Genomic DNA, 144,179 nt, shown 5'->3' with positions numbered 1-144,179 from the left:
AAAAATAAAGTCTGTATTGGAAAACTTTCCTTGTACCCTTGTGTAGAAGGAAATTATAAAAAGTAATAAATTAAGTTAAGCAGTAATAATTTTTATTAATGTTAATAATATTCCTTCTCTAACAAACTCTAAAAAAACTCAGTATACCTTCTTGTTCACAGTAATGGAACCATTTCAACTTTACTATTTAACATACAACTATATAAACAATAATAATCCATTTTACAAAAATGAGATGTAATTTAACATGATTGAGTCCAATCGTAGTATGATAACTAATGATAAACTCGCACTTCAACATTTACGTCTATGTGAAATCACAGGAAGCACAAAAAATAGTATTTCAAATTCTGAGTAAATAAATAATTTTATTTATAGAAGTTACTTTAAACTATACGTTATAAATTTAAGAACAATGTCCTAAAACTACCTGCAATAATAGCAACAAAGCTAAAAAAATCATATTTTGAAATAAAGGGTTGATGAATTACTTTTTTAATATCAAAGGCATTTTTTATTTAATTTTTAAGCAAGAGATTTATCATTTTCAGTTACTATTTTTTTTTGGTTCTGTAAAATTTGTTTGTGAAATGTTCTCCTTCACCGCACTACAAGCCTTATTGCTTATTTTGTCCAAGAGTCTTAAAATCAGCTTTATAACAAGCCACTACCTCATAAATCCACTTAAACAGACGTTACAGTCTATTATACATATATTTAAAAAATACACTAACATTACAGGGCAAAATATGTAAAATATTACAGAAATAAAAAATATTTTAAACAGTAGGAAATACTTTCTGCAACAATTTTGGAAGAAAATTTTACCAAAGTTTGTTGTAAGCTGTGACCTTAGCTCAAAGGTATAAAATCCAGCAAGAATGAAAATCTTTGATATCCACAACTAAGACACAAAAACATTTTTTGACAGGGATTGGTATCTGGTTGATGCTCTAAGCTCAGTATCTCCAGAATTACTCTTTTCTCAATATAAATGTATTAATTCCAATAAAATCAAATTGGATGATAACAAGAATCATCAATTGTGTCAACTTCAATTAATTTTGATCAATATTAATATGATACTAGACTGTTAAGATCAGAAACGGTTTACATCTTTTCAAATAAAAACTTAAATTTTAAAATCTATCACTAGCCTATGAAAAAAAGCTTAAGAAAGCAAAACTGTATAAAAATTCACATACGTCAACATTTTCTGTTATTTTTGGTGTAAAAGAAGTCAGAATATACAACCATGCTGTCGATAATACAACAATAGGAATCACACACCATACTCGAGCCATCACAAAATTGTTTAAATTTGTTAAAGCTGAAATCGTAACTAGCTCGTAAGTTAATAAGAAACATCAATGTTGTATTTAAACTTCTAAGTTAGGAAAAACCCCATCCAGTTTTATTTTAATATCTTTTTTCTCATTCTGTAGCACAAAAATAATTTTTAATCATACTCCAAATAGTTATTACGTTTAAACTAACCTCGAAACATTAATCACGTTCAAAGCTCATGATAAACAAAACAACTTTATTCAAGGTTTAGTCGATGTTTACAAGTATCGAAAAATTGAGATGTGTAGAATTTTTCAATACATCGATAGTTACATTTATTTCGAAATTCGGTTCAACTCTCGATCGCCATATTTTGATAAAACGTTAATTGCAGATTTACGCGTGAAGTTGTAAACAAAGTGATTTTAACGTAGTGCATTGTATTATCCATGTGTATTCTAAACACCTTATTAAGCTTCTAAATAATTCTTAAATAATGAAAGTAGAAGTTCATGAGGTGATTCTGTGGTGTATTTGTGATCTTCAGTTGATAAAAAGTTTTGTCCATTAGCATGGCGGCTAGTTTGTCAAATGGAACGAAACCAGTTGAAAATAACATAGAAGTCAAACCTGGGACTTCTAAGAAAATTGAATCCAATAGCACAACCAACGATTTAAATAGCCCTTCTATTTATAACGAGAATTTTGAGTTTACGGTAAGTGTTGATGTTATGTGACATAACCTTAACTTTGTAAGAGTTATCTTTAATGTACGGAAATTATATATGTTTTCATTATATTGCAGAGTATTATACTTTTGCTAGAATCAAAATATTGATGTTTTCTGCCAACAAAACTGTTGACACTGTATAACTTATTGTAGCAAACCAATTATTGAACGCATGCTTACATAAAGCTACAGCAGTTCAGAAGTGACAGTATGTTGTTATTGACAAACTTTTAATAAATAATTCTGATTCTAAAAAGCTAATATTCCCAAAGAGATATGACAGAAAAGATTTTGAAATGAAATAACCGAAGTGATTGATTGGAATGGTGTTATTGTCATTTTCTGAAAGACTGAATCAACATTACAAATATACCCCTTAGTAAGATCCAAAAATGCAAATGAATGAATTATACAGTTGTTCGCAGTGAATTTTCATTGCAGATTGTTCCTTACTTACATCTTATGATATGCTTCATGTATAGAATCCCTTGATTTGTATGAGAGTAATTGTTTTTGTAATTTATTTTTCATGATTGTTTTACAATTTATCAGCTATTTTCTGTGATTTTGAATACTATCTATTTTTTTGATGCAATAGTTTGTATATATAGAAATTGTTGAAATGGTTCAGTTATTTTCATTTCCTTACTCATTTGCATATTGTATATCATTTAAATTATTGATGTCCTAATGATAAGGAAAGAACCTCTGAAAGCATTTGAGTCATGAAGCAAATGAAGATCAGATATTGTCGATTAAAGAGCTGTCAGAAAGAATCAGTCTATTTCTATGCTGTACATGAGTTTGTCATCGTAAATCACCCAAAAATATCATAAAGTGTAATAATCAAGAAAATTCTGACAAAGATGTAAAATTTTTTAATTTATTTTATTAAATTTGGTTAAAATTTAGGTTACTTGAGAATCATGAATGTCTGATTGGTAGAAAATCCAAAGGTTGTAAGTTTGAATCTCAGTGTATACCGGCTACATTTTATAATTACATTGATACTTGACTTGCCCACCTGTGTTTTATTTTCTTTGTATGCATGTTTTGTTATGTTTACAGAAATATTACCATCCAGTTTAGGTAAAAAAAAAAAAAATACCAACCAGTCTTTTTTATTGAAAAAAAATCAGTAAATAATAATGAGCATTGGGATTATATAAATTGTGTATAAAGTGGAATTAAACTGAATTTACGATGATAATTTGAAAAAAGAGTATATAAACTACCTTAAAGTCGGGTCTCCGTGAGCTATAAATTACGTTTAAAAATATAAGTGACAGTTTACTACTAGATTTTGCTGTCAATAACAGGTGGCTCCACTTATTTAATGCTTAAAGTTGTTAGTTTTCTGAGATGACAAGCATCTCAGTATAATTAATTATTTAATTATTAATAGTAATTACTTTAATTATTTAATAATTGTAGTCAATAAGAATTACTTAAGTTAAATTGCCAGACTACATTGCTATGCAAAAAAAAATACTGTTAATTATGTGACTGGAAATAATTAAATAAAAATCAGCTGGATTCTATAGAACATTGGACTAATGGCATAAGTACAGCAGCTGTAGTGTACAATGCAAGAAGTCAGTCTCAGCAGTAAATTGTCACTTGCAAAATGGGACATGTTCTATACAGCAGCAGTATCACCTTGGTAGTCTAATGATTCTTACTACTGCTGCAACATACTATGCATGAAGCCATTTACACAATTGTTCCTACTTTTTTACTATAGATTTTAGCAAATACAAGCAGTAAAAACAGCTTGGGAAGCCCCAGCATAACTCTGTAAGAGTATTAAATTAATGAAAGATGTTTTAATTAGCATGATAAAATACAGAAATACTTTCTTTCAATTCTGCTGTCATAATTCAAAGGTGTTGCAGCACAGAAAATAATTATAAGCAGTATAAATAATTATGTGTGTTATGCGTATATTTTACTTGCATTTATATTGCTAATGGGCCATCTTTGCTAAAAACAATGGTCACTTAATCTTAAAAAAATAACAGTATCCACTTTTACCAAACCAGACAATAGAACTGTTTTTGTATAACTCAACGTAATACCTTGGCCTTATTTTGCTTCCTTATATTTTTTACAAATTGGCAAACCGGAAAGTCTTTTTACCAATTTATTTAAAATGCAATTAAAAGGTTTTCATTTATGGAAAAAATATTACTCTAGTGATGAATCTTTAAATAATACTAATTAAAAAATAAAAACATAATTTATCTGCATCCTGTTCAATGTATATAGATATATGTGCTCATAATAACTTTCAATAGCAGTTTCTAAATTGTAAATTATTACTTTCCCGTCTAGCACTATAGCAGAGCTATAGCTTTAGAAGGGAAATTATTGTAATTGGTTCAATTTGGGCATATGCTGTTTTCACTGGATCTTTACGTTTTGACACCTAAGGACCTAAAAAACTGGATGGAAATTTTCTGGATGTTCATATGTCACACCCTAAATCACCTTATATCTCCAGAACTACTGGACCGATTTTGACTATACTTGGTCAGATTTCTATATATGGGACATTGATGTCATTAAATTTTCAACTGTAAAAGGTCAGGAGGTGAGGCTGTAGAACAAGGTCACCCTCAGTATTTCAAGATTTCACCTAATTAAGGTCTTATTTTTCTTAGGCACATTTGCTAACAATTAAAAAATATTTCCAAAAAAATTGGTATATTGCGTCATTAGTACCCCCTCTCACCACAAGGAGTGCTAGATTAGCATTGTTGTACAGCTGCTGTAGTCGTCTGCTATGTTGTGAGGTCACAGGTAACCAGTAGAATTAAATAAATGAATAATATTTAAAGTGGCCACTAATACCACCACACCAGCACGAATGAAATACAGTATGTGTGCACGCTTTTGAATCATTGAATAAATCAAAAATATTGTATTTAAATAAAACGATAAATATTTTAAATTAAATTTTGTGTGTGTAAGCCGTACATCAGAAAAACGCCATGTGATAGGAAAGTAAATTTTCAATATCTCCAAATACATTCAGGATTTTGGTTTACTAATCATATAAAAATCCCAGACAATGAAAGTGCTTTTATAGCTACTCAGAGAGCATGCACTTAGTTGATTCTCTTGAAGCATGTTATTCATTCTGGTTACATGTACTGTATAAAATTCAGTTGAAGGAGGTAGGTGGTGTGAGTAGTCAACAGTCGGTATGAAACAGTGTGCAAAGAAATTGTCCTTGTTTACATTTTGGAAAAACTGATTAATTATGTATTTCTGTTCAGAATAAACAGTTACAAGTTTACTTCTTTTTTTTTATTATGGTAGGGGGATGTTTTTAATGGTAGAAGTATAATATGCTTCAAAATTTGGTTTGAACCCGTTTATGAACAACCCCAGATCTTTTTTGTTGTCTTTGGAATGTAATTGAATACTGTTATTTTGGTTATACTCTGCTCTCTAGAAGCAAAAAAATGGAGTAATAAATGTAAGGTTGGTTTTAAATGCTGTTAAGAAACGTTTATATTAGAAATATGTTGTATCAACTATAATCTGTATTTGTATAATGTTGTATTTACTATAAGCTAGTCTTAATAATTATGTGTGATTTTTTTTTTTGTAATTGAGTTAATTTCATTTAAATATGTATTTTTTCCAGCACACATCATGTTATATATGCAATGGTTATTATGGCCCTTGTTTTGAAGAGCCAGTTTGTGCAACATGCCACACATTTTTATTTCCTGAAGAATTGAGTTGTGCTGAACCAGTTCCTGTTTTTACAGAAGTATGTTTCTTTTTTTATAATATTTTTTTTTTTAAATTGAAAACTTCTTCCAGTTTTTGTTAATTATACTTTTATATTGCATCGATATTTTTCTCTATGTAAAAAAATTATATTTGATTGTGGTATAATATACAGATGTCCACACTAAAGGTATCAAAAGTAATGACCTACATTTAAAAAAACCAGTCGTAACCCCTTAAACGCAGGCTCAATCAGCAGGAAATATCTCCTATTTTTGTTCTCTGTTCTCTCAAGGTCAGCAGAATACAAATGCGTAGGGAAGTGGACTCACAGTGCAATTGTAGTCAGTGAAGGTACAAACCCCCACAAAGAAGATTAAAAAAAGCTTTCATTAATGGATTTTCAATCGGTTACACGTGTTCAAAAGCATGTAGAAACCGAATGGATTATCGATTCTCCTACATCCAAGTCTATTCATCAGTGGGAAGAGTCATATATTCTACGACTAAGAGAGACTTGAAGCTTGATTTCAGAAACTAGAAATCATCCAAAATTTTCTGTTAGTGATGAGACTGTAGTGGATCATGTACACGAAGCATTCACTGCCAGACCTGGAAAGTCAGTTAGGCATGCTGGTTATGAACTGCAAATTCCTCGTTCCAGTACTGTTCACGACATTGTTCAACAAGCGGTTCTGCTTGCGAGCATAAAAATTACAACTATTTCATCGCATTAAACCAAATGACTGCCGCCTACAATATCAGTTTGCTGCATAGGTAATGCACCATGTCGAAAACAATTTTAATTATCTTGATACATTGTTATTCAGTGATGAGGCAGCCTTTAATATGTGCAGAAAAGTTAATGGACACAATTGTCAAATTTGAGATATTGAAAACCCCCATAAAGTAATTGAAAATGAAAGGGACACACCAAAAGTCATTTTCTAGTTATCAACAGCCCATTTTTTCATGAAGCTCTCTGTGACGGGATGGATACACATACACATATCTTGACATGCTTGAGAACTTTGCTTTTCCTTAGATTCCTGCAGGGTTCAATTTCCAACAAGATGGTGCTCCATCATGCTTTTATCTAGATGTTACCATATTCTTGAACCAAACACTTTCTCGAGATGTTAGATCGGATGAGGAGGACCAACTGCACAGTCACCTAGATCTCAAGATATCACACCATTGGACTTTTTGCTTAGGGATTTATTAAAAGTTTTGTTTACTAAAGTTTGAGATTTGAATGATTCAAAACAGAGAATTATTGAAGGTATTGGTCTAATTACACCAAACATGCTCCTAAATGCTTGGCAAGAATTAGATTATCGTTTAGACTTATGCTGAACTACAAAAGGTGTGCACATTGAACTCAACTAACCTACATTAAAACTTAGTGAGTTGCTGTGTTTATTAAAAAAAATTTATTAAATTTATATAACTGGTTCTCTTAATGTAAGCTGTAACTTTTGGATACCTTTAGCCCGAACACCCTGCAATGATGTTCTTCCTGTATTCCATTTTTAAAGATTTTGTGATGCAGAATAAATTAATCATTGAAGATAGTTATATTTTATGACTGGTAGTTTATTTACTTACTACCCAGTCAATTTTTTTATAGCAGTGAATTTTAAAAATATAATGTTTTTATTACTTTCATAATTAAAAAATTGAAAATATATATATATGAAAATATTACTGTAAAAATAACTAAAAATCAATTCATTAAATTGAGTCTAGATTTAATGATATTCTGAAATTTTTGTTGAAGTGTTTTATTTTGCCAAGCTCAATTGATCATATAATTTTGTATATTGATACAGTTTAGCTTAACTCATTGTATAAATGTACCGATATGATTTATATGAGTTTTTCATTTTCAGAAAACTGATGATGATGATTCTGGAAATGATGAACCAATCGATTTGTGCTATGCTCCTGGCCCAGCGGAACGTCCAGTTCCTCATCAAGGGGAGGGTGATGCGGTCCCTCCTGCTGCACCTCCTCGTCAAGATCTTCTTGCTTTAAGACTTGAATTGTTGAGTACACCGCATGAGCCTGATGATCTTACTCCTGGGCTTGTTGAATGTCTTCCTCCTGAAGGTATGTATGTATGTTCAACTCAAATTTGAAGATAAATATATACTTGATGTAAACGACTTGAATGTTCAGAACACCAAGGGTTGTTTGGAAAGTTTTCGGCCTGACACAGAGTATGACCAAATGACTATAATATTTGTCAAGTATGATCCTTTAGATGGTGTGCTGCAAAGTTTCAAACATGTGCCAGTTATTACTTATTTGTGGTGATGAAGTAAAACAAATAAGGTTGACATTTTTTGAAAAATGAATAAAATTGAAGTTTGAGTTGTTATAAAGTACTTTGTTTTAAAAGGTTTAACCCTGACAGACATACAAAAGAGTTAGATTCCATTTTAAAGGGGTTTGCTCTTAAAACCCTTTAAGAGCAAAACCCTTTGCTCTTAAAACCCTTTAAGAGCAAAACCCTTTGCTCTTAAAACTCTTGGTTTTCAATGGTAAAATAGTGGATTGCTAAATTGAAAGATGTCCATTTAGGATGATGAATGTTTAGAATGCCCAAAAACTGCTGACTGATGAAATTGTGACAAAATTCTACAATGCCGTATTAAACGATCACTGACTAAATGTAAATGAGCTCCTGGCATGACAAATACCTTGATAGACCATGTATTACAGTATACCTGATGTTTTGCGTATGAAAACGTTTTCTGCTCAATGGGTGCCATATTTGTTAACACTTGACCAAAAACACATTCATGAACATGATTGAACACAATCGTGTTCTCAAGGGTGTTTAGAGTTAAACGCAATTCAACTTAGTTTCTTTGATGTTTTATAATGGTAGACGAAATGCTGAATCGCCATTACATTCAGAGGCCAAACAGTGGCTGGGAGTGGGTGAAAGTTTGCCAAAGAAAGTGAAAATGATTCCATTTGCAGAGAAAGTCATACCTATGGTTTTTTGGGACTTTGTATGGTGCTCTAAAACTACCTGGAAAAACCCTGGACCGTCACAGAGTAGCATTATGCTTCACTACTGGATCAATTGAAGGGTGCTATTCAGGCTAATTGTCTGCATCTGGTCGAAGAGGAAGATAATTGCTTACCCGCATGTTTAGGGTTGTTGCTGCAAAACTCGACGACCTAACTTTGAAGTTTTTACATGTATCCATATCATCGGATTTGACTCTCAGCGATTATTTCCTCTTCCCGATGCTGAAAAAACGGCTTGCTGGATGAAGATTCTTTTCAATTATGAGATCAAAGCATAGATAACCACTTGTTTTGCAGAGTTGGGCAAATCACATTATACTGAGGGTATTAGAAAGTTGGAAAGTTGATTTAAATTTAAATTAGAAATGCAAGGTTAAACAAAAAATTCTTATACTTTCTTTGTTAGATCGAGAACTGTGCAAACAGCTTTCATGATCTATATATATACTTACAAGTATCACATCACCGTGAAATGCTTTGTCTACAGATAAATTTCTATCTTAAAAATAATACTTACTTCTGATTAAAAATAACAATAATTTAAAAATGATATTTGTAAAATGAAAAACAATTAATAATTTTGCTTAAAATTACTTATAAACATTTTTAGTTTTAGAACAGCAAAAGTATTATTAGTTAATAACAATATTGCTTGTGAGTTTTGTGGAAGTTCTATTTTCATAATGCCTCTCTGTGAACATTTGTTTTATACAAAAATGGTTCATAAAAATTAAGCATTATTTAAAATAAAATTATATATATAAAATAAATAAAACAAAATGTAATTAAATTTTCATATATTAAACCACGTTCACTAATTATTTCACGTATCACTAACTTCACCATCGATGGATGCTACTGCATTTGTGATACCAACCTAAGTTTATTTTTTTTTTTGACATATTGACATCTCTTCTTCCAGTTGTTTTTACTCAGTCCTTTCAAATTTTGATTTGCATCCTTCTGCAATTTCAACTGTCTGAAATGTAAAATTATGACTTTAAATTAAAATTTTGACTTTTACCAGTTCTATGGAAATCAAATCTGGGTGGTAATATGGTAAGCGTGACAGCAGGTATGCTTTTTTTAAGTCGGTTATCCATTAATTTTTTTTACCTTTTTGTTATTAAGTTGTATTAATTTGTAAATTTCCAATTTTAACATATCTTCCATTAATGATTTTATTTTCTTTAGTCAATTTTCCAGAAAATTTTTGTTTGAAGAGAAATTTGGTACCTTATCTTCTTAGTCGTTAAGATGTGTTATATTGTCTATTATTCATACACTATTTTCGAGCAAATTAGGGATAAATCTTTCTGTTGCCAACTTTGAGAAATGTTATTCATCAGAGTGATAATCTACTTAAAATTAAGACATTCATATAGAGTAAGACAATTAGGAATGAAGCCAGTATTATCTCCAGCATGGATAATTTATTATTTTGTTTTTTTTTGTACTGGAATTAACACACCTTCTTGTACACATCATTCCTGTGGTTTTTGTTGGTGTGTGAGCTAAAAACATAGGTGTCATCAATAAATAAAGTGTATTTTCTTTCAGCACAGTATGTAGTAATTTTTTTTAAAGTAAATAATCTTTTTATTGAATGTAAAAATATATAGAATGTAAGAATTGATCCTAAAACCAATACATGCGAAACTACTTTTCCCATGAATAAAATCTTGGTATATAAACATTAAAACTAAAATCTTTTTTAATTTGATAACAAGTTTTCAGAGAGAATGTAATCAAACCCTTTAGATGAATAGAAATTAATTACTGGATGGCAAACGGTATTGTATTAAGTTAATTACTCTTTTTTAAGTCTTTCAAGACCTCATGCAGACAACATTCCTGTTGCACTTTCAACATAATTTAAAATCTTATTTTTTTTTTTTTTTTAATTGATAATAAAAGTATCAAAATTGCTTTAGTCTCAAAATTAAATTTCATATTTGCAATAGCTTCTCTGTTTGTGAATGAATTTCTTTACTACATAAACTAGATATTATACAGGCTTATAAAAGAAACATTAAAAAAGTTAAGCAACAAAATATAAATAAAATTATGTTGAACAAAAATGAATGAAAACAATAAACATTAATTGAAGCACCTGTAAACACAACAAAACCGATATTTAGTATGTATCTACACAAGAACTACAAATGTTATGAAAACGCTAAATATTATTTTTATATATAAATTAAAAAATAAATTAAAATAAAATTTCTTTATAATATAAAACAAAGCTGGCAAAAGTTGCAAGATTTTCCCGTCACATGGCTAAAACCACATTCTGGGCTTAATTCAAAATATTTATCATTTTATTAAAATATAATATTTTTTTGTTTATTTAATTCAATGATTCTAACTAAAGTACACATACAAACCGTATTTAATTCGTGTGGATGTGGCAGTACTAGCGGCAACTAGTTGGCACTAATTAACCTAATGTAATTTCACAACTTACGTAGAACAGATTTCACTCATGGTCCATAGACTGGTTTAGCTGTGAGGCTTAATGCACCAGGTACCGAGTCAACCGGGTAATCAAGTTCGAGATAAAGCCAGACAAGTTACTTTTTTATACTTTAAATATTATTAATTTATTTAATTCTACCACTCACCTATGACATCACAACATAGCAGTACTTTAGAGCTTTTTTGGAGTGTGTGTGCGACTTTGCAAAACTTTTTTGCTAATATTGTTATTTTTTAATTTTTAACAAATATGCCTAAGAAGATTATGATCTTAATTAGGCGAAATCTTGAGATACTGAGGTTGACCTTGCTCTATAGTCTCATCCCCTTGACCTTTTAAGTTGAAAATTTAATAACATCAATCCCCCATGTATAGAAGTAATTTGACCAAGTTTCATCATAATTTTCCTCTAGTTCTGGAGATATAAGGTGATTTAGAGGCTGACACTGAATACACACACATATATACGAACATTAAAATCTGGAAAATTTCCATCCAGTTTTTGGGTTTCTTAGGTGTTAAAACATTAAAATTTGGTGAAAACCACATGTGCCCAAATGGGACCGATTACAATACTTTCCTTCCTGGAGCTATAGGACTATCTAAACGGGAAAGTAAAAATGTATGGTTGATTAAAAAGTTTTTATTTGATATCCTCTCTTATAAGAATAGAAAGGTAATTTTTTTATTGTTTTACCAGTTCACTGACAATAGAACAAATTTCCAAACAAATTATGACTTTATTTTTAAGGGAAGCTGTTTTTTCATGAATTTTGTGCTGCCCATCTGTTTTGTAATTTTCTTTTTTTTTCAATCTAAGCAGTATTCATTTGTGACAAAGTAGTGAACAACATAACTAATGGAAGGAACAGTAGGAATAATAAAGGATTTCAGAATTTTAAAAAAGGACAAAAATTTATACAGGCTTAATAATTATCATTTTTTTGGTTCTCATATTTTTTTTTTTTTTTTTTAATAATTTATTTAAATTAAGATTATACATCAAATTATTCTTATTTTATAACTTATTTGCTTACGTGTAGGTGTTAATAAATAAACATATTATATTGTAATCTGCAATTATTATTTATGACCATAATAATAATGCTACTAATGATTTTTTCTGGTATCATAGGATTGAAGGGTTTTTAACTAATTTTTCAAAAGTTTTTATTTTATTTTGCCATTGATTCTAATGATGATTTGAACAATATAATAATTTATTTATAGACCAGTAACATGAAAGTTCACATTCAACTTGAAATCATATTAAAATTTAATTACCATATTTTTACTTTAGTTCAAATTTAATGAAGAAAAACTTCTTGCCAACATACTTCTAATAAATTTTAAATATATATTCTTAAGAAAAGCTGATGAAATTTTTTTAATATTTTTTTACACATAAGTTAAAATGACATCTACAACCGAATTAAATTTATTTTAATTAATATCTAATTTAAGGGAAAGAAATAAAAGCATATTTTTTAGTATGAGAGGGTTAGGTGTCTGCTCAAATCTATAAAAATCTTTAGACAGCCAAACAATTATTATCCGTTTTCTTAATTCAATTTATATTTGAAGAAATTTTTTTATTCGATACAAAACAAGAAAGATGATATTAAAAATAATGAGAAGAGAAAAATGTGATATAACCTAAAAAAAAAATGTTAATTTCCAAATTTCAATTAATTGAAAATTAATCTCAAATTTCATTTCCCAAATTGAAAAGTAAATAAACCCAATCTTTAATGAAACCCTACAAGAAAAAATCTAGCAGGGTCAAATCTGGGGAGCAAGGTGGTCATGCAATTAAACTTTTACAACCAATCCACAGACCTTCTGGATACTCAATCCAGAATTGAGTATCAAGAACATCTCAAACTTTTAGGCACTAGTGAGGTGGTGCCCTGTCTTGCTGATGGTAATGGTGTCCATCTTGGTTATCATCATCTAACTGAGTAATTAGAAAATTTTATGCATGTCCAGAAAAACGATACCATTTACGGTTGTCTCTTGGAAAAAGAACAAGCCGTACAAACTTTGCTTAGGATACAAAAAACATTGACCTGAGTGCTATCATGAATGTGCTGCAAAGTTTCATGGGGGTTTTCACTATCCTGTATTTGGTAGTTATGAGTGTTCACCTCGCTGTCGATGTGAAAAGTTGATTTATCACTAAAAATTACATCGTCTAAAGATGTATCATTGTCTGCAATTCTTCTATCCATCATTTCCACACAAAACTGCAGCCAAGCAACTTTGTCATCATCTGTATGTGTTGAATCATGGTTACTTTGTACGGCATCAAGTGCAGTTGTATATGTAATACCCGCCAAACAGTTGTTTGTATAATACCTGTCTCATGTGACCCATGTCGAGTTGATGTCTTTGCACTACATGCAAAGCTTTCTTTGATTTGTTCCACAGCAGCTTCAGGGACGTGTGGGCATCCTGGTGATTTATGTTTAACAGAACAACCTGTCTCGATGAAGGTTTGGTGCCAAGAGTAAATTGTACGCCTACTAGGAGTCCTCCTACTGTACTCTCTGTGAAAATTACATTAACTGCATTTGCTGACTGCAAATCATGAAGAAAATTTCTTGAAATAGAAACTAATAAAATTGATCTGTATAAAATATTCTATATATTATGTCGTTAAAAATTAGAAAGTGAGGTTCAGTTAGCGGCAAGGAAAAGAAAACTTAAAAGGGCTATTATGTTGAAGGGAACATCGCTGAATCTCACTGACAGATTCAAGTATTTGGGATGTAGTCTGATAGCAGATGGAAGATAGAAAATTGAGATAACCAGCCAGTTGTAGAAAGGAGGAAATTTTTACCAAACTATTAAACATTTGGTTTGAGATAGAAAAGGCCCATAAAAGTCAAAGTTAATAAATGTTATTACATCTCTTATAATTACATGTACAACTGAAGTGTGAACAAAGATAGATATGGATTGGAGTCATCTGCATGCATATAGGAGAAACGACATTTGTAAGAGGCATATGGGAATAACAAAAAGAGGAAGAATAAGGAATGTGGAAGTAAGGAAGGAATTGGGATTAAATAATGTACTTACATTATTCTCTCTTAAGGAGATCCTGGAATTGGAGAGAATTGGAAGGAGTCAAGTATAGTGGTTTGGGCACCTCTGAGAATGGCAGCCACTGTAAACTGGAACAGGAATTGGATATGGTATGATAATGATTGTGACTCGGCTAACTCCAGTGAGTCACAGAAGTCAGAATAGCCACTTGTAAAACATTCATGTGTTAAAGGACTTAGAAAAGTATGATACATGTATTTGCTTCAGCAATTCTGCTAAAAAATCTTCAATTACTTTCTTTTCTTCATTTATGATATAAAGATTGTGATTGAATTCCTATCATAAACTGAAATCTGTATTTATTTGTTTTAAATAAGATTTTAAACATTTATTTACGTAATTATGATATAAATTAATATATATCGTTATTTATTTCTCATATATAAATGTAACTATGTAATTATAACTTGTTTATTCAAAATATTTTCCTTATTCCATACGTAATCCTTTTTTATAGATTACTTCTTTTAGTTGATTGTTTAATACTTATTGTTTCAGTTCTTTTGGTTGTGTTTTCTTATTTGGATGATATGTCACTTTGGAGTGTTGGTAATGTCTGCAAAAGATGGAGACGTTTGTTACATTCTCGTGTCACACCTGATGTATGGCGTGTATATACTCAAAGAAGATGGCCTCTATTTAAACCATTCTGTACTGTTGATGACTGGTTTAAAGTATATTCAAAATTGTTAGTACATATGTAATAGTTATTTTCATTACTAAGAACAATATAAATCAATTTGCTTTCTTATATTTTAATTATATTGATTTATTACACTTTTTTATTTAATTTCGGCAGTATATAAATTAATTAATAATTCAAAATCATTCACATATGGTTTTTTTTTTCATTTCTTAGCAAATATTTTAATTTAGACTATAAAAAAATGTACTATTTGTGATTTGAATATTTTAAGTCTTCATAGATGTTTGTTGCATCATGGGGAATAGTAGCATCTTGGAAATTGAAGATTGTGAAAGAAGATAAAAACAACGGTCCAGGCCACATTTCATAAATTGGTTCCTTTGTATTACCAAAGTTGATAATATGAACTCTAGTTTCACTATATGCTGCTGATAGTTATCAACAGCTAATGACCATAGCAGTCAGTACCTGTTAAAATTAATTTTAAAAATAATAATAAGTTTATTTTAATTTGAATTCTGACAGTTATTTTACTCATATATATTCTTGTTACGCTTATCTTTTTCATTGAGGAAAACTATAAAATTACTTTTAAGTGATTTTAAGCAATATTTTTTTAGAAAAAAGTGACTAAAAGAAATATTTTTCTTTTAGACAAATTCAAATAAAAGATACTTTTTATAAAAGTATTACACTTTTTTTTATTATAAGTATAATAAATATTTTATACTGTATATTAAATTGTGACATAATTTTGTAAATACATTGATGTCACTTAAGATCTCCCTTGCAAATAAGTCAAACGTATAAGAAATAGCTAATTGATAACAATAGCTCAAATATAATATTGCAGCTGTTACTATGCATGAATTTTATACAGATAGGATTGTTTTGATAACCATAAACACACATACACAAGGCATGATTTGAAAGTAAGGTTCGTTTTGAAATTAAAATATAACTGAAAATATGAACAAATTTTATTACTTATGCATAACAACTGTATTTAATTACTACTTTTCTACGTAATTGCAGTCAACTTCAACACATTTTTCTTAGTGTTTCACTAGCTTCTTCATCCTGTTCAAATTCTGCCACTAATGACTTAAACCGTGCAGTAACTTCATTTTTCAATTTGTCATCATTAAACTTTTGTGATGCAAGCCATTGTTTAAGATGAGAAAAGTAAAATAATTACCCGTAGCGAAGTCAGGGCTATAGTGTGGATGACTGAAAATTTTTCAAATTGTCTGTCTGATTTTTCATGTATGGCCAGGCATTTTCATGCAAAAACAAAATCTTGTGGAATAACATCCTATGTCATTTGTTTTTTATAGCTCTAATAGATTTTTTAACATTTCATAACATATCGGCATTCATAGCAGTTCCACGATCACTAAGTTTGACAAGCAAGACACCATTTTTTCCCAGTAGCCATAAGTTTATATAATGTTCCACTTTAAACATCTTCAGGCTAGGAGATGATAAATGCTTCCAACACATTGAGTGCTGCTTTATCTTGATGTTCAAATGAGAAATCCAGGATTCATCTCTGATAACAATGTGATCAAACATTCGTCACGTTCATTTTCTTAACGCTAGAAAAATGTATGCGTTGCAGCAAGTTATTTTTCTTATATGTATCGGTTAAAATCTTTGGTACACAATTTTTATAGCCAAATTTTTCAAAGACAAGTGTGATTTGGTGAAGCACAAAAATTGTATTTTTTCAAGATTTTTTTTTCAATGACATCATCCATTATCGCTGATTGTCAGTATATACTTCATAATGAACGTTTGTTCTCCTTTTGCAAAATGAATGGTACCACTGCTTTACTTTAGTGTCACTGATAATATTTAGCCCATAAGCTTCACAAATTTGTTTGTGAATTTTACTGCAGAGTTGTTTTTTCCTATCAAAATTCGAATTACTTCTCATACTTCACACTTGATGGTTTACATATTGTAGCGCTCATTATTAATGGATTACTATAAACAACCAACATCAAGAAAATGGATCATAAACATTACAAGAATTGAGATATAATATTTGATATTTCTTTTTAGTCTTTTCAGCTACTACAAAATCAAATTCTGAGAGATCCTTCTGATCACTATGCACACATTTATAAATTTTGTATTGACTTCAGCAATAAAAATGGAAAATAATGTAACAAACATTTGGTATATTTTTTTATATGCAGGATGTGACAATTAATGTTACTCATTTTGAACGTAAATAACACATTTATAAACACAACTGAGCATGTAAGTCATTGTTTTGAAATCACAAAATATGTTTCGAAATATTTAAATATATACTTGTCTTGAAAGTAATTATTTTCTCTCATCTTTATTTAGCAGCATTTTGTTGTTTATAATTTAAATAAAGAGTGATCTTTTTGGTCTTAATGTTAATGTTGGTCATAATGTTTCTTGACTGAAGTAGTTGTTTAATTGTTGTTTATTAGCATGTATTATTTAAGAAATTTCATAAAATAGAACTTATGTTATGGTATTAGTTATAAAAAAAAACAACATTATATTGTTTACATTTGTTTACCTCTGATTTCTTATTACATTAAGATAGTAGCCCTGGTACAATAATTAATTTAATTTCAGTACTAAGTAAATTAAAATTCAACCATGTATTTTTTATCCATTTTAATTTTATGTAATTGTTTTTATGTTCATCAGAATTTTATTTCAATTTTGTTAAATGATTTGTTGAAATGTTCTCTGTATACTTGTATGTAAAATTTTTTTAAATAATTTATATACAAAAGTTTGTAATGTAATAAAATTGTGTGGGTTGTTTGATTTTGATAAGACTTCAAACTCACTCGAGTGCGTATAATTTCTGTATCTGATTAATATTTAGTATACTGACCTAGCAAATATTGGGATCGATTCCTAGCAAGAATCTGATATATTTTTCATTTTATTCTCATATTTTTCTCATGAGAGTAAAATATGGCTAGAACTGAAATTTGTAATGCACGTAAACCATACTATTTGGATATTCTTCAATTCACTGTTTCTGCTCTTATCTATTGATATATCACTTAAATTTTCAGTTTATATGTTAGATTCATTGTGTTAGTCTTGCCAATATTTTAAATTATTGTTTTACTTCAGTGTTTTTAAATTATATTTAATGGTAGAATTTTTTTTAAGTTTGATTACTATTTAATAACAGTTTTTTTTTCAAATTTAATAAAATTATTTAATTTGTATATTTGTGCAGAATGGAAAGTTGCCCATGTAAAGCTTGCCTTCTTCAGATGTCATTAGGATCACAACCTCCTGGTGAAGAAAATTCTTGGAGAAGAAACAGATTGAGAAATGAATTAAAAAGTGAGTTTTTAAAACTTTTGTAGTTTTTGTAAAGTAGTTATTATTTTTATTTTCTAGTGGGTTTTGCTTTTTATATTTTCCGGCACATATATTACTTACTTTTTTCCTCATATAAAGTGTATTTTGAGATGTGCATTGTTGGTCTGAATGTAAACTGTAGATTTTACGCAAACATTGACTTTAAATAATTAATATGCCATTATTTGAGTAACTTACAAAAATTTTCTAGCTAATCATTTAAGAGCCTTGGAGGCCAGGTATGTGTTTCTGACCTTAGTTCAGGGTGTGGCTGTCCACACCCTTGTTTATAGGAATTTTAATATTTTGTTTAATTGCTCTCAGATGGTTCCGTTAGATATTTTTCTTTAGCATTCTATATTTCACTTAATAGTTAGCTATAAAGCGAATCTTTATAGCTAAGAGACAAGGTACCTAAATGATTCAAATTAGTAATTTTCTGGATTAAATGTCAATCTTTTACATCTATAATTGGAAATAAAACTTTACATTCTATGCATATAGGTAAACTTTATGGCCTGGTAAAGTTCCAATTCAATTGAGGGATCTTTAAGTTATGCAGCATGATGTGTTCTTTTTAAATTCTGTGCATATTTTGTGTTACAATGAATATTTCATGGATAGACCGATACATTGTTTTAATCCTTAGAACAACATAAATTTAACTATGGTATTTTAAAAGCAAATTAGTATTTGAAGCTGATGATGAAGTTGTGAAGGAACTAATTTTCCCAAATAATTTTAATTACAGTAGATCTCTATATTGCACTCTGAATTTAAAAAATTGAAGTCTATAACAAAAGTGTGTAAATAAAATTGAAATTAAAATGAAGGATAAAACAAAATTGTTGGTCATAACTGATGGTGGAAGGTACCAAAAATTATGTTACTGTATTAGCAGTGTTGTATTCATTTTTCAGTGAATCCGATCATCTCTGATTAATAACTCGTAAAGAGTTTCTTTTGCGATATCCTATGATTTTTTTTTGTTCTTTTTTATATTTTAAGAATTTGTGAAAGTGTAGTTTGTACAATAAATATATATCCAAATCAGTATCTCCAAAGTACAGAAGCATGCAAATTAATCCAAACACAGAATTTTTTGTTTCTTTGTTGTGGCTAATACTGCTTGACCACCCCCATTCTTTAAGTTGTCTCTGTAATGTTCTTTGGTTTTTTAGTGATTTTTGTGTAATAAATAGTGTTTTGTGAAAGTTTATTTCATTCTTTATTACAAAATCATATTTTTATATTTTTTGTTCTGCGTTCTTGATTATATAAATAACAATGGACATAACTGCAAAAAGGTGTTCAAAGATTGTTTCTCTTTTTGAGCATATCAGTATGACACAACAAATAGCTTCAGAGGGTTGTGTTAAAACAATTTAAAGAAATTGGTTCATTTTCATCTTAAAAGAAAGGTAAATGTGTTCATAAAAGAAAAAACTATTCCAATATAGGATTGGTTATTAATGATAAAAAGGTAAACTTGATCCAAAATTATCTGCTGTAGACTTAAGTGAAGAATTAGCAGCCAGTGGAACAAAGTTACATGTTACATCTGTTAGATGCCAACTTCTTGCTGCTGGACGGAAAGCTCATTGGCCAGCTAAAAGCAGCTTTTAACACCAGCAGTGTGTAAAAAAAAAGCTCGTAACGAATCACATTTTTATGTTCAGGGGCAAAGGGTTCCATACATCAGAAAAGCATCAGATAAAAAACCATCACCACCTCATATCTAACAATCAGCTAAACATCCCTAAAAAAAAGAGTATTTTCACATTTGAAGGCCCTTTTTCATTATTTCCAGGAGGTGTCATATTGAAAAATAATGAATATAAAGATTCTAAAGGCAAGGGTTGTTGGAAAGGGTTGGAACTTCAAAAAAAAATTCCCACAAAGCAACAGAGTGTTCCAACAAGATTTAGTGCTTTGCCATACTACCAAACAAGTGAAAAAATGTATCAAAGAGCAAAACAAAGTGCTCTCTAGACTTGAAAATCTTTAGACAATAATAAAAAAACAACTCAAAAATGAATTATATCATAAAAATTTACCTTATTAAAGCAATATCTGTATGGATAGCATCATATGGATATCTTATTATAGCATATCTGTATGGTTTCATGATGAAGAAATTGAAAAAAAAAAGTAGTATCTTGTTGAATTGATGCCAAATTGCGTACATGAAGGTATTAAGAATAAAGGAGGATATATTAATTATCAGATATTCTCAAATTGTACAGGTATGATTTTTTTCTAAATAAAGTTACTTTTTATTAAATAACATCTGTGTTTGGATTAATTTGTTTGCTGCTGTAGTGCGTGTACAAAGCTTCTACGCAGTGAGTCTGAGTAAGTGAGAGTTAACAGTCTCTGTTCTTCTAAACAGTTGTACTGACTACTGCTTAAAATAAATTTAAAAAAACTTTAAGAAAAAGTTTTCATGCATTTATTCTGTCTAATAACAAACCTTTTATAAAATCAGTAATTTGTATGGCTGAAACTACTTCACAAACTCACAAATAGATGAATTGTCAAAAGGTTGATTTAAAACAAAACTTTACTTTACTTGATTAAAAAGTACATGTAAAAAACCTAAAAAGATTTAACAGAATGCACTACGTAATATTACAGTGAGATACTTCTCAAAATATAGCGTTGTATTAATAAAAGACCACCAAAGATTTGAATAACTTTTCTCAGCTTTGCCCTTGACTATTTCAAACATGCCATAATGTTTTAATTAGTAATTAACTTAATTATGCAGTTATACTTATGACTTAATTAGAGTCCAATTGTGAAAAAGATGGAAATGTTCAGTAACGGAATTTGGGTCCAATTTGACTCCCTTGATCAAATGATGTTTTTACCTTAAAGATATTCAGATTAAAAGTATAATTGAGAAGAAAATCAATTCTTAGTAAAAACAATTTGGTTCCCAGTTGACCATCTTGACCAAATGACATTTTATCATCAAAATTATATTAGTATAATCACTAAATAATAATAGAAAATTTAAAAATATTTTTTTAAAGTTGGTTCCCATTAAAATTTCTAATTTTTAAGTAAGGTCCCATGGGATTCCTTTTTTTTAAATTGTTTATGTCGGTTACATTAATACTAGATATTGCTGGATTTTCAATCTTGTTAAAAAACTGATACTTTTATTTAAGGGTTCTGTTCAGTCCTTTTGTTTTTGGAACTTAAAAGTTTACTTTTGAAGCAATATTTACATCAATAAATTGGTCCAGTTTTGTGAAATATTATTCAACAAGGCTAAAAAATTGTAATTAATCCTTTTTTTATAAAAAAAAAAATGTGATACCATGATGCCTCCTAGTTTGATGGGGTCTAATCGGGCCAAAGCTGGGTATTTATAACCACTTGTTTATTGTACCAATTTCAACTTTTTTTGATTTATGGATTTTTAATTAAGGTATGATGCAAAAACTATTTTAAATATATTTAATATCCTTTCATTCTAAATCCGATTGACACTTTGGAATTTTAAACAACTTAATAAGTTCTTTCATCATATTAAAACTTAATTTTCTACAATTATATGTCTGTTCAGAAAATAATCGAACATTTTTAATTATGCCTAATGGAGATATTTTGTGACATGTGGTTGGCAACATTTTGTTCTGTACAACCTCCTCTGTAATCACGTGTTCTTGGATTGTTGATATCTCATTTAGTTTTTGTGTTACTTTTATTTGAGTGCAACATGTGTACGTTATAGTAGAGATTTTTGTAACGTGCGAATTTCAGGAGTAACAATACAACATAAAATTTTGCGTGAGACTGGGAAAAACTTTCATAGAAACATTTCAACTTTTGAAAGAAGCTTACGGATATGATGCTTTGGGTCATACGCAATGTTACAAATGATTTTCACTATCTAAAAGTGGTCATCAGTCAATTGAAGATGTCCCTCGACCAGGAAGGTCTTTAACTTCAACTGATGACACCTATGTTCAGAAAATCATAATCTATTGCATGCAAATCACTGACTGACTGTCAGAGAACTTGCAGAAGAGTTTGGCATTTTAATCGAATCATGCCGTGACATTTTGACTGAAAATTGAACATGCATAGAGTTGCAGCAAAGTTTGTTCCTCGTTTGATGATCAAACAGCAAAAAGAACATAGAGTGGATGTTGTCAGCAACTTCATGAACAAGCCAATGATAATGAAACATTCATGCAAAGGATTATAATGGGAGATGAAAGCCGAGTTTATTCCTATGACATTGACACAAAAGTTCAGTCATCACAATGGGTCTGCAAAAGATCTCCGTGCCCCAAGAAAGAGAGAAACAGAGACCATCACTTTGACATCTCCATCTGATGTCAAAGTGATGGTCTCTGTTTTTTTCGATTTTAATGAAATTGTACATTTTGAATTCTTGCCTCAAGGTGAAACAGTGAATCCTGCATACTATCAAGGCATTTTACAACGGTTATGTGAAAAAATCCACAAAAAGAGACCAGAGGTGTGGCGAGACAACTCACGGTTCCTTCACCACGATGATGCAGCTGCAAACTCAGTTTTGTTAATTTATCAGTTTTTTGCCAAAAATCAGATGACTGTTCTCCCTCAGCCTCCCTACTCACCAGACGTGGCTCCTTGCTATTTTTTCTTATTTCCAAAATTAAAATCAGTGATGAAAGGACGCCGTTTTGAGACTGTTGATAAAATTAAAGCAAATTCATCACGGACCTTTACAAAGTGCTTCACGAAGTGGAAACACTGCTGTGAAAAGTGTGTGAATTGGGGAGGGGGATACTTTGAAAGGGACAAGGACCATCAATCTGTATAACTAATAATAAAGATTATAAAAATAAAATTTTGGTTATTTTCTGAACAGACCTTGCACATTTCTACTCCCATTTTTTACCTCTTCTCTTTTCTATTTTCCTGCATTTTTTACTCCTCCCTTTCTTAATTATGCCAAAATTTAATGTGTTCAATGCCCAATATATAGAATTTTTTTCAAAGAATTATGTTGAACCAGTCCAAAGATATTGATTAAAATACAGGCCAACACATAGTGGTTTGTAGGCATAGACATAGTGCTGGAAATTTCTATAACTTTCTTTTTGTTGTTTATTTTTATTAAAGGGTTCTTGAAACTTTAACATTTACAAAAACCTTTGAACTCAAAATTTTGGCTGCTATACTTTCCTTTTATGTTATTGTAGCAGCAATAGAGCTATAGCTGGGAAAGCAAAAAAGCAGTATCCCACTTGATCTCTTAAATGTTTGACAAGATTTTTTTTGTAGTTCGTAAGAAATTTAAAGCAGAAACTTATTCTTTATTATTACTGTATTCTTGAATCAGTTTTCACAATTGTATGTGATGCTCATTTTTAAAATACAGATTCTGGTTTACTTAAAAGTTATAAATTTAAATTGTAGGATAATTAAGAATATTAATGACTGAAATAATTAAGTTATTTGTTGATTGTAAAACAAAAAAAAAGCATAATTTCCATCTATGTTTTGTTTAATGTTTAAAGTTAAATTCTGTATAAAAAAAAAACTATTAATTTTTATTTATACGCTAGTAATAATTTAACCCAGGGTGATAAAAAAATGCTTTGTGTATTTCACCTAGAATAATAGTTTATTAAATAGAAATGTGCAGTTAATCATCTTCAGTGACGATGATCTAAAATTTTGAATGGAGTTAATAATTGAAGAAATATTAAAAATTATTTTTTTGTTTTAATTATAGTTAATGAAAACAAATATTTTATTTGTATTACTGCTTTTTGTGAAATAGGTCTGAAAACAGATCCTCCAGAAGGTATAGAAGCTGTGCCTTTAGATCAGAAGAGTTGCCACTGGCAAGCTACTATAACTGGTCCTGTTGGAAGTCCTTATGAAGGTGGAACCTTCTTTCTTTATGTACAAGTGCCTTACAGGTAAATGAGATTTAATTTTAATTCTTTTTTTATCTTTAAATTTATGAAAAAAATTTATTTCAGTTGCTATTACATGTTGTATCTTCACATTTTGAATGTTACATATTGTTATGATTTTGATATTTTTAACTAATTATTGTTGTGAACTCTTTTTGAAACACTGCTTAGGTGTTGTAAGTTAAGAACAATCACTGACTAGAGATAAACAAAGCATACTTTATTAGTATCACGAGCATGATACTAATAAAGTAAGGATGTTATAAGCATAGTAAAACCTACCGTATCCATACTTGTCATATCCATAAATGGTAAGATCTAGAATACAAAATGTAATGAAAAGATCAATTTTTTTTTGTATACAATAAGACACCAATTAATTACCTGAATGCCAATTTTCCAGATGTCATCAATCTCCACTGCTTACATTCAAAGTAGGCAATTTAAAAAAAAAATAATATACTATTTAAAAAATCTATAATATTATTCAAATAAAGCTTTCATTCAACAGGAAATGTATTTTTATCAATATTTGTTTTTACTTAGTTTATAATTGACTTTTTTGTAATTTCTGTAGCACAAAACTTATGTAAATGTAGTTTTAACACAGTCCAATGATAAGCAATTAATAATTTTGTTGAATCTTTGTTACTGATGTTTAATAATGATAACATTATTTGTAGTGTTTCACACCATTATTCAGTCCAGTGAACGAAGGTATTTGACTCTGTTACTCTGTACGGTATGATACCTTTTTATAGTTCATTTTTATCAGTTTTATTGAGTGTCATTTTCCTAGTTAAAATGGAAGAAAATCAATAAAATTAAAAGAGAACCTTTAAAAATAGTAAAATCAGTTAAACAGAAATATATTCATTATCAAGTAGATGAAATTTTACTTCACACTGTTGTAATTTTAACCCGATAGAATCGATATGGCCACAAGTCAAAGGGTATTGTGAGTAACACACAATTTAAGTTAAGTGATGTAAAGAGTTTTTTGATGGAAGCTGTTAATAGAGTAGATACAAATTCTTAGAAAAATTGTATTCAACATGAAATTAAAGTAGAAAAAAAAAGCACGGGAAGCAGGACAGTTTGAGTGAAAATATTATTGAAGTATTGTGGTATTGAAGAAATATATTGAGGGTTAAAAATATTTTTTCTGTTCTTAATTTTTTTTTAAGAGAAATAAGAAGAGAAGAATTTATTACAATTTTCAGTTTTTTTGGTTTTTTTTATTACAAATTACTTTTACTTCATTTTTATGCTACAATTAAGAAAAGTGTTTTCTCACATGGATTGCATTAAATTAAATTTGAATCAAAATATTGTTATGTTTTGGTTTGCTGCACAATTTCATGAGACAGGGTTTATATGTGTCAACATCGTTTGGATTCTTAACATCCTGGTCGTAAAAAAACAAAAACAAATTATTTTTTCAATGAAAGAAAAAGTAGAATTTTAGAAAAATTGGAAAACAGTATATTGGATAAATCATTAGCAGATTAATATGGTGTAGGGAAATCAACTATTTCAGACATTAAGAAAACTGGAGACATCATTATAAATTATGTATCGCCAATCAGACACGAAGAACAAAGTTTTTTCTGGAAGATAATAAAGAAAGCATCTCATGAAGAAGATAATGATACAGGGACCAAATTTTGAACATAAAGGCCCTATCAGAAGACGATTGGCTAAAATCTGAAGAAAGTAACAACTTGAATCCAGGATCATTGTATGAGAAAAGTTATGAATATTTTGTCTATTGATATTGACCTGATGGAGGTTCAAAAAGAATGTGTCTACACAGATTCTTTGTTAAAAAGAATTACGTGATGTTGCAATTTTAGATCACAGATTTTGTTTTAAGAAATAGTTGATTTTTTAAAGCTACGCTTTCATTGTTGACTCTCACTAAGTTAGTTTTATTCTATTATAACTACAATTTTTCTTCAATAAGTAAGTTTTTTAAATGGCATTTCTTATTTCACTGTAAATAAATATAAAATATAAATGAATAAGTGTAGAAAATAAATAAATATAATATAGTAAATTTTAATTAAATTCTGATTCTTTTATTGGAATTTCATTTTTTTAAACTTATTACTGTATCTGTTTATTAATACATTGTATATATGTTCTGAGTATCTTTTTAATTTTACTGAAGTATATTTATTTTTTTTAATATTTTGGCTTTTTTACTTCCTTATGAACTAAAGGAAATATTATGATTACAAAAAATGTCAGTTTCCAGATTTCAACAGAAATACTCATTTTGACTAGTTTTGGCTTGACGTCTGTACATATCTTGCATAACTCAAAAACGATTAATGGTAGGATGTTTAAATTAGTTGTGCACCTCCTCTTTTTATTGCAATCGATTGAACCAGAAGTGTCCAAAAAAGCCCAAAATCCCCAAAAAATTGGATTTTGAATTTTTTCTTCTGCAGTAATAAGCCCTGATTAAGAATTTTTCAACAATATATTATATGTGGTACTTATTTTCATTGGTTCCAGTGGTAGTCAAATAAGGTTTAATTAATGAAATATTTAGATCTTAGGGGAAGGCACATCAGTTTGAATCAGACTTATCTCCTTTTTTTAATTTAAATATATTGATTTATTAATAATTATTAACTTCTCATTGTAAAATGTTTTTACAATGAATAAGAAGATGATTTGATTTGCAGCGTAATTATGTGTTAAAACTGTTGCCATGCGTGCTGGAGCATTATTGTATAAGAGAGTTCAACTGCTCAGATCCCATTACGCAGGCCAGATTCAACGAATGCGATGCATCAGGTGTTTCATTATTTCTAAATAGAATTCAGAATTTGTGATTTGACCAGTTGGAACAAATTCATGTTGAATCAGGCCCTTAGAGACGAAGAATGCAATCAACATCATTTTCACTCTTGATTTTTGCTGTCTGACTTTCACCGGTCTTTGTGCTCCAGGTCTCAACTAAGCAGCGGATTGATGCTTCATTTGCAGATCATACATGAAGCACCAGCTTTTATCCCCAGTTACAATTGTTTGCAAAATATTCGGGTCGCTATCGGTAGTTTCAACGAAGTTTTGAGCACAAGAAAGATGCAACTGATTTTGTTTTTCGGTCAAGAAATGCAGATAGAGAAATGAGAACACACCTTTCGGCAGTTCATTTTTTCTGTTAGTATTGTTCATACCGCGTCTTTACCGATGGTTAGTTCTGCTATGGCCCAAAGGGTTAGATGAAGTTGTTTGAGCAAGAGTGCACGCACTTTTGCAATATTTTCATCGTGAACAGTTGTTGACGGCCTCCTGCTTCATTCATTGTCATCCAATGACTCTACCATCTTTAAACGGCTTCCACCACATGTATGTAGTAGTACGAGATGCGGCTTCATCATCGAATGCGTGCTGTATAATAGAATAAGTTTCAACGGAAGATTTTTGAAGTCAAACACAAAATTTTGTTGCACTTCTCTGTTCCTTGTAACGAGCTCACACAAGGTCACAATGAACACAATGTATGCGATCGAATATAACTGGAGACTGGAGTGATGAAACATGATGAAATTTTGTACACACACTCGTCAGACATCGTACTACTTAGTTCCTTGGTTGTTCAAAAGATGGCATTACTTGTATCAACTACAGTAATTTAATTTGGGAATTTTTCAGACCTACTGTGTATACAAATGTACTCGAGTTGTACAACCCTTCTCAGGTTTATATAACCCTTCTCAATGAATAAGCAGCAGCATGTACTCATGTTCAGCTGTATAATAGCAATGAGATCGGGGTTAATTCACGAGTAAATACCTATTATGAGCCTTTGTTACCAAAACATAAAAATAAAATTGTGGTTACAAAAAGAAAAACGCAACTGTTACCAGTATTTAATATAATAAAGCTTCCTGTGATCACATTTTTTCAAATAATTAAAGAAATTAATTCTATTGTACTGCAGTAGGTTATAAAAATCAGAAAAATTTGTAGATAGCTTTTGAATTCTTCCAATAAAATTATTAAGAGCTGTTTGTTGCAAAAATATTGTACTAAACAGTACATCAGATCACATATTTTAAAATGAAAAAAGCCTCAACTTTTTTATCTTGTTAATCTATATATGTTTCTTTATTTATAGTTATCCAATGTATCCTCCTGTGGTACGGTTCTTAACGAGGATATTTCATCCTAATGTTTCACGTCATGGTGATGTTGGTATTGATTCCATCCATCATAATTGGAGCTTAGCTCTTACTATTTCTAAAGTGCTTATTTCTGTTCAGAGCCTACTAACAGATCCTTATTGTCAGGTAAGATGCAAATTTCTTTTTATAAGTGTTATTTAGAATGTAATTTTATTTTAATTGTTATATGAGCCAGAATATAATTTGCATCACTAAATTTTGAAGTTATTATTTATTTAGGGAAATGCATTTTCAAATTCTGTGATTAATAAACTAGTCAATTTACTGTTTCACTAATGATGTGCTACTTTTTTTTGGATGATTAATTCACACAAAGCTTGAAGCTTGTCCGTGGGAATATGAAATGGACATTTTTGCAGCATATGAAAAATGCCATGCTTGATTGGGATTTGAGCCTAAACCTCCAGATGAAAGGCTGAGGTGCTATCACTCCACCACCGAGATCATCATACTTATTAAGAAGATTTTGTTGTCTATGACAGTCAGAATCACCACTGAAAATTATAAGGATTGACCAAAATGTATTCCACAGTTATTTATATAATTCGCAAATGAAACAAATGTAGCATAGAATTACATTGTACTTAATACAAAAACTTATTTGTTTTTTTTTTCCAGTAGTCACCATTTAAGGTTACTCATACAGTTCTTCCAAAAGTGAATCAGTTTTTTCATTACATCATTAAAGAATGCTGGCAATCTTTCCTCGATTCATGACCAACGGATTATTTTGCTCATTATCTGTGAGGAACACCCCTAATATTCCTTTTTAAGTCCAAAAAGAAGTGAAAATTACAGGACATTAAATTTGATGAATATGGAAAGTACAGAGTAGGTTCAAACTTCACAAGATCCTCGGCAGTAGCACACGGTTTGTGTGGCTGAACATTATTGTGTTACAGAATTATCTGCTCTGTGATTGTCAGACATAACTGACACGTCTCCTAAGGTTTAACTTCTATGTATTTTTACAGAATTTACAGTCGACCCAGCTTCCAGGTCAGTCACGTACATGTGTTTGGTACTCCAGAACAATGTCAAAAGAATTTGTTTTTGTTGGGTTGTGTTTTGAATTTTTTTTTATTGTGAAAAACCATAGTTCTGGTATTCCATTCTCTGCCATTTATCTTCTGGATCATAATGATGCACATAAGTTTCATCTCCTGTCAGAGTATTCAAAAAGAAGTCCTCTCCCTCATCACAATAATGTTTCAGAAGTTGTTCACAAAATTCCTGTCTTTGTTGTTTGTTCCTTTCTGTGATCATGTGTGGCACTCACCATAAACAGATTTTATGGTTGCAGAGTTGTGCAGTAATTTTTTCTATTTGTTCTTTCAATATGCCTATCTGGGTGACAATCCATTACTGTGTGATGCATTGATCAGTTTGAATTGGTTCATCCACCTCCTTTTGGTGCTCCTCATCAGTCATAGAAACCAGACAACTATTACAAGGGTTTTCCTCAGTATTTTCTTTACTAACTTTTGATGTTTGAAATTCTATTGGCCACTTACTCACACTACTTCAATCAAGTTTCATCACCATAAATGGTTTTTAGGTGATGATGAATGTCACTAGTGTTCACTTCTTCTGCTATTAAAAATTCAGACTCTGCTCGTATTTTAGAGGAGTTGAAGTAGTAGGCATACTTGACTCTATAACAATGGGAATTGAGAAAAAATGAAAGGGTTAATGAATTTTGGAATATTAAAGGTAGGTTAATAAAACTACAAGATGGTGGCACTTGTCGATTTGTGCAACATTTTGTTCTCCCGTTATGTCCCCAGTATGCATTACCCTTCACACTTCAGTTGCCCCTCATATATAAAATGGCTGCATCAAAGTGAACCAGACCAATTAAAATAACAGGAGTTTTTACTTACCTTGAAAATGTTCAGCTGTGAATGGAGATTGATAAACCTATTTATGTGTGCCTAAAACTTACGGACATGAGTAAGAAACATTCACTTGTCCAATCAAATATAGTTAATTTCTTACTTGAAATTTTTGTAGGGAAACAGGGTCACCGAGAAGCACAGCACAGCCCAGTCGATTGCCCACTCTAACAGATCGTTTCAGTGCCTGCCTGTAACTCCTCGTAAAAGGTATCCAGGCCCGACTATGTCGTTCTTGAACCCCACCCTAGGGCCCAGGACTCAGTCTTGACTTTTAAAGTCAACTGCATCAATATCTCCAGCATTAATCACTAATTAAGCCATCCATTATGACTGTGATTCAAAGCACAGACAGCCAGGTCTAAAGACAATAATGATAAAAACTCCCTCTCTGGCAATACAAGGTCTGTTCAGAAAATAACCAAACTTTATATTTTTAATCTTTATTATTAATATTACAGATTATTAGTCCTTGTCCCCTTCAAAGTACTCTGCTCCCCTATTAACACACTTTTCTCAGCGGTGCTTCCATTTCATGAAGCAGCCATGAATAACTTCATTTGATATGGCTTTTAAGGTCCATGATGAATCTGCTTTGATGTCATCAACAGTCTCAAAACAGTGTCCTTTCATCACTGATTTTAATTTCAGAAATAAGAAATAATTGCAAGGAGCCAGATCTGGCAAGTGTGGAGGCTGAGAGAGAACAGTCTTCTGATTTTTGGCACAAAACTGACAAATTAACAAAGCTGAATGTGTGGGCGCATTGTGGTGTTAAGGTATCATGATTTGTCTTGTCATAACTCCAGTCTCTTTTTGCTGATTTTTTCACGTAACCATTGTAAAATGTCTTGAGAGTACACACAGTTCACTGTATCACCTTGAGGCAAGAATTCAAAATGTACAATTTCATTAAAATCAACAAAAAAAAAGAGAGAGCATTAGTTTGACATTGGATCAATACTGATGTGCTTTCTTGAGTTGTGGAGATCCTTTGCGATGATTGAACTTTTGTCTTGATGTTGTAGCAGTAAACCCAGCTTTCGTCCCTTGTTATGAACCTTTGCATGAATGATTCATCATCGTCAGCTTGTTCAAAAAGTTGCCACAAAACGTCCACTTGATGTTCTTTCTGCTGTTCAGTCATCAAACGAGGAACAAACTTTGCTGCAAGTCAATGCGTGTTCAATTTTTCAGACAAAATGTCATGATTTGATTCGACTGAGATGCTAACCTCTGCAAGTTCTCTGACAGCTAATCAGCAATTTGCACGCACCACATCATTGATTTTTTGAACATGGATGTCATCAGTTGAAGTCAAAGGCCTTCCTGGTTGAGGGTCATCTTCAATTGACTGACAACCACTTTTAAATTATGACAACTATTCATAACATTGCATACGACCCAGAGTATCATCTCCGTAAACTTGTTTCAAAAGTTGAAATATTTTTGTCATACTTTTCCCCAGTTTCATGCAGAATTTTTCTTTATATCCTTGCTCCTGAAAATCACACATTAAATAAAAAATCACTACTAACACTTAGACATGTTGCACTCAAATAACAATAACACGAAAACTAAATGAGATATCAGCAATCCAAGAACATGTGGTTACAGATTAGTTAATGTGAAATACATTGTTGACAACCACATGTTTTTAAATATCTCTGTTGGCATGTAATAAAAGTATTTGGTTATCTTCCAAACAGACTTCGTATAGATGATAGATAAGTCACATCCACCTTTATCTTAACAAAGTACAATGTCATTAAGTAGATTCTCATTAAAAAGTGTATCTTTAAACAGAAACAACTTCATTCAACTGCTTCAGCTTTTCATTCACCATCATATTTATTTAGCTTTAACAGCCATCACCATCATGTAGTTTTTCATTTTCATTTTTTAGGATGACACTTTTTGTTCTTTACAGGTGTACTGTAATATCAATGGCTGATATTGATATCAGTCGCAAAAATGCTTTTTATAATTTTTGGTCTTCATTCATAATTTTCTTCTTTTTTTCAATTTGTACATTTAAAAATTTTTTTTTACTCTTTTTTTTTTAGTTATGTATTTGTAAATAAATGGTATTGTTGAAAATCAGATAAACATATATGTTCGTATATTTTGTTGTCCTTTAAGAAACTGAAGACATGATACTTCACAGTAGAGTTCTGAACCAAAGAGGCTTCTGCAGCTCATTTGGCTAAAGAATCCAGTATTTAATTTCTAAATACTGATCATTCATTCTTTCATTCAGGCACTTTCATCAAGTGAAATTTTTTGTGGTAAATCAGTTCTTTAAGTCATAAGATAATTCAGTCTCACACCAGTCATTTTACAAATGATTGTATACAGAGATTTCAAACTGTATGGCCGTCTTGACGAAATATAAATTTTACACGCTTAGTGTTTTTTCTATGAGGCACATGAATTTACAGCCATATAATTTTAGAACCTATTCCACAGACTCCAACACTTACAATGTATCCTTTTTGAGAATCATCAGTTTTCTACTCAGAGCCATTTTTATAATTTTTATCTCTTCTAGTCAAAGATTTTCTCTTGAAGGAGCAATTGTATATGTTCTTTAAATATCATTTTATACACATCAACATATTTATTTGTCTTATTAGCTAATAAATAAATTACTTTAAAATCAATATATGACCAATTTTGATAGCTTTGGTACATGCTTTGTTTAACAGCTGAAAAGAAATAAGACTTAATTTTAAAAATTAGATGATAAACATTAACTCCAATATTGTTGTTGGACAAGACCTAATCTCTGCAGTTTGTTGAAAACTTTTATTTTCACTCACCACATGCTGTGAAGATAACCATAATTAATAACGATAAGAGCAAGGTATTCTGGTGTATAAATCACAAGTCCGCCTGAAAATCTTCAAAGGACTCTTAGAAGGACCTTCTTAAGGTCCTTCTAAGGACTCAATACACTGATTCCAAAGATCATTCCTAGGTATTTAACTTTCTCAGATAGACTTTTTTGTTCCTTTTAGAAAAGGAAGTATGGAGGTTAACCTTAAATAATTCTCTTGTAAAGAATGGAGCAATAGCTAACTGGTGTGCTTAAATTTATTTTCAGTCTCCCTTCAATTCAATGTATCTTCAAAAGCGAGTTCTTTTGACACTGACCACTTACTTATTATGCTCTAGCTAGATCATCTGCATAAGCTTTTACCTAATTACCTAATCTGTCAATTTTAACAAGGATATCATCGACACTCCCAAGCCTAACAATGGGAAAGGATCTTCCCTTGAGGACCTCCTTTACGGGCTCTAACTAAAGCAGATACATTTCATATTTCCTAATCATTACTACTCTGAAGCAATGGAGTGCTTCAGAGTACCCCACTGTAAATGGTTTATATCGCTTTGAATGCCTTGCTTTGCTTCACAACACTGATGGCTTGACAATAGAGCCAAGTACTATTGTCAGTTTTGTAATTCTAGTTGCACCTCTTTCTAGCGGCACACCCTAGGAAATTCAAAAACAAACATGATAACCCCTTTTTTTTCATTAAGAATCTTCCATTTTCTGTATACTGGGATCAGGTTGTCATCATAAAGGCCCTGTAAGTTCAGTTTGTTATCTTAGTTTCTCAGTCAACTATAATAGGACTTTAATTAAGTTATCTCAGAAATATTCCAACCAATTACATTTTAATTACTCATTCTATTGGCCAAAGTTAAATCTGAAAATGTTGCATATTTGTGGTTACAAAAGCTTTGACTCCACTATTTATATATCTAAGTTTTCATTTATTGGTAAACTAGATACAAAATTTTATTTCGATAAAAAATATGTTTTGTTTTTACTATCATTACAGAGTTTTTACTCTTGTTAAAGACTGACTTGCATTTACTTTATGTATTGTTTTTCTATGTTTAGCATGTATTTAGAACTCATCTTTGGAAATTTATTTAATAATTGAGGTTTTAGAATTTTAATTATTTTATATTGTAATTATCATAGGTTATGTACAACACTATGCTTATATAAACATCATTAAGGGATATCAATTAATGAGTATCAACTTAAGGTCTATTCAGACCCAACAGTGACATGTTCTCATAGTGCAGTGAAATCCCACCAATAAAAAATTTTTTTATCTTGTTTTGTAGTCGACATATTCAAACTGGTCTGTGGAAGAACCGTACGTATTATATACTACTTAGTGTCCAGAATGTGTGCAGTCAGTGAAAATAAAATTAGTTGCATTAATAATTTTTTTTCAGTTTTCACTAAATAATTCTGTGTGCTAGTGTTTCTATTATTTTTAAATTGTGTATACTTCGTAAATAATTTGATAAGTATTTTATTATTATCGTCTACATTCGTTAGTTATTTTATTTATTTACAATTAATAAATAAGAACGATGAACAGCTGATTGAACTAGTGCGGCAACATGTTGTAATTTATGATTTAGGAAATGAAAAATATGAATGTAAGTCAGAAAGGGAAAATTTGGAATGAGGTAATAGAAAACAGGTTGTAAGTGCATGTCATGTTTTATTTCTTATAGTAATTAATTTATATCGATACAGATTCATAAAATTATTTGTTTACAATCTATTATAAATAATTGACTTTTAAACATGGTATTCTTGCCGCAGTACATGTCCAACTTCTGAAGCAAAATAACTTTTAAACATTTTTCTTACACAAAAACATCTCATGATGAATTTTCCTCTTACAAAGGGAAGTTTTTGAGAGCGTAGTGGCAGTTATAAGCTGAAGAGTGAATCTTCTTGGAGCAATCTGGTTTAATAATTTACTGCAGGTATGCTGATGCGTGAAAATAGTTGACTAAATTATCACTATCACAACAGGGTATTCTGAAAGCACCGTTCTGTTTGAATAGACCTTCAGAAGGGGTTTTAATATATATATATATATCATAAAAATATAGTATCATAAAATTTCTACTGTATTTTTTTTTTTAAGTAGAATTTTAAAACCCATACTTTAATACTTGCTTTGAAGGTTAAAACAGATACTGTTACTTGCTTGCGTTTCGACCAGGATGTTGAGAGACTAACAAACTAGAATTTTTTTTTTTATAATTACAATTTGTTACTCTAAAAACATAGAAAATAGAATAAATAATAATAATAACAAAATATATGACATACAAAATAGTAATTCAAAGAAGGACATGTTTAAAGACAGTCAATTTATAAAAACCAGAATACAGGCCAATTTACTAAAAACATTATAATGACCGCTAATATCAATATCTAATATCACATTAACTACAAGATAACACTAGAAAGGTCTAAAGTTTGTACAATTCAATAACTGCAAATATTATTACTTTTACTGTATACAGTAGAACTACCCTACACTTTGTGAATGAATAAATTACTGCCACTTTCACTACTATTTACTAATAATTCACCGAACAACTTCCTGCATTCACCCACTGTCCATAATGGAATGCTTGTGACATACTCTTCAATTGTTGTTACCACACACTTACTGATATCGCCGTCACCGTAACTGTGTTGAACTCAGACTTGTAAAACTACTCTCTCATTGCTTGTTATCACGACTGCGCCGAACATGGTCTCACAGAATTACTGACTTTCTTCGCTGGTCCCTGGCAATAGTATTTATATCTTTTATATCCCTTGGTCTGCAGAACCAGTACCCACCTCTTCTTTTTAATTAGTGAGGTGTAATAATTTTCATCATCTGTGCCCTTAGATTTTTTTATAAACTTTTATTCTGGACTGGTAACCCTTCTGGTTGAACAAGAGCTTTTGAAGGAGGTGCTATTTTTTTGTATTACAAAGATTAAATTGTTAAATAGACCTGTTAATCTGAGAAAGAAACCCTTTTAGTTTCTTCTGGGTTCTTCTTTCATTTTTTTTTTAGTTGGAAGAAATCCATTATCTGGCCCCATTATACTTACCGCTTACATTGTTATGTTTTAATCTTTCAACTTGTGCTAAACTTCAGTTATTTATGCAAATTGTTACATCAAGATTTGAAATAAAAACAATGCATTCAGTTTTGCATATATGTTTACTATATACTGCAATATAAAGAAATAAATTCAAAGCAAAAAAAAAAGAATTTTTTAGTAATTAATTAATGTTAACATACAGAAGGTATTTAACATACTACTTAAAAAAATTGTTTGGTCAATTGTTTTTTCCTTTTTTTTTTGTGTGGGGGGGGGTAGAAAAAATGCCAAACCATTATTTAAACATACAATTTTCTGCAAAAGTGAGTATGCTACCTTTGGTTATTATTATTTTTTTTTGCAAGTTCTTTCTTTTCTTGCTGATTTGTTGTTTTTCAGCTTTTCTTTTTTGCCAGTAATTTCTAAGGGTTTCAGATCTTCTTGCCCTTTCTTGTTCAGAGTACACCCGGCTTATTGTTTTCTTGGGTTTTGATAGGAATCTTATTTTTTAATTTCTCATAGTTTCCGGTTTTCGTTTTTAGGTTTTTACAGGTTATGTCTAATTCCTCCATGTCTTTCTGTACTTCGTATAACCAGTTCGGTCTGCTTTTCTTGTTCCAGAAAAGTTTGATTATCCGTCTGATAAGTCTGGTCTCTTCCATTCTGAAAATACATCCTAGAAAGGAAATTCTCTTCTTTCTAAATTTATTAGTTATCGGGATGATAGTTTTGTAAATCTCTTTATTTGGAATAATTCTCCAAATCCCGTCTTTTTTAATGTTTTTCCCGATGCATCGTCGTAGAATCTGTCTTTCAATCTTTTCCAGTTTGTCGGTAAACCTTGTCTGGTACGGTCCAAATATGGTTTCGCATCCGTAAAGTATTTCTGGTCGGATAACTGAGTTATAATGTCTTATTTTTGTGTTTATGGACATGCATTTTTTGTTATAGATGTTTTGTGTTTTTATTGTGGCTTTGATGAGTTTATTTATTCTTTCATTCCAGTTTAGATTTTCTTGGAGGTTGTGCGTGATGTTTTCCCCCAAATATTTAAAGTTTTCTACTAGTTCTATGTCATTATTGTTTATTTTTACTTTGCTTATGCATAGTAGGTCTCTCACCATAATTTTGGTTTTTTCGTATGAAATTTTTAGACCGATTTTTCCTGCAATCTCTTCCAGTATTGACAGTTGGTATCTGGCCTCTTCTATATTTTGGGATAGTAGGGCTAAATCGTCCGCAAAGCCTAGGCAATTTACTGAGATACCTTATCCAATTTTAACGTTGTCTTTATTTAATTTTTTCCAATCCCGTATTATAAATTCAAGGGCACAGTTGAATAAAAGCGGTGATAGTCCATCTCCTTGTCTCAGTCCTGTTTTGATGTCGAATGGATCAGATATTTCTCCCCAGAAGTTAACCTTGGATTTGGTATCAATGACTAGTTTTGGGTGAAGCCCTAAATTTCTCAGGATTTTTAGCAGGGATTCTCGATGTACACAATGTTATGCTTTCTTGAAATCAATAAAAGTCACTACCAGTTTTTTATTCCTTAGTTTATGATACCCTATAATTAATTTTAAATTTAGAATTTGTTCTGGGCAGAATCGCCATGGTCTAAATCCCCCTTGGTATTCCCCTAGTTCTTGTTCCAGTTGGTCTTTGATTCTGTTGTAAATTATTCTTGATAGAATTTTGTTAGTGCAATCTAGTAAGGAAATTCCGCTATAGTTGTCAGGGTTGGTTTTATCACTTTTTTTATGTAAAGGGTGGATTATTGCGGTTTTCCATTCTTCCGGAAATTCCTCTTTGTGCCATATTTTTACCATTTCTTTGTGGAGATTTCTGTGTACTTTTTCTGACGCGTTCTTCCATAATTCTGCAGTCAGGAACTTTTCTCCACTTGCTTTGTTGTTTTTCATTTGCTTCAGAGCTATCTTTACTTCTGCTAATGTCGATGGAAGGATGTTTTCTCTTGGTATTTTAATCTGGGTATTTGTGTTTATTTCCAGAAGTTCTTTTGGTTCTTCACAATTCAGAAGTTTTCTAAAGCTTTCTCTCATGATGTTGGCATTTTCTTTATCAGTGTGTGCCAGATTTCCTTCTGAATTTCTTAACATTAGTGTTGGGGCATTAAATGTAGTGTTCTTCAGTTTAAAGCTTTTGTAATATTGTCTTGTATTATTTTTATGGAAGTCTTCCTCAATCTGTTCTAGTAATTTCTTGTGATACTCCCTCTTTTGATTTCGGATTATTTTTTGTGCGAGTTTTCTTTGCATTCTTAGTTTTTGTTGGTTCTCTTCTGTCTTTCTTGATTGGAAGATCAACCAAGTCTTGTGTCTGTTTGCCAGTGCTTGATCACAGATAATGTTCCACCACTGGTGTTTCCTTTTTTATCTGGTGGTGCAATTTCTGATGCTATTTCTTTTAGTTTTTCCACCAGGGCTTCTAGTTTGTTTTCAGTCCCTAGTTGGTCTGTTTTTTCGGTGTATGTGACATTTCCTATAATTTTATTCTGGTCATATTGCTTTTTAGATCTTTTGTCCGTTGCAGATTTTCTCCGTGGTGTCATTTTGATTTTAATTTTGATTAAGTAATGATCTGAGTCTACTTCCAAACCTCTCATCACTTTTACATTGTAGATCTCTTTGTGTGAATTTTTTTCCATACAGACATGGTCGAGTTGAAACTCTCCTAGTTTCCAGTTGGGACTTTTCCAGGTTTTCATTCTTTTGGCTTTTCTGGGTAGTCTGGTGAATTTAGATAAAAGGTCGTTATTTCTACAGTAATCCACCCGTCTTTGGCCATTTGCGTTTGTTCTTTTCTGTACAGGCCATTTACCAATGATATCTTGGTATCTTTTTTCCTTTCCCAACTGTGCATTAAAATCCCCTAAAAGAATTTTGGTATGCCTTTTGTTTATTTTGGTAGTTATCTGGTCCAATAAGTTCCAGAAGTTTTCCACTTCCTTAGGGTTAGTCCTGTTTTTAATGTTTGTTGGTGCATGTGCATTGATTAGTGTGTAGAATTTGTTTGCTGATTTTATCGTTAATGTTGCGATTCGGTCTGAGTACGCTTGAAAACCTATGACTGAATCGAGTATTGTATTTTTGACGATGAAACCTGTTCCAAACAGCGGGACATTTTTCATGACTTTTTTGCCAGGAATTCCTTGGTAGAATCTGAACCCTTGTGATTCGTAGTGTTCTTGTGTGGTATTTCTCATTTCTTGTAATGCTAATATTACTATTTTCTGGTGTTCTAATATGTTTGTGAGGTTTTTGAGTTTCCCTGTTTTCATTAGTTAATTAATGTTTAATGTCGCAAAATAGTGGAACTGTTTTGTTATAACTGTTTGTTTTTTGGGTGTTGCCCACCCTCCGATTCGTCTTTAGAAGTTTCTCTTATTTGTCCACCTCCCCAATCCGATGGTGAACTTCTCTGTTTATTACCAGAAGGGATATAGTTAGTAATAAAAGAACTTTCCATACTTGAACTTTCTAGGATGTTTCTTTCCTGTGTTGTGGGCAAGCCCACGAGTTTACAGCTTTGGAGTTTAGCCAAAGAGGTTTGATTTCGATTTAGTTCACTTATGGATATCTCCAGTTCTCCATAAGCTATCCAGACGAACCACGTGGAGGCCTGAACGATTTTAAGAAAATAAGATTTTGTATTTGGAGAAGGTTTTAAAATCGTTCCGAAATCACTTTGTCCCTTTAGTTATTATATATTATATTATTTATGATTTTATATGGTAATCAATTTGAACAGATTTATTTTATGTATCAGTTTTTGTAAGGAAAATCTTTTAAGAAATATCATGCAGAAAGAAGTTCTGTATAAACTTGTTTGTTGTTTTATTCTGATTACATTGTATTATATTTACAGGTCTGCATGGAACCAAGCATAGGTAGATTATACATGAACAATCGCACAGTATTTGAAGATATTGCTAGAGCGTGGACATGGCGATACGCTATGCATGATGCTTTACCTCCTCTTTAAATCAAAACATTCCTTGTTATTCTGTTTTTATGTTAATATAATAATTTAATATATGTTCTGAATTAAATGTTTTAATTTTCTTCAGTCATGTCTGATACTGTTAGCAGTATTCATATTGTAAATGCAATGTACAGCTTTAATACTATTATTAAAATAATTACCGTGTACATTTTCAACCTGTAACTCAACAGTACTCTGGACATAGTAGTGTTATATAACTTTCTGTATAAATGTTGCCCTTTGGCTTATTTGTGAAACATTAACATTATGTTTGTTCGCTTTAATGAATTATTTTCAAAAAACAATGTTGAACCTTAATAGTTTCAAAGTTTGTCAATTTGAAAAATAACCAATGTTATGTAATAAATATAATTTTTCTTTTGTTTTATTTTATATAAATATAAAATAAATGTATTATATATGCATGAAAGTTAAAAGATCTGATATCGTAAATGTTGATGTGTAAAATGACTTTTGTCATTATTTTTTTACAAGATAAGAAATAAAAGCTTGATTTTATCTCTATGAATAAGTAGTTATTGTTTTTTGTTGAGTGCTATAAAAGTGAAACTTCTGGTGCAACCTTTATGAGTACAACCTGTATGAGGTTAATAATTTACCTACAAAACCCAAATTATTTTTTATTTGATGGAATAAATTTTCTTAATACTTTTTATTTATAATTTTATTTTAAAAATCAATGAAAATTACTTTATTATAAAAAGTAATGATTATTAAGCATGAACTGGCTCACTGGTATGTATTTTTAAACATATTTAAAAAATTGTAATTATAGTACTTTTTTAATCTTAAAAGTTTATCTTGTAAAAATGTACAATTAAATTTTTTGTGCAAAGAATCATTAAAAGTAATTTGATAAATAGAATGTCATTTTATTAGTTACCTTAGTATTTTCATATCTTTTTTTTCATGTGTTCTGTTTTTTCTCTTTTTGCCTAAATCTATTGTCCTTTTATTTAATGGAATTTTCTTGCACGTTCTTCTTTTAATTCTTATACAGGATGATTCAGAGAGACGGAAAATTTTGAAATTTGTGTTTGTAGCCTTGGGTATGTCAACACCTAATAACTAGCCGGTTCACACCATCTTACTGTTTAGTTTGATACTGTTTAGTTGGAGTGGTGCACACATCCTTTTGCCATCAAAGCTTTTTATAAAAATAATGATGGTGTAAGGCTGTACATAATTTCAACACCAGTGTAATTTAGGATGCCATGATCATGTACCGTCAACACTTGCAATTAATACATGGATACGTAATTTTGAGGAAACAGATTCAACAATGAAAAAATCACTAGGCAGTGTGTAGACCATTCGTATACCAGACAACATCGAAACTGTTTGAGCTGCTTTCATAAGAAGCCTGCACCATTCAGTTCGTCATCTTGCAGTATCTTTATAGTCACGTAGTTCAAGTGTTCAAAGAATACTGTTGCAGGGCTTACTTTACCATTTGTACAAGTTACAGATCGTCCAGGAACTGAAAACAATTTCATAATGCACCATAAACTCTTCAACAAATGGTAATAAAGATAAATGAGGACAATTATTTTGTTATCAAAATGTACATGTCGGTTGAAGCCTGTTTCCATCTTAATGGATTTGTTAATAAACAAAATTTCCATTCTTGGCCACAAGAGAATCCCACACAACTGTACCACCAACAGCTACACAGCAATAAAGTTTCCTTGTTGTGTGCTGTATCATCGTATGTCATAATAGGCCGATATTTTTTTTGAAAACCGACAGTTGCCTCATGACAGATTGATAGTCGTCATGCTGAAAAACTTTGTTGCGCAAAAAGTATAGACATTTCCATCAATTATTGACATTGCTTAGTTTCAACAAGAAGATTCAACATCACACACAGGCTGAATATCGATGGCTTCTGTTCCCCAGTTGTTTGGGAACTGTATAATTTTGACATTCAATTACCTCCCAAGTCTTCTGATTTGTCAGTATGTGATTTCTTCTTGTAGGATCACCTTAGAAGTAAAGGGTATAATTGTCAACATGCTTTGACAGAAGTTCTAAAAGCCAAGATCCAAACAGCAATTGCTGAAATTGCTGTTGAAATATTACGTCGTACGATGGCCAGTTTTACTGTGAGACTGCAGAAATATCTATGCAGAGATCACCTGCAAGATGTGATTTTCAAAATATAAATTTTGTGTATGTGTTCGTGATTGGCATGTTTTTTTTTCTATTTTAAATGTTATAAATAAATTAATATAATTTTTTCATTAGAATATTTCATTTTCAAAATGTTGTAATTACTAGGTTTACATTTGGTTGTTCTATTTTCATTTCTTTGTATGATAATTCTTTTTAATTTTCGGTTTTTTTTACGTTCTTGTACGAAGTAAAGAATGTATTATGATAATGAAAAATTTCGGTTTTCAGATTTCAACGGAATATGCATTTTGACCATCCCTGAATCCATTTAGACTAGTTTTGTCTGTACATACATATGTATCTTGCATAACTCAAAAATGATTAGTCGTAGAATGTTGAAATTTTGGATGTAGGACTGTTGTAACATCTAGTTCTACACTTCCCCTTTTGATTGCAATTGACGACCAAACGTGTCCAAAAAAGCTCAAAATCCAAAATGTTTGTATTTTGAACTTTTTATGAACTGCAGTAAAAATCTCCCACTGAGAGCTTTTCAATGATATATCAGAAGTGGTTAGATATATCAGAGTTACAGCCAGATAAAATTTTAATTAATGAATTTGTATCTTACAAGGGGAAAGCACATCGGTTCAAATCCGATTTCATCTCCTTTTTTTTTAATTTAAATATATCGATTTATTAATAATTATTAACCTCTGATTTTAGTTTTTTTTAACAAGAAATAATAATTCAATTATAACAATTAAAAAAAAAAATGAAATAATATCATAAGTTATTAATGAAATAAAATGTTATGTTCATTCCATTTTTAAAAAAATGTGTATATGTAATTTAATAGGCATACAAGGAAGTCATGTGGTGTCAACAACAGATTTTTTAAATTAATTTAATTATGATTTGGTATATTTTTTACTTTTAGTCTTTCCTTTTATGGCTGTTTATTGTATAAAGGCTCCACACCGGTTATTTTTCATTATTCTTCTATTAACTGACAAGTTATTTATATGCTTTCTCCAATTTTCATTCAGAAACTTTGAAAAAGATTCAGATTTTTTCAAATATTTAAATATTGATTTATTTCTTCTAACTGTAGATTTAGAAGATTTTGATTATTGTATATAAACATTTGAGATGGTGATTTTTTTCCCCCTCATAAATTGATATTAGAACTGATGACATTTCATTTTGTGTACTCCTTACATTTTTATAAATGCATTGTGGTGCAGTATTTATAAATAGATTTAATATCAAATATTTTTCTAAATGATTTTATGTAAGTATTGATTTTAAAAAAGCTGTCAGAGTTGCATAAGTTTGCTGGCTTAGCTCTTAACAAATATTTATTTCAAATATGTCACATATGCTTTTTAAATACAATATTTAAAGCATAATTGGAAAAAATATTAAATAATTCAGTAAAATATTTTGATTCTGATTTGACACAGTTGATAAAATTAATTTTTTACTTTAAAAGTTATGCAGCATTAAAAGTATAATTAAGAAAAAAGTCAAAATTTATATTAAAAAATGTTAACCTCCTTGAGGTAAAAGATGTTTTTATCAGTAAAGTACAGTTATTAGAATTTAATTAAAAAATCTGTGTTTTTAATAAAATATAGATACCAATTGACCTCTTCCTCGGCAACTAGCTCATACAACCTTTAAAAACAGATAAAGTGTCAGAGATTACATACAGAGTGATTACATAGTGGGTGTGTCATTATCTAACAGTACCTTACAAATTTTCCAGTAAAGAATTTGCAGATATCATTTTAAATTAAACTTAATTTACCCTTAGCAAAGGGATATATTATATCTTATTTTATCGTAATCATTTAGTATTCCACAAACATTCTCAAGTACATACAATATACAACTCAATTACATTTTGTACCTTCTATATTTTATTCATTATTACAATAAAAAAATAAAAAAGACATCAATCTTATCTGTATTAAGGCATTATATTGCACTAATTACACTGTACTGCAACATTTTCAGAACAGTTAAGTTAGTGTTTTATAAAATATTTTTATAAAAACATGGAATTCACGTTTTTATAAAACGTGAATTCCATGATGATTGTTTTTTTCGACATCAAAGGCATTATCCATAAGGAATTTGTTCCTTTTGGTCAAACTGTCAATGGGATGTTCTATTGTGAAGTTTTGAAGCGGTTACGTGAAAGCATTAGGCGCAAATGTTCAGATCTGCGGGGTAACAACAGCTGGGTTCTGCACCATGACACGCGCCCGCGCATACATCGCTAGCCGTTTGGAGTTACTTTGCTTCCAAAAAGACGGTAGTGATTCCCCACCCACCCTATTCGCCTGACCTTGCCCCGTGCGACTTTTTTCTCTTTCCGAAAATAAAATTTCAATTGAAAGGCCATCGTTTTAACACAATTGAGGAGATTCAGGAAGAAACGCAAAACGTGCTTTAAACACTTACACCTGCAGACTTCCAGGGATGCATGAAATCATGGGAAAAACGCTGGGATCACTGTATCAATGCCTAAGGAGATTACTTTGAAGAAGACAGTAGAAATTATAAGTTATGGTAAGCTATTTTATTTTTATGGTAAAATTCCCCGAACTTTTGGGTAGCACCTCGTGTATATATATATATATATAATATATATATACTTATAGCCTGTCAGAAAAAAACCCTCATCCCTAAACAAATATACATTGTGAACTTTCTAAATATTTTGAACTTTTATATTAATTTTTAATTAAAAATTATTTGAATTTGTGTTAGGCAACATTATGTGAACGCCCACAGTTATATACGTCTCCATTTCCTCCTTGACATGTTGGATAATATCCCCGAAGTTATTGTTCAAAAGGCTTCCTCCATACTATTACACAGTTCGTTGTTTGTTGCATGATAATGTTGAGACACTAGGCCTTGATTGTTTCCAACAATGAACTGTCGGGTAGGGAACAAGCCCCAATTTACGGCTGTAAAAATTATAAATTGTAATCTACGTAAATGTCTTTGAATCAACAAATAAATTGCATTTCTTATCGCTGTATACATATAAGTTTAAGTGTGATTTTTTTATTTTATACTCATTAAAGGTTTTAGAACATTATATTACTATTTAAACTGTTACCGCTATTTTGAATAAAATAGTTTTGTTATTTTTTACTTTCCGAACATCATAACTCTGGAGCTACACTGTATGAAGGAAAGTACGGCAATCAATCAAAAAAAGGGTATTGGTTTTTTGCATTTCACGATGTTTCACAACCCAGGGATCCTAAAAAACAAAAAGAAGTGGGGGACGTACATTCGTATGTACGTGCATTGGCGTGTTTGAAGTTTAATAACTTTTGACTGGATATACCTATTTTGATAAAATTTTGGGATCAGTATCTCCAAGGAGGTTTAGAGGCCAATTTTCTCAAAATTTTGCAAACGTAAATCCACTTTGCGTACATGTTTATCTTACTATTTTTTTTTAGATTTACCCCAAAATTCTCCCTTCCCGAAAATCGAAAAACTATTTATTGCATAGTTTTTAACAAGATTTTTTTAAAAATATCTTCTAGGCACAGTAGTAGTGCAAACAAATCCAAAAAAACAAAATACTGTGAGGGCAATATTGGTGGTGGAGAAGGCGATCAATTTCCATCGAATTTCAAAATATCGATTTCTTTTTTAATTTTCAAAACATTTTTGGGTTCAGATAATAAACTTTTAGTAATAATATTACAATAATATTTCTTCATAATTCACCTTCACCACTAAAAAAGAAATCTTAGGTAACTTTTTATTGGTTCTACATTTTTTATAGATTTTTTAATTTTTTTCCATTTAACATAGTAAAAGTAGAAAAATCGAAAACCTTTCTTCGAAGATGATTTTGGAGCTAGGGGAGCAGAAAAAATAATAAAAATACAGATTTTTTGAATTTTTAAAAATCTTTTGTTTATTTAAGCAAATAATGATAATTTGTCAGTAAAATTTCAGTATAAATTACTCCCACTTTATAAAAGAGATTTTGGTTTATTTTTTTCACTTTATAAGAATAAATAACCGATGCCAGGAAAATATTTCAACTTCGTTGTCAGATTTTTTAATTTACACCCTTTACATTTAAAATTAAAACCTGGCTTAGAATTACATACCCGATTAGCGCAATCGATAGTTATAATTATTTTTGGATGAAAAATAATGATGAATACTGTGAAAGAATCGATGATTTCTTTGAAGTAATAGTGCATCCACAAGAGTAGAGATTAACTGTATCCCGAGGCCAAAATAAGGCATTAATAATTAAAACGTTATTTTGAAAGTTTGTCATCTGCCTTTATTTTACAAAGTTTTTTAATCGGTTTACTCTCTGAAGGCCAAACGTTGAGATGGTGGGTTGAATTAATACAATATTGCGATGTATTTTACTTTTTTTTGTCATTACCAGAGCGACCGGTACACCCTTAAAGCATTACCTCAATCGCTCCGGAGTGTCGTGGCAGCAGATTAGCCCTCTCATCGGGGTCTCCCCTGAATCATAGGAACAGCCCGATTTCCGCTTCTGGATAGCCGAGATGCCCTCCTCACGAGAGCTGCGCTTCCCGACCCTAACCTACTAGGTTCCAGACGGGCATTTCGCATGCCCTTCCCCTCAAGCCCTCTCATACCATCATCAGGGTCCTCCGTGTCGTCATCGGAAGCACCCTGACTTCCCGCTCTTGTGTGCGGGCGAGCCAAGGTGTCCTAGGCAAGGAGGCTGCCTACCTGACCCATGTATTTTACTATTGCCGATTAGTAACTGACCGGTAAGCTTTTACAGTTTGTATGAAACATCGATTTCAATTTTTTCCTTGTGATGTTAAATCTGCTGGCGGAATGCGATTAATTTTATAATACATTTACACTTTGTAGTTTTTCATACTTATTTTCACTGTTATCCAAATATTTGTTTATTAAAAAGGGCTTGTCAAACGTATAAACCGACATCGAATTCCTTTACAATCTTTCTTCGTATAGCTTACCGGTCATTTTATTAATCTCTTTGATTTTCAACGGTACTCCCATCAACTTAAGCTTTAATTAATTGATTTACAGACTGGAGTTACTCCAAACAAATTTTGGACGATAAACTTACATGTAACATCACACTACAAGATGAAAACGATATTAATAATTCTTTTATCTATCTAATCAAGACCGTTCAAGATGCAATAAAGCTTTCAACATATCTACGATCGCAGAAGATATCTCCAGGTTCGTTTCAGTGTATCTTTCGTGATTCGATAACTTAATAAATGTTCTGGCAATTAACCTTTTGGACAATAGCGACGACATTGAATGTTAACATCGTAACTGTCCTTTTTTTAACGATTAAAGACTTCTAAGAAATAAATATTCACATATAGGAGTTAATTGCTATTGTTAGGCTTTCTTCTTTCATGTCATTTACGACCGCTCACCTCATCTATTTGTTCCGATTGAACAGCAAAAATGTTGCACGAATAATCGAAATTCCTCGATCGTAACGTAATTGCAGAACAACGGTTTCTGAAATTCATTACACTGCGATATATCTACAGAATATTTACAAAAAATAGTAAACTTTTACCGGAAAGTAACTTTTATTTATAAAAATAAAATAATTATTATTACATGTGGTCTTAATCTATAATGATTTTCTCATTATTATTTTACAAATAAAATATAATGAAACCGCTTTTCCTGGTCGTATTAAAAGCGGTATTAATTATGTTGAATTATTAAAAACAAACTGATAATTTGATAAAGATATGTAACTCCTTGTTGTTTTTAAGTTGTACGTATAAATGAAATTAGCCGATTAATATATCTTCGCAGTTTTTACAATAGAACTGTACAAGTCAATAATGATTTGCTCATAACCTTTTGAGAAGTAACAAATTTTGAAGGACGATTGAGTTGAAGATTCTTTCGTTTGCTTATTTTATTCTGTTCTCTTTTAAGATCAAACGTTTCGTTCTTCAGTAACTATTTTATTTTATTTATTTTAATTTGATCGATATCGAATTATAACAAAATACAGTTTGCCTAGATACTACTACAATCGATAATTTTATTACGGCATGTAAGGCATTAAATGTTTATCGGTATCCGATATTTCTGGTATTTTAACGAAGTCAAACCACTTAAAAGATATTATTTCTAATATAAACACGAATATAGCGACGATTTCACCGCAAAGTAGTACACTAAATGCTCCTTTTAAATGTCTAAAGTAAAGTTGAACGAACTGCGCTCGATTACTATTATCTTCTTTTTCGTTTTCTAACGCCGACCAGTGTTCAATTATTCCTGATTCAACAAGTCTGTTCAGCATAATATCTACTGGGATTCGGTACGGTGAACCGCGTCGTAACAACATCGGAGAAGAAGGTGACTTTAATAAGCAATCTGGTATTACGTGTGCTGTTATACCGGTTATATTTAAATCTTTTAATTTTGAATTCGAATACATTAAAAGACGTTGATTAGCGAAAACGACGACATTTCTGTTTACGACAACGCGTCTCATTACCGGAAGAAATTCACCAGGCGGTTGGACTTCGAAACGTTGTAAAAGTTTTGCCACTTGTTTTGTAGTACTTGTCGATGCGTTTAAGACGTAATACATCTGCGGACTGCCGGTTATACCGAAATGCGAGTCCAGTATTTCATCTATCGTTTGTAAATTTCCTATTTCAGCCGGAACAGTAACTATACTACCTAATGACGCTTGGTACGCCGCGACGATAACCAAAGTATATAACAACCAATGTACTACAAATATTCTAACGATATTATTACTCGGCGTAAGTTTTAATTGCGATCCGAGAACTGTAGAAATTATAAATAAGATTATGTAAAAAATACTTTTAAAGTCTTTTCGCTCTTTTCTAACGGAGCGAGCCAAAATAAATAAAACGATTACAGCGAGAATAAGACTGATAGATATCAATATCCACACCAAACCGTAAAATTCATTAACGTATGTTTTCCAAATCGAAGGCGCTTGCCCTGCTCTAAACGGTACGGCCCACGTAAAACAGTCTATTCCTGTTTCTTTTGCAAATATTATATCTTTATGCATGTCTGTCGACCGTGAAAATTTTCCGAATCCGATATCAACTTTTCTGGATAGTATATCTTTGGCTAATACCGACGTATCGTTGGAATAAACACCTTCGTAACTGTTCGTCGTATCGGTTATTCTAGTAATAACAGGTGTGAAATTTAAATGTTCAGCTATAAAATTAAATATCAATCCGCCTAGTCCGCCAAATTCGTACGTATTATTACCTTTTATTGTAATTATCGAATCGGGAGGCGTATGCGTACCGGAACACTGAAGAGGACAAGATTGCAGATTCGATACTTTTTTTGGTGCGAATATATTTATGTCTTTTACGAACGATCGATCGACTAAATTCCAAGAATCGAGAAATACAGGAGGACCGGGATCAGAACACCTAGTACTCGTGTACGGGTAATACGTGTACAGATATATTCCCCCGTATTTCATTTCTACTAGCGACACCGCATTTGTAATTTCAAACGACCAAAATTCATCGAATAATTTTTGTACGTCTAAAAATTTTGCGTTCGGTTGTATCCATATTATTAAAAATTTAGAATCGTAATTTAACGATAATTTTTCTAGTACTTCTTTATACGAATGACCTTTTTGTCCGAAAAATATGAACAATCCTTCTTGATTAGTTAAATTTGACGTGCTTAAAATAAGTTTCGGTTCGGTTAATAATGCGAGTAAAGGTCCTGCTAAAGGCGATTTATTAACCTCTTCTGTTAATAATAATAAATTATTACTGGTGTATTTTTCAGTAATTTTAGAAATACTTAAACATATATCTGTAAAATTTTTTTCTAAAGTTTTATTTAATCGTAAAGTACCTGTTGCGTAGTTCAAAGTTAATAATATAATAAATATATAAGAACTAAACATTTTCACTGTCGAAGTACTAACGTTATACATAACTGCACCGGTGACCGAAATGAAATTCTGCAAAGGCAAATGTACGTTACAGAATGATATTTGAGAGAACTCAACAATAATTTCGATAATAGATCGCAAACATTGTTATAATTTAATTGTACGTGTTTATTTTCGATACGACCATCTTGTTTGATCAGCAAGCTTTAGTCGTTACGATAAGTGGCAGGAATTTAATTTCATCAGGTAAACATTCTTAGAACATTTCAAGTTGTTTATAAAATAATTTAAAGAGTTTACTACGTTAAAAAAAAAACCTTTTAAAATCATCGATTTAATGTCATTCTTTTGAATCATTTTATTTCATTATAGCATTAACTTGATAACTAAATTTGTGTCGATCAGATTCTGGCCAAACATATCTGAATAATGCATTTAAATGATTCTACTAATTCGTTTTTATTTTATCTTTTAATGTCATTTTTGATTCGGTATGTTAGCATAAATATATATATATATTCTAAAAATCTGGCATAGAATTACATAAATTTCCCGACTTGATAGATTTTATTTTATATATTAACGACTTAATTATGAAATATTTAGAAAGCAATTGCAAAGTTCTTAGCAAATAATTTTGAATCCCTCGACCGATTAATAGAAATTATAAAAGAATTCAAAATAATATTCCGTTGTTTGATTCCCTTACAACGAAAAAATTTAAGTAAATTTCGAGCTTTAATACAAAATCTGTTTAATGATACTGAAAAAACTAATAGAATGTGAAACTGATACCGCCTTATCCATTTGTCTGTGAAAATTACTGGTGAGATCAAAATATATCCGATCTTGGCTCAAAAAACAAAAATTCTCAACCCGTTTAGATCGGTGATTTGACCCCTTCAAAGTAAGCCTTTTTCTGATATATGCAACACACACTTATCCCGACGATGTTTCCGTTGACGGAAGCACTTTTCAAAGAAATCTTTTGCGAGCATCATAAGTCCTCTTGTCGCATTTCTTTTGATCTCTTCTCGATCATAAAATATCTTTCTTTTAAGCGGAATATTAATTAAGCTTAGGAAAGAGAGCCGAAAATTGCAGGGAGCGTGTCCGGAGAGTAATGAAGACGTTCGATCCCGTTTTACCAAAACTCTTTGAGTAAGTATGTAGTAAATAAGTCTTAGCTCTGTTAATTATTTTCTCACATATGTTTTCTCGAAAGGATTTTTATTAAAAATAAAATTATAATCTAAAATATTAATTTCACAGAGGTGTTTACTATTTTGGTTATTGAAGTAAAATAAATAGTGTTTTATAGAAATTTCTTCTAAAGAAAGCGACATCTCTGAAAGTTCTTATGTTGCTAATAAAAAATAAAAAATTAATAAGACTCCACATGACTTCCTTGTACGCCTATTAAATTACATATACACATTTTTAAAAGTACATAAAATTTTATTTCATTAATAACTTAACAATTAATAATAATTTTTTTAATTGTCATTATTGAATTATTATTTATTGTTGATTTTTTTCCAATCAGAGGTTAATAATTATTAATAAATCTATATATTTAAATTTTAAAAAAAGTTAAAAAAGAGATGAAATCGGATTCGAACCAATGTACTTATTATGAGTCAGTTTCGTGAATGTCTCGTAATTCGAGGCAAAATAAACACAACATACCACCAAACATGTTGATCGCAACAACGAAATTTAGTCCTAGTTCCCTTAGTGAAACTCAGCTTACGCTTAAATAAACCCCTGACTTAGTTTAAATTATGGACTCCGGTCTGGTCCACTAAGAAGAGGCGGACAGACCTCCTATAGAAATTTTACTATGGGTTTTGGTTACATCCATTTCCTTTAATTTTGTGTCATTCCTACATCTCAGTATCTTCAATCAAATTCCTTAGCTGGTTTCTGTTGAATGTATTTAACTTGATACCGTTCACTGCATCCTTTGTCTTCCACGTTCCTTCTAATATATAGACTCTATTGACTTTATTATTTCTATCTTTTAAATTTATTCGTTAGGCTTTCTATAGAATCTACTTTTGTAATAACTTGTAAACTTGTTCCTACTTAATTTCACTTTAACTTCGCATCATTCTCTTTTAGTTTGACAATACTTCATTTAGTTTTATTGTTTTATGCTACTTGATGCTTTTAATTTTTAAAGTTTGTTAATTGACTTCACAGTAATACTGATCAATATAATGGCACAGCCATCATAAAATTTAGTTATGAAGTTTATGACTGCCATATGAAATAACTAAATGGATGTTATTGGACAATTTGGCTCCTTAATTCTTGAACCCGATGATCATATGGTCAGATCTTAAATTTTAAGTGTTGTATTCCCTCTGTCTTGATGAAATCTGCAAAGATATATAAATAGTCATTCAAATACTTGCGTTAAAAAAACAAATGATGAAATAAATAAACCTAATGGATAATGTATCAATCATTTCACTAAGAAATGGATCAGTCGTGGAGGTCCACATTTCTGGGCACCAAGAACGCTTGTTATAACACCTTTCGATTTTTGCATCTAGGGACAGATGAGAAATATCATATATAAAAAAAAATACATTCTCATGAGGAATTAATTGTTTGCATTATGGATGCTGCTGAGAAACTTAAGGATAGCCCTGAAGTACTATAAAGAGCTACAAAAGCAGACAGAAGGGAGGCTTTGAAACTGGTGGGCTTGTTTTTCAATATTTGTTATTAACTGGTAGGTACAACTTACTGTATTAATTCTAAATTGAATTCTAATTTTTCTAAACTTTCTTTGTTTTATTCGACTTATCTTGCACCATTATGTTCAGAATTACATTCTCTACAAGTTTTATTTTAAGGTTTTACATGTTTAACAACGTTATTGTAGATCAAACATAATAACGGGTTTTTTATTCTAAATTATTGATTTTCATCCCAGATTTCTTAAAACCTATTGCAGATACTGTTTTAGTAGCTTTTTTATTCAATTTTTAAGGTAAAAAACCCATAGAAATCACTAATTCTGCCAATTAATAATGTCCTACAAATTTTCAGTACAATCTCTTCCACCGGGATTGCTGAAACCCGAGCGAAATATTTCACTAACAGTTACTTACAAACGAAGCATTTTAGCCTTGTTTAATAATATATTTTATTTTTTTAATTTCACAAACAGAATAGGTTATGATAATCACGGAAAAAATTTGATATGTACAATCTATATAACGTGATCTCAATTTCTAATTTTTTTTTCTGTAGTCTCCGTGAATCACCGAGGGTATTACTTCTTAAATAATGAGTAATACTGAGTATAACAAATCATATTGCTACGATTTGAAAGTTGTAACTCGCGACTACGAAATCGGCTGTTTTGCGAAGACACGTTTAGCACTACCAACCCTGTTGGTATAATCTTAATTTAAAGAAAAAAATATATATAACAAAAATAGATATATTTAAAGTTCTATTACTTTTTAAGTTAATTTTTAAAACAAATTTTATACACAATAGCGATTCTACTAAAATAATGAAATAAATATCTTAGATAGACAAGATGGATATAGTTTAAACGTGAAAACTACCGTCAATTATGTATTTTTATGACCAACCGTTCTTTTTCTAATAGAGCTAAACAACATATTAATAGTATAAAGAAAGGTTGTCTCAATAAATCCAATTAATTTTATAAAATAAACATAATTACACCCCGGATAATTTTATTTAATATTGCATTTTGCAACGATTTTATACAAACAGCAATCTCAAAAAAAATTATGTATATCTTTACAACAATAAATTAATAAAGGGACATATAAAATTTGAAGATGATTTTTCTATTTAAATTAATAATTATCAAGTTGCCTTACTTGATTATCTAATTGCTACAATGTCGACTTGTTTTGTTATTTTTTGTTTACGTTTCTAATTTTAAAGTTTTAATTACAAAAAAAATCTATCTCCTAATGATTTTCAAATGACCCAAAATGCTAGAGATATAATATAAACTGTTGGTAAGGTTGATTTTTATAACAAATTATTTAACCTAACTTGCTACTTTATATGTTTTTCTGATCTGAACAAATATAAAATTTGAAAAAAATTATAGTTTTATTTCAAGTTCATATTAACTACTTAATCAAACACATGAAATAATATTAATGTAAACACATCAATAATATGTTACTACAAAATAATTAATGGTTAAGAAATAGTTACTGTAAATTATTTCGAGCATATACTTATATCTGTTCACGTTGAAGTGGTCGCAGATAAATCATATGTTTGTCCCTTTTTTAATTCATCAACAGAACAATATTGTTTTTGTAAAAGTAAATGTTTTAATTGTAAAATAAACTGATTGTACAGTTACCTTTCTCATAAAGTACGCGTCGCTAATGATCTAAAAGCCCATTTTTTTTCTCTTAAAAGCTCATGTTTTTAGGAAGACCAAAACCCGGACATTACACATTATACGAGAACATATTTAGGCATAATATGTATTCATAATGATTACAAGCTTAGTGTTTTGTAGAGGTTCTAAAGAGTAAAACGGTTCACTCCATTTTGTTAACAATCAAAATCAATTTTATCATCCCACAAGAATCTATCAAATAAAAAACCCAGACATTTTGCTTTACGGACAACAAAAATAGTATCAGTATCATTAATGGGAATTCTGGCCATGCTATTTGCAATGTTATGTTAGATGGTTACAATACATTTAGTGAATTAATTTTTTAAAGCTGCAATTATGCAATTTTCAATTTAATTTTAGTAATTATCTTTATAAATAGGTAGTTGTGTTACCTGTGAGAACAATCACATCATTAATAAACAATAAAGAAAGCAAAAACTTTTATCTGAGGTGCTCCACATTCTACAACTTGAAGTGTGAACCTAAATTTACATGTGCATTTTTGTCAAAAGATAAAATTTCTACTACCTGTTCACAATTTGTGAGGTACGATTTGAAATGAAAGTTTTTCTTCTGATACTGATACCACAGCTACTAAGTAGTTTTATCGGTATAAATAAATGTTTTAAAAATATATCAGAAAATTTAAAATGACATTTTTTTTATCTTAAAGAATTTAAAATACTTTCCAAAATCTGGGAAATTGCTACGTAGTACACCTGCTGTTAAGCTTTCCTGTCAGTACACTGCACAATAATATTTATCAAGAATAAACATAGCAATATACGTGACTTTCTATTAATTATCACGCATTTGAGTATGATATTTTAAGTACATTATAATACTCATCTTACTCTGTTCAAGTAGCATTTGGATAGGTAATACAGAACGTACTTTAAGAACCGATTCAGTATATGAAAAACAGAATAAAAATCCATTTATTACCATCAACCATTCTATCTATATTATCAATCCCTTTTTTGGTTTTTAAAAATTTATTTCTCATTAGTAAGTTTTGAGGTATCTTGATAATATTTGATATAGTTATTACATTTTCAGATAAACTAGTAGATATTTGACAAATACAGCTTCATTTTGTAGTAAATTTAACAATAGATTAAGCTCTAAAAAGAGATAGAATAACTACAGTGAAGATTAAATTAAATTGTAAAATGGAATTATTGTTTGCAATTGTATTGTAATTTACATATAAATTTATAGCAAAAATACTTTAAAAGTTGGCCTATATCCCCATTTTTTTTGTGTTTTTGTTTTCTTTTTTATCACAAAAGATATGAAGGTAAAATGAAAAGTAATAAATTTATAAATTAAGAATTTAATATGGTACTTAGAACAAAGTACTGTATGATAACAGAATGATCTCAGAGGCAAATGTTAGATTTGAAGGCGTAATAAATCATGAAATTGTATTTTATATGATATTGCTGAGAATAGATTGGAAGTGACAAATTATGTCGATGGTAGACTACATCAACACCAGCTGTAAGGTGAGTTCATTTTTTTCAGAAATTATAGTTTGATAACAGAAACTTTCCCACCACTGTACCTCTCCTGAACAACATTGCAAAATGACAAATGTTTGATTTAAGATACAATTTTTCTTTACTAGTCAATAAATATACTGCCATGATTACGTTAATTTTCATCATTTTCTTCATCTCATATGTACTATTAAATTATATTTTTTGGTTTAACCGTTAAGAATTTTATTATCACAAAATGACATCATTTATTAAAATATAATTTTAAGTTAAGGCAGAAACTACATGTAAGTGCAGGTTCACAAATTTTTAGTGGATAACAAAGTAAATTATTTACTAATTTACAGGTAAGTTTCAATTAAAAATCACATCTGAAAGTGAATTAATGATTTAAAGGGTTTTCGTCTGTGTGAGCTTTATTCTCTAACACTTATTAAAAAAATATATATATATAAGTGATCTTTGTATGGTTTCAAAATTATAATACTCTAGCAGATTTTGTAAATTCTGCAAAAGAATATCGGTGGTTATAAATATCATTTCCCAACAGTGAAAGTGGAGATGTCACTCTTACCCCAAAATACATAAAAAACTTTCTCATGAAAATTAAACAGATCGTTTCTCTCTCTTTGGTAGATTAACATTAAAACCTGCACAATATGCTTCATCTTTTATATGAAGTAATTTGAAAGACAACCTGGAACTTTAGATGTTATCCAAAGTAATCGCTTCATTAGTAATATTGTATTGATTATAAAGACAAATTGTTATTCATACAATGGAATTTAATTACATTCATAAGCCTTTAAATATTATAATATCGAATCAAGAATTGATGAGTTAATCCCAAGTTTCCTCATTTTTTAAAATGTTTTCTCAACTTAAAAAACCTATGAAACTTTTTTTTTCTTTTTGCTAGAGCCCTTCTAATCTTTCCTTACACATGTCTTCCCCTCTGTAAGAGCTGCTGGACATTCTTAAATGTACATTGATGTTACTGCTTTTCTACATAAAATTTTTAATGGTTTTTACTTATTACAATGCACGTTTTATATATTGTAATAAATAAATTGAAAACTCACCGATTACTGTTTCCTCTCCAATCTAATTTGATGAAAATGACAATTCTATCTATGATTAAAGTCTGGGATAAAAGTCCTCCATCTGACATTGCTGAAAAAAAAAACTTACCAATTTAGTTATTATTAAATTACAAATAAGTAACGAAGTCTATAAGTTGTATTGGTATAATTTTTTGTTTAATGATATTTAGTTAACACAAAATTCAATCCACCTTAAAATTATAAAATTTAACTTTATGCTTTTTGTTATGAAGAAAATTTGGTGAATTAAATTATAAGAAGTGTAAATTAATTCATCAAGACATCTAAGTTTAGTCTGTTGTGCTTTTAATATAATAATTTGCCTGCGATATAAGTCTCATAAGCAGACAGATATCACTCTGTTAAGGGGCCATTAAGAAAGTAGCTATTGCCTCAGCCTAAGAGATAAATCCAGAATTTTATCAAAGACAAAGCTCAAAGCTCAAAGATGTAATCGATATTCATGGAATCTATTTGAGGAATAAGGGATTCCAATCGACTCAAGGAATCTAGTTCACAATAATTAATATTTTTATGTCTCTGAAGGAGTCATAACTCAACAGATAACCTGACATGACGCATATCTATTTAAAAAAAAATGCTGAGCCAATCTTAATAAAAACTGAACATCAATAGTTAGGCTTTCTGAGGAAGATTGATATTTTAATGGTTTTCCTGATGCCTTTTCCACAAAAATTATTGCATACCAGCTGACTAAACTATAGCTGATATTCAGCCCTGAAATTGGTCCTTTCACTCTGTTCATCACATTGACTGGTTGTATAGTATCATCATAAATTTAAAGAAATCAACTTTACTTATCACTTGCATCTCGCATGACTTGTATAGCACAGAATTCACAGATCAGGAATTTACAATGTAATGACTTGTTCAAGCACTTGATAAAGGAGCAATTGATGAAAGACATGATGATATTGCTGTTTCCAACTGTGAGATGTGTTTTGTAATTCATTTTTTGTGAGAAAACTTACAGTTAAACTAAAATCTGTAGATTATAATCTCATGTTTATACTAATATTATGAGTGACATAGTCATGGTGCCAGAAAATCATGAAGAACAGCTGAACATTGATTTGTAATCAAGAATTACCTTAAACCCGATTGATATTTAAATATTTATTTAAAAAAACGATCGAACCGGAGTTATGATTTTATTTTATTTTATAAATTTTTTTTTAGTTCTAGTTACTTAGGAAGAAATTGTACTTTGAAAAAATAAATTGATAAAATAATTATAATCATTTATATATGTCATTTGCCATAAACAAAAGATTGAATGTGACAAGATAACAAGATGCATGTCCCACAAAATAGCATTGGCATTCTCAAGGAAAAAGAATTTCATGCCGGGCTTAGTAAGGAAAGTGAGGACTGAAACAATTGCCCATCATCTTCTACACAGAGTAGGCCAAGCCCACCAAAACGCAGAAAATCTTTCAGCTCTACAAGCAACACCTTCACTCCGTTCACCACTGGGACTGATCGTGTATGAAAATCATTTTTCTTAATGAAATAGAAAGCAATTGTACCTCTTACCTCTTTTGTGCTTTATATGCATCAGTACATTGTGATTGTGACAGATTATGTAATTCAATAACTGAAGATAAAACTTCTGCTAGGTCAAAGAAAATTATTCGTGAAATGTACCTCACAGTTGGGAACAGTAACATCATGTGTTTCATCAACTACTCTTTTACCAGCTTTAAATGAATGAACATGTAATTAGATTACGCATAGCTGATTGGTGTTAGCACATTATATACTTTGCTTCTACTTACTAAAAATGTAATTAATTCTTATAATCTAATATCATTGCAGATGTAAAATAGCTAATAAAAATTATTTGTTTTAAATAATTAAATTTAAATAAAGCATTGTTTAAATTTAAACATATTGTCAAACATTGAAATAACACTGTCGACCCAAAATTTGTATCTAACATGTTACACAAGTTTCCTCACTGTAATTTGGGTGCTGATCTCCAATATGCCATTGAAATTGTGTTACTATGTAAAGGTTTTACATAAATCATAAATTTGTAATGTTTTTTTTATAATAAATTCATTTTGATAAACTACTTGTTACAGTTCAGAATAGTTTCTGTATTTTTACTTTTAAACAGTACGCATACATGCTTAATAAAGTATGTGTACATTGTATCGTGGAAGTAGACATGTATGTCAGACAGACATCTGCTGTTGCCTACTACAAAGCTTAAAATTTTATTCAGTCTTAACTTCAATTGTCTATACTGTATGTTGTGTTCACACAGTTATTAGTGTTTTGCTATATTTTCATAAATTCTTTATAATACTGAAGAGATTTTTTTCTCATTTTTATTTGCTACATGGCCTCTAAAAAGTTGGTGGATGCTCAAATCATCCAGACAATTATTGTTACATTAGAGGTAAATGTATGCATAAATCTCAAAGAAAAACTTATTTCTGAATCGATAAAAACTACCTTTTAATTTTGATTGCACACTCAGGAATCAAGATAAAATCTGGGTTCCTCATGTTATTTTTATATCGTGCTCAGTAACTGAACGGTTCAACAGGAAACGACGAGTCCTGTTATTTATCATGCATTAGCTGCATGGAAGTCCTTCAGAGACATTTTTGGTGTTTTTTAGGCAACAGAAAAGATGAAAAATATGTTTATGGTTAATAAGCTGTTAAAAAACTACAAATATTTAGTACGTAGGATGTCATTAAAAATTCATTTCCTACAGTCTCACCTAGACTTTTTTCATGGAAATTTGTGCTGTCAGTGATGAGCAAGGAAACCAATTTAGTCAGCATCACTACCAAGGAAGATGGGATGCTAGAATGATTGATGACTGTTGTTGGTTTTTATTTAGAGAAACCGATAAAACATCGTATAAGCGAGAAAACATTTGTAAACTTATTTTAAAAATTTAGTTCCAATGATTTAATCTTTTAAAAACTCTATTGAATATATTTCAATTCATCTGTATTTGAATAACAAAAACTTAGCCGATTTAAACAAGTTATAAATGAATACACAAAAATAATAACTTTTTTGAAATATTGGTATGACACTGATTTATGCATTTATTGGTAAATAAATTGTATGTATCTAAAAATGCAATGTATTACACAAAATTTTATAAGTTTTGAATTCAGCACCCAATATTTGTTAATTCTAGATGTGTTTTTTTTATATTTTGCTACGTTTTAAAAATTCTATTAGACATTTACAGTACTTACTTTTTATTCAATCCAGATTTGAAACTATGGTTGATAGTCACTTAAACTAAAATTTTCTTTATCTTCCATAACCATTTTCCGCTTTCAATATTATATTTGAGAATCAGTAACCATTTTTCTTTGTCACAGCTTCCATGAATTTAAAAGTACTCCCGGTACAGCACCTACAACTCAAAATCACTTGGCAAAAAGATTAGTAATGCACTTAATATGAACTGTTAATTTTTTTTTTTTTTTTTTTGTTTTGCGTAGGAGGAGGAAAAAGCTCTACCAGCCACCGTCTGCGCCCGCAACAGACGGTAGTGTCGGGCTCTCACCGACTAAAAAACCTCCCCCTTAGGGAGGAGGACCCTATTAGGGATTGGGATCGCGGACGCCACTTAACTAACTAATAATAGAATAATATCTACGTTGTACCTGAAAAAAAAATACACAGCATATACAAAATTTAAATCTATTTTCATAAAACTTAATTTACACTGCTAATCTAAGTAATTTTAATGTAAAATCTACGTTGAACCTGAAACAGAAACATACACAAAAATAGACATAAAAAATTCCCTACAGGAAATTTCCTATCAGGGGACCCTACTGGGACTAGGGATTGGGATCGCGGACACGACTTAACTAATAATAAAATAATATCTATGTTGTACCTGAAAAAACATACACAGCATGTACAAAATTTATATCTATTTTCACAAAACTTAATTTATACTACTTATCTAAGTAATTTTAATGTAAAATTTATGTTGAACCTGAAATAGAAACATACACAAAAATAGACAAAAAATTCCCTACAGGAAATTTCCCATCAGGGGACCCTACTGGGACTAGGGATTGGGATCGCGGACACGACTTAACTAATAATAAAATAATATCTATGTTGTACCTGAAAAAACATACACAGCATATACAAAATTTATATCTATTTTCACAAAACTTAATTTATACTGCTTATCTAAGTAATTTTAATGTAAAATTTATGTTGAACCTGAAATAGAAACATACACAAAAATAGACATAAAAAATTCCCTAAAGGAAAGTTCCTATCAGGGGACCCTACTGGGACTAGGCACCTACCGCGATTTTATAAGAATATTATACTATCAACTTAAAAACTACACAACTTATTTTTAACATGAAAATTTATAATATTAAACAATAATAACAAAAGTAAGTACCTTTAGTAGAAAATTATCCTATAATAAAAGGGAGTACCACAATGTAAGGAGGGCCACTTACATGGCAGCTCTCCCTTAGAATATTAAATGAACCGTTGAGTTACCTGAAACAAAAGAAAATAAGACAAATTAAATTAGCGGTTGTGAATTTAATAATATAGCTTTGTTTTAATTATTAAATTCATTTCATGTATGATAGCACTGAACTTTTTCTAACAAAAATATTTATTAGGAATGATTAGGTGGTCCATTTTTACTCCTTAAATATTTAACCTGAGGTAGAATTATTTATATAGACTTTTTTACAGAAATAGAATCGCTAGCTAGGTAGGTACACAAGAAAAGCTATACCCTCCTCCAGACTAGATAGATACAAAGAACACTGAATTTTTTACGGACCCCGCATCGGGTAGATATCCATTGAGAAATCATTGAAAAACACCCTTTTAATAGATCAAGGTAGAAGACAATAAAGGAAAAAAGTGGAAGTTAGACGGTTAGAAAGGAATAATCCACAGAATATTGCTAAACAAGACAACTTGCTCAAAAAAATTCTAAGCCCCGTTTAAGGCAGCAAGGATTCCTCTCGTACAAGATCAGAACGCTTTACCAAGAATAGATGCAAAAACATTATTCTGAATTAGGGTTCACTGATGTAGATGAACCAACTTGGCTGAGCTAAAATTTTCAGCTAAGAATAATGTTGAATGGTAACAAAAATCGATACAGGATATCAGTATACCACCTGATCCTTTTACTAATTTTTATATTATTTTTTTTAAAATCATACTTATTATTTTTATAGAATGAAATGCATCATTTATTTTCTTATTATTTTTTACAATTTTATATAGGTTTCACTTGCTTTGATTGCTCTGGTATTTAAAATTCATTAAATATTTATGTGCCATCTCCTTTATAAGTATATTCTACAAATTTTGACAAAGAGGTGCAAGCATGGTTTCATTAAATTTTCATTTAATGTAATAAAAATAGAATTTAATACATACTGGAGATACAGGGTACTGCAAAAAACAGTCGGTGGAAATTAATATGGCAAGTTTACTTATCTAATTACTGTAGTGGTTTATATTTCAAATAAAATATTTATCAGAGACAAATTAAGCATTGAACAGATACTGGCATTTCTTGATATGTAATGCTATTAAGTTTCTTTTCTTTATTATACTGTTGTTTCCTGTATTGCATTTATGTTGTAATTTGCCACACAAAATTTCTGTGTTTCGCATGACATTTAATGACAGATCTACCTAAAATTTTTTTTAAATTTAGAAATAAAAGTAACTGCAGTATCAAAAGAGAAAGTTACCTATCAATAATATAAACTGGAGTCTATACTAATGGCCTGACCCTCTCTTTTTCTGTTTAGCCTCTGGAACCACCATAAAGTATTACTTCAGAAGATGATGTGTATGAATGCAAATTAAGTGTAGTTTTGTTCAGTCTCACATCGACTATTCCTGAAATGTGTGGTTAATTTAAACCCTACCGTGAAAGAACACTAATATCCACAATCTAGTATTCAAATCCATTTAAAAGTCTTTACTAGAATTTGAACCTTAGAACTCTTGACTTTGAAATCATTTGATTTGCAATGAAGAGTTAACCACTAGACTAGCCACAGTGGGCTAATGCCCTAACCTTGGCCCCTGGCCCCTGGTACAAGGCAAGGGATAATGGCCGGCTGAATTCACAGAGTGAGTATCTCCATTACTTGGTTGCTCTAACTGAAGCTAAACATTACATAAACGGATGGAGTCTTAATAAATACTAGTATTATCATGAAATTATATGGTGTAGTAAAGAATTAGTAGTACCTTAATATTTTACCATTTGGCAACACAGCTATACATTTATCGCCAAGCCTAATCCCAAGATCAAATCCATTCAGCAGCTGAAAGAATCGGTCGATCTGGTAGTCTGAAGAAATAGGATGCAGCATGAAGTGAAGAGTTTATGAGATGTGGAATGTAATCTGTATTATTTCTAGTCTCATTTTTATTTATAGTTTGTAAACTTTTGTAGTGAGGAAGATAACGTTAATTTCACACTTTGATCTTCATCGCACTTTAATTTCACACTTTATTTACACCAATCACTTTATTTACCCCACAATTTCAAAATATGTGAAAATAAAATAATTACACACTAAAAACCAGAATCAGTATACGCCTTTTTAATATGCAAGGCTAATATATTACATATAAAAATTATTAAATTTTGAAGTAATTTGGATTACTGTTATGCTAGATGGATTTTTTTCAAATAATCATTCTACTTTTATAATAAGTTAATTTTTTTAATAAAAAAATAAGCAAATAAAGTGAAATAATTTATTATGGCACCTCTAAAATCAGCTGACTCTGGTTTGAAAAAATTAAACTAACATGCAAGCATGCATCTTCTCTGAAGCAGGTTGGCTGAATGCAGGTTGGCTGAATGCAGATTGGGGAAAGCAAAGGGGTATTCAAAATTTAAAATAAAATAAAAAATTCTTAAAACTGTAATTAGATATAAATATGCTCTAACCTTCAATTTGATTAACACCTACCAAAAAAATTTAAGAAAAAGCTTATGTAATATATATCAAATAAAAAATTAAAAATAAACATATATTATATCCTACATGAACCAGATTTAAAAGCTGCATTTAATTAAGAAATTGCCTCTATATATTTACTTATTTTTTTAATTTCTTGAACCTATTTAAATGATTAATTTTGTCAATGAAATGAACAAAATTTAAATAATTTACAAAAAAGGTAATTTTAAAAACCCACTCATTAATATTTCAAATAAAATTTTATAAAGTAATTTAAACTAAAAAAAGGAATTTGTATGCGATTAAATTTAAAATTAAAATATAAATTTAAATTATAAAATTAATTTTTTATGAATTTAAATTGAGTTATAAGGAGGACTTCAGCCACTGGTAGTGAAGTGATGAGCTGAAAAGACAAAGAAACATAATAGAGACATTAATATATACAGCACCCCCCCCCCCCAACCGAAACCCGATGAACGATATCGGGATGATGAAATACGGTCGCGACGCGGTTGACGCGGTACGAATGCTTTATGCACCTGGCACTCGCGGGAACTATTCATTGCATACAACATAGATATTTACAATGTCAATATGTAATCAAGAATTATAATTAAAAATAATTGTATATCATATTAGGTGCTAAGATGTGAATAATACACCCGGAACTGTCCAAGAGCACATCGAATCTCCTACCCGTTAAGGAAAACGTTGAAATAATATACCCTGAACTGTTACAGCATATAAGATTTGCTTCATGTGAAGCAAGAATCTAAAATAATACACCCCAAACTTTGTCAGAGCATATCAGATTTGCTATCTGTTGAGGAAAAATCTAAAATAATACACCCTGAACTGTTTCAGAGCATATCAGAGATTTGCTATGTGTTGATAAAAAATCTAAAATAATCCACCCTGAACTGTTTCAGAGCATATCAAATTTGCTGTCTGTATAATACACTCTAATCTGTGTGTTTTTACAATTACATAATTTGAAACTGTATTTCTAAAAATGAAATGAATTAGAAGATTGAACTAGGGAAATATATGAATTAACCAAAAGATTTTTGTGTTATAACTTCAAGAGAAAAATGTTATCGATTTGAAGAAATATAACTAAAGGGAATTTTTCTATTATTTTCAATATTAAATATAGAAGATTTTTCAAAGAAATCAATTACTCAGAGAGTCTTTAATCATAATGAATTTACTTGTATTTTTCATATTTCTTTTTTTCCCTTTTGTACCTGTGCAGGTGTATGCATTACTATCCAGACCTCTTAATTACCCCATTTAAGATTCTCTTAAGAATGCATTTTCACAGCATAATATGGCCAATCCTGGTTGGAATTAAAAAAGTGTATAATTTATATTATTGAAAAAAAGGTAAAGTTGCTAATGAATAGCAAATGGGATCAAATTGTGACTGATGACAATCAAAGTGAGAAGAGGGTATTAAATAATGCAAATACTAAATGTAATATTGAAGTTACCTTTATCTGTAGGATTATAGAAAAAAATTAAATCTTATTAATCAGTAATCCATAAGGAGGTCTTTTTTCATCAACAACATGAAATATAATTACAATTTAATTCTATATGTGAACAGTGGGAGGTGCAAAATGAATAATAGCAGGTGACAGGTACCGATTAAATCACAAATTCTAATTTTGTATAAGAAAAGAGAATGTGCTTGATTTCAGTTTTACATGGTTTTGGAAAAAGGTTTATAAAAAATATACATTTATAGAAATAAACTAATAATTTCAGTGGATAACCACCAGGCAAGATATGGCATATACTCTAGAAGACTAAAACCAGGGGTTTAGGTATATTGTTTGCTCATACGGAAGGTTTAATGTAGTGTGGTTTTAGGTTTAACATTCCTGTAAAAATTATCAACGGTACTAGTGATGGGCCTTTATAGAAATAATATAATAATATAATAGAAATAAAATGATTCCTGACAGATATACTGTAATAATTCCTTGATGGTTCCCTGCAGAAGACCAGTATACTTTCAAGTACTGTTTGATGGTGTCAAAAATAAATTTATGTAACATTAGATGGTTAGGGTGAGACAGAAGATCTTTTTAAATGAAAGCTAAAAAATCTGATGTGTCATATTCATAAATTTGTTTATATGTATATAATCAAAGGGACATTTTAGAATTAATTTTGTTGTTAAATATGTTTATTTATTTAAGAAATTACTTAGTGTAATTATAAAATAAAAGTGAATCCACAAAGAAATTAAGATGCAAGGCTGTTTTACATACAGATCAAATACAATTGAAAAAAGCCAATACTATGAATTAGCAAATCACAAAATTCTAGTTATTTAAAAAAAATTGTAGTACATAAATAATAAATTTAAGAAAACTGCGAAATTGTATATACCACTTAAGTGGCTTATATACCCTCTTCCATAAAATCAGTTATATTATAATTTAACCTCTTTGAAGACACACTTCTAATTTAATATTTGAAAATTGATTTATATTTCATTTAAATTTAGATATTCAACTCAAATACAGCAGAATGAATGATATACATAAAATACCCATCAACTAAACTTAAATTAGTATAATAGTGTTAGTAAATGTTAAGAATTTTACATAAGAATTTTTTATCATAAAACAGTTATATTTCTAAGCTACATAAATGAACATGCAATTACAAGCTACATAAAAATGCATGAAATTACTAGCTACATAACAAGTACATGCAATTACCAGCTACCTAATTATTTTATGTATATTAAAATTACTGTATATGAGCCAACAAAACCAAGTAAACATAATTTGTATATTAAATATACATAGTAAAAATATTTATCTCTCTCCAAAGAGGTTAAATATTTAATTAAAAGGTTACGCAAATAATGCTTATTAATATTTTTGAAAAATTGTATTATTTACATTACATTAAAAAACAGAGAATTCACATAAAGAACAAAATTACAGTGTACTACTTGTTATGAAAATAAATGGAACCTTTACAGTATATGGTCATTTGACTACTTGCTTAAAGGCATGAATATAAACTGGGATTGTATTTTTCTTCCTGTATGAAGTTTTCCTAATGGCTATACATAATTAAATAAATTCAGTAAAATAATTGTAACTGAAAAGAAAAAGCAGAGTAAAAAATTGTAAAGATTTCAATGAAGAAATTATTTGAAATTGGCCAACTTTCTGATATGAATGTTCTTACAAGGGGGTATAGGACATCGGTACCTTAACCACCATAATACCTAACCTAACAAAGTTAAGAATTACATAAAAAATATATTGAAGCATAGACTAAAATTCATTTAGAAAAAATGAGTAATTAAAAAAAGTATGCCCTTATTTTTCTTTCTATCTAGTCTCCTGTATAATCAGATAAATAAAAAATTTTTACCTGCTGGAAAATAATAAAAAAATATGATTAAAACTTTTTGATTGTATTACAGTATTCAGAAATTTGTGTGCCGGTTGGTAACTCACTAAGCAGGATAATGGATCAAATGAAAGTATTAAAAATGGATTAGAACAAGTTTTATTTGAATTAGAATATTCTGTTGGTATTTATTAGTGAACTGAAAGAATAAAAATAAATTTAAGCAACAGAATCGGTTGATTACACAATAAAACAGCTTTACAAAAGATTTAATCAGGTTACAATTGAGAGATCCAGAAATGAATGCAGTTAACTACAACTGACGTCCAGGAAAAATTTAGAAATATAGGAAACAAAAATAAATTTTAAATTAACTTTAATTAAAATAAAAGTTAATTTCTTATCATTATAAACTCTTGAGAAATAAATGAAGAATATATCTTCAATAATGGAAAATATTTGTTGAAGTGATAATTGGCTTTTATTTCTAGAATTTTCTAGAGAATTACAGAAAAAATAAATTAAACAACGTAGATGTGAAAACATGTGGATGTCCAATAAGATAACACAATTATTATGATTTGAAAAAACTAAAAAGTAATTATATTTTAAATATGATATAAAACTGCACATTGTTTTTTTCCTAATTCAAAATACAAACTATTCTTTTAATACAGTTTCTAAAAAATATTTCCTGTTTCAGCAATAATAATTAAAGTATTCGATACATCAAACTATAAAATTTGATAGTTCCTGGGATATATCCATTGTACTAAAGTATTTGTACTTATTTTCAGTAGACAAAGGTAGCAAAGTGCAAGATAAAACATGTCTATTCAGTACAGATAAATTACATTTACTATTTATACAAATAATGTATCCAGATACAATATAAAAATTAGGCAAATCCTATAAAATTATTGAAAATATTAATACATTTTATAGCATTTTGTTGAATAAAATTCATTTTAGTTCCTACATAAAATTCATCAGTAATTAATTTTATAAAAATTTTGCCATATTGATGAATTCATTTCCAAAAAAAGGTTACATCACCCCTGTTTTTTTTTATATAAAACAAATTTTGTAAAATATAAGATTACTATTTATCTATAATAGATATTAGATTAAAAGAAAAATCATTAAAAAACAAAATTAACTTACATGTAAAAAAGTTCAACAAATAAATTGTAACAACGTGCTTTAAAGAACCACGTTAAGTTTTCATTTTCGTTAAACTGTAAATTAAGAAATGTGTAATTTAAACAAATATATTAAAAAAAAATAAATCTATGTTGCATACAATAAAATAAATGTCCCTCACTTAAAATAATGTCCTAAATTGTGTGGTTTTTTTGTAGAAGATTGTTCAAAGTTCCACACTAACTATATGTGCTCAGTCGAACGGATACGTCGCAACTGTGAGGTCTTTTACTGCGTATAATGTTACAAGATTGAAAAACATCTAAATTACCGTACAGTGTTTGTGATTGGTCAATCATATCGGAGTTGTGTAGTCGGTAGACTCAAGCGCTCCCTTATGACGTATGTTAATCCGTATGCAGTTAAAACAATAGACAAACAACTATTCACAATAGACAAAAGAATTGAAAAACAAGTTAATTACTTTTCTGTGTTTCCGATTGGTCAATGGTATTACAGTTGTTTATTCGTTTTAATGAATCCCTCCTGACATAACTTCTTAGTAATTTTCAATAAATAATAATTAATTTCAAAACAATTTTTTCTCCTTTACCTGTATTAAAATTTTTATAAAAACAAATTATGTCATCAGAATTGCCGATGTAGTCGAAAATTAACAGAATTTTTTTTTCAATAGTAATTTACAGAACTGAACTTTTGTTTTTTGCACCGATATTTATTTTTTTCAGTTAAGAAAAAAAAGTTGTAATATTATGTTCTCTAAGATAGAATAAGGTATTAATTTGTTAATTAATATCGGTGAAAATTGCTAAATATAAAATTAATTTTGCTATAAATTAATTTCCAGACATATATGTATATATATATGGTCGAAGTATACTAATATATATTTCATTTTTCATGAAAAATCCCGATTCGTTAGTACATGTCTCTTGGTGGTCAGGTATATACTTGTTATATTAATATATATATATCGAAGTTTTGGAAAAATTTAGTATTTTTTAACAGGATCCGAATTTTTGGAAGAAAATCTCAAATATCTCGAAAACGGTCGGCCCTAGCGCTGTGAAAACTTTCTCTACCCCCCTGGAAGCTAAACCCATCCGCTCCCAGTGGTTCCCGTTAGATGATAATATTTAGAAGTGCTCCCCGGGCGCCTTCGGAAATCTGGGAGGGGGTGCGATGGGGTGCCACCGTAATATCTCAGCAACCGCTCGTCCGATTTTTACGATTCAAACGGCGTAAGTATCGGTAGGTCGAGCGCTAACTGTTTGACAAACCTGGTACACACTTGATCAGCCGGATATTGGTTATCCGGAAATTAATTCATTTAGCCCTATGCTTTGATCTCACTCACCCGACGTAAAACGTACCGATCCGATCTTTCGCTAAATACGCTCACTGTGGGCTAGCGAAGCTGTAAACTATAAACTTATCGAGACTGAAAAGCGGAAAATAAAAAATATTTTAAAACACCACTGTTAAATTAAACGCACTAAAATATAAAAAATAATTTTAGAACGGTATCTCAGAATGGATTTGACAAGCTTTGACGGTGATATGTAACATTATGTGAACGTCATAGCTTCAAATTCAATTTGATGTTTTTGACAATTTTTTCTTATGCGTGGTGAATGGGCTAAAGAGTGGGGTTCAAACATGCGTAAGAAAAAGTCGGCGAAAACTTCAAATATTTAATTTGAAGCTATGACTTTCACATAATGTTGCATATCACCGTCAAAGCTTGTCAAATCCATTCTGAGATACCGTTCTAAAATTATTTTTTATATGTTAGTGCATTTAATTTAAGAGTGGTGTTTTAAACAATTTTTTTATTTATTTATGCGACTGTTTTTGTTAATAAAGTAATGAACTATAACCAAAAAGTAGGCGCTTGAATGTACCGATCACCCCGATTCGTTAGTATCAATTTCTAGAATTAAATTTCTTATTTAACTTTCATTATATCAATATTTATCATTCAAAAAAAATATTTTACACAAGAGGTAACCCAATTTCGAGACGCCACCCGCCAGGGCAACCCGTTTGTAAGGTCTAGATGCGGAGGGCGTGCCATAGGCATGCCTCTGTAGCTAGTATATTCGCTAAATTGGGGCGACGGAAGCGAAGAAGAAATATAATCACCGAATTCTTCTTAAAAAAAAAGTGTAAATTTATAATACTTCGAAAAAAGAGCGTGTGCGCGCACACGCACACAATTTTAGATAAATATTACAGTTCCTGTACAAGATTGAAAAAGCATTTGAAATGCAGTTATAAGTGTTATATACAGAGTGATATTTAAGTACGGAAACAGCTTTATACCGCATACCTGAAAGGTCTTTGGAGAGAGAAAGAAATGGGGTTCACCCCGGTTAAATAAATCTGCATTACGATGGGATTTTAATTTTTCCCCGCCATATTGAATCGAACTTAATTTTTTAAATAGGAAGGTTGACGTACGATACATGATTTCGGTTTAAAATTTTACAAGAAAAACAGTGGTGAACGCCGTTTTTCTGTTAACGTGCCTTCGTTCTCGAGTTTTAAGCGTTCAAATTTTGAACGATGGAAAAATCGTGTTAATAATAAAACGCGATGCGTGACCAATTTTACTGCATTTTCCACTCACAATGCAGACAATAGCAAAGCCGTAATGCCGGTAATAATAAATAATAACTAATCTGTATAATAATATCTGTAACAGGTCTATCTGTCAGTCGGCAATTTTTTTGTAAAGCCGGTCGTAACAATAAGACATTTTGGTTTGTCTGTTTTTTTAAGTTGTCGCATAGGCATTACACGATACGGTTTAAAACTTAAATCGTGAAGAAAAGGCAAGAAGTGTATTTTACACCGTTTTGTTGTTACGACTTAAATTTTTTTTTCTGGCAGAAATGCTTCTTGAATATCAGCCACCTACTTCGTTTTTGAATTTGAAACTTACCCCTTTGTACAATATTATTATTTAACAGAATTGTGTATGCCTCTTTGCTGGGATACTGGCATTCAGAAATTTTTCTGCGGATATTTGATGCGTTTCTTAAAATTATGTAGAACGCGCATAAGCTTATTTTACAGTAACTCTTTCTTCGATTGAATAAGGGCATTTTAGAAAAAACACAACTGCAAAGAATGAAATTGTTCTGCAGTGAAGCGGTAAAATCTTTTGTTCTTATCTACATACTTGATACACTGGAATGGATTGTTTACCGACAGCTCTTAACAAGTTGTCCAGGAAGGTTTACCTCGTGGAATTGCTTGAGAATGGTTGAAGGAGTGTAGTTCATTGTTCAAAGTAGGATAAAATGGCTCTTTTGCATATGTAGTATACTATGTACAGCAGTGAATTTTTGAATATCAGTATCTCAGCTTCTAGGTTTTCTTTAGCAGAGTCAGTTTTTTAACCGGTCTTCGACCTGTAGGTTTAGACTAGTCTCCCACCTGTGGGTTTGGAGTTTCAGAGAATACAGTTTTAAATCTAAAGCGGTTATAACTTGTGTATAATATTTGATTAACTAGGATTCAAATCAAAGCGTATTCTTTTCTGTAAACGTTATGAATTTGAAGGTTTAACGTCCAATAAAATGGTGACGTGGAAATTTTAGGTATTTTTATTTATTAAGTCAAGCTACTTCATAATGTATGCCGTTTCATTATCAGGTTACGCTACAGGAAAGGTCTTCATTCCCTTTAATGTGGGATAATGCTTAATATGATTGAGTAGTTATGACAGGTTACTGAAAAACAATTCCACAGCTGTGGAATGACAACAGGAACTTGCAGAGAAAAAAGAATTACGATATGAAAAACCTTATACTCTTTCTAAATATTTTAGCACTTGAGTACTTTCAGCAGATCTGTTGATGAATGTGTTTTTAAACCCTGATATTCTGTTCAACAATTTTTTTTCTATGTATAGTTTAAAGGAATAAGGGCATTTTAGAAAAACACAACTGCAAAGAATGAAATTGTTCTGCAGTGAAGCGGTAAAATCTTTTGTTCTTATCTACATACTTGATACACTGGAATGGATTGTTTACCGACAGCTCTTAACAAGTTGTCCAGGAAGGTTTACCTCGTGGAATTGCTTGAGAATGGTTGAAGGAGTGTAGTTCATTGTTCAAAGTAGGATAAAATGGCTCTTTTGCATATGTAGTATACTATGTACAGCAGTGAATTTTTGAATATCAGTATCTCAGCTTCTAGGTTTTCTTTAGCAGAGTCAGTTTTTTAACCGGTCTTCGACCTGTAGGTTTAGACTAGTCTCCCACCTGTGGGTTTGGAGTTTCAGAGAATACAGTTTTAAATCTAAAGCGGTTATAACTTGTGTATAATATTTGATTAACTAGGATTCAAATCAAAGCGTATTCTTTTCTGTAAACGTTATGAATTTGAAGGTTTAACGTCCAATAAAATGGTGACGTGGAAATTTTAGGTATTTTTATTTATTAAGTCAAGCTACTTCATAATGTATGCCGTTTCATTATCAGGTTACGCTACAGGAAAGGTCTTCATTCCCTTTAATGTGGGATAATGCTTAATATGATTGAGTAGTTATGACAGGTTACTGAAAAACAATTCCACAGCTGTGGAATGACAACAGGAACTTGCAGAGAAAAAAGAATTACGATATGAAAAACCTTATACTCTTTCTAAATATTTTAGCACTTGAGTACTTTCAGCAGATCTGTTGATGAATGTGTTTTTAAACCCTGATATTCTGTTCAACAATTTTTTTTCTATGTATAGTTTAAAGGAATAAGGGCATTTTAGAAAAACACAACTGCAAAGAATGAAATTGTTCTGCAGTGAAGCGGTAAAATCTTTTGTTCTTATCTACATACTTGATACACTGGAATGGATTGTTTACCGACAGCTCTTAACAAGTTGTCCAGGAAGGTTTACCTCGTGGAATTGCTTGAGAATGGTTGAAGGAGTGTAGTTCATTGTTCAAAGTAGGATAAAATGGCTCTTTTGCATATGTAGTATACTATGTACAGCAGTGAATTTTTGAATATCAGTATCTCAGCTTCTAGGTTTTCTTTAGCAGAGTCAGTTTTTTAACCGGTCTTCGACCTGTAGGTTTAGACTAGTCTCCCACCTGTGGGTTTGGAGTTTCAGAGAATACAGTTTTAAATCTAAAGCGGTTATAACTTGTGTATAATATTTGATTAACTAGGATTCAAATCAAAGCGTATTCTTTTCTGTAAACGTTATGAATTTGAAGGTTTAACGTCCAATAAAATGGTGACGTGGAAATTTTAGGTATTTTTATTTATTAAGTCAAGCTACTTCATAATGTATGCCGTTTCATTATCAGGTTACGCTACAGGAAAGGTCTTCATTCCCTTTAATGTGGGATAATGCTTAATATGATTGAGTAGTTATGACAGGTTACTGAAAAACAATTCCACAGCTGTGGAATGACAACAGGAACTTGCAGAGAAAAAAGAATTACGATATGAAAAACCTTATACTCTTTCTAAATATTTTAGCACTTGAGTACTTTCAGCAGATCTGTTGATGAATGTGTTTTTAAACCCTGATATTCTGTTCAACAATTTTTTTTCTATGTATAGTTTAAAGGAATAAGGGCATTTTAGAAAAACACAACTGCAAAGAATGAAATTGTTCTGCAGTGAAGCGGTAAAATCTTTTGTTCTTATCTACATACTTGATACACTGGAATGGATTGTTTACCGACAGCTCTTAACAAGTTGTCCAGGAAGGTTTACCTCGTGGAATTGCTTGAGAATGGTTGAAGGAGTGTAGTTCATTGTTCAAAGTAGGATAAAATGGCTCTTTTGCATATGTAGTATACTATGTACAGCAGTGAATTTTTGAATATCAGTATCTCAGCTTCTAGGTTTTCTTTAGCAGAGTCAGTTTTTTAACCGGTCTTCGACCTGTAGGTTTAGACTAGTCTCCCACCTGTGGGTTTGGAGTTTCAGAGAATACAGTTTTAAATCTAAAGCGGTTATAACTTGTGTATAATATTTGATTAACTAGGATTCAAATCAAAGCGTATTCTTTTCTGTAAACGTTATGAATTTGAAGGTTTAACGTCCAATAAAATGGTGACGTGGAAATTTTAGGTATTTTTATTTATTAAGTCAAGCTACTTCATAATGTATGCCGTTTCATTATCAGGTTACGCTACAGGAAAGGTCTTCATTCCCTTTAATGTGGGATAATGCTTAATATGATTGAGTAGTTATGACAGGTTACTGAAAAACAATTCCACAGCTGTGGAATGACAACAGGAACTTGCAGAGAAAAAAGAATTACGATATGAAAAACCTTATACTCTTTCTAAATATTTTAGCACTTGAGTACTTTCAGCAGATCTGTTGATGAATGTGTTTTTAAACCCTGATATTCTGTTCAACAATTTTTTTTCTATGTATAGTTTAAAGGAATAAGGGCATTTTAGAAAAACACAACTGCAAAGAATGAAATTGTTCTGCAGTGAAGCGGTAAAATCTTTTGTTCTTATCTACATACTTGATACACTGGAATGGATTGTTTACCGACAGCTCTTAACAAGTTGTCCAGGAAGGTTTACCTCGTGGAATTGCTTGAGAATGGTTGAAGGAGTGTAGTTCATTGTTCAAAGTAGGATAAAATGGCTCTTTTGCATATGTAGTATACTATGTACAGCAGTGAATTTTTGAATATCAGTATCTCAGCTTCTAGGTTTTCTTTAGCAGAGTCAGTTTTTTAACCGGTCTTCGACCTGTAGGTTTAGACTAGTCTCCCACCTGTGGGTTTGGAGTTTCAGAGAATACAGTTTTAAATCTAAAGCGGTTATAACTTGTGTATAATATTTGATTAACTAGGATTCAAATCAAAGCGTATTCTTTTCTGTAAACGTTATGAATTTGAAGGTTTAACGTCCAATAAAATGGTGACGTGGAAATTTTAGGTATTTTTATTTATTAAGTCAAGCTACTTCATAATGTATGCCGTTTCATTATCAGGTTACGCTACAGGAAAGGTCTTCATTCCCTTTAATGTGGGATAATGCTTAATATGATTGAGTAGTTATGACAGGTTACTGAAAAACAATTCCACAGCTGTGGAATGACAACAGGAACTTGCAGAGAAAAAAGAATTACGATATGAAAAACCTTATACTCTTTCTAAATATTTTAGCACTTGAGTACTTTCAGCAGATCTGTTGATGAATGTGTTTTTAAACCCTGATATTCTGTTCAACAATTTTTTTTCTATGTATAGTTTAAAGGAATAAGGGCATTTTAGAAAAACACAACTGCAAAGAATGAAATTGTTCTGCAGTGAAGCGGTAAAATCTTTTGTTCTTATCTACATACTTGATACACTGGAATGGATTGTTTACCGACAGCTCTTAACAAGTTGTCCAGGAAGGTTTACCTCGTGGAATTGCTTGAGAATGGTTGAAGGAGTGTAGTTCATTGTTCAAAGTAGGATAAAATGGCTCTTTTGCATATGTAGTATACTATGTACAGCAGTGAATTTTTGAATATCAGTATCTCAGCTTCTAGGTTTTCTTTAGCAGAGTCAGTTTTTTAACCGGTCTTCGACCTGTAGGTTTAGACTAGTCTCCCACCTGTGGGTTTGGAGTTTCAGAGAATACAGTTTTAAATCTAAAGCGGTTATAACTTGTGTATAATATTTGATTAACTAGGATTCAAATCAAAGCGTATTCTTTTCTGTAAACGTTATGAATTTGAAGGTTTAACGTCCAATAAAATGGTGACGTGGAAATTTTAGGTATTTTTATTTATTAAGTCAAGCTACTTCATAATGTATGCCGTTTCATTATCAGGTTACGCTACAGGAAAGGTCTTCATTCCCTTTAATGTGGGATAATGCTTAATATGATTGAGTAGTTATGACAGGTTACTGAAAAACAATTCCACAGCTGTGGAATGACAACAGGAACTTGCAGAGAAAAAAGAATTACGATATGAAAAACCTTATACTCTTTCTAAATATTTTAGCACTTGAGTACTTTCAGCAGATCTGTTGATGAATGTGTTTTTAAACCCTGATATTCTGTTCAACAATTTTTTTTCTATGTATAGTTTAAAGGAATAAGGGCATTTTAGAAAAACACAACTGCAAAGAATGAAATTGTTCTGCAGTGAAGCGGTAAAATCTTTTGTTCTTATCTACATACTTGATACACTGGAATGGATTGTTTACCGACAGCTCTTAACAAGTTGTCCAGGAAGGTTTACCTCGTGGAATTGCTTGAGAATGGTTGAAGGAGTGTAGTTCATTGTTCAAAGTAGGATAAAATGGCTCTTTTGCATATGTAGTATACTATGTACAGCAGTGAATTTTTGAATATCAGTATCTCAGCTTCTAGGTTTTCTTTAGCAGAGTCAGTTTTTTAACCGGTCTTCGACCTGTAGGTTTAGACTAGTCTCCCACCTGTGGGTTTGGAGTTTCAGAGAATACAGTTTTAAATCTAAAGCGGTTATAACTTGTGTATAATATTTGATTAACTAGGATTCAAATCAAAGCGTATTCTTTTCTGTAAACGTTATGAATTTGAAGGTTTAACGTCCAATAAAATGGTGACGTGGAAATTTTAGGTATTTTTATTTATTAAGTCAAGCTACTTCATAATGTATGCCGTTTCATTATCAGGTTACGCTACAGGAAAGGTCTTCATTCCCTTTAATGTGGGATAATGCTTAATATGATTGAGTAGTTATGACAGGTTACTGAAAAACAATTCCACAGCTGTGGAATGACAACAGGAACTTGCAGAGAAAAAAGAATTACGATATGAAAAACCTTATACTCTTTCTAAATATTTTAGCACTTGAGTACTTTCAGCAGATCTGTTGATGAATGTGTTTTTAAACCCTGATATTCTGTTCAACAATTTTTTTTCTATGTATAGTTTAAAGGAATAAGGGCATTTTAGAAAAACACAACTGCAAAGAATGAAATTGTTCTGCAGTGAAGCAGTAAAATGTTTCCTTCTTATCAAAATGGGAAAATAAGGTAGATATAACTTTAAATAAACTGTAAATACCGTATCGATATAATGTTTTGATGCACCTCAAATATTGTTCAGCATTTCTTATACCACAAATTGGTATAATTCATTCTTTCATCGTATATAATGGCTGTACATTATTACCCTGAGATAAAGCAACTCTGACCGGTCCCTCTTATACTTTACGCATCAAAGCATAAAAATATTGGTTTTCATACTTTCTGTCATGAAACAATGTGATATAAATCACCGTAGGCACTGCTTCAGTTCGGCTACGAATAGTATGAGTGATGGTAAATGAACCTAATTAAGTTGTTTTACGCAAGAAAAATATGGTTAGTAGTCTTGGCCATGTTAAAATACTGGTTTCTGTATAAATACTGAAGTTGTTAAAAGACATCAGGAGTGATAAATAACACATAGGTGATGATCGTTGATTTATATCTCATTTTGTTAGCTGTTATAGAAGGTAATACAAGAGAACAGATATGAATGTAAAATTTTACTAAATACTTTCCAATTATACCCAGAAAAACTGGGTAATAAGCAAAAAATAAATAAATAATTGGAATAACAATACTAACTCAATCCTTTGATGTATCCACCATCGGCAGAAATGAACAAACCAGATTCTACTTTATTAGAACATGGAATGACTCAAATTGATTTGTCTGGCTCTCTGAAGGGTTTCATGTAGCTAACCAAGGGTTTCGTTTCATGTAAATAATATATATTCTGAATATGAACAAATCTGACAATAACTAAATTTTTTTTTAAATATCTAGAACCCTACCTCTATCTAGGAGGTCCATGTTTTGCAAAAATATCTCGTTTCACATAACTAATATTCTGAATATGACCCAAAAAGGACCATAGATAATTTTTTTCTGAAATATCACGACAACATCACTACCTTTGTTTTTTTTTCTTACCTTGTTAAACACCTCCAACATCCCCGGCCTCCGCCGTTAGGCTATGCGCAGGTATGTCAGCGTGTTGTGGCAGTCGACTGCCCCCCTGTCTCGCCTTCGTCACGGCTTCCCATCGGGGTCCTCTCAGTTTCATCGAAATGCAGTAGCCTTCTCTTCCGGATGACCACTACATCCCTCCGCTGAGAGGCTACCCTACCTGTCGCGCGGTCACGATGTCCATGTAACATCTCGGCCCAACAGGCAAAAAATACAATACGATTAAAGGAAACAAACTAAAAGTACAAGTATAATCATCAGAAACTACAACCTAATTTTACAATAAAACATTAAAACAAAAAAAAAAAAAAACGATGAAACAGACTCAGTGTGGCACGGTCCCTCCAACTCCTGGCAGTACAACACTAACCCGTCCGCGCCTCATTCTGTCGGTCCAACAAGCAGTAAGCACAATACGATCGAAATCCAGAAGGAAATAAATTAAACACTAAGTTCAAGTATGATCATCCTAAACTGCAACATAATTACAAGAAAACATAAAACCAGTAAACAATAAAACACGGTCTCCACAAGCCCTGACTGTACAATACCAGTCAGCCCGCGTAAATTCACAAGAAACAAACGAAAACACGAAGTACAAGCATCATAAATTTCAACCTAATCCTAAACCTTAATATGGTACATTGTTCCGTAAACACCTCACTTCTGTGCGTGCTTACAGCTCCTGCTACCCAGTCTGTGGCCCCCGTTACCCCACAACCCACGCATTTAGTGGGTTCGTGGCACTCCGCCTTCTTGTGGCCTGCCGCCCCACAGTTGTAACAGCAGGCCCTCCTGTCTGGTCCTTTGCATGACCAGTCTCCCAACAGCGGAAGCAGTTGACGTCCGGCCTCCGTATCTCGGCTCGACACGACTGCCACCCTACGAGGAGGCGCCCAGATGATGTCAGCCTCCTAGCCTCATCCGCCGGCAGTACCACTGGGTCTGACCATAGGCCTGTCTGATTGACGTGACCTTGGCCGTCGTCTTTCCCGCCAGCGCCTTCTCTACCGCCGCTGTCACCTCCTCCTTAGTGACCTCCGCATCGAGATTTCTAACGTGGACAATCTCCTGCCTGTCCGATTGTCCTCTGTCCACAACTGTAACCTCCGGCGCCGTCTGCGCCACCTTTTCTCTTAGTGATTGGGCCGAGTTCGTTTCTGCCCGCACCCGCACCTCTACCCTTCCTGACAGAGAGGATATTCGGAGCAAGCTCCTCGCCCACCGACGTCTGGACCTGACGAAGCAGCTCCGCATACGTCCTGCCTGTCTGCTTCAGGACCACCGTCTCGGTCTGCCTTTCACGGTTCTCCTCAGCCGGTTCCCCGGTGAGAAACATGGTGACCTTTATCCCACGCTTCCTTGACCAGAACTCGAGGGTTTTCTTAGCAATACTGCCAAGTCTGCCCCCTGTCGTCGCTCCGTCACGTGGTACAGCTCGTGCAACGAGACGGTGTCCAATCCCCCCTTCAACAGCCCGTCCACGGCGTCGGAGTTGTCCCCCTTCACCGCAAGGGGTTGTCCTCTTCCTCGAGAACATCCGTGGCCGCAGCGTGCCTCACCACGGTGCCCGGGACCAGGGTCCCGCTGTTCAGCTTTCTTCGTACTCCCGGCGCCACGTCGCAGACTCGGCAGGCTATCTCCGACCACCTGTTCCCCTCTTGTCGAGTACATAAACACAGGCGCGCTAGTCGCCCTCCTTAGGTAGGCCCCTCGCCTCCTCTACATGCTCTAAAGCCTGTTGGGGCCACCTCCTTTAAGTCCTGGACCCCACCTTTCTGCAACGCCGCTTGGATTGCAGCCAGGTCCGACCTCGCCGTCTGCGTTTGCTTGTTATCCAGTTCCGCATCTTCCTGCGTCCCCCTCATGACCGTCGCAACCATTTCAGCCCTGTCCATGACCCTGCCGGCTGCTTCCCTGACTACATCCGGGGTATCTGGATCAAACTCACACTGGAACAGCAGCGTCCTTATTTCCCCCAGTAGAGACTGCAAGGCCGGGTGATGCGTGTCCTCGTAGCCTCAGTCACCTCCTTCCTGCGCTTGCGCGCCCTGAGCTTCCCCATGGCCGTCTCCTCCTCCGTGATCAGCGGAGGACGTCAGTGGGGTCCTTGGCGAGCGCAACGTCTTCCTCGACCGTCTGCTCCTCCTTTGCCGCCTCTGCCATACACCTCATGTCACCTTCCATCTTCAGCTCTCGCCCTATGTCCTCGACTTGATCCATCTTCTTCTGTTGTCGCGAAGAAAACCCCTCCATCATCCCTTCTAATCCCGTAGAAACGTCTACAGTCGAGGAATCAGAAAACGAACACTTGGCTATTTGAATAGACACCAAAAGAAAGGATGTTGAGGGAGAGGGGAAGGGAAAAAATTTTTGGTCCGCCGGAGTGGGGGGGGGTACAAAAATGCTCCCCGCGAAACTTGGGTGGGGATGGGTTGGGGGTACCCCACCACTACCTAGGAGGATCATGGTTTGCAAAAATATCTCGTTTCACGTAACTAATATATATTCTGAATATGAACGAAATCGGACTACAAATAATTTTTTTTTTTAATATCACGACCCCACCACTACCTAGGAGGTCCATGTTTTGCAAAAATATCTCGTTTCACGCAATTAATCTTTATTCTAAATAAGCTAAGGACAATCAAGAAAAGTAATATAAAAATAAAAATTGCAAGAACGGAAGAGAAAATTAAAGAAGTGAATTTAAAGTTCAGCTTTTTATTTAACCAATTTACTGCAGTGTAAAATTTCTTATACGTTTCGAATAAATTCGGTTATAATATTTATGTAGTCCTTTATTTTAATTTGTATTCTCAATTATACGATTATATACAAAATAAATTTGGGGGGGTGTCGAATCATATTATTATTAATTCCAGGATATTTCTAGGGCGTTAGGGTATATTTATGATTTACTACGGTTTGTTTTATTATTTTTGTTCAGCGAAGAGTAATTGCCTTGTGATATGATAAAATAATTTGAAATTGCAGAGAGGTTTTATTTAATTTTTTTCTAGACGTTTGCACTTTTGACACAATTAGATTGAATTGCGTTAAAAATAAAGTAAATTTTCGTCTCTAAGTCAGGTCTTTCAATACATCGCTTCAGAACTGTTCACTTATACATTAATATATCAAAATTATACTTTAAATGTTGTATTTCTATATATATTTAATTTTAACGGTGTTGCCAGCTCGTTTTTGGCAAATCACAAAATTAAAATTTTTGAAATAATATTAAAAACTACCTTTCCATAAGTACATCAGTAAAGAAAACTTATTTTTATTAAGTTCTTTTTTTAAACTTGCAATGATTCAACCGAGTTCTCAAATTTTGCAACTTCAATTAATTAAAACTAATTTCCTGTCATTCATCGGTGACATTTTAAGCAGCGACGTAAGTTGGGTGACAATACAACACTGTTGTTAATTTCATATATTTTAAACTAGCGTTCTCGTCGTCCTTCGCACGCACTTTACATACGATTAATTGTGGGTCGACCAATATTTTGTCGTTTCTGACAAATATGAAGCAAATCGGATTATACATACAATTTTTCGAAATATCTCGACCGCAGTGCTACCTAGCGGGTCCAAAATAATCTAGAAACCTTCACGGGCGTGCGCACAACTACTCACCATTGTTTAACGCAATAGCATGAATGATACAGGATCGGATACGAGATAAACAAAGAAACATATTAATTTTATATATGAAATATTTATACATATAATGCAATAACATCTTGAGGATGGGAGTTGAATCGATAAATTGTAGCTATCGATTCAGTTGGCTGTTGAAGCGGATATAACTAGTTTAGATTTACTTCTAAAATTAATGTACGGTAATCAAATGATTTAGTTATAAATAACCGGTATGATTTTTAATAATGAAAACGGGTTATCCAGGTAAATAAAATTCGACATAAATATTTTATGTTATTTTTTTACACGCTGCAAAAATCACATTTCTTATTCATAACCAAAATAGAGTTTCCGTAGTGAATTTCATAAAGAAAAAAAAACAATTTAACTTAATAACTTAAGATAGGTGTAGCCGCAACTTAACGCACCAGGTTCGACAGTCGGGCCTAAAAACTGTATATTAATTTCACAACTTACATAGAAGAAATTTCACTTATATTGTCGGCAGACTGGTGCAGCCGCGATACTTAACGACGCACCAGGTTCCTAAACAGAGGTTTTGCAGTGCTAGCGTCGACATTCGGCTCTAACTAAAGTATTGTAGTTTCAGAACTTACATAAGTCAAATTTAACTTGTACGGTCGGCAGACTGGTGTAGCCGCAAGACTTATCGAACCAGGAACCTAGTCGGAGGTGTATTAGTGGTAGCGTCGCCAGTCGAACCCAACTAAAGTATTGTAATTTCAGAACTTGCATACGTCATATTTTCACTTGTACGGTCGGCGGACTGGTGCGGCCGCGAGACTTAACGCGAAATAATGTAGATGGAAAACTATAAAAAAAAAAAAATTGAACACAATAAAAAATATAAAAATAGGAAGAGAAAAGATTATGTAGGTAGCAGAATTCTCTTATTTGGGAAGTAGAATTACTAAAGATGGACGAAGCAGGAGTAATATAAAATGCAGAATAGCATAAGCAAAACCAGCTTTCAGTCAGAAATATAATTTGCTTATATCAATAATTAATTTAAATGTCAGGAAAACACTTTTGAAAGTATATGTTTGGAGCATAGCTTTATATGGAAGTGAAACTTGGACGATCAGAGTACCTGAGAAGAAAGATTAGAAGCGTTTGAAATGTGGTGCTGTATGAGAATGTTAAAAATCAGATGGATGAATAAAGTGACAAATGAAGATATACTGCAGCAAACAGATGAAGAAAGAAGCATTTTGAAAAGTATAATTAAAAGAAGAGACAAACATAGGATTAAGGTATCCTCTTGGGAAAAACTGAGCAGGCAGGCAACATTTGGAATATGTAAAACAAATTGTTAGGGATGAAGGATGTAGGGGGTATACCGAAATGAAACAATTGGCACTAGATATAGAATCTTGGAGAGCTGCATAAAACCAGTTAAATTACGGAAGACAAAAAAATTATGACATACTTCTTGAAATGAATTACATTTATTATTGCAAAAAGTTGTACAAAAGTTTTGGTTTGTCTGGCATTTCTCCTGCCACCACCACCACCCCATTCAGTTGCCCTAAAGCTAAGACCGAATGTCTGCAACATAAAAGGCTGCTGTGCCTCAAAACGGATTAGCGACCAATATCCTAATTAGCTCCTAGAGCTTACCTAACTGCGAGAGCGGAATAAGTGTGGTGCCCTACACCTCTCGCTTGCGTGTCTCACCGCTCACTTGTCATATACTATTAAAATGGGAAGGCGCATCTCATGTACATACTAAAATATATAACTTGTCAGTAAATTAAAATTTATTCAGTCAAGAACAGCAATTTGCTGTCACGCCTAGGTTGCTGAATGCCAGCAAGTACCTGTCAACCATATTATAGCGCTTGGAGCTATATTTGACCGATGGCCAGCCATTTCTCGAGAGTAGCTTCCTACAGCAAGTGGTAGGAGTCTTATATCCCTTAAATTACTGATGCCGGTTGAACAAAGCAACAGCATCAAGGAACTCCCACACGATCCAACAATGCGGTTCACGCCACATTGACTCGCCAATTTTCCCATTGACTTCTAAGTTCCAGAGTGGTCTGAGTTCTGCCCCCCCCCCCAAGAACTGCTCATCAGCTGCCCAAAAGATTCCTAACTTTATAAGACTGTAAGTAATTAAACCAACACTTAGCAATCAATAAACCAACATACCTTGACTTCTGGGCAGGCATATTTACAATGCTCATGCTTTCTTACATCTTGTTATTCACAAATAAATCAAATATTTTAGGTCATAATTAATATTTTTTACACCAAAACAATTGGTCAAGACTATGACTAAATTGATGATATAGTAATCTTCAATACATTTTGTCTTTCGATTTCTATTAATTACAATGAATCATCGCATTACATCATCATTGGTCATTTGATTGAGTTGAGATATACTATTTCTTATTACTAGACAAAACAATTGAGCAACATATTACCTCATTAATTTTGGTCTCTTTTTGCAAGACATTTTGATTCTGTAAGTTCAGTCAACTAAACTTTTAACTATTTACCACCTCAAACCCCCACAAAAAAGATTTTTATGTTAAAAACACTGATACATATTTTTTTTCTCTTGATACCAATGCAGTCCCAGTTTCAAATTATATATCATTTTATATATATTATATTATTATTATATAATGATGAATAAAATATATTTTCATAAAAAATTGAAGACGTTATTCTGAAATTAAGAATCAAAAGTCAAAGGTCAAACCTTGAAATAAAGATTTATGTAAACATAACATTTATGTAAACCTGAAATAATACTCCATTACAACAAAACTAAAGGCGGCGTAGATAATGGAGACAAAATGACAAGAGAATACAGCTGTGTTAGAGGAACCAGGCAGTGGTCACTAAGACTTTTCATGGAGATTGTAGATATTGCAGCACTGAATGCATATTTTTTGTACACACAAATTCTGAGTGGCAGGAGAATAATCGGAGCTGATGGACTCTTCATGACTGAGTTGGCATTTGGACTCAGGAAAGACATGGAGAAAAGAGCTACAAAATATCAACAGTGTTAATAATCATATACAAGATGCGCTGAAAGCATATGGTATTGAAATTCCAACAGCAATGATCCAACTCCAGAGTTCCAAGTTACCAACACCATGGTGATGTCAAGATTGCAAGAGGAACGAAGATCATGAAACAAGCTTCTGTTGTGTAATGTGCAAGAAACCTGTTTGTAATATACACAGAGAAGAAACTGTTATTGTGAAGTGCATGTTATGCAAAAATTTACCTGAATGAACAGTTCAAAAATATTATTTATTTTGAGGGCAAGTACTAGTTTAATAAATGCTTAATTTTACAGGTGTCCAATATTGAATTTCTCTTGTGAATGATATAAAATTTTTTGTTCTTTGCATCTATGGTCAGTTTAAATACTTTTAATAATTTGAAATACTGTATTTCAATTCTAAATAAAGTTACTCATTGAAAATAACAGAATCTAAAAACAAATGTTACACTAAATCACAAAACTGTATCGGGGTAGTCAAAATACCCCGCTTGGTAAAATAAAGATGTTGAAAAGCTTGGCAACAAGAGGGTTAATAAATATCAAAGTTGTTGACCTAACATTACTGCGGCCAAGTCAAAATTTGCCATTTTCCAGCAAATTTTAAGTGCTATAAAACAAAATTGTTAATGATAGAGATCTGAAATTCAGTATTTTTCATAACTCCATCAACAGTTAATTCATACCAAATTTCATGAAAATCCCACTCGGTTGAATTGTGAATGGCTATCCTCCTTGTTGATTTGATACGAAATGACCCAGAAGTAATACATTTTATCGAAGAATTTTTAAATAATACTAATTAAAATGCCCTGACTGAATTTTTTGTAACTTCATTCACACATATAAATCTGCGCTAAAAAAACTTCATTAATGCTTCGATATTTTATAGTTAATTTTAGTTTCATCATGTACTACTTATCCTACCATTATTTCATGTGTTTATATTTTAAATAATTAATATGAACTTTAATTTAAGTGATTATGTTTTTTAAAATTTGTTGTATTTTGTGATGCTCCTATAATCAACATTTTACCAGTTTTCCTTGGTCCATCTAGGCAAATGCTGGGTAGTTTCTTGTTTTTATCCATGGAGTAGCAAATCTACCCATGCCTGATATCCATATAATGTACAGAAAAAAAAGTCTATTTTTATTTTAATTACAAGTAGTATAAAAATAAAGTATGAAATAATTACTACTATAAAAATTAATTTAAACTTAATTATTTTTGCTAAGTTAGCTGATTTATTATAATTTTAATCATGTCATTAATGTTGTGTGTGTTCTGACAATTATATTCTGAAATTGAGATTAAAAATATTTTTTTTTTAATTTATTTTTTAAAAAGCTTCTTCATATTCTATTTAATTCTAATATTTTTAATCTGCTGTTAATATCAGTTATAACTGCAAGCTGTAATAATGTAATGTAATTGAATTAAATATTGTTATAATTTAATGTAACATGTTAACCTTCAGTTTCAACAATGTCATCTTTGCAATTGTTAATTCAAAGAGAATGTGCCATGAACAACTTGCCAAAAAGCAAAGTGACTTCACATCATGATTTCATTGGTTAATAACACAACAAAAATGGCTGCTCTTTGCTGTAAAGAAATTGCTCAATGGTAATCAGAGTTCGATGACTATGAAATCAGCATCTAATGTATAGAAAAATGCAGCACCAACATAATATGTTTTTACATAGAAAAGCTTTTAATGTTATTTATATAAACCTTGCACAAAGCTTAACATTTAATTTTTGAACTAAATTTAGTGACCTGTTTTCGTTTTTACAGAATTTCTGGTTTTTTTTCTAAAAATTTTCTTTGGTAAAAACAGAACATCACATATCAAATAATAATGCTTTTATTAAACATATTTAAAATAATATATTATTCTATTGTTTTTATACTGAAAATGAAAGCCCAGAGATTACACATAATTATTAAAATTCAGGTTTTGGTAAAATTAACAACTAAAATTATAAAATTAATAATTATTTAGAAACACAACAGGAAAAAATGCATAAAAAACTAAACTTCAAAGAACTATAAAAGCTCTTTCATGAGTAAGCCAAGAATGACCTTCAGAAGGGAAAACATTTATGAATGATTACATAGAACATCACACATCTGAACTGGCTGGCTCTTATCAAACCTTGTTTTAATAAGTTAGAATTAACATCGATCTACAGCTATAGCATTTAGCCTATTAAATATAAATTTGTATTTCTCAGAATGTATTTTAAATGCAGCATTTTACAAACACAGAAAAAATGTAATTAAAGCTAATTAATAAATTTTTGATTTTATATGGCACAATATTTATACAAAAAATTATACTTTTTGAATAAAATATAAAAGTGAACCAAAATGCTTCAGAAAGCAAAATAACTCAAAATTTTGAAGTACTATCTAGGTCAATTTTTACTTATAGAAAATTGAAAGGAATTAAACTTTTTTTTTTATTATTTCTCTGTAATCACCAGTGTGTTAAATCACTGGTTTTTTTTATAATAGTAAGTAGTAAACATGACTTTCTTGAGATAAAGTAGGCAGTATCTATTCTCCTTTTTCTATCAATAATGAAAAATTAAATGAGTCTAAAAAACATTTATTAAATAAAAACAATTAAAACTACTATTTCAAAATTAAAAACTTTAAAATAATTAAAATCTTATTTTCTTTCAGTTATACACCTTGGCACGATATAACAGCAAACTGATAACACTTCGTGCTTTGTATATGATGCAATTGCACGAACTTAATTACAATATCAGAATCCTTCAAGTGCAACTAGTTTACGTTTCTTATGATTTACAACCATATCAGCCGGCTGAACTAAGCCGACACCATGACTCAACCAATTGTTAAGTTTAATCTGCACTGCCCTACCATCAATCAAAATTTGTCTTTCTAAAAAGTCCAGTTTTTCAGTTATGATTTCATCAGCACCGATATTCTGAACCCAATCCAATAACTGACGAAACCTTTCTTTGAATGTCTGTAAAGAAAGAAAATAAGTCATCTTATTTTATTTTATAATGTTTTTTTTTTAATTTAACTAATGTAAAAATATGATTGGGATGTAATAATAGAATAGAATACCCATCATTATTAACCTAATTATAATCAATTAGTATATATGAATATCAAATATTCTTCTACAACTACATTAGCATCGGCATATGAAAAGACACCATTACTAAACAGTACGTTTCAAGATTTATTACATTACGTTTCAAGCCTATAACTAGGTTAAAATTATTTTATCACTCATGTTGAGTTTATCATAATTACAAAAACATGTGATAATAAATAAATACAATTGTACTAATTTTATAAACATACAAGCTTTATATATTATACGGGCTTGATACGATATACACTGTCTTGTTTGACGTTAACTTTTACGTATTAAAATGATTTTTATAATTATGAAAAACTACTTTGTGAAAAACAATTGCCATCTGATAACACAGTGATAAACCTTAAAGAAAATTAACAGTTACATCAGTTGAACATAGTTGCAAGATGGGTCCAAAAAGTAAGGTTAATATATTTTATTTGGTTAAAACAATTATTGCATAGAACATAAATAATGATATTACATCCATATAAAATTAAAAAGTAATTTCAAAGATCATTAGTTCTCTAAAAAATTTCTAATTCAAACGAGAAATGATTTTATTACAAAATAATTACATTAAGAAGAAGAATAAATTATAACTCCTACAGATTAAAACAATAATAACCTAACATAATTCTTAGGAAAATTACACTTTAAATTTATCCATTGAATATAATTATGAACTGAGTATGAATAATGTTTAGTTTCTCTTTTAAACCTGGAAAAATTTTGAAATGATTTCACAGAAGATCCAATTTTTTTTATACATTAATAATTGCATTAGGTATCCTTACAACTAATGGTAGTTCTAGATGACACAAGAATATTTAATATATTTCATCCTTATAAAAAAAATTTGACTAACTTTTTCCTGAAAATAAAGTTCAAAAAATGGGTGGGGTCATATATATTCAACAAATATGGTATATTTCAACAATTTATTTACTATTTATCATATATAAACAAAAAATTTATGCCATTCTTTCAGAAGATACATATAAACAGATTATACGTGCTTATTATAACTGTAATCCAGTCAGTTTCATTAACACTGCATTGAGTATATTACAAGCACGTGTTACAAAATAAAATACACAACATAGGAATCAAATCCCAGTCAGGCATGGCATTTTCACACTGCTTGTCATTCATCTCATCCTCTGCAGCAATACCTAATGGTGCCAACTCTGTATTGCTGCCTTCTTAAAAATGTAAATCACTTTCTTAGTCTAAGAACTGTATATGTCTGGTTTCCATGTACACAAATGTTGCGTGAAAGGGTTCATATGATTGAAAACTCATATTTATTCTTTAAAATCACAATTTTTTTAGGAATATAAATGTATTAGTACAATTCTTATTATTGAAATTAGATAATTTTGTGAAAACACTTGATATAACAATTTAATAATTATTATTTATCTCAAAATATGGTAACATGTCAGAGATTCCACTAACAACTGCCCAAGTTAAGATAAACCTACTCAACATTAATGATGGAACTGATCACATAAATTTGGCACAGCCTTTTATTTCTCATCTTATTTTACTGTTGGTAGAACATTCTTTTTCATTAAATTATTTATTAATCAGTAGAAAATTTAGAACTGTTCCAAAAGAACTCAAATTTTCTACAACATTCTTTTTCAATTTTTATCAAATACATGAGGAGAGAGTAAATTTCAACTCGCTAACACAGTTCACCCAGAAAATTTCATAAAAATCTGTTCAGCTGTTTTTGTATGAAATGTGGACATCAGTAGATATGATAATTTTCTTCAAGAATGTATAAAAATCCTCTCTAAAAGTACCAGAAAATACAGGAAATTCTTTGTAAGTTCTTTTTAAGTTAAGACTCAGTGAGGGGAAAATTCTGATATTCACCTTCCTGTAGCAAAATTGTATACATTAACAAATATGAATATATACATGCAGCTAATGAATAAGGCACCAAGTTATTCCTGGTCTAAGGAAATCCTCCATTACAAGTGCCAATGATCATCTCAGAGAGCGGATGAGCAGTGGTGAGTACAGAGCACTACTCTATTGCCCTAAGAATGGGAAACTGTCCCCAAAACCACAGCTACTTCTTCAGGAAGCCAACAGTATTAGAATATAAAAGTCAAAAGAAGATTAGTGTATTACAGATCCTAGTGATAATTCTTTCCTTATGCAATGATGTTGGTTTCTTCTGTTAAATATTTCAGAGTAAAAATAGCTTCTCGTCCGAATACCCGGGAGAAACAACAAAAGAAGTTAAAGGACTGATTGCATATAGGAACTTGGAATGCCAAGACTTTGTCAGCATGTAGAAAGTTAAAGTACCTCAACAGGAAAATGAAAATAAATAAACTGACATATTAAAATAGAGTAATGAAAAAAATAAAGTATTGCAAATTACACAATGAGTTAAGAATGTAAACACAAAAAGCTAAGGAAAGGTAGTTGAAGGAACAATAACATCTAGGCAATGAGTATTTAGATAAGATAGGACAGTATGATAAGATGTATACGAAGGTAAATGGGATTACATTGGATAAATAGAAAGTAAATGGTAAACTGAGAGAAATTGAGTATGACAGTAAAATAACTACATGAGGAGAAAGATGGAAGGAATATGTGGAGGGCCTGTACTTGACAAGAGAGATACCTGAGGAACTAAACATAGAAAAGGAATGGTAAGTAGCTGAAGAGGATAAATGAACGCTGATATTAAAATGTAAAATATAGAAAGCAATTAAACTTCCCATAGAATTTTATAAATGCTTAAAAGAGGATAAACTGGAAGAAATAGTTGAACTGTGTAATAGCATATGCAGTACAGGAGATTGGACTAAAGACTTTGTGACAACAGTAATGATACAAATTCTGAAGAAAACTTTACCAGAAAATCTACAGAGCAAAAAACAATAAGTTCAATGGCCCATGCTGCTAAAAAATTGTTAATAATTTTGAACTGGAAGTTGGTCAGAGTAATGGGGTATTCCAATTTAATTCAAAAAATTATCGAAAGTTTTATGCATCACTATTTTTGATTTTGACTTCATTTGGTATATAACTACCCAGCTTGTAGTGTAGTGGCCAAAAAATATTTAAAAAAAAATCTTTTCTTGAGTAATAGGCTATTTTCTAACTTGCCGACAGGTAAAAACTGCCATTTTCATCACGTTTTCCATGAGTTGTATAAGAAGGCTTTTTATTTGTAAGTTTACAGTGTTGTTTTTTCAAATTTTGGACCCAAAATAAATAATGAAGGGCTTAGGGTAAAAGGCCTGTTTTTTACCTTTTAACTCTTAGGTTATAGTAGTACTTACCAAAAAAAAAAATTGGACTGTCACCAAATGTCGATTAAAAAAAATGGCCACCAAATCGTAAGATTTAGAAAATGTCTCATTTTTGGGGCCCAAAAACTACACGTGGGTCACGTGGAAAAAAATCTGAAATGTTTAAACTTTTTATGTACTTTAAAACCATATAAAATTGATTTTTTTACTTAAAGGGGTTGACGAGTAATGAAGCCATCAAATCCATTAAAAACACCATTTCTTCCAACCGTGAACATGTATCAAAAAATGTTACAGCATGTATTTTTTCAGATAATAATAAGGCCCTACTATACAAAATATTTTGATATGCCTATAACGAGATAGCTTATATTTTATATAATTTGTTACTTAAAGTACAACTCGTACAACAAACTCAAATTTAAACACGAAAGTGAATAGACATGCATGGATATGAATGTTTGCATAATCCTGAATGTAAACATTGAAGAAGTCTCAGTTAGTTTTGATTTCAATGAGATTTGTTGTACTGTTGCTAATGTTAATACTGTGGTTAGGTAATGTACACCTGTTTATAGAGTAATTTTATTAACAGTGAACTTCTCCTTTATGTGATATTTTTTATTTTATTAATTAAGGAAATTTTTATTTTACCTGTACAGTAACTGGGATAAGACAAAGTGAGGTGGAATTGGTAGTTTTATAATTTATACTAACCGTGTTGTTATTGTAAAAACCCTTGCATTTTATAAAACGGGTTATGGAGTGTTCAATTGGCATTCACACTGAAACAGTATGTCACAAATTGACTTACAATAGATATAGTATTTCATGATATTTTAGAGTTTATTGATCAGCAAATAAAATTGATATCTTTAAAAAGTGGATGTACTGAAATAAAAAATATCTGTACTTTTCATAAAACCGAATATTTAAGTAAATATTTTCATATTAATGGGAAACATTGCTCTGACCCATTTAGCTGTCACACTAAACCGGTTAAGAAATCTCTTTGAAATTTCAACAAGCAATGCAAAATTCTAAAACCACAAGATGATACAAAAAGTGAACCAGAATGTCAAGATATATTTGACCCTCAATGCGTTATAGTTGAATCAGTGAATAAAGTTTGTTCAGTACTTTGCATTTCTCCCATTAAGGTTAAACAATTATTGAGCAGCACAAAGGAACCAATTTTAAAAAATAAAGTTACAAAAATAGTTGATTCAGTTATCAGTAAATTAAACAATTCGTTTGATTTAAATGTTTTTACAGAAGAAACCAGTTTAGTGCCATAAAATTATGCTGATTTAGGTAGGGAATATGAAGAATTAACCATTAAATTAAAGGATAAAATGAAAAGTTACATCAACCCATGAAAAAATTAATATTTTAAGTTTATTACCAAGCAGCTGCAGCATTCAAAAAATTCAAAATGAGTTTAGCATTAGTCAGTATTTAGCCCATCAATCCAAACAATTAGTTAAACAAGTGGAATTTTGCCACAAATCAGCAAAAAAAAACCAGTCACGTAATTGATGAAAATGTTATTAAATGTGCAAAAGATTTTTACCAGAATGATGAGCACAGCTAAATCCAGGTAAGGATCGTGTCTCTGTAAGACAAGCTGACGGGAAGAAAATTAATATCCAAAAAAGACTTATCTTATGTAACTTAAAAGAATTGTGCACAGCCTTCAACAAAGAAAAACATAATTTAAAAATTAATTTTCCAAAATTTGCTGATATAAGGCCTAAATTTTGTTTTCTGGCTGGTGGGTCAGGTACTCACTCTGTGTGTGTGTCACTCATCAAGATACAAAACCCGTGTTATCTGCTCTAAAAATGAAATTTGATTACAAAATTTTCCTTTCAACCACAGTGTGTGATATAGAAAATGAAACATGTATGCTGTCACAGTGTGAAAAATGCCCAGGCACTAATGAAATGCTCAGATTACTGCAAGAGAACTGGGATGATCTTGATTCTGAAATTATCTTCAAACGGTGGGTTTCTGTTGATCGTTGTGAACTAACAACTCAAATTCTTCCATTTCAAGAGTACTTCTTACTGAAAATTTAAATAATCTAAAAAGGCATCATTTTGTTGCAAAGAAACAAGCTAATTTCCTCAACATTAAAAATGAAAACTTGTTGGAGAGTGAATGTATTGTAATGGAAGACTTCTCTCAAAATTTTCCTTTTGTGGTACAGGATGAAGTCCAGTTACATCACTTCAACGGTCAATAACTTACGCTACAATACATCCATTCCCATATATTTTAAAAAAGAAGGAAAATTACAAAGCCAAAGCTACTGTGTGATTAGTGAGTACTTGAAGCACAATACATCATTCTTTGCTTTCAAAAGCAAGTTATATATAAAGTAAAAACACTACTGTTACCACAAGTTAAACAATTTTTTTTATTTCTCCAATGGTCCTCAGCCCAGTATAAAACAAAAAAAATTCATAAATTTGTGCTACCATCAAGAAGATTTTTAAATTGCAGCTGAATGGCATATTTTTGCCTGATACCATGGAAAAGGACCATGTGATAGTATTGGTGGAACTGTAGAAAGGACTGTGACTAAAGCAAGCCTTCAAAGGATAGTCAACAATCAAATTGTTACATCTTCTGAAATGTACAATAATTGCAGTCAATATTAAAAATATAACATTTATTTTCTGCACTAATAAAGATGTTCAAAGACTGAAGAATACCTCAGTTATCACTATCAGGTAATCACAACAGTCCCAGAAACAAGAACTTTACAGTTATGTTCTAACAAGTCAGAAATGTATTCTGAAAGTCCAAGCGACCTCTGAATCAGAAACATTTACGTTAGTATTGGTACACAAGGAAATTAGTGTTTCTGATTGCTTTGTACGTTTACCAAAGCCAGAATGTAAAAATTATGTTTGCTGCATATATGTTGGCAAGTGATAGTTAGGTGACGTCACTGAAGTCAAAATACAAGAATATGATGAGGAAAATTGAATATGCTTTTTCCATTCGCAGGGTCCTGGTACTTCATTCAAGAAATCATTGAGGGATAATCAAACATGGGTTCAACTGGAAAATATTTTAAAGCAAAAAAAATGGCAGGAGTACTACGTTATGTTAGTTAAATTTGTTATCAAAAAGTGCAAGATTTATTCATAACTTCCATTAGCAGGAGTAAAATAAGGTAAAAATGAATTGAACAACTTGTTAATGTATTTGAATTGTTTATCATTTTGTAACTGACTATTTATTAATTATCAATTTATTCATTCTAATGAGTTCAGTTTTAATTTTTATAATCTGAAAAAAATGCATAACATCAGTATTTTGGATACGTTTTTTATGGTTAGAAGGAACAGTTTTTAGTGGTTTTGTTGACTTCATTACTCATCAACCACTTTGAGTAACAAAATAAATTTTATATGGTTTTTAAGTACATAAAAAGTGTAAAAATTTCAGATTTTTGTCACCTGTCCCACATGTGGTTTTTGGGCCCCAGAAATGAGACATTTTCAAATATTACGATTTGGCGGCAATTATTTTTAATGGACATTCAGTAACTCCAATTTTTTTTTATAAGTACTACTAGTACCTAAAAGTTAAAAGGTAAAAAACAGGCCTGTTACAGTAAGCCCTTCATTATTTATTTTGGGCCCAAAACTTGAAAAAAAAAACATCCAATTTGTAAACGTAACTTCAGTAAACATTAAAAGATTTGGGTATGTAACGAAATGAATTTTGAGTACACTAAAATAAAGTTCCATCTTTACTCTTTCCAAAACGTCCTTTTTGACCCTCTGTATGATGTAAAATGAGAATGCTACAGCTCATGTGAAACAATGACGAAAATGGCTGTTTTTACCTGTTGTCGAGTTATAAAATAATCTATAACTCAAGAAAATATTTTTTAAAAACATAAAAAAATATTTTTTGGCTACTACAAAGTGGGTAGTTATCATATATCAAATATCATCAAAATTAAAAATAGTGATGCACTGATCATTGTTGAACTAAAATCGACTACCCCTATTGGAAGAAAATGCAGGGGAGGAATAATCTGGCTTTACTAAAGGAAAAGGAACCAGAGATACCATTGGGCTACTAAGGGTGGTTGGAGAGAGATATTTAGAGAGAAAAGAAATGAGACTATGCTTCATACATCTAAAGAAGGCATTTGATTAAGAGTCAAATGGAAGAAAATGTCTTAAAGAAATAAGTAGAATGGAAAACCATAATGTTAATTAAAGAATTATATAAGAGACAAACAGGAATTAACAACAATATTGGCAGTAAATAAGAGTATGACTGTAGGCCTAGGTCGAAGTTTAGGCAAGGATGCTGCCTTTCACAAACACTGTTCAACATTTATATTGAAGTTAATAACGAACATATTAGAAGAAAGAGAAGAAGGAATGAGTATGAAAGCCTAAAAATAAAATGCATAAGGTTTGCTGATATGTGAACATGCACGCTTCAGAGAAGCAAGGGAAGAGAAGAAGGGATGAGAATATGAAATGAAAATAATTATGGAAGAAAACAAATTAATGGAAAGAGGATAACAAGGAGAATTTAGTGAAATGGGCAAGTGATAGAAGAATAAAAAAATAGATATTTGGGTGACGGATGACTGCAAGAGAGCATGGTAAATAAAAGAAAGGATGACAATGGGAAAGGAAGCATTTCACAAGAAGAGGTAATTACTATGTAGTTAAATTCTGGACTTAAAGCTAACAAAGAGGTTAGCCAAATGCTGCTATATATGGAGTGTCTTGTTGGGTGTAAGTGAAGCATGGACAATGAGAAAGAGGGAGAGGAACTGGATTGTGGCTTTTGAGATGTGGTTATGGAGCAGGACAGAGAAACTAAGTTGGATGAATAAAGTGAGGAATGAAGAAGTAATGATCAGGATTAAAAAGAAGAAACAACATTTTTGGAGGTAAACTTAAAAGTGAAACCGTTTAGAGGAAGTGGAATCTTGACAACTGCATTATAAGGTTCTGTAGAAGGAGAAGGCTTAGGACAGAAATGAATCGAGACAGCAGTGGCATAAGGAACCTTATGATTTTGCCCTAGGCAAAACACCAAGATGATAATGACCTATGAAATGGTGAAAAATATACAAAAATTTATATGAAAAAATTGCATTCTAAACTAATTACAGCAAAGTTTTTCAACATTATTAACACACATAAAAAAAAATCAAAATACCTGAATTAATAAACTCTGAAGTTCTTTAGACTCTCTACGATCTATATCAGAAATAAGTTTACCAAATGTGTAAAAAAATTTTGACATTTTGTATAAATCAACTACTGATGCATCTGCATTTAATATATCTCTGAAAACAAGAAAGCAAGTAACAAAATAGAAACTAATTATCTTAACCAGAAACTTAATTCCTATTGCATGCAATATTAAATAATAAAATGAACTTTAAAATAGACTTAAAATAAAAGTATCAGGACTCTAAAATTTGATATCTGAAAGCAATCACCAATATACAGCAAATATGTCCCGAGATATATTTCATAACAGTCCTTCATTATTTTTAGGTGGATTTTAACCAGCCTTTCATTGCATTTTGGGTAGTTCAAAGCAGCAGAATCAGTAACCCTCGTAAAATTGGAAATTTTTTTTAACCAACTACAAGAGAAAGAGAACTGTGTTCCTACAGGATGAACCTTTTTAATCCCTGTAATTAGGGAACTTAAAAGTATCCAACCGACTATAAACCATTTAGCCAGATGCTCCTTCCCCAATTGCAGGTTTTAGGTCTTCAACAAGCTACTATAGTAAAACCAGTTTTTATTTTTTTTTTAGTAACGGTTATACTTTTTATTGTTTTACTTTACATATAAATGTCAATAACTTAATATAGAAATGGGCAACACATAAACAATAACAAAGCAATAGGCATTTTTTTACTTTTTAAGTACTTCCTGGCATTAAAATGGCTGCCAAACACTGAGAAATCTGAGAGTAATTATGTAATATTTTGGCATGAATTTCTGGCAACTAAATAAAATTTGTAGAGAAATAGAATTTCATAATGCCTAATGCAGACAATTAATTTGCATAATTCTTGATTACATGAAACTTACCCTATGTTATTCAAAAAATCACCCAGATTACACAAACAACTTTCTATTAAATCTATAGCGGTCAATACCAAAAGCTTAACCTTGTATTTATATTTATGAATGTCACTCAGCTAGAGTCATTTATTCTTAAAAATAATATCCACCTCTACCAAATCACACAAAATACAATTTTTTTTAATAACTCAACACAATACTTTGGCTTATAAGAAATGGCCTTAAGGTTCTTCTATTGCCATTTTTCATAAATGATTGAACCATTTGAAAAATCTTCCCACCAATTTACTTGAAATAATATAAAAATGTATTTTTTTTTCACAGAAACAATATTACGTAGAATTTTTAAATAATACTATTTTTTTTTAAATTCCTTAATCTTCCGTATCCCAATTAAAATATATATAAATATGCCCTCAAATAATTTTTAACAATACCTTGAACTATGAATAATTTTTTGTATCTAATACTCTCATGTACTTACTTTATTAACCTGAATATACTATTTCATGCATTTACACTAATCACAGACTTAATCACACCTACATTTTTATCTTATAACTGATTATACCTAATCTTGAAATGATTTACACTATATATTTTTATGCACAGATCAGAAGAAACATTTTATTTATTGATAAATAAAATGTTATTAAAAGCTTCAATGTTACAATGAATTTTGGATATTTCTTACTACTGTGACCTCAGATATGTGTACATGTCTTTAAATGAGAAAGATGAGCTGGATGAAATGGTAGGAGAAAAAATGCAGAATTTTGCTGAAAATCAAACCCCAGTTGTTGTTTTAGAAGCCATAAGCTATCACTTTTAAACAGCCATAATTTTTACAATTTTTTAATCATGAGTTAATAACCTGGCTTAAAGTAATAGGTATATGCTTCTGAAATGAATTTTTTTTTGTAAAAACAAAGGAGGGATAGAATGTGGAGTGTTATAATTAGATAAATAGTAAGGGTTGAAAGACTTCAGAAAGCAGTATAAGATAATAGATTAAGGTGGTTGGGTCATTTAAACAGAATGGAAGAAAGAAGAGTAGCCTAAGCTATTTTTAACTTGATGTTATCAAAAGCATCCTCTATGAATCATGAGACCTTGCCGTTGGTGAGGGGGCTTGAATGCTCAGTGATACAGAGTAGCTGGACCGAAGGTGCAACTATATCGGAGAGGTATCTGTTGAGAGCCAGACTAAGGAATGATTCATGAAAGTGGGCAGCAGCTCTTTCAGTAGTTGTTAAGGGCGTAAGTCAGGACGACTTAAACGGCCATATCAACATCACTCAGTCCTCTGAGTACTGTGCAGCTGAAAGCAATGGAAAACTATAGCTGCTTTTTTTCAAAGAAAACGTAGCTCTCTGCATTCCTTGGTAAAATATTCCAGAGGTAAACTAGTCCCCCGTTCGGATCTCCGAGTGGAGACTGCTAAGGAAGGTATCACCAGAAAATTAAAAAATAACATTCTACGAGTCGGAGCGTGGAATGTTAGAAGTCTAAAAAAGGTTGGTAGGTTAAAAAATTTAAAGAGAGAAATGGACAGAGTAAATGTAGATGTAGTAGGAATTAACGAGATTCGGTGAGAAGATAACGACTTTTGGTCAGGTGATTTTAGAATAACTAATTCAGTGTCAAATAAAGGGCAGACAGAAGTAGGTTTCGTAATGAACAAGAAGGTAGGGAAGAGAGTAGAGTATTTCAAAAAGCCTAGCGATTGAATCATTGTAATCAGGATAAAATCAAAACCTAAGTCAACAAACAATTGTTAAACGATTAACGATTGTTGAAACCTAAGCGATTGTTAACGTCTATATGCCTACAAGTGCCCATGGTGATGATAAGGTAGAATGTGCATACGAAGAAATTAAACACATAAAAGGGGATGAAAATTTAATAATAGTTGGAGATTGAAATGCAAGCATCGAAAAAGGCAAGGAAGGAAATATAGTGGGTGAATACGGGCTGGGCAAAAGAAACAAAAGAGGGGACCCACTTATAGAGTTTTGCACGAAGTACAATTTAGTAATTGTACTAAACAACAAAATTGTACACCAACAACCAATTTAAAAATCATAAGCAAAGATTTAGAAATCAACTTGTTGATTGCAAAACTTACCCTGGAGCAGACATTGATAGCGACCATAATTTGGTGATAATGAAATGTAGATTGGGGTTTAAAAACCTGAAGAAAAGGTGTCAGATGAATCGGTGGAATTTAGAGAAGCTTGAGGAAGAGGAGGTAAAGAAGATTTTTGAGGAGGACATCGCAAGAGGTCTGAGTAAAAAAGATACGGTAGAAAATGTAGAAGAAGAATGGGAGAATGTTAAAAAGGAAATTCTTAAATCAGCAGAAGCAAACTTAGGCAGAACAAAGAGAACTGCTAGAAAACCTTGGGTTTCAGATGATATATTGCAGCTGATGGATGAACGTAGAAAATATAAGAATGCTAGTCATGAAGAAAGTAAAAGGAACTATCAACAATTAAGAAATGCTATAAACAAGAAGTGCAAACTAGCGAAAGAAGAGTGGATTAAAGAAAACTGTTCAGAAGTGGAAAGAGAAATGAACACTAGTAAAATAGATGGAGCATATAGAAAAGTTAAGGAAAATTTTGGGGTACATAAATTAAAATCTAATAATGTGTTAAGCAAAGATGGTACACAGATTTATATTACGAAAGGTAAAGTCGATAGGTGGGTGGAATATATTGAAGAGTTATACAGATCTGAATTTAAGAGAGCATTAAAAGATTTGAATGGCAGAAAGGCTCCTGGAATAGACGGAATACCTGTAGAATTACTGTGCAGTGCAGATGAGGAAGCGATTGATAGGTTGTACAAACTGGTGTGTAATATTTATGAAAAAAGGGAATTCCATCAGACTTCGAAAAAGGTGTTATAGTCATGATACCAAAGAAAGCAGGGGCAGACAAAGGTGAAGAATACAGAACAATTAGTTTAACTAGTCATGCATCAAAAATCTTAACTAGAATTTTATACAGAAGAATTGAGAGGAGTGGAAGAAGTGTTAGGAGAAGACCAATTTGGTTTTAGGAAAAGTAGAGGGACAAGGGAAGCAATTTTGGGCCTCAGATTAATAGTGGAAGGAAGATTAAAGAAAAACAAAATGCCGAAAAGCACAAGCGAAACGAGCCTTCAGTAAGAAATATAATTTGTTTACATCAAAGAAAAGATTTTTGAAAGTATATGTTTGGAGTGTCACTTTATATGGAAGTGAAACTTGGACGATCGGAGTATATGAGAAGCAAAGATAGAAGCTTTTGAAATGTGGTGCTAGAGGAGAATGTTAAAAACCAGATGGGTGGATAAAGTGACAAATGAAGAGGTGTTGCGGCAATTAGATGAAGAAAGAAGCATTCGGAAAAATATAGCTTAAAGAAGAGACAGACTTATGGGCCACATACTAAGGCATCCTGGAATAGTCGCTTTAATATTAGAAGGACAGGTAGAAGGAAAAAATTGTGTAGGCTGGCCACGTTTGGAATATGTAAAACAAATTGTTAGGGTTGTAGGATGTAGGGTGTATACCAAAATGAAACTACTAGCACTAGATAGGGAATCTTGGAGAGCTGCATCAACCAATCAAATGACTGAAGACAAAAAAGTTATCCAAAGATAGATGCAGGAAGCGATGGAATGACAACAAAATGGAAGACGTAATTAAAAAGGCAATTAAGTTAAAGCTTTCAATGAAGAGAAGTGGATGGCATCCTGACACAGATGTGACTGGAAGAAAAATATTGTCAAAAAACATTATTTTACCTTTACACTACACTATACTGTAACAATTATGAACCATACATACGGAAAATAAAAAAAACTATTCATTTTTATAACAAATATTTTGTTAACTTATCCCACAATGCTTTCAGTAGATTTTGATAACTAGCAAGGACCAAACTATTAAAAAAATAACATTTTCATATTTATTTTTATTATATAAAAATGTTACTCATTATATAAATCAATCTCTACTTCAGAAAAAATTATTTATCATTAACTGTTTATAGATTTATTACGTTTCTTAAACAAAACCTACCACCTTGCTTTTTTATAATAAATATAGCTGTACTTCAATGTCATTAATTACTCTGAAATGACTAACAACTTCATCTAACATTAACTAAGCTTGCAACTAGTTCTCAAAATTTGCAACACATTATAACTGTTGAAGCATCACTCTACAAATATGGGCCATTTTCCCCCACTAATTTTTCTCAATTCTGCAGAAATATTATCTTGTATCTGTAAAACTGAAAATCCAGAAAGTATCTAAAATCTACAAGTACACAAAATCCAAAGGTTTTTATAACATACAGAGGAATAATAAATTGGTTAAAAAAGTTTATAACAAATAAATAAAACAACTCAAGAAAGATAATAACTATACACCAAAGTAATGCTTCAGTGTGGTAGTAATCCCTTCATTCACCTTATCCTTCTCATTTGATAAGAAAAAGAATTTGGCCACCATAATGGTAAATCTGGCACTATTCTAGTGACTGACAACTGTATCATAGCCATTAAAGCAGTTTAGTGCTGTTCCTTAGTGGGGCAATATCTGTGAATTTGCCTTATAACTTAGGTTCTTATCCAAAAAAAAAAACAATCTGGTGAATCTGGTTTTATTGGGAAGAGACAGCCTTTTCCTCTTTCATCGTAATTAAAATTAAGTAGCTATAATTACCTACAAACATCTTTATATATTTTGGGCACTTCCACTTGGACAACAGAAAATTCGGAATTGGCAAGAACTTTGGCTAACCAAAATGGAATTTCAACTTTTGAATTTTTCAGAATTTCACCATTTTCAGAAGAAGGATCCAAACAACCTGAAATTATATAAATACATTTTATTACATTAAATTTATAGCTTTATGAAACACATAAAATTAAATGTATGTACATCATGTAGATAGAACAAGTAAAACCAAAAACTGAATTCAGCATTTAGAATGCATGGCTCACACTTAAGAATTCAAACTTTAAAGATGAAGTGCAATAATTTTTATTTGTACAAAATTTGGATTGTTTTTTATCTACATAATAAAAACGAAAATATTAAAAAAACAATAGCTAAAAATTTAATATGTCAATCCAAGAAAAGGTAGATGTAACTGAAGTTAGAACTGGCAAATGATAGTTTCTTGATTGAGAAAAAAGAATAAGAAACAAATTTATTTATAGCTATTTTAATTTACTTTTGTATTTTTAATAAAAGTCGTTTTAACTAAAAACTGAATCTTTTCACAGATACCAAAAAAATTGATTGAATCTTCCCACAAATAGTCTCCAAAAACCAGTTACCATGTTTTGCCTGAAATGCTATTTCTAATAACCATTTGGGCTTTACCATATGAACAAAAGTACCAGTTGGTAGCCACACACACATCTCAGGAATGAGGTTGTACAAGACTACAGTTCATTTACATTTCTACATATCTCATTCACCCTCTGAAGTAATACCTTATGGTGGTTCCGAAGGGTAAAAAGAAAACGAAAACGAGTGAACATAGGTATAAATATTCTGAAACTGTTACATCTTTCAAGATTTATGTATTTATTTAGTGTGTGGCACATAGACACAACACCAATTACAGTAAAAATTACAAAAAAAAATCTAACAAATTAATATAAGCTACTGATTCTGGAGTTGCCATCAGAAAATCTTCAGGAGTCCCTTCATAAGCTGTCCTAAGGCAAACTTCTGTGGTATGTTTAATATTTTGATTTTCACCACATTTGTAAAGGGGTGTCAGTGTTTTACCATGCTGAGTTCATATTCTGTTTAATGTTGACCATACCTTACGTGGCAAATCAAAACCCGACGGCTTTTGAATAATACTTGGAATTTGGTTATTCTGCTTTGTGGTCCATTCTTGACGCCAGGCGTCAGTCACGTTGAATTCTTCCTCTGTGGCAGCAATTGCTGTTTTGATGGATGGCTTTCTAGATCGAAGGTGACCATGATTGGCCTTTTGAATTTCCTTGGTGGGCTTATATTGGATCTCATGAGAACTTGGAACATTCTGTCGTTCAGCGTGTTATTAAGCAGGCAAACTGTTAGTTTGCATGGGATTACATGAAGGACCCTACAAATCATGCGTTCTCTCCAGACGGTGTTGTAAGCAGCTGATAAATTAATGAATCCAGCAGAGGCTTTAAGATTTCAATGGAACCCGCTTCAATGTGCATTGTAAGTGAGAGAACTTGGTCAGTGCAACTTCGTTTTGGCCTAAAGCTTGCTTGATTCAATCTGTATAACAGCAAATATTCTCTGACACATTCTGTTGTAGATAAGCCTTTCTAGTAATTTATGTCTCTGATAGCAATGCTATAGGCCTGATAAGTGCAGTGAAACCAGCAAACTTACCTAAGAGCTATCATGAATAATTGTTGCATAAATTCTGATTTGTCTAACCTTAAAAAATTAAATGCAGCACAAAACGTTACATTACAGAAAGTTTAGTTGGTTTTATTAATAGTTTTAAATAATCCCCTTGCTTATTTACACTTATTTAAAATGATAGTCACCCAAAAGTAACAAGAACTATTAAAAAATAAATATTTTTCTTCATATGGTATTTAATAGGTATAATATTAATAATTTCAGTTATTACTTGATCTATCATTATAAAATGTCTTCTTAAATGATAAAAATTCACCTTTACCCTTTGTTTAATATCTTTTTTTGTAAAATAGGTAGGTTTTTAAAATTTGGTGTAAAATTTTAAATCGTAACTTTGAAAATTAATTTTTTTTCTTTCTTGTTTACAGACAGTAAACAAAACAATTTTTAGATTTACATTAAATGAACATTTTTTCTTAAGACATACAGAATCATTTTTGAACGTATGAAATTAACTTCTGAAAGCTAAACTATACTTACTTCATCTTTTGCAGATTCTCGTTCAAAACAAATAGTTTTAGAAACGGGTATAAGTTGTTCAATGATAAATATATTTTCCAGTTTAACTGGTAATATATTCTTCTTCTTTTTAAGCAAACTTCCATTTTAAAATAGTTTAATCTTTATTCATTTTATCTGCCTTTAAAACTTAAAATCTCTTTTTTCTTGAAAAAATAAATAAACAAAGTCTCAGAAAGATAAAGTCAATGAGACTCAAATACTACCACACTCCTATAACAAATCTTAATTTTGTTCAATCTTAATCAACTGACCAGCAATAAAACTAATTCAAGAAACTAATATGGGCTACATAAATATGTTTACAAGTTGTCCTTTACAAATTGTTAATTTAAGTAATATTCTGAGTTGTATACTTCAGTAAATAGTAAATGTTGTAATTCTAAATATTTAAATTATTTTTTTTAATTTACTTAACGAACATGTATATTAAGAAATGTTTTAACAACTATTTCATTTTAAAAATTGCTAACCTTCAATTACTTGAAAATAATTCTAACCTGAAATTACAAGTTCTATGCAATTTGGAAACGCCAGTTTTATTATTTTTAGTAATTTTAAATTGTTTCCGCGATTCGTCGTGCTATCGAACGAAATCTTACTTTAAGTACGATTTAAAGACAAATCAATTTTGCAGAAAAGTAAACCTGTCAGATTACCGATAATTTCTGGAACTCTAGTTTTAACCTAATCTTACCTGTTTCTGGCACATTTTTCAAAAAAGTACAAGGAACTTTTTCCTGAGTAGCTAAAATTCTATCGACTGAAAAATAATGTTTTTTGCAATTCCGCCATGGAAGCATAATAAAACAATAAAGAAAATAACCTAATTTATACTTTTAACATCACTCTGGAATGCGTTTCTGAACATACTTTGGCGGGCTTTTACGGCACAGAGTACTCTACAGTGAAATTAAAGTTACAAGCGCATTACATTGACCGTTTTTAATTGCTACCACCATATAGTCAAAAACTATACTAAGCAAAAACACTTTAGTATATATTTTTTTAAAACTATACTAAATAAACTATACACGATAGACACTTAAATAATGAGTGCTGTTATATGAAGCAACTTCTTATAGTAAAACTTTTAGTCCTAAATTTCGTAAGAATTTAAACAGTTTACAACAATTAATTTATTAGTTTAGTACAGTATTTATTTCTACGTCATAATTATTCTTTCTTGCAGTTACTCTCATTTTTATCGTCTTTGGTGTATCTATCGTCAATAGACTATTAGTTAATATATTATTTTTGTACAACCTCCTTGCTGTATTAATCAACCGCTTGTACAGCGTTAGAATATCTGGAAACATGGCTGATGTATTAGAATTAGACAATGCTGAAGATTTTGAAGTTGATGATGAAGGGGATCGTAAGTGTTTAGCATCTCATAAAATTACTGTTAAATAGAAATATCATATATGTTTGCATAAGGTCATGTCCGTACAAGTAATTTTTAAGGTTATGTTTTTGTAGTTATAATTTATAAACTTTTAATTCGAACAGTAAATTAGGGAGACTTTGTTGTAATAAATTTTAAAGTTAATCCTATTTTTAGTTAGTTATCATTGAATATGTGTGTAGATTGTACTTACGCGAAATTGTAATTTAACCATGAATGTGTATTTTAACAAAAATTGTTTTAACTGCCTGTTAATGTCGCTTCAACGACCGTGTTCGATGATGAGATTTATTATATTGCTTCTTGTCATTTTAAGAACTGTTTTGTTGTATTAACTATGAGAACTTGTGGTAAAATTTGCAGCAGTTCAATTTAAACACTAATTTATTTTTATCTAGGTTTGTAATTACATTTTCATTTAAAACATTTCTGTCATTCCTTATTGTATTCATTTTAGGACAATATTCTATACACATTTGGTGCTTTCTTATCGTTAGATTTCAATTACCAAGCACAAATTATATTTACCTCTAGATTGTATATTCTAACAATAAGTTTATGATTGTCTGATAGTACTTTTTTTGTAACATATATGTAGATATTTATATAAACAACATGTAACTTTTGCTTGAAACCACATATCCATTTGTTTTTGTGTTTGCAGAAGGAATTGCCAGATTAAAAGAAAAAGCTAAGAAAAGAAAAGGAAGAGGATTTGGTGGTGAGAAAACAGCTAGAGAAGAAATTAGGGATTATGAGTCCATGGATCTCGATGATGATGAGGAACCAGGACCTCAAAGATGTATGTTAAAACACAATCATAAACATGCTGTTTTTGCATTGTTATTTATATAAGTTTATATTTACAGTTAAATATTTTTTTAGTTGTGTGTATTATGATCTTAAGTCCACCATACTAATATTTTAATGGAAGTTAATATATAAAAGTGGAAAAAGTCTGACTTTTACCAGGAACAAGCTTATAACCCACTGTTATTGCGGCTAATACAGAGCCGGGTAGCCCAAGATAAACCAAACCAGACATGCGAGAGAAAGAACCAAAAATCATTACTGTGTTTGATGAAACAACAAGCAGTAACATTACAAGATAAACTTAATAACATTAAAAATTAATATTAATAATATTTAACATTAATAACACTAAATATAACATAAATCAAGTACAATTAAATTTAATTAACATTTCAAGATAAACCAAAACGAACATGGGAAAGAAGAAACCAAAACGTGTTAGTATAAAAATGTAAATAATGAAGGTTCAACAATATAAAATGTTAAAACCTATTCAAGCACTTTTGGATCATCACCCATCCTCAGGGATATCCATATGATTAAATATAAAAAATATTTTTTTTACAACATACATTTAAAATAAAATAACCAAAATTTTATCTTCAGAACAATTAATTGTCATGTATTAAAAGTATAGTAGTTTTTTTGCATCAACAGGCATAAGTAAAAAGTATTAACATGGCTTGTCTGTAAAAGAATCTCAATTCTTAAGTTAGTATGAAATGAAAGCAGTTTGGCCAACCCAATAATCATGTATTATTGTTTATGATTTGTTTAATAGAATGTTGTTATCAGATTTAATTTGTTCATTCATCAGTTTATTATTGTTTAAATAAATGTAAATTTTTTCTAAAATGTTAATTTTATAAAAATCATTCATACGTTCTAATACATAAATAAAATCGTTTGGGTTAATTATAATTATGTTTATATTCTAAAATATGTTTTGTGAAGTCAGAACAGTTCTTATTTCCTCTATTTATGCAGTTATTATGTTCATTGATTCTAACTGAAAATGATCTATTAGTCACACCAATATATTTTAAATCACTTTTTTTACGTTTTAAGCTATACTCCTTGTTTGTCTAAATTAAATTTGTTATGTTTTATTGTTTTAGAAGGATCTTTACTATTTAAATAATTTATTATTTTGTTATTAGTTATATATGCTGTTTTTAATTCAAATGAGTTAAATATTTTATTAAATTCTCTATAATTGATATTATATTCAATTTTAACATATCCTTTTCCTGTAATATTATTTGCTAGTTGTATTTCATGTTTTATAAGACTTTATTTTTTAGTTTGTTGTATAATTTGCTTCCTAAATTTGCATTACAACCATTTGTTACAGCACTATGTTTAATGTTATTTAATTCATTATTTAGTTTTATTCTATTATGTTTTAAATATTTTATTGCTGTATAAATTAAAGAATTAAAAATTGCTATTTTTTTGATTCAAGGATGAAATGAATTGTAATATCTTGTTTAGTTGATTTTCTGCATATGTCTATGTCAAATTCATTATTAATTTTTATATCCAAGTAATACTATTGTTATTTTCATGGTTTAAGGTAAATTTAATATTATCATCTAAAGAGTTCTTTCTTTAATTATTGTATCCGCTTCATTGTTAAGTTGCTGATTAACAATAATTAATATATCTTCTACATATCTCTTGTATAATATAATTTGGTGTTTGTTTATTATATCAGATAGCATAGTGCTTTCTAGTTCATTCATAAATAACAAAAGTTAGTTAGCCATAATAACAAAAAGGGGTGATCCCATAGTGAGACTTTTTCTTGTAGATAACGTTTATTATTTCATATGTTTTATTATTATCTATTATTAATGTGATCAAACTATTATTAATTTTATTTGTAATTTTATTAGTATCAATATTTGTGTACGTACCTTTTATGTCAGGTGTTATAAGTTATTTATGTTATATTGTCAATTATATTTATTAATTCATAGCTATTTTTTTAATTATGTTTGTTCTCAATTTTAATGTATTCTTTTGACATATTTGATAGGAATTTACTTAACTGATAAGTGGGTGAGTTAATATAATTTATAAGAGGAATGAAAATATATTTACATTTTTAATGTTAGAAATGATTTTTTTTTAATTTTATGTGTGGGATCTTTTAATTCTTTAAATTTATTCTCCATAATTTATTTGTTTTCTCTCTTAATAAATAAATTATTATTAATAATAACAGGAGTATTTGTTTTATCGAATTTAACAATAAATGCATTATTATCTTTTAATCTGTTTTTTATATTTTTGTATATATATTATCATTTTTATAGGTATTGGTATGTTTATAATTGTGATTTAATGTTATTAATTTTAATATTTATAATGTTATCATTTACAAACTGATTTTTTAATTTATTTTTATTATCAATTTTAAATATATTGTTTTCCATGTCTATAATAGTATTTTTGATAATTTTATTTTTATTTAATGTTTTTATATAAAACAATTGATTTTAATATTAATAAAGTTAATGAGTTTTAAAAATACATTAACATGAACAGAAAGTTTAATAGTTTGATGGATAACAGATAAAACCTAGTAATACTATATTATAATTTCCATAAACACAAGTTTGGAGCAGATGTGGTTAATACCGCAGATATTGAATTTAGCGATAAAGAAATTCACATTATTAAATACGCATAAAATTTAATATACCAACCTTAAATAATAAAATTATCAAAAACTCTATTACAGATGTGGAAAACAATTTATTTAAAATTGATAATGTAGATAATAAAAATAAATTAAGAAATCAGTTTAACATAATTAATGTCTTTAAAAATAATAAAAATCTAAATCACAATTATAAGCATACCAATAAAAATTATAATCTATACAAAAATATAAAAAAAAATTAAAAGATAATGGATTTATTATTAAGTCCAATAAAATCAATGCTCCTGTTATTACTAATAATAATTTATATATTGAGAAAACAAATAAATTTATAGAGCTGTGACAAATAGATATAATGTAAATTTAGTACACAAACTAAAAAATAAAACGAACAAATAATATTACTGGAAAATGACATGTTGAAATTGAATATAATATCTATTATAGAGAATTTAATAAAATATTTAAATCGTTTGAATTAAAAACAGCATATATAACTAATAACAAATATAATTTAGATAAACAAGGAGTATATAGCTTAAAATGTGAAAATTGTGATTTTGGATGTGGGAAAATTTGCCTCAACCAAAGACGCCCTGAAGTGGGGTTCACCACAAGCATGGTGGGATCCACTAAAAACCCACTCCCTCCCAACAGTGTGATGATGGAACCACCTAATAAGGTTTTCATCACGCGTGTCAATGGTCACACCTGTATAACCTTCGAGCTACAGCTTCAGGCGTCTCCCGAGGGCACCCAGCAATGACGATCTGGTTGAATCCCCGCTGCCCACACATGGGAGCTGGCCCACCATGACTCACCAGCAATACACTTCCTCATTCATCTTGGTAGAAAGAACGTCCCACAACCATCTGCAATACCTGTTCCATTTGTCATCAGAATTAAGCATCCTTTCCATCACTTGCTCTGGGGAAATTTTTCATTAACTGGCCGCATCACTACCCACCTCAGGCACTCAGAGAAAGTGTGTTTGGCATCATTCGGGAGACCACAATATCAACACCCTGGAGTCATGCATCTCCTTCCTGGCATGCAGGAACTCATTGAATGGTCAATGGCTCAATAATCACTGGACCGTCCAAAAGTCCATCTTCCCATGCTTCCTATCACACCATGTTCTAATACTTGATTAACTTATATGTCCAGTGACCAGTCGACATATCATTCCACCCAGTCTGCCAATGATCTAACAGGGCAGTCCTAGCCACAGCCTGAAAACCGCCTAGGTAACTTGTTTGGCCTTCCTAACTAATTCCTCCACATCGGTTGAGAAACCTCCCAGAGCTCAGCCTCGATAAGGCCACCTCCGTACCTTCAAGTTCAACCGATAATTGAGGGATCTTTCTACTCCCTGCTATTGGGATCATAATTGTCCTGCAAGCCGAGTCTTCCAGGCCCCTGTCCTTCATCTACTGGACAAAATGCTGCAGTGTTTCATTCACACAAGTCCGAACCTCTTGGACATTTCTCCCCATCACCACCACTGCAAGGTTATCAGCATAAGCTGTTAACTCAATCCCTGGAGGCAATTTAACCTCTAAAAGGCTGTTGTAAGCCACACTCCATAACAGGGGGACCAAGATTGACTACATCCTTCTTTCCATGGTCACGATGACCTCTTCTCCTGCCACTGTAGTGATTCTCATTCCTACCTGTCAGGTATTCCTGGATCATCCTAACCAGGTAGGGAGGAATCTTGTCAATTAACTATCTAAAATAACATTCCACTTAATGCTATTGAGTGCATTTTTATTGTCGACTAAGGTCACTAAAGGTATCATCCTAGTGTGTCTTGTCCCCTTTGCAGTATTATTGACGATTTCCGTAATACTTTTAATTGCATCAACGGTGAACCGTCCCTTCCTGAAGCCTGGTGAGATTGAAGCATTACCTAGTACACATAATTTACAATACAGTCCACATTTTACTGCAATCTTATATCTTGTTATCAACAGAGGAATATTGGAGTTTCATCAAATTTCTTACAGAGTTTACTGTAAATGTTAGAATTAAACAGAATAATGAAATTGAAAAAAATAAGAAAAACATTTTCATGAAACTTTGATACTGCTATAAATATAAAATCAAACCGTCCATGTACATTTAAATACTTATATGTTACATGGAGCATATGTTTGTGCTAATTATAATGAAAAAATTTTGAACCAAGTTTGAGGAAAAAAATATTTAGTGAAAATTAATGGATTTAATCAAAGTTTTATACACAATGTACGCATAAAAATATATTCATAATTAATATACTTCTTTGAAACAATTAAAATTATTTAAATAGTAATTCAAACAAAATAACTTTTATATCTGAAAAAGATACAAACCTACAGTAAAATATTTAAATAACAGTAATACCCATAATACAGAAAATATAATGTTAGTACCATATACAAAATTGAATGTAATTATTGTAACAAAATATGTGTATTGTAGAGTAGTATGATGGATGGCTGAAATGTAATGGAAAACAAATTGTCATAAAGTGACAGTTTCTGCTATCAGGAAGTTTCAGTCAGTCGCCATTGTTATGGAGTTGAGTATGTCTCACTGCGTTATGTCAGTGCATCTAAAGTAATGTCCAGTGATTGAATTTTTGAAGTCAGGGGAGTAGACTTCCTTTTCAATATTATGACAGAAAAAAAACTTGGGTGCATCATTTTGTTCCAGAATATAAACAGCAGATTATGGAATACCACTGCTACAGTTCACCAAAGAAATTCTTCTGATAGTGTTCAGGATTCCAAACGTGTACATGATTTGACTATCTGGAAGCTGGGTCGACTGTAAATTCTTTGTGATGTATAACACAATGTTATAATGCCTTAAGAGACATATGGGTCATGTTCAACAGTGCATGGAGCAGATAAATCTGCAACAAGATAATGCTCAGTCACACACATTGTGTGCAATTGCTGATGTTTTTGTGAAGTTGAAATTTGAACTAAATGCACACCTTCCATACTCACCAGATTTGGCATCTATAAGTTTTATTTCATTCTGTAATTAAAGAAGGATATTATTTTATTGTGGATGATGAACTGAAGGACGCAGTAGTAAGATCATGGATAAAAAAAAGGCAGCTGGCTTTCTTTATTGAATGAAAAACCTAGTTTACCATCAGAAGAAATGGATGAAAATGGTCAGCCGATCTCAAATTTTTTCAGCAGCACTAAAAATGGACAACCGAAGAAGCCAACCTGAACATTGGAGGTGTCGTTCTAATAAAGGAAGACATTCCTGGAAGCTGGGTATCGTGGAAGAAACTGAGTGAAATTTTATCTTTCATAAGTGATGACTTAAGTGGAAAAATAATTGTAAGTTTTTCTAGCAAATATAATGTAATTTTATGCTTGTTTCGTTACTGTGCATTACTTTTCAGCCACTCTCGTAGATCATTTTTAAAGTGAGATTTTTAAAATATAAGAGAATGTAAACACAAAATAAAAAATTAATTAAAAAGTTGCAAAATTTTTTGTTAGTAACAAACATCACAAACTTATAAATAATTTAGAATTATTCTAATTTTAGAAAGCTGGAAAACTTAGAGAATATTTATAAATTTAAAAATAAATATGAATTTCGATGATCAGAACTAAAGTAAGCAGGTTGGTCTTTTTGAAGGACAAGTTTAAATCTAAAATGTCATTTTCAAAATAATAAGTCAGTGTAGTCTGCAATATCAATTAACAGTGACTATCTGGAAGTGGGTTTACTAATTTTATGAAACAAAATATTTTATTCTCAATATTTTATTAACTGATTATGAACTTTAGTTTTCAAAAGGAAATTTAGCAATAAGGTAAGAGCATGTCGTTTCATTCTATATGTGGTAAAAATTTGATCAGTTTGTAACATTACAAACTACTTATGTACACACAACTTAAATGGATTAAATATTCAAAATCAATATTTTATGATGATAATAACTGTTATAATTGAGGTATGATGAATATGAGGTAGATGTAACTTCATTAAGCTTTTCCTACATCCATCCTGGTAATGTCATTTCAGTATCAACTAAGGTATCAAAGGGTAAGATTGAAAACTTCATTTTTAAGAAGTTGATGTTTCAGCAATATCATCAGCAGCATTCAGGAAATTGAAAGGTGTTAAGTAGGATAAAAAGTCAAAACCATGGTTTTTTATAAATTTATTGATTAATAATATACACAATTCATACGTTCATCATTTCTCTATATAGTCTCCTGCAAGATCTGCACACTTTTGCCAACAATTTGGAAGCTTGAATATTCCTTGTTCATAAAATGTTTGAGGATGAATCATCAACCAATTGCACACGCGCTCCTCAACATCTTCACTGTTTTCAAATCATTCACTTCGAAGGAATTCTTTCAAGGGCACAAACAAAAAGTAGTCACAGGGGACTGTGACATCTTTGATAGGCATACCACCCCCGTCTTTTGTTCGGTAGGTGGCTTTTGTTGACTGAATCAGCTGGCAATAGAAAGCTGCATTCACTGTTTGTTGATTGTGGAGAAAATCAATGAGTAAAACTCCCCTTGAGTCAAAAAAATCATTGCAAGGATTTTTTCGGTTGACAGATGGGTTTTGGCCTTCACTGGGCAACCCTCATCCTTCCATCACCGTTTTTAACTCTGGAGTATAATGATGGACCCATATCACATCACGTGTAATGACGCACCAAAAAAAAATCATCTCTTCTTGCCAAAATCGATTCAGAAGTCTCTCATAGATCTACAACAAGACCTGTTTTTGATTTTCAGTCAACAACCTCTGAATCCATTGAGCTCTAATTTTTCAAAGCCAAGATGATCAGTGATAATTGAGCACTCCCATAGCTGATACCCACTTCTGATGGGATTCTTCAACAGTGATCTGGCGATCACCATTTTTTTTTTTTTTTTTTTTTTTTTTTTTTTTTTTTTTTAAGCTTTTGAATGGCATGGTGTTGTCAACTGTGAGACTTGACTTTGAGCATTGATCATTGATCATGACTTTAATTTTCGACACTTTCATACCCGCTCTTAAATTGCCTGGCCTACGTATACACTCAGTTCTGGGACAGTGTAACGTCCCTAAACTGTACCTTTAAAGGAATTAAAATTTCCACAGGTTTAACGCCTTCATTAGGGAAAAACTTTATGATTATATTGTGCAACAGACGATGAAACGTCTTGCTCACTCATGGCTGTACTGACTACCGAACAGAGTGGAGGAGCTAACCAAGCTGGTTCCTTCTCTCTAACACACTGAAAATTAATCTCTCACTCTGCCATCCAGCTCAGAACTACGTGCTACATAGAATAGTAAAATTACCATTTAAATTTGATTCGGTTAGATTTTTGAAGTATTCTATTAAGATTGGTTTTTTTTATGTAGGTAATCTTAATGAGACAGCATATGATTAAACTTCCATTATTTTCTGGCAGAATTTGTTAAACGTATTATTTAGTATATTACTCATATATACTACTCAAGATAGTATATGCCACCTTATTTTCTATAGCCATCAACAGTATTACTACATGTTTACAGGCACCTGTTCATGTTCTTTATTTGTTGACGATTTTGCTATATATATATATTACATCCCCTTCAGCAGCCACAAGAGAGGGACTACTACAAAATATTATATCTCGCCTTGAAACCGGGTCCAAGGTTACTGGCTTCACCTTTTCACCTGAGAAAACAAAACGTGTAGTCTTTTCTTGCCTGCAGGACCCCTTATTCTGTAAGTATTTCTCAGCAGAGAGCTAATAGTTATCTCTCCTAATGTCAGATTTTTAGGTTTATTTTTTGATAGCCACCTTATTTGAGTCAAACACATCAAAGAATTAAAAACAAAATGTTCCAAACTTTTAGGTATTCTGTGAGCCCTTAAAAATACCATTTGGGTGCCAATCGGACATATATGTTGCGATTTTACTATTCCAGAGTTCGTTCCCATTTAGATTATGGTTGTGTCACCTACTTTTCAGTGCGTAATACCGTATTTAAAATGCTGGATGTTGTACATCATACTTTCCTTTGACTTGCTGAAGGTGCCTTTAGATCAACCCTGTCATAGGCACCCTTGTTGACTGCAGTGAGCCATCACTTTGGGATAGGTGGGACCAGGTTTTAGCATCTTATTTTAAAGGACAGCCAAATTTTCCCATCTTAAAGGACAGCCAAATCATCTTGTTTTTGACACAGTCCTTGGAAATCCTTATTTTCGAAGGTATGAGGACCATCCACATTGTTACTGCACCTTTTGGTATTCGTAGTCAACATTTACTGCATCTTATAATTGATGCACGTATCCATGGAAAACCAACCTTATAAATTTTATGTTTGACCTCACGATATACAATAAAGAATCAACACCACCTATTTTCTTTCAGCAAATGTTTCACCATATTCTCTCCAAGACAAACCCAGATGCAGTATTATACACAGATGGCTCAAAACAGAACAATACAGCTAGATGCGCATATATTATTGTTGTTAATGACAGAACCTATTTGTTTGGTCTGCTTGGTATTACAAGTGTCTTCACTGCTGAACTATATGCTATAAACAAGGCTTTGAATATCATTGACCCTAAGTACCGTCATATCCTTATTTGTAGTGACTTGTGCAGTGCTCTCCAAGCCAGAAAATTTTTATTCCAGACATCCTATCATCACTGAACTCTACAATGCAATCACCGAGTTAAACCATCACAACATAAAAGAGTCATTCCCTAGTCATGTGGGGAGTCTGGGTAATGAACGTACAGATTTCGCTGCTTAAGACGCATATAGTCTATCTTCTTTCACTACCCATGTTATTTCATCCGACTTTATTAACTATGTAAAACTCACTTTGTACAAGTGGCAAGATGACTGGACGGCTACAGTATATAACAAACTCCAGCACATTAAAGAGTCTGTGTTGCTATGGGACTCCTCACACAGAAATATTTGTCGTGAGAAAGTTGTCTTCTGCCGATTGCAGATAGGACATATGAGAGCTACTTATGAGTGTTGTCTGATGTCAGCAGTAAACACATCAGTATATGATGCAACTGCTGCTTGATTGTGCGCCATATCTTTGTGGATTGCATGTGTTATGCAGCCTTGCATCATAAATTTAAATTGCCCTGGAACATTCATTAAACCCTGGGCAATGACAAAGAAGTTTTAAACCGGGTGATTTTATTTCTTCAACGTATTAGTATTTTACATAATATTTAATGTTATTGTTACAACTGTTTTCATTTTATAACTTATAAATTTCACGTTAAATCTAACCTTTCTGTTATCCGAGAAGGGGACCCCCCCTTTACATTCCTCGGATTTCATTAAATTTATTTTTATTTTATATTGTTTTATGTATATATATATCTCTTTTTTAAATATTACTTATTTTTAAGATTTTGTTTGAGATAATAGTTATAAATAATTTTTTAGTTTCTCTTATAGTAGTTGTAAATTTTTGTTTTTTAATATATTAGTTTTATTTTTATTTGTTCCAATTTTTGTGTTTGTTAATTTTATATTTTTGTTTTTTTATATTTAAATTTTTCCAGGTGACGATAACATGAAAATGTTATTTGCCCAGCTATTAAAAAACAACAAAAAAAACATGCATTCCCCAAATTTGTCTTGTTGCAATTTTTTCCTTTGGGACTATTTAAAGGATCTAACCTTTTTGTGGGAATTTGATTCATAAAAGTTTATAAAATTTCCTTACTATCGATGAAATGAAGTTGAACATTAAATAAGAAATTGATATTGATAAAACTTTGAGTCAGGTGACTCTCAATATGAGCACTCATAAGTGCACTAGGGCATTTCGAAACATCTTTTGTCAAAATATGGTAACGTGCTAATGCAAATACTACTGTTAATTTATGTTTTCCTCTTTTCATTTCATTCATAAAATTTACGTGTTGCAACTGTGTTTGGTCAGTAGCAGATCCGTTTTAAGTTGTTCTTGTACAATGATAAATAGAAATTTTAAAGTTTGTAAAGGCAAATATTAACCAAGCTTACTGGCTAAGAAATATATTTACTTCAACCATTTTTAGAAGAAAATAATCTGTGAGTTCCATTATATCAATATTTATTAACTTGTGTATGTTAGAATAGTTTATTAAACAAGTAGTTGACCGATTGATGAAGATGACCAGTACAGATAGTATTTACGTGGAGGTGAAGTAAAAAGGCACTAGCACTCTACATAAATTAGGTTCAACTATTTCATTAAGACAAGCAGTTCTTTACGCATACATTTTTTAAATTCTTGTGGGCTTTATTATAATTATTATTTAGAATTTATATTAATTTGTATTCAGTACTCTATTTTTTAATTTAATATTTTATAGTTTCTTTGGTGGTTTTTGTTTCAGCTGTAGAGGGTTGGATTCTATTTGTAACTTCTGTTCATGAAGAAGCTCAGGAAGATGATATTCATGATAAGTTCTCTGAATTTGGTGAAATTAAAAATATTCATCTCAATCTTGATCGAAGGACAGGCTTTTTAAAAGTAATTTTTTTTATTTTTTGTAGATTTTTGTATACCTGCCTAAATATTTATAGGTTTGATCAATTTATATTTGATTTTACGAGCAGAACGATTAAAATAAAGTTAAATTGTGGGCAGAGTAAATGCTTTTTCCAATAAGCATTTAATTTACCAGTGAGGTCCTTTGTACAACCCAACAAACAAGCGTTTCTGTACCAGATCACATCAAAAGATGCCACCCTATTAAACCCCAATGAGGAAGCAACTGCTTTGACTCGCCTTACTCTTGCACGTAGAACCAGTATTCATATTGTTATAATTTTATTAAACATGGCCCATTGGTATGATTGTATAATTAATAATTAAAAAATCCACTTACCAATAAATAATTCTTTTATATATGCATTCAAGCGCTTTCAGAATAAAATTTCATCAGAAACTAAAAAAATTGTTTTATGTTATAATCTTATTAAAACTAACTTATTTGACATTAAATTTGTTTATGTAACATAATATAATATAACAGTGGTTGTCACAATTTAAAATTATGTCAACATAATGTCCTGCCATGAATATCTCTACCGTTACGGTAAAATGTAATGGGAACAGTATGGTCAACTCACTCTATAGTTATTATTTAGTACTTGTTTTTACAGTATATCATTGTCAAATCTTGTTCATTTGTTTATTAATTTATCATTGTTAAAATATATATGATACTTTAGAAAAGTACCATATACTTTAGAAAAGTATTGGTAATGTGTATATTATTTGAAAAATCGAGTTTGTCAATAAAATTTTCAGGATTATAGTTATGATTGTTATTTGTAATACGTTTGGCAAAATTAGATTTTTCTATTTAATGTTTTTTTTAAACAATTCATATGTTCTCATATTCTAACAGAGAATGACCAATTGGTCTTGCCAATGTATTTCAATTCACAATCTGCACATTTTAAACTATAGACACCCTGTCTATCTAGATCAATTTTATTACCATTTTTTTACTTTTTTACATGGATCTATATAATTTATATGTATTATTATTTGTTACATATGCAGTTTTTAAACCAAATAATTTAAATATTTTGTCGAAATTCCTATAATTTATGTTATACTCGATTTTAGTATAGATATTATCATTATTATTATTATTAGTTAAGTTCGTGTTATCCTTTATGTAAATTTTGTAATTTTATTCTATTAAGTAATTTATCTATTAAATTTTTATTGTATCCGTTATTTACAGCAATGTATTTGATATTATTTATTTATTTTTTTATCATCATATTTTAAATATTTTAAGGCTGTTTATATCAGGTGTTAAAAGTGGCCATTTTTTGGTTATAAGGATGAAAACATTCATAATGTATTATTGCATTTTGCTTGGTGGGCTTCCTAAAAATGTCAGTAATTAATTAGTTATTTTTATAATTTTTTTTATCTAAAAAATCTATACTATTATTATTTTCCTGAGTTAAGGTAAACTTAATATTATTATTTAACAGGTTCATTTCATTTTGATTATCGTTGCTTTGTTTGTTATAAATAATTAAAATGTTGTCAACGTATCTTTTATACAGTAAAACTCGATATTTTTCAATAATGCTGTGTAAATTATTGTTTTCCAAGTCATTAGTCATTTAGTTTTATATTAAAAATTTTTTAATATAAAACTATAACAGATATAAAATTTAATAAAAAATGTTTAATTAATAATATATAACGCTTAAATATATAAACATTAAAATTAAGAATAATATAAAATCGGCAAACATTATTAAAGAGAAATGAAAAATACTTTGGATAAAAAATGAAATTAAAACTTTATATAATAAAAAAAATAATTTGATGCGCAATTATATTATTCATTCAGATTTAATATTTGAATTGGATTACATGATATTTAACGTATTATATAATATATTCTATCATAGAATTAAAGAAATAATAAATATATTTGTGAATAATCTAATATATGCTAATACTGCGCATAGTAATGATATAGTTTGCATTGATGTAATTCAGGAACACAATTTTGGAATGGTCATGATTAGTACCACTAATATTGATGATGAAGAAGTTAACATAATCATACATGCTTATAAATATAATTTACCGATGTTAAATAAAAACAAACTTATTATAGAAGATACTATCATAAATATGGAGAACAATATATTTAAAATAGATCAACTCAATAATCAGAAAAAAATAAGGTATCAATTTGTAAATGTTATTGATAATATTAATAATAATAATAAAATAAATCACCAATGTGGACGCTTAAACAAAAATTATCAAATATATTATAGATAGAATAAATAAAAAATTAAAAGAAAATAATGCCTTTATAGTTAAATCTGATAAAACAAACACTGGTATTTATTGATAATGATGCATATTTTGAAAAAAACCAGTAAATTTATAATAGACAATAAATTTAAAGAAATCAAAGATTCTACATGCAAATTTAAAAAAAGATATCATTCACAACATAAAAATAGTAAACACATTTTAAAGGATGATTATGTCAAACAAAATTTTAAACCAGTGCAAAAATCCCTACTTTAAGAACTTTACCTAAAATACATAAAGTAAGTATGCCATTGAGACCTTTAATAAATTGCATTAATTCCCCCATATATTTATTAAGTAAATTCTATCCAAAAATCTTAAAGAACATGTTAAATTTGATAATATATATTTTAAAGAACAAGTATGAATTAATAGATATAAATTACACAACAAAACTATTAACTTTGGACAAAAAGTTTATGTATACTAACATCAGTACTGAAAAAACCATACATATAATTAAAAATACATTAACAGATTTAAAAATAGATAATAATATAATAAATTGAATAAACTTAATTTATACATCAAATCTAATAATTTTGAATTTAATAATAAGTATTGTATTAAATAATAATATTAAGTTTACCTTAACTCACAAAAATAATAATAATAATAGTATAGATTTTTTACATATAAAAATTATAAAAGTAACAAATTAAATACTGACATTTTTAAGAAGCCCACCAAGCAAAAATACAATAATACATTATGAATGTTTACAACCTTTTAACCAAAATATGGCCACTTTTAACACCTTGATAAACAGCCTTAAAATATCTAAAATATGTTGATAAGAAATTAAAAAAACAAAATAAATAATAACAAATACATTGTTGTAAATAATAAATATAATAAAAATTTAATAGATAAATTACTTAATAGAATAAAATTACAAAATTTACATAAAGGATAACATAAAATTAACTAATAACAATAATGATAATATCTATACTAAAATTTTGTATAATGCAAATTAAAGGAATTTCAACAAAATATATAAATTTGGTTTAAAAACTGCATATGTAACAAATAATAAAATAATAATACATATAAATTATATAGATCCATGTAAAAAAATAAAAAATGGTAATAAAATTGATTTAGATGGACAGGGTGTGTATAGTTTAAAATGTGCAGATTGTGAATTAAAATACATTGGCTAGACCAATCAGTCATTGTCTGTTAGAATATGAGAACATATGAGTTGTATAAAAAAACATCAAATAGAATGATAATTTCGCCAAACATATTATAAATAACAACCATAACTAAAATCCTAAAATTTTATTGACATACTCGATTTTTCAAATAATATTCACATTACCAATAATTTAGAAAAGTAACCATATATATTTAAACAATAATAAATTAATAAACAAACAACAAGATTTGATAATGATATACTTTTTAAGCAAATACTAAATAGTATAAGTGAGTTAACCGTACCGTTTCCATTATATTTTACCATAATGGTGGAGATTCATAATGACACGATGTTAAGTCGACATAATTTTAAACTATGACGACCACTGTTATATAAACAAATTTATATGACAAAGAAGTTTTAGTTATAATAAAATTATAACATAAAAAAAATATTTACTTCCTGATGATGGAAATTTATTCTGAAAGCGCTTGTACGCATATATAAAAGAATTGTTGGTAAGTGGGGTTTTTAATTATCAATTCATATTATTGTTTTAGCAAAGAAGAAATTAAAGGTATTGAAATGATGTGGAAGTAAATATTGATTGCAGAGATGTTATCAACTTAATTGGAGTAGTAAGTATCTTGTCTAGTATCAAAGGTAGCAGTTAAAAAAAGAAATGTGAACATGAAAGAGGTACTAAGATGTTATGTTATGTGAAACAGGAGTTAACGAAAAGTTAGATCACTAAGGGAGTAGGTGATAATGGCTTTTTAAAGAACTAATTGCAGACAAGGATGAAAATCATAATTTTATTTTAAGGATAATCAACAGAAAAAGATCACTTGAGTTGACAGATACTTTGCTCTCCTTTTCCCAAATAAATAATAATCTTTATTCCTCAAAATAAACAGAATACAAGTGAAAGTAAAATTTTTTACAGTTATAAATTCTTTATAAGATTTATTATTTCAGTTGTCAGCAAATATTTAATTTTTTTTAGTCTGAAAACTGAAACAAGGTAAAAAATAAGTCATTTAGTTTGTGCAGTTAATCAATTAGACCATTAATAACATAGGAAAATTGGCTGTTTAAGTAATTGAATAAATAAAAGTTGTAATAGTTTTTTATAATTTAAAAACAAAAATGTTTTTTTCAGGGGTACGCTCTTGTTGAATACGATTCTCATAAAGAAGCTTTGGAAGCTAAAGAAGCTCTAAATGGTACTGAAATACTTGGACAACAAATAGGTGTCGATTGGTGTTTTGTTAAAGGTCCTAAAAAGTAAGTGTGCAATGCTTTATATAAAATCATGTAATCTAATTTGCCAGAATTAACTTTAGTTTTATGAACTCTAGCTAACTTCATCTTTGTAATTGATAAGATGAACGTTCACTCTCATGTTTTAACTTTTTCCTCCTAGCTCTTTTACTCTAATATTTAAAAGAAGTTCCTTGAGAATTCTTGAAAATACTTAAATATTTACACGCGTAAAAGAGAATTTTAACTGGAAAAATATTAATCAATCATTAGCTGGTGTTATGATTTTTAACTGATCATTTTTATTGTAATCATCCTATCTTTGTAAGTAAACAAAAATATAAACCATTCTACAGGTTGTGCACGATAAGTTGACTCATTTATAAAGTCGATTATAAATAAATGTTTTTTACCTGTTGTTTCTTATTATGGATGTGTAATCCCTATTTCTTGGAAATACCGGTAGATGTTGCCTAGTCTTTTTATTGTCTTATATAGTCTTATTCTGATTCTGCAACACATCAGTTATTGTTGAGGTATGGCTGATAACAGACATTTGTGAAATTCACAGTGTGCTAAAGTTGTGCTTCTTTATGCTTAATCAAAAAGTATTATAGTGACTCAGTGACAATTTTGAGTTTATTTTAACACACTGCGGACTCCAGCAAGAAATACCATTCTCTATTTATACTATAAATTTGAGGAAGAAGGTAGCGTAAAAGAACATAAACAACCTAAAGCAGCTCCCATTCATTCTCTGGAAAGTATCAAAAAACTGCAAGTTGCCATGCAACGTAGTCCAGGAAAGACTACATGGCAAGCTTGATGAGAAACAGGAAAATCTTGTTGTACAGTACAAAGAGTGTCACACAGTGATCTCAAGCGGTTTCCAAAAAATTAACTGCGCTGCATAAGTTAACACAACCTAAGAAACAAAAAATATTGGAGTTGACACAGCGTTCAGAAGGGAAAGATGATGTTCTAGTTAACAGTTTGTTTTCAAATGAGGCACATTTTCATATTGATGAGAATGTGCGTAAAAAACAATATGGACTTAAAGAAACCATTTGAGCAGCTTTATCCAGTCATGGATTGATAAGGCCACTGTTTTTCGACGATGTAGTTAATTCTCAATGTAATTTGGGTATGTTAAGGAATGATTTTCTACCCAAAATGCTTGCAATTGAGTTGCTATAGATAGTCAATAGTTTATAAAAGATAACGCAACTGCTCACATTATTAATGTTGTGTTGCATTTTAAAATTAAGTTTTTTTATCACATAATTTTAAATCTCCAACTGGCTGTCACAATGGAGGTTTTTTTGGCCACCTTTGAGTCTGGATTTAAATCGATGTGAATTTTTTTATGAGGATATTTAAAAGAGAAACCTTTCCCATTAAGCCCTGCAAACTTAAGGAAATGTGTGCACAGATAGTTCAGTTGTGTAAGAGATTCAAGAGTACTTGTGTCACAGGTCATCAAAAACTATACACACTTGCCTTGAAGAGGTTGTTAGATGTAATAGCGACATGTCATGCAGTTAAAGAACTTTCTACAAACACTGTATTTAGTATGTAAAGTTATTTTAAATTTAAAAATAAATATATAATCCAAAATTCAAATGTGTCAACTTGTTGTGTACCACCTGTGATTCCATGTTGTAATACTAGTTTTGCATGTCGCAGCATTTCATATTGCAATACTACAGGATGATTTTTTAGTCATGTTACCCAATTGTAAATGCTGGTAATTTTTTTCTAAGAAAGGGAAATTTTGTTTTGTGACACGAAGTTGGTAGAGCTACTTAACCGGTATAGATGCGGCAGTGTGAGTTGATTCTCCTTGAGATGTGTAAACTTTTGTGCTGTTTCTGTTCATGTTACGAACAGAACATCTTTTACCATAGAACGAGTTTTCATTCTCAACAATATTTTGCTACGAAATCATACGCAAGTGTAAAAGAATCATTTCAAATTAAACTTGTTGGTGTTCCTCCGCCAGAAAAAAATGTCAATTTCTAGGCTAGCAAACCGAATTCGAAAGACGAGTAGTGTTTGCGACAGAAAACGTAATGGTCGACCAACTCGCTTGACAGATGACATATTAGAGAATGTGAAAACAAGATTGTTCAATTCTCCACGGAAAAGTTTACAAAAACTTTCTACACAAGTCGGTTTGTCATATTCGAGTGTTCAGAAAGCTGCTAAAAAATTGAAATTGTATCCATATTGCATACGATTAGTCCAAGAGCTTCAGCCTCCAGATTTCAACAAGCGATTGCAATAATGCCGTCAGTTTAGGTCTCTCGTAAATGATAACGGAATCAAATTTTTAAACACAGTGTTCTTTAGTGATGAAGCTTGCCTCCATCTCGATGCTTATGTGGACAGTCAAAACTGTCGAATTTGGGCGGTTGAAAATCCTAATGCTTTACAAGACAAATCTTTGCATCCTGAAAAAATTGGTGTGTGGTATGTGATATCTTGTCATCGTATAGTCAGATCCATATTCTTCGAACAGACAGTAAATGGTGAAGTATACAGGAATATTGTGCACCAATTTGTGTCCCTCCTGGAACCTCAAAAACGGTATTGTTGGTTTCAGCAAGATGGCGCTAGATGTCACATGTCTCGAGAAACCGTGGATTTTCTGCAAGAGTTCTTTGATGATCGAATAATAAGCAAGGGCTTATGGCCACCGAGGTCCCCAGACCTCACATCTCCTGACTACTTTTTGTGGGGCTATATTAAGTCTGAGGCCTTCATAAATAATCCTCACACTATTGATGAACTTAAAGACAATATTACAGACTTAATTACGAATATTTCCAATACAACTCTTAAAAAAGTTTCTGCTAATATGCTGAAAAGGATCCGTGCGTGTATAACCACAAGGGGTGGGCATTTTGAGCATATTCTTTAACAATTATGTAAGTAATAGCTTTTTATTAAATCTCTACCTAAATTTCCCTTTCTTAAATTACATTTAAAATTGGGTACAGGACTAAAAAATTGCTCTGTAATTTGTAGTTGTACAATGTAACTTGGTTCAGTTAAATTTTACAAAAGTTTATTTTTTTAATTTAAATTATTATTACTTATTTATTTCATTATGAGTAATTCAGTAATTTAAGGATGTGAATTTTGGTCAGACTGATAAAAATTTCTTTTTGTATGAATCAGTTGTCTGGTAAAATTCATATGGTCAGTTAGCTCTGAACTAAAGAAAGTTTTTGTACTATTAGTTTATGAAAGGTTTTTGTCTTTCACTTAGTAATGTCTAGGAGTGCAAGATTCAGATAAAAAGCAATAGAAAACATACTCAAATGAAAATTAAATGAGATTTGTTGATGTTGATTACTGCTTTACCATGATGTGTTCTATGTAATGCATTATGTTAAGAATTTTTAAACAGCTTTGATTTCTTATTGTAACTACTGTTAGTAAAAATAGGCAAATATGGAATAAGATCCACAGTTTAAATTACAAGTTTATTTGAGCTTGACATAGTATTAAGTATAAAGTTTAATATAAAGTATAAGTTAAAATACAGTATAAATTTAACGGTTTAACATACATGAAGTTTAACACATGTTTACTCACATGTGTGCGGAGCCGCTGTCGCTAATCGACTGACACAATGAGAGGGAGAGTCTCCCCACCACTTAATACGTATTACTAATAACTAACCTTTTGTATCTGGAAGAAAAAAATGTGATTCTGTTAGTATTTTTTTTCTCCTGAATTCAAATATGATATCGATTTTTTCCCTTCATGCAAGGTTTCCAAGAGACAGGAATATGTAATTTCAAACATTCTAATTCTTTCTGCATCCTTAACTACACAATATTCAAACATTTGACTCGCGTAGAAAGTAAGAAATGACGATTTTCTGCTATATTTCACCTGTGGAGCATTCCTCTTGATGTTTCAACAATAATCTGCCAGCATATTAGAATTCCATTTGCTTTGATACCTCTTTTCCATAGTTGAAATCTTCTGAAAGTGTTCCCTTTGCTCATTGCCCACTGCGCCAAGATTTTCCAGGAAGATATCTAGGTGCAAGTACAGGAAGTGTACTTTTAAGACCATATTACAACCAAATTTTTATAAGATTGTTGTTAGTATCATGTAATTTTCGCCTTTCGATTTCCCAAAAAACTGTGTAACATTTTTGAATGCTTGCCAAGCTGCTTTCTCCAGTGGATTCAATAGTTCCTCAAACTTTTCATCATGCATTAGTGATCGTATTTGTGGACCTACAAATATTCCTTCTTTAATTTTTGCATTACTAATTTTAGGAAACTTCTGTTTTAAGTACGGAGTATTGTCCATGGCCTTGACAAAATTCTTTGTTAATACTAGTTTGTTATGTAACAGAGGTAGATAACACATTTTTAGGATTACACAGTGGGTCATGTTTAATGTTTTTCTGTTCAGGAATGAATGATTCGTGTTTAGGCCATTCTTTTCTAATGAAATGGCTTTTTTTGTCATGACTATCCCATTCACATAAAAAACAACAGTACTTTGTGTAACCAAGCTGCAGACCAAGAATAAATAAAATTACCTTCAAATCACCATAAATATTCCATTCATACACTGCATATTGAAGCTTTTCTAATATATATTTAAAGTTTTTATATGTTTCTTTCACGTTAGCAGAGTAAGCCACAGGTCAGGTACTGATGGGAATTTGTTGCCATTACGCTGAAGCGCAGCTTTTAAACTTAGACGAATCATAATAATTCAATAACTTGGAATCACAATAACTTTAGAGGAATCAGTGAACAAGCACCATTCTATTGGGTTATGTTCATTACAAAGTGTCTCTCCATAAGGGAAGAAATGTCATTTCAAAACACTAAGCCATTTTCTTCAGAAAAATAGTCTTTAAATTCAGAATGACAGTTACAATAAATACATATCTTTGTATTCTTTTGAAGAAGATTCCATCCTTTTAGCCGGAAAACAAACATTTCAGACTGTTTTTTGGATAACTTTAAATCTTGTATGAAATTGTTAAGATTTTCTCGAGTCAGTAAATGAGATACAGATGAACTGTTTTGTTCAAAAGTTGTATCACCAGAATCTGTTTCTTTTCTTCCTTACTTCCATCAGACTGAGCTCTCTTCATCTAACGCTATATGTTCTGGAGGCTTTGGTATGGGCAATTCTTTGTAGTGTGGAGTGGTCTCATTGCAGATTGCAAGTAGGTTACACCACTGTATGTTATGATTTTGATGTAATCCCTTTAAACAGAATTGCGAAGTAGAAATAACAGTCAGAAGAGTAATCTTTGGGTGCTTTCCAAATCATAGGGATAGCAAATGGCTTGTGGCATGTGCAATTTTTCCATGCAGCGAGAAGCCTAGAACACGATAAACAACAGATATGTGGGGCCCAGGTCCTTGTTTGGCACTCGACTTTGCACCCAAATAAAGTTCATAACACTTTTTTTACTAATGGAGTAAGGTTTCACCTTTGGGACTTGTGTCACCAAAAATTGTTAGGATGATTTAAATAAACTAGGCATTTTATAACTAATTAGAAGAAATAAAGTTATAAATATGTAATACACAATAATTCAGTCACACAAAGCAGTCACAGTGATGTGTGTTTACTGGTTCATTACTATCTCACAACTGGCATTGTTCTGATGAATGTATGCTACACTAGATCACGTTTGTACATGTCTATACACATCTGAACCTGCACAATAGTAGCAATGGTACCCTTTGAGTTAGCTCATTTAGTTCCTTCATATTTACAATGCTCTTGGAGCTTTTACTTGGCAATGAACAAATGGACGAAAAACGTTTTAAAATAATTAAAAAAATTAGAATAACAAAAACACCGTGGGTGATGGAAACGAATGGTATTCAAATTTTTTTAGATGTATAAAATTCAAATACATATTTGAAAACAGGATAAAAAAGTACATTAAGTACACCTATTGGCACTTGTGAGACAAAAATCATGTTGACCAGCATAATAGTTTACTAAACAAACTACATTTAATTTTTATTTACCATGTTATGCTGTGTAAACATTTCCTTTTTTAATTATCTTCTCTGTTTTATATTTTTATGTTGGTGTAGGTAGAATTATTATTATGCGTGATATTTAAGAAATTTAAGTTTCAAATTTGTAAGTACGTATCAGTATTACTCACTGTTGTGTATCTTTCAAAAGAACGACATTTTTTTTGTTTTGAAAATATTCGAAAAAAATTCTTGCATTGCATTTAATTGGCCATGAAAAACAACATTTTTTATTAAAAATTATATTTTCAAAAACTCCACTAAATGGCACGTGGTGATGGTAAGTGAAATATCTGTCAAATACAAGAACTTGATCAGATGACCTCGATGACATCCAGTTAGTTACTGTTTTACATCGCTTTACTCTACTGTTATTTATTTTGTAACAGTATTTTTGCACATGCTGTAAAGTCAACACATTCAGACTATTAATAGAGTAAAATTTATGATTTGAATTCCAGTCAGGTTTGGCATTTTTCATACACTGAAAATAATTTTACATTGTATTCCCACTCATAAACGTTGAACTTTGTAGTGATTTAATCATCCAATAAAAAAACTATGCTATTCTTTTTTTACTGAAAAATGGGATAACTGATTACACGTCACATTTTGTATTCTCGAAATGCACTGACCATTGTTGAACTGCTTAGTTTATGAGAACAGTACAACTTGAGATGGAATAAATACTAAATCTCATTAAATAGGCAGCCTTTATTCTTGCAGTTCCTTGGTTCTTTTTCTTTTTTTAGTACTTATTTTACTAAAAATATTTTTATTATACGTGTTGTTTTCAGAACTAGCAGGCGCAGAAGAAGGAGATGAACTGTGGTTATGTAAAAAAATCTTCTTTTGTAATTTTAAAATATATTTTGTAAGGCTGGTATAACTCCATTTAAACAGTAAATCTATCTGTACAGCTAATTAATAATTTTGAAATATATGTTCAAAAATTAAGTATGTGTTTCAGTTTAATTTATTTCACCTATTTCTTTAGGTTTGTAGTAAATCTAAGTGCAATATTTCCAACCTTGTTTTTCTTTCTATTCAGATTTTGTCAGATTTTTTTACTTATCCCACTTTTAATTGACAGTTGTAAAATTACTTTTTGCATGCATAAAAAATTCCCCCTTTTATCAAGCAATACGCATATTTTAACATCACCACACTTAATTGATTTCTTCTCTTAACAAAATTATCCAATAACAAAACAGACATTATCAATTTACACAATATTTTGTTGATTGCATTCCTGAACCTTTTGAAATTTACACGCAGTGCATATAATTTTGTATGTTAAAAATAAAGGATTACTCTGCAATTTGTAGAAATTGTAGATGCACTTGTGCATGTGTGTATGTTTTGCAAGAACATGTAACAGGCATTTTACAATATACAGAATACTAATATATATGTAAAAAGCAATAATAATCATAATTATCTGTTTAACATAATTATACACAGGAGTATCACAAAGTTCTATTGGGACTTTCATAACTATTTTATTCTATTTGTGAAAATAATGAAAACGTCTTATAAACATGTGCCCTAAAATGTTTAAATTGTGATTTACGGCTAGTGAAAGATTTTGCTCTGATTTCAGCTACCCTAGTGAAATGTCATACTGAAATTTCTAGGACGTTAATTAAGGGATAGAATTGGTGATTTCTTTTGTTTTTAATCTTAAAAATTGAATAAAATAAGTCACAGAATCGTATCTGCAGATGTATTTGAGAAATCAGGGGTGAAAACCAATAAAATTGGGTAAACAAAACTTTGTTTTTTATGTTTGACGTATAATAACTTTGTTAAATGGGTAATAAAATAAGCACATAAAACTTTTAAACAAAACTTAGTTTAATTCTGAACAAAATTGTGTAAGAAAAGTTAAAAAAATACAAATTTTATTTAGAAACAATACACTATACCAAAGTGCCTTGTATGTACCAATTTATAATAAATGTTCAAAAATAAACCTGCCATTTTCAACACATTTCTTAGAATGCTTCTGTACTATTTTTTTTACTCTTTTTGGTTCAGGGCTGCGCTTAAGTTCCTAAGACACATCCATGATGCGGACAATTAATTCCTCATGTGAATTTTTTTTTTGTTGTTTTTTATACAATATTTTTCATCCATCTCCAGATGCAAAAAACAAGGTGTCAGGTCAGGCAATCTTGATGGCCAGAAATGTGGGCTTCCATGACCAATCCAGGGAGAAGATGATTTAAGTGATTGGAAACTGTACAAGAGTAAGTGGGGAGGCATACCACCGAGCTGGAAATATACAGCGCTAGAGGAACATCTTCAGCAATTCCTCTTGAAGAAAGTGCAAGTAGACCTTAGCATTTTAGTGGCCAGAAGATAATATGAACGGTCCAGACAGCTGATTGTGAAGAAGGTCATACCATGTATTGATGCTAAATTGGTGTTGAAAATTGCCTTCTATTGTTTCATGAAGATTTACTTCTGCTGATGTATGTTCATTGTGTAAGTTATGGTCGAATGAAATTTGCCTTGTCGGTAAACAAAACATACTTACAGAGGTGTCGATTTTTATTCCACCAATTGCAGAACTCTTAAGTGAAGCGGACCATCTCCTGCATGTAGATGTTCAACTGGCTGGCTATTTATAAGGATAAAACTTGTTTTGTTTAAGACTTCTCCAAACCATGAAATGTGAAACTCTGATTTGCTTAGAAAGATGTCTTGTACTGATGCCTGTACTTCATCGATAATAATTTCACCAATAGCAGCGTTGTGGTGGCAGATCGTTGGTAACTAGTACAAGTACTAGGTAGTGAACCTGTTCCCTCAAACTAACTAACCAAAAATGCGAAAGCGCGAACCCCGTGTCTAGTCCAAATTTGGCAGCACCATTCGTGGCTGTGAATACCTCAGAAAACAAACGAGTTTAAAGTTAAATCAATGCTACACTCATACCAATCAAAATTATGTCTTATACAACATTGAAATTCAGACCTACACAAACAAATTAAGTCGCCTAACAAGGAGAACATAACTTCCGCCACACTCACGTGAATGAAATACAGTATGCAAGCGCAGTAAAAATATTATATTTAAATAAAGTGATAAATATTTTAAGTTGTGTATGTAAGCCATGCATCAGAAAATAGCCGTGTGGTGGCAATGTCCTACAACTGTGTTGTCAGCTTTATTATACTAATGTTAGGTGTTTTGCTAAATTTCAAAGTTCTAGTAAAAAACAAATTTTCATAAAGGATTTCACAGATTTCGTTTAGGAGTTGGTTTATTATAAACATGTTTGTAGAATGTGACAAATAGTATGATAACCAGTTGCTATAAGAAAAATATTCCTATCGATTATTAGGTTCGTTAAAACCGATATAAGGTTTCAATAAACCAAAGAATAGAAGAACCACTACTCCAGTAGGCCATACAACCAAGTAGAAATTGCACTCTCAATGTGAAATGAACTATAATTTATTCGTTTGGTAACTAATTTAGTACATGTTAACACCTTTAACAAGTGGATTCAACAGCGATCTGTTCAATATCCTTAACTGCATTAGTAGAGCTAAACCTGGTGAGAAGTAAGGCTTTCCTTTACCAAATGAAGATTTTTATCTGTGCTGCCAACTATGTCATTTTTCTTAATTTTCTATTTTTTACAAGCCTTGCCTTTAGATGTAAAAACTATTCAAACTTTGTCATTCACATCTGCATCATCGTTCACCTCCTTCCTTTTATATTTAATAATAACAACCACCAAAAAATATATATATTTATATTTATATTTTTCTGAGACACATTGACAACACATCTTTCTTCAATGTATATGAAATTTGTTTAATATTGTATTTCTTATTTATCAAGTTTCTCTTATTTTGCAAACATTCTTTTTGATAACATCCTAGTTATCATTTGACTACATTGTCATCACTGTTTTTTTGTTACTAGAGCATCATTTAGCCGATTTGTTAGTAGTGTATTTGAAGATTTCAGATCAATTACTTCAACCCAACAGGTTGGTCTAGTGGTTAAACGTGTCATTGCAAATCAGCTGATTTTGAAGTTGAGAGTTCTAAGGTTAAAATCCTAGTAAAGGTAGTTAATTTTGCACGAATTTGAATACTAGATCATGGATACCAGTGTTTTTTGGTGGTTGGGTTTCCATTAACCACTATCTCAGGAACAGTCAACCTGAGACTTTACAAGACTACACTTTATTTACATTCATACATTTTTCATCCTCACTCATTCTCTGAATTAATACCTTATAGTGGTTCCGGAGGCTAAACAGAAAAAAGAGAGATCATTTACTTTAGCATCAAAATAGAAACTTTGTCAAGAAGTAAAGATATGTAATTTTTCATTCGTTAATAAAAAATAATTTCTCAACAGTCAAAAGATTATTAAAATTTTTATAGCAACAATTCTAGAGAATTTAATTTTGGAAAAACTTCTATTTTTGATACAAATGATATTCTATAATTGTTGTCAAATGGCCAACACAGTTGTCTTTTCTTTACTTTAAAATATTTAAGCGACAAGGCTTCACCACATCGACCCTCATTAGACACTCTATCCACCCATCGGACAGTAGCGCCACATTCAGCCCTCCTTTTCTCTTGAACAGACCTTATGGTCTACGGTCTTTATTTGGATTATTATAAGTAAAAAGTTCCCTCCTTTTATTAAATCTTAGCCTGGCTTATGCAACTTATCACTTCCTTCTTTGATCTACCATTCGCTGTAATTCTGCTGCTCAAATACGTGAAGGAGTCCATAATTTTCTAATCGCTATCTATCCAGCATGCAAAGCGCTTTAAAAACTGATATGAGTAAATTCAACTGGAATCGGATAAAACTTATAAATATTCAATATATGTTAGAACTAATTGATTTAAATGTTTTTAATTTGAATTTAAGCTGTCAATTGAAATTGGCTAATATAAAATAATTGTTTGTATTTTACACCTTTTCTTTTTACAGAAGAACATTGTTAATAATATTCGTTGTAAAGTGTTTTATAAGTATTATTTAATTAACCCACCAGGTTGGTTTAGTGGTGAACTCATCATCAGAAATCAGTTGATTTTGAAGTCAAGAGTTTTAAGGTTCTAGTCCTAGAAAACACAGTTATTTTTATACGGATTTGAATACTAGATCATGGATACTGGTGTTCTTTAGTGGTTGGGTTTCAATTAACCACATATCTCAAAAATGGTCGACCTGAGATGGTACAAGACGATACTTCATTTACATTCATACATATCATCCTCATTCATCCTCTGAAGTAATACGATGGTTCCAGAGGCTAAACTGAAAAAGAGTATTGTTTAATTGTAAATTAATATTTTTTATTATTATTTCTTCATTAGTTATTTATTTATATTGCATATAAACCTTTTCTTCAGCACCTAAGATATGGGTTGTGTACTGATAAAAAACATGTAGTTCACCATCTATAAAAAAAAACCATCTAGTTTTGAATTTTAATAATATTTTTTGTATAAGGTTCTCTTATTTTGAAGATTCTCTAAATGAATGATTAGTATACAAGGCTATTCACAAATATGGAAATATCAATAGATGCCTAGTTTGGTTTCAGTAGAGTATTCTGAAGAGAAGGTGGAAGGTATTAATTAACCGGTTTAGGCCAGCCTCCATGGTGCGAGTAGTAGCGTCTCACCCTTTCATCTGGAGGTTCTGGGTTCAAATTCCGGTTTAGGCCAGCCTCCATGGTGCGAGTAGTAGCGTCTCACCCTTTCATCTGGAGGTTCTGGGTTCAAATTCCGGTCAGATATGATGTTTTCACGCGCTACATAATTGCCGTTTCATCTCATCCCGTGAAGCAGTACCTACAAGTGGTCCCAGAGGCTAAAAGAACAAAAAAACTGGTTAAATGTGGTTCAAGTATGCCCGTTCTAAATATGTCCTAATTTTTACCTCTCCCATCCCCTTTTAGGAGTTTGTTATTAGATTTTTATTCCTAATTTAGCCAACAACGTATTTAATTGTGTGTCAGTCTTGTTAGAAAGTACTGAGCTTATACGATAATTAAGAAAAAAAATATTTTGAAGGTATACTTCTTACCTTTTAATTTAGAATATGAACATCGGTACCTACATAGATCTTTTTCTTCCTTGAAAATAGCATTACTGTTTTATCTGAAAGTATCTTAAACTCGCAGTTTCTCCCTAGCAACACGTAGAGAAACAACCATAAATGGTCAAACAAAAAAAAAGAAGAGAACGAAGCTTTAATTTGAAATCAAGACGCATGAACATGTTTGTAAAGAATACGACTATGATGGCAAGCGGTCTATTCTTCCGTACCGGATAACTTGTACCTATACGGTTTTAATGTTATTAACAATAAACTCGATCGCTTCTTCGGGTAGCCGGATAGAGAGGGTAAATGTCTACGTTAACGTAACCTCTCATACCTATTCGGATCGGTCGACTTTAAACCGGTATGGAAGTCGGCAACTAGTGGAAGAATATTATTATTACTGCTTTTAGAATAAAAAGAAAAGACATTTATGTCCTTATAATGAAATGCACTCCTATATATTCTTGCGACACGAATGACTTTTTTAACGACTATCAATCTCTTTTTGATCTGAGAATCCTACGATATTCTGTAGTATAGATGGTATACCCTCCTGATGGATGGGAATGCGGTTTAGTTCATCTTGGTCGTCGACCAGTACTTTACTTGTAGCCAGAGGATTACTCTTTTATTTCATTATTATTTACTTAGTAGCTTGTACATAATACAATACAATGACTGACGTATACCATTCGTCAATAGCTATTTTTTTTTATTACAGTGAACAACTGACTTATATAATCTATTTATAACTCTAGCGGACATACTAAATAAGGAAACAAATTTAACTTCTACATTTATTAATTTGGATTACACGATAGAAATAATAACTAAAAAAAAGCTGGCGAAGTATTACATGACTTTCCCGCTTACTCCGGTCAGAAGTAATACCGTATTGTAAAATCGTAAAAAGATTCTAAAAATTTATTTAAAAAAAGTAAAACGAAGTCGTAAAAAGTCTACGAAAATGTAAAATAAAATAGTCTTAGAAAGCCATTAATGTTCTTGCAAAATTCTGGCGTATTAAAATTCCGCTACAAGGTCAGGGCTTTTATTTGCACAGTCTTGTTTGTGACTAATGTAAGATGTGTTTTTAGTTTTGTTGTTTTTTTTTTAAGAGACACTAGTACCCCGATGGGAATGTCACATGTGGCATTCGCATCGGTGTAGAGAGATTCTTTTGCCGAGGTTTTGAAAATGACCTCCGGTACGGAGGGGGTGGCGTGGCGACCGCAACTGTCACATCTTCCCCTACGGGGTCAGGGATTTTATTGATTATGATCACCAAAATAAGATGTAAGGCTCAAAATTTCCAAATTTCGAATAAAAACGCTGACAACACTGTTGTTAGGACTTTCACGCGGCTTTTTTCTGATGCAGAGCTTACACACGCACGCGCTCACACACACACACAACTTAATTTGAAATATTTATAATTTTATTTAAATGTAATATTTTTCTACAACAGCTGTACATCAGTTCTACATTAGCGCTCCTTGTGTTGACAGAAGGTACTACTTACGCAGTTTACCCAATTAGCCAATAGTTTAGAGCATTTTTTAGGGTAGGGGTGCGATTTTGAAAAAACATTTTTGCACATATTTTTTAATTGTTAACAGATGTGCGTTAGAAACTTTTTTTACGTAATAAACGTTGCTCTACACCCTCACCCTCTTGACCTTTTTTAAGTTGAAAATTGAATGTGAATATACAGAATTAATGTGACCAAGATTGGTCAAAATCAGTCCAGTTCTGGAGATATAAGGTGCGAGATACCAAACACAAACGTGTACATACGAACATCCGGAAAATTTCCATCCGGTTTTTTGGATTCCTTAGGTGTCAAACGTCATGATCGGTGAAAACTGCATATGCCCAAATCGGACCGATTACAATATTTTCCCTTCTACATATGTAGCTCTGCTATAGCAGCGCTAGACGGGAAAGACAAAATTTTTAATTTTGTCGGTTTACTTATTCTGTAGGGAAAATTTAGGAAAACTTTATTTATAAAGAAGTGATTCCTAACAAAAAAGTTTTAAAATTGAAAAATATTTATTCCGATGGACGATAGAAAAAAGAACCAAAACATACATTTTAATTGTAAGAGGTGGGGGTTGATTTTTGAAAAAGGTTTTTTGATTATTTATGCGTGCATTGCAGGTAACAAATTTGCTTTACTAAAGTTTTTTTTTTTTAAATGCCTCTAAAGAAAATCGAAATTGTTTTTTTTCATGATGTTCCTCCACTCCCTTAACAAATTGGAAAAAAAATGAATATGATCAATTCCTCATATATAGATATTTGAGCCAAATTTGAATTAAATTGGTCGGATCAATTCTAAAATATAAGGCCAAAAGAGTGCGACACAAATATGAACATCAGTTTTTTTTTGTTTTTTTTTGGTCTAGATCAGCCGTTCCCAAACTTTCCGTTGCCAAGGACCACTTATAGACCATACTGTGTTCTGACGGACTCTGTAGATCTCTTCCTAATTAACGTTGGTCAACTTAATGAACGCTCATTAGATATTTGAATAATGCAGTGAATTAAACATCTCATGAAGTGATAGCGAAATTACATTTCAGTTTTAGGTAGTAAATGTAACTGAAAACATAGAAAAGGGACATAATTTTGCACGGTTACTGTGAGAAAAGGTTTTTCAGACTTAATAAGGTCGTCAGTGGGACGGTTGATGTTCTTTTTTAGCTTCCAGTTTTCCGAAGTTCTATTGTAGATACTCGAAGTCGCAAATCTGATTCACATCATTTTATTTCTACGCTTGTTTTTCAAGAAGACGAGCAGAAAATGTGCACTCATACAAGTATGTTGATTTAAATGGAGTAAGTGTTCTAATACAGTTCAGGAAACATCTGGGTACACCGGTCGTGCATGCATAAAAGTAGTAACAAAATTCCGACAGTCATAGCAGGAAATACAATTTTAAAACTGGAACTGCACGAAAATTCTAACATCTTCTCTTCTACTTTAACAAGAAGTCTATATTCTGTCACCACGAAGAGATTTTTCATCCGGTTATTATTTCCATTGCAGGAAGAAAAAAATAATCCCTTAACTTCGATGCCAATGACTCAAGATGTCATTTTATATTTTCAATTTCAACGATATCGGATAAGACTTGATCATCATTTGTCGCAAGAAAGTCATTAAGAGAGGGAAACGAATCGAATTCTCTATTAACAACTCGCCGTGACGGTAAATTTAATTTTTTTTTCGTTATTGCTTCAATCGTATCCTGAGGGGTGTAAAGCTAATTCGCCTCCACTTGGTGCCCCCTGGTTAACATCAAATGAGCTAGCAGATACTGGCGGTCAGACAAACCAAGATGATAGGTTTTCCTGACCACGCAGACACCAGCCTACAGAATTATGAACTGCAGACCATGTCGCCAGATATACCCAATAGTCCTTTTGGGGACTTGCCGAAAAATAATCTTGGACCTTTGGTCCGAATTTTCCACATAAATATAGAAAGAATTTTTCAAAACTACTGAAGAACGACAATTTGATCCGGTCGCAATCCAGGAAACACATTGTAATACTGAGGAACAATTACGGAAAAGGGGCGAAATACCTGGATATGAATTACTTGGTGTCATATGCCATATGCATACGGCTCGCTACTTACATTAGACGCGATATAATAAACTCCACCTCCACGTGCAATGAAATTCATAATGTAGTTAAAATTGGAAGTCCAATATCTATAAACCATCGGCTGTCTCATGGCCAACCTCAGTAATCCAAATACAACCTCACCTTGCGGTCTATTTGGGTGATTTTAATACCCACTAGGAGCAGTGGAAATGTAGGGACTATAATGCGAACGGTGAGGTGGGCTGAGGATGAGAATCTTAGTCTTATCTTTGATCCTAAAGACCGATTTACTTTTAAATCAGCGGCTTGTAGGCGGGAGTATAACCTGGATCTATATTTGACATCAAACGTCGGCCGCTGCAAGTCACCCGAAAAGTTCTCTGCGACTTTCCCTACAGCCAGCACCGTCCAGTTATTATAGAGGCAGGTGTCCAAATTCCACTCGTGACCTCTGTACCCCGCCCTAGATGGAACTTCATAAAGGCTAATTGGGAAAACGTTTCTAGGGATCTGGATAAATGCCTAGGCTGGATACCACCAATCAGCAAAAACTAGCAGATTTATTGGACAGTAAAAAGTACTGCTAAGAGTATAGATGTTGAACTGGCTATTTATAATAAGGATAAAATTTATTTTAAGTGTCGTCCACACCATCGTATGCAAACTCCGATCCGTTTAGAAAGATGACGTTTACTGACGCCTGGATTGCGCTGAGCTGCATCCATAATTCCATCAACAGCAAACCGGTATTCGTACCGGTTGCTGTGAAAAGTCGCGGTAATTGTTTGGGATCTGAAGTCCTGCGACTCGGAAATACTTCATATTCTACTGCAGTAGCTGTAGCATTTCCATTGAAAGCACTTCTAAAATGAATAACATATCAACGAACTCCTGTTGCAAATAAGAAGGGATTATTTCAATTGCAAACGGATCACGTTCAAACTGAAATTTACAGTAAGCCTTCTCCAACGACTTTACAGTTCAAAAAGTGACGCAACCTAATGGAACAATATTTCATTCTTTTGCTGCAGGTATTACTGAGGAAAAGCGGATTACACAATGTAGCAGAGAATATTTATCGTCTCTCAATACATTAGATGTGCCAGTTATGCCCAGACCCAGAATGCCTTCACAGAAAAGAATGGTGTGGATGGATTAAACAAATCCTCCATCAACCGGCTGTACGACGAGTTCCAAGAGACAGAGAATGTGATAGATGTAGCCAAATGTAGTCGACCGAATGTGCTAACACCAGAAAAGTTGACCGACGTGCCAACTGCATATTTTGTTAGTCCCAAGAAGTCTGTGTGACGCCTAATCTAGCCAGTCTGGTCTCTTCGTTGGTAATGCCAACACGGTATGGTTCCACCTTGATGGATACGTGAATCCCCAGAATTCACGCATTTGGTGTGCAATCTCATGTACGTGAATTTTCTTTCACGGCACAGTGATCAGTGAGCGCTATAAACACAGCCATTTTAAAACGCTATAGCTGTAGACCGGCTAGAGTACACGTGGTTTCAGCGGGACAATGCTACGGCTCTTACAGCCAAAAACACTATGACTTTCTTGGATCAGTGTTTTCACGCACAAGTGATTTCGAAAGGGTGGTGCCCCCCTCGGTCTTCTGATTTATCCCCTCCTGACTTTTTCTTGTGGGAATACCTTAAGAATGATCACCTCACATCATTCCCGAATTGCAGAACGAAATTGCTACAGTTGTTCCTCAACAAAAATTACAACATGTGTTTAAGAGAATGCAACGTTGTATTCAATTACGTGAATCGTATAATGGAGGCCGCTTCAAAAACTATTGTAACTTGCTCATTTTCCCATAAGGTTGCGTCACGTTTTGAACACTCTACTTAATGTACCTTATAGAATGATTTAAACACTAATACATTGTTATGCATTTTTGATCAGCTGTTATTATTTTTTTACAGACTTTGAAATAATATTTTTTTAAATAATTTATTGTATTTCTATCATTAATAAAAAAATTACAATCAAAGGAATTTTTATTTTACAATTGTGTAATTTACAGTCTATTTTAAAATTTAACAGCAAATTTTGTTTTTATTTGTTACATCACCAAAAAGCTCTGCTTTAGCCCTTGCTCTTGAGGGGGGACCAGAGACCGGGCCACCCTGGAACTTAGAAGTCAAGGGGAAACTTGGCCACTCACAAGCGGCGAGTCAACGTGGCGGGGGCCGCATTGTCGGACCGTATGGGAGTTCCTAAATGCGATTGCTTTGTTCAACCGGTATCCGTAGTTTGCTTAAGGGAAACACTCTTACCGCATCGCCGTGGGAAGCTAACCCGAGTGTGGCTGACTAGCCAATTATGGTCCAAGCGCTATAAAATGGTGGACAGGTACTCGCTGGCATTCAGCGGTACCTAGGCGTGGCAGCGAATCGCTGCCTGACGAAATAAATTTTATTGTGGCTGTCATATACATCTTTAGTAGTTGACGGGATGCGCCTACCCATTTTAGCAAATATATGACAAGCGAGTGGTTGGGATATGTAAGCCGATGGTGTATGGCACCACGCTTAGTCCGCTCACGCTGTTAGGTAATCTCTAGAACTATGTTAGGATATTGGTCGCTAAACCGTGTTGAGGCACAGTAGTCGTTGGCGGCACAGACATTCGGTCTTATGCTTTAGGGCGACCGAATGGGGTGGTGGCGGGAAAAATACCAAGTAAACCAATCGTCTAGTTTTTATTTTGTGATTTTTTATTTTTTTTATTTTGTGATTCTACAGTTTTCTTTGATCCATCCAAGAAAATTTTAAGGCAGTTCCATACATGTATGCTTATCTATATCTATTCCTCAGGCAATCTATATATTTATTATTATTATTATGTACCGATTGAAAGATTTATTTTTTATATTTCATAGCGCGGTACTCAAAATTAAATACTGAATTTCACGTGTAATACCTCAAAACTAACGCTGATTACAAGCATCAATTAAAAAAACATATTTTCTGTATTATCTACAAGTGAGACAAAGTGATTAATCCCAAATTTTGTTTCAGAATTTCCTGAAGCACATAATATCCATTGGCCACAAATTTCCATCATTGTTCGTAGCGAACATTAATCGCTACGATATTATTTTTTACAAGAGACCAATTTAATAAAAATTATCCTTTTTGCACGGAGTGTTAGGTGTTGTCGATCGTGAGTTAGTGATTAGTATCTTCTACATACTCGTACGTTCGCCTACACGAGCGCGCGTGAGCGCACACACACATGTACATGCTGTTAAAAATTATCCACTTCCTTCGTCTATTTCTCTTCCTTTTTATTCACATTCGATGTCCTGAATAACGTAAAATAAGATTCTTGGAAATTCTACTTCACGTATCTAAAGAAATCCGTTCCGGCAAGACATAACAATTTATGTACGTGTGTGCATGTGTTAATATTCGAAGTGATATAAAAAGTATCGGTATCAGAGAAGGTAAAAAATATGTGTGTATATATATATATATATATAATGATTATGCAGTAATACGCGTTATTTTTTAACAATAAAATTATAATTTTCTTTATATGTTTTCAATAAAAAGGATTCTCATAATAAAAGGAGAATAGAGGTGAGATGACGATGGTGTTAAAAATGCGGTAGAAGGGATAATTCATTACTCAACAATATAGATTTTTTTCAGTTTTTTTGTGTATGTTAAAAATTATTCATTGTGCAGTGGAAATTATAAAAAGCAATGTTGTAGCTAAAAAGGCTGTTGAATCCTTACCTATTCCAAATAGGAAACTAAAATTCCTTCATCTTTAGATCGCACAGTTATTTTATTCATAAATTATTTAACGGTTATTTTATTTTTAAACCTCAGGAAATTTTTAAAATTCTAAGTTATAAATTGTTAGCTAGTTTTTCTACAACTACTCAAAAGGAATTCTTCTCTGTTATAATACATACAACAATAAAAGCAAACCTGCATTATTAATCACCCACTAGTTTTTGTCGACTTTCTTTTTCCTGTTTAGCCTCCGGTAACTACCGTTCAGATAATACTTCAGAGGATGAATGAGAATGAGTGTAAATGAAGTGTAGTCTTGTACAGTCTCAGTTCGACTATTCCTGAGACGTGTGGTTAATTGAAACCCAACCGCCAAAGGACACCGGTATCCACGACCTAGTATTCAAATCCGTGTAAAAATAACTGACTTTACTAGGATTTGAACTCTGGAACTCTCTACTTCCAAATCAAATGATTTGGGAAGACGCGTTCACCACTAGATCAACCCGATGGGTTGAGGTTTTGTCAACTGGAAAAGCTACGATGAAGTAAAGGAAATCTACTTAACGTGTTATTTTGTAAACTAAACAAATCTACGTCCTCATGTTGTTACTACAACAAATAACCGATTTAGTTGCCATTTAAATAATTTTTTTAGGAAGGTTCAGGAGAATGAAAAAGAGAAATAATTTAGGAACAAATTTTAGAGCTTCAAATAAGGAAAAAGGTTCATACAAACATACATCCGTAAACGCTTTATTTTCGAGTTACGGCTACCAACAAATTTCGCCCGGATTTCAGTTCCCCCTATGAAATAAGGTCATACTGAAATTTTTAAGACGTTATATAAGTAGGAAAACGTGATGGTTTCTTATGTTTTTTTACCTGAAAAATCAACCAAACAGGTCGCAAAACTGTATCTTTCCTAACGTTTATGATATCCAACGTAAAAAAAAAAATGCGGTTACGAAAATGAAATTTTTTTGGTTTTGAAGTACAATAAATTTGTTAAATGACTAATAAGTGCGTAAATTTTATTATCAAAACTTGCAGAGAATTGATTTAATAGAGTGTATGAAAAAAAGAACTTATTAAAAACAAAACAGAACAGAAAAATGTTATGTATTTGTAAAAATTAAAAAGAGTTGTTTTCTGTACAATAAATTTCGACCTTTGAAAAATTAAGATTCTTTTAATTTACTTTATAAATAAAAATACTTCTGTGGTTTATACTGTATTAATCTATAACAAATGTAATTGTAGAGCAAATT

At 31.2% G+C, this 144,179-nt stretch overlaps 5 protein-coding genes across 5 annotated transcripts in view; 2 read left to right on the top strand and 3 right to left on the bottom strand.

Annotated features, from left to right (window-relative positions):
* LOC142321370 (transmembrane protein 41A-like) overlaps positions 1-1,536 on the bottom strand; it is a 19,961-nt gene extending 18,425 nt beyond the window's left edge. Inside the window, exon 1 of the mRNA XM_075359397.1 lies at positions 1,206-1,536. Coding sequence (XP_075215512.1) covers positions 1,206-1,304 — 99 coding nt within the window. The 5' untranslated portion in view covers positions 1,305-1,536. The remainder of the gene's footprint in view (positions 1-1,205) is intronic.
* A 107-nt stretch (positions 1,537-1,643) lies between these two features.
* morgue (modifier of rpr and grim, ubiquitously expressed) lies at positions 1,644-41,300 on the top strand. Its single transcript, XM_075359394.1, has 8 exons — positions 1,644-2,003; positions 5,673-5,801; positions 7,654-7,873; positions 14,898-15,087; positions 18,293-18,402; positions 24,212-24,353; positions 28,489-28,660; positions 40,273-41,300. The coding sequence occupies exons 1-8, from the start codon at positions 1,860-1,862 to the stop codon at positions 40,387-40,389; spliced, it is 1,224 nt and encodes a 407-aa protein (XP_075215509.1). The 5' UTR covers positions 1,644-1,859; the 3' UTR covers positions 40,390-41,300.
* A 7,322-nt stretch (positions 41,301-48,622) lies between these two features.
* Positions 48,623-50,065, bottom strand: LOC142320793 (glutamate receptor ionotropic, kainate 4-like). The gene has a single exon (XM_075358773.1). The coding sequence runs from the start codon at positions 50,063-50,065 to the stop codon at positions 48,623-48,625; it is 1,443 nt and encodes a 480-aa protein (XP_075214888.1).
* A 37,527-nt stretch (positions 50,066-87,592) lies between these two features.
* Psf3 (DNA replication complex GINS protein Psf3) lies at positions 87,593-106,129 on the bottom strand. The gene is made up of 4 exons (XM_075359393.1): positions 105,914-106,129; positions 102,976-103,120; positions 97,369-97,498; positions 87,593-88,747 (listed from the first exon to the last, which is right to left on the bottom strand). Exons 1-4 carry the CDS (start codon positions 106,017-106,019, stop codon positions 88,520-88,522), a joined length of 609 nt encoding a protein of 202 aa, XP_075215508.1. The 5' UTR covers positions 106,020-106,129; the 3' UTR covers positions 87,593-88,519.
* A 305-nt stretch (positions 106,130-106,434) lies between these two features.
* Positions 106,435-130,382, top strand: tsu (40S ribosomal protein S12 homolog tsunagi). The gene is made up of 5 exons (XM_075358820.1): positions 106,435-106,594; positions 107,289-107,426; positions 118,498-118,634; positions 123,281-123,405; positions 130,223-130,382. The coding sequence occupies exons 1-5, from the start codon at positions 106,534-106,536 to the stop codon at positions 130,248-130,250; spliced, it is 489 nt and encodes a 162-aa protein (XP_075214935.1). The 5' UTR covers positions 106,435-106,533; the 3' UTR covers positions 130,251-130,382.
* The last annotated feature ends 13,797 nt before the right edge of the window (positions 130,383-144,179 follow it).

This window comes from Lycorma delicatula, chromosome 3, assembly GCF_047948215.1.
Source record: "Lycorma delicatula isolate Av1 chromosome 3, ASM4794821v1, whole genome shotgun sequence".
NCBI classification, from domain to species: domain Eukaryota; kingdom Metazoa; phylum Arthropoda; class Insecta; order Hemiptera; family Fulgoridae; genus Lycorma; species Lycorma delicatula.
This window is presented reverse-complemented; position numbering and strand designations above follow the sequence as displayed.

Coding starts and splice junctions, on each gene's coding strand:
- morgue (XM_075359394.1), top strand. CDS start 1,860: ATGGCGGCTAGTTTGTCAAATGGAACGAAACCAGTTGAAAATAACATA. Junction 2,004..5,672: donor ACGAGAATTTTGAGTTTACG/GTAAGTGTTGAT, acceptor TATTTTTTCCAG/CACACATCATGTTATATATG. Junction 18,403..24,211: donor ATTGAGAAATGAATTAAAAA/GTGAGTTTTTAA, acceptor TTTGTGAAATAG/GTCTGAAAACAGATCCTCCA.
- LOC142320793 (XM_075358773.1), bottom strand. CDS start 50,065: ATGAAATACGGGGGAATATATCTGTACACGTATTACCCGTACACGAGT.
- Psf3 (XM_075359393.1), bottom strand. CDS start 106,019: ATGCTTCCATGGCGGAATTGCAAAAAACATTATTTTTCAGTCGATAGA. Junction 103,121..105,913: donor GAAAAATGTGCCAGAAACAG/GTAAGATTAGGT, acceptor ATATAATTTCAG/GTTGTTTGGATCCTTCTTCT. Junction 88,748..97,368: donor TTCAGAGTTTATTAATTCAG/GTATTTTGATTT, acceptor CTTTCTTTACAG/ACATTCAAAGAAAGGTTTCG.
- tsu (XM_075358820.1), top strand. CDS start 106,534: ATGGCTGATGTATTAGAATTAGACAATGCTGAAGATTTTGAAGTTGAT. Junction 106,595..107,288: donor AGTTGATGATGAAGGGGATC/GTAAGTGTTTAG, acceptor TTGTGTTTGCAG/AAGGAATTGCCAGATTAAAA. Junction 123,406..130,222: donor TTTGTTAAAGGTCCTAAAAA/GTAAGTGTGCAA, acceptor TGTTGTTTTCAG/AACTAGCAGGCGCAGAAGAA.